Here is a 135,241-nt window from a genome sequence, read left to right as displayed (position 1 = left end):
TGGGATAATAATACAATCAAATGCATACTTTGGATCAAGATAACCAACTTTCAGCGCTCGTTTATAAAGGTCCATATCCATTGATATAATGAGACGCTTTCAAGGACTTATTTCTTCATTCAGCTTCATGAGTTGATCTATGGCAGTGACGATTGCATCAATTTCGGTTGGTGTAACGTTTATCATCGGTAGTATGTATGTGTTGTCTTTCTGTGGTTTTCGATTAGAACAACAGGCAGAGTTATATACAGACCTATCGCCTGTTGCACATCTGGGTCATCTATACTAGCGGGATATGAGCCATGCTATGTCTTTGCAGTTAGCTTTGGATCTTGGCTTTGGTTGACTATCATTTTTATCTTCATGCATGCATGCATGCATCTATTGATATATGAAGTTAAAATCGTAGTACTGTTAATATAGAATATGCCACATTAAAACACGGTGTTAAAAGTTCACACGTAATAAGAGGGGTCGGGACATTTCCTTTTGTCATAATAAAAACAAGTTAAAAAAGAAAGTCCCGCAGATTGATGTTTGGTGTCATCAGTGTGGATAGAAAAAAAAACATGTGGGCGGGGGGAATAATCCGCTTGCTTTATGTAGAAAATCGAAGTACTCGAGGTAAAAAAAGAGCGTAATTTTCTTTTCACAATTTTTATCCGATTTTAAAAGAAAACGTTTAAGTATATCACCGTAAAATCGGACCGAAACTGCCAGACCAAAGAGCCGCTCCACGCAAATAGTGTAAACAATATTTATACCAAGGTTTTGGACCCTCTAGAGGTCACAATTTTTACCGATTTGGACGAAACTTAAAACTATATATTTATATCCCAAACAGCTCGGTTCATGTCGATATTCGCGCTTATCGGACCGTAACTTCCTGGATTAAGGCCCCTGGTTGTACGAAAATTCCATCTCTAGCAAAATCTGGACATATCTTGCATACCAACCGCTTGTTTATATATACTTACATTGTAAGCTTATAGGTACAGTGCAGGTCAAATCTACTTTTCCTTGAATTCTACACCTGGCCCAGAGTTGGCAAATCATTCTCAGACTTAAGTTAATCAACTTTCATTCACTGTTTATGAGCAATATCTTTGATCCAAAAACACAAAACTTTGCACATAGATTCTTATTGTCGTATTTGATACATTAAAACAACAAAAGTTTATAAAGGGTTATATTTTAGTTAAAATAAGGCGAACAATTTGAGTAAATTCTTAACCTGATCCAAAAACACAAAACTTTGCACGTAATTTATTATTGATGTATTTGATACATTAAAACATTCTTAACGGGATGCAAAACCACAAAAATTTGCACATAGTTTGCTATTAATGTATTTGGTACATTAAAACAACAAAAGTTTTATAAAAAAAGGGCTATATTTTAGTTAAAATAAGACGAATAATTTTGAGTAAATTATGAACTCGGGGCCTGGTTCTAGAGTAAAGTAGTTCTGTTGCTGAGCAACCTCTGATTTACTGTGCAGCGGTAGGTGTTAATCATTAGCTTTATGCATAATACGATTTGATTTTTTTTTATTACATATTTGAGGATAACAGATGACTCTCAAAGTGATGCATCCAGCTCAAATAAAGTTACAAAGTATGTCGTGTACGAAAAGGAGCTCCTTGAACGTTTCTCAATCTGTCGCATTTGTTGTATACGTGGGGCATTTGCAAATGTATCAACATGAACTTGGACAATGAGCTCTGGAACAGTACTGTTTTTCTTGTGACAGTAATAGTAGTTTGTACAGTCAGTCAAAAGAAGGAACCATAGCAGATGGTAATATATCGCTATCTGCTGCCATCTTGTCTGCCACAAAAGTCCCTCCGTGTCCTTGATTTCTGGGGGACCAAATCTAAATAAAGGACACCTTCTTCATCAACCAGAACAGTACCTCCATATGGGAATATTTGGGAGGAACATCAAAAAGAAAATGTGGCAGCACTGGACAGCTATGTCATCTTGACAGGAAATTATCCGGCAAACTAAACCAATTAAAATGTGGCAGCACTGGACAATTATTCCATCTTGACAGGATATTATCTGGCAATCTAAACCTCATACAAAGCTGTCTGATATGGATGCATGGCTATAATTTAGAGTTCCGAGATGAAGTCATGTAACCACATGGAGTTTGAGGGCTTGAAGCGGTACATCACAACGGTAGAAGATGCCTAGCCAGGAATAACACTTTCATGAACAACAGATCGACACCTAGATATTTAGAAGTGGATGAATGGCTATATGTTAGATTCCGAGCTGAAGTCAAGTTACCACTTGAGGTGCATCAGTAAGGTAGAAGAAGCCAGACCAGGAATAACACCTTTATTAACAACAGATGGACATCTACAGATTCTGAAGTGGCCTATGCATGAAAAGACTGGCGTGAACCATTAAGTAAGACAGATATTTTTTATTCATTAAAAGCTGGTTAACATTTTTAGACATTGTTTCCATAAGTGGCATTAATCTTCAATGTTATTTATTATTTATTAACATTTTCAAATTACAACTGAAGTATGACATGAATGAAATTTCTTAAACTGTTAATTAGAAAGCAAGCTGCCTAACAAAAGAAATCTAGAAAATTATCTTGATTGTTGTTTTGTTACAGTGAGTGCTTTGTTTATAGTTAATTCATATCATTGCTTATATTATTTGTAATATTATGCTAAAAGTCGAGTTATCTCATTTGTTTGTTTGTTTGTTATATTATGTGTTGTATTTAAGGACTAGTCGACTTACTACCTTGTTTTTATATCACCAAAAATAAAACTATAAAAATGACATTTATAGGAAAATTTAGGCCTAAACAGTACATTTAGTAACCATTTTATGATTTAAATAATTTTATTAATTACAATGTTATGTTCATTTTACAACAAAAAGAACATTGTAAAAGTATTAATTATTAACCTAAAATGTAACATGTTAAACCTTCAATTACAACTATATTAGTTTTAAAAATGTGACATCGAGTAGGAGCACAGTTACCTCCCCTTTCCAAGATGGTAACAAAGATATGAATCTGGGCCCTGTTTCTCAAAACCTTAACTAAAGATAAAATCCAAATTGTAGTAGATACTCCAATTTTGATTGGCTAAGCACTAAAATCAATCTAATATTATCCAATCGAATTACTATAATCTGGATTTTATCTTAGTTAAAATTTCGTGAAACATGCACCTGAAAGATTAGTCAAGGGCCGAGATAAGACTTAATGGAGAATATACTGTGGTGTGAATCCTGAATTATTGTTGAATAAGTGGAGTTGTCACCCTTTACACATCTTGCTTATCCGATTGTCTGTAAAATGATATTTGAGAGATGTGTTATAATGTTATTTAAATTGAACTGTTTTCTGTACATGTTATGAACCATTATAGGTATATTTTAAATTTGTTAAATGTGATTTGGTTTTAGAAAATTTAGTTTAGTTATTTGATTGTAATGATCATTGGTGAAATCATCGCAAATTTTATTATCTGAAATATCACTCTAACCAGATAAATTGTCTTGAAATTACTCCTGTAGAAAAATATCCACGATTTCTAATGTCTTAGGTAAGGAACTCAATCAACAGAAATAATGCCATTTTAGCATTGAAAAGAAAGTGTGAAAATTAGCTATGGGACTTGAATATGGCATGAATTGAATAAAAAAAGTACATACACGATCTTTTGAATGCTTTCGGAGGAGGGGCAGTGCAATCGAGATTTGGCCAGTCTTTAACTTAAATCTTTTTAACTACAGAATTGACTTTGTAGTTTGACTTCTTGACATTAGAAAGGGCGAGAATTGGATCATGAAACAGTAAATAACAATTGCATATATTATTTTTTTTAAAGGGAATGGTGCCACCACTGAGATTTAATTAAACAATTGACTTGATTTGAAACCAGACTTTCCAGTTTGTTGTCCGGGTAGGGGGCCACAATGGCTTGGTGAGTATGGTGTCGGCTCATTAACCAAGAGGGGTTAGCCAAGATGACGCCAGAATTTATTAAACCATTTATTCCACACCATTCTAATATATTCTGAAGTTATTGTTAGCTGTATTAATGACAACGTGGCAGTAGATAATTCCGTTTGGATTAAGTAATGCACATGCACATGAGTTTTCCATTGAACATATAGGAAAAACGGACGCATTAGTCAAAACCATATACACCCGTAAACAGTAGAAGAGCTGCTGAATAGGCTAATCTAAAATTTAACACAAAAGGGTTTAATGATGGTAAACGTGGAATGATGTCATAACCATTGGTTTATGTAAAAACATGTTTTCACGTTAATAGGTTCATCGTGTATGTATACATCTGGAGCTCCCATGGAAGATCTACCTTAGCAGTTAAAAAAGCCATGTGTTCAATAAAATGTAATGGTGTTTAATGTCCTTCTGTTCTTCTTCACCAACTGGGATAATGAAGATGGGCAGAAGTCATGGAGAGTGCTTTAAGGGACATTTTGACCGGACAGCTGCGATTCCGCCCACTCGTCATCGAATTCCAAGCTAAAAGTCAGACTGTAATTAAAATTAACTTGAGCAACAAATTGTTTGTATTTCTTTAAATCCTTTAAAAGATTAATTTACTACGAATTCCGTTTGCGTTAGAAATCTGCAAAGACTTGACAATTTCCAGTGTTGAAGGGATCTACTAGATTTCAAGCGAGATGCATATTTGATGGGGAGAGGGATTATATAGGTTCTGTCTGTTTCCCAATCCTAAAATTAAATAAAATATTGTTTATATAAAAAAATAATACAAAATGCATATTTGATTCATGGTGAATCACCATGATTACAGCATCGACAGGAATTATATCTACAGAATCCCTGTGCTGGATTTATATGAAGAGAGGCCCCAGGCTATCCCACTTCTGAGCCCTGCCTCCCGTCCACTCCCAGCCTGCCCCATCCCCACCCCAGCCTCGTGACTGGAGGAAGATGAAATCGCGTTTTAAACCCAAGCCACAAGGGGGTGATGGGTGTTTAATAAGACTACGGTGTGTGTAAGAAAGCGTTATATGTGACAAAACAGTGTACACCTTGGCCGGAGGCCACTAGATCTGGGGCTGTTGTCTGCAGCTTGCCGTTCTTGAAATAATAGTTCAATAATTAATAGATAATGAAAAATGCATATATTGAAAAAAGGTCAGTCAAATTACATTCGTCTGAATTATGGCAAGTACCATTTCTACGATAATCAACAAAATCGCAATGATGCAATTTATAATTATATTATTAAATGGCGAGGTTGTTCTTATCTATTCAATGTCACCGCAATCCAGCTCTCTAGAGCGTTGATCATGGGCTTGGCATGTGAATACATCCCAATAATTTATATAACATTTGAAGCCCCAAAAAGATGTGCAATGGACAGATTTAGCTCTTGCCTAATGTATCTTTAATGTTAGCCAGCAATGTTGAAGCCATAGAGAAACTCACAATCGGCAGCAGTATATACGGCAAGAACTATTTTTTGCACTTTTAAATCCATTATGATATCGTGTAAAGACTGTAAAATCTTTGGCCCTTCCTTAATAGAAATCCATTTTATTATATACTAGGGTTCCACCAGAAAGTCGAACAGGAGATAAAGTAAAATGTCAGAAGTGAAAACATGGATCAATGGTGATAAACTGGTACCACATGGCAGCTAGTGGAACATGATAATATCGACATCAATTAGCCAAATAATCGATATATAGACATCCGTATCGTTCATTTCAACAGTAATTTGAACATGTCCAAATAAATCAACATTCACATGATTGGGGGGGGGGGCGAATAACTAGACTAGCGGTTTGGCGGTCCACTAAAGGGAAAGGCTCGGACTAAGCTTGCATCAGGACCCTGGCTGAAAATGTCGCTGAGGCCCTTGCATTAACAGTGAAAAGAGTGCATATGATATATTAATTCATTGTATAAAATATGGGGGCCTTGGGTTCACTAGTCCGGGTGTTTACTTCTCCCCCGCTATACAACATACTGTAAACATGGGTATCAAAAGAACCAGAAGCACCTACTGAAGGTTTTTCACTAAGTTTTGTCAAGGCCAAGAGATGAGTTGAACTACCACATTAACCCTAACCTGCGGACTTGCAGATGGATGGTTTTAATGTCCATAAAACATAATTTACAAAAGTTTAGCGGTGCGTGAAAATCAAAATTTTGCCGAGCGTGGCTTTTTCTGAGAAAAATATCGGAGTAAAGTCGACCAATAAGTGCAATTTTTTTTTACATTCGTATTTTAGTTTCATATTTTCCGCCAAGGAACAACGTCTAGTCGTTCGAATGGGACGAGAAAACCGTGGATCCCCATACAAATTGGCGTGCACGTAAAAGAACCCCTGGCAGTTGGAATTTGACGAGGAAACACAAAATGTCCTTTGCAGCACACTGTATGCCCCTCTTCAATGAGCAATTGTTCAAAAGAACAAGCATGCCAAAACAAGAAGATGAGTAGAGGTTCAAAAATTGGGTTTTAAAGGGCCAATCTCGAATATATTTTGGAGAATAAAACTGCTTGTGTTAAAAGCCCTTAAAATCCCCTAACTTAGGGCCGAGCAAATAATCCAATATACCGTATTGTACCGTGTCTGGATAAAAATAACGTGTATGTGAAATTTACCTTTCGTCATCAAGCACGGCACGTAAGTCATATACTGTATAGACCTCTAAAAGAACAATAGATTATCAGTTCACCCAACGAAAAAATTGACCCGAAATCTTAAAAGGGTTACGTGTCCGGGTAAGCCGTTTTAACGTTCATGTCCAAACGACTCAGTATTTAGAGCTGAAATTTTGAGACAAGGTAAATGCATTATTCCTCTATATTTTGGCGCTTAAATTTCATATGTGCACAGAGTTTTATTTCGGGATGGTCACTTTAATCATAAATTGTTTACGTCAGCCTATTGTTTAAATCTCGGTAAAGGTAACGAGCATTACAATTGAATTGATCTTCGTAAAACGATTAATATTTCTAGATTTTTCAGTTTTTGTGAAACAGGGTCATGTCTATTACCCATTGCTATGGTAACGTAACCTTATTGATTATTTTTCTAACGGGCAAGGTTCCAAAGTGAGTTCGAGGTAAGCGCCAAACCAGAGCTTTTTTTCGCCAGGAACCCAGCCTGGGGTTATCAACCCTGCGTAAATACATCATACATTCTCGGACTTCAATCGGAAATCATTCATTGACCAAGCGCTTAGTATTGTACTACAATTTTAACCCTCAGCCAATGAAATGGCTGCATCCTCAAAATATTTTAGTTTAGGTTTTCATGAATTAGACTTCTTGCATTGCTCGTTGCCATTACCCGATACTGATTCCCAGTTCAATAATGATTTGAGTGATACCCTGTTGAAACGTTTGTATTATGGCTGGTATGATTGAGATCAATATGTTTACACACAAAGCATGCGACAATATAGATATATTAAGAACATCCAGACGGTTGTATTGATAAACTATTACTGGTTAATTTTTCAATAATTAAATCTAGATAGACTACGTGTTGTTTTCTATAATAAACACGAGAGTGGCACGTGGTAGAGATATCTGTTTGGCATGTCCATGGCGGCTCAGTGGATATGAAACTGGCTCATCAACATAGGTCCTGGTTTCGACCCTGGTGTTGGTCGAGAAATATCCTCACGATTTTTCATCCTGCTTTCCCCTTGGCAGTGGTGCATGACTAAGGGACTGTTAAAGAAAAGGGCGTCTAGTCGTTCGGATGAGACAAGAAACCACCTGTGTACTAGTTGGCGTGCACGTAAAAGAAAACTTGACAGTAGGCGGAGGTGCTGCTTTCCGGGCAAAATTCCCTTATAGTATAGCACACTGCATGGTGTATATTTGTCTTCTATGTGCGTGTTGGTGCAAAAACAAAGACGATGAAACCCATTTTATTTCATGCATTCTTTCCTAATACTGCTTCTTTAAGATTTCAGATAACGTATGATTCATATTTCGAGCCGCCATTTTAACAGGAAATGTTCAGATTAAAGTGTGATTAATATAAAGTTTGATATAGATGCGACATATTATATTAAGATGGAAGAGAAATTAACAAGTTTATCAGTCAAATACGTCGGTAGACTTCCCTGGAGACTTAAATTGGCACACCCCCTTTACGTTTCTGAGTCGAAAATTGTATCGATAGTTGGCGGGAATGGCACATAGGATAAAACGTATACACAAACAATAGCGTAGCCAGGAATTTTGTGAAGTGGGGAGGGGGTACGTTGGGCGGTTCACTATAACCGTGATTATGATAGCATAAGACCACAGCGGAGTGGAAGAATGATGACAAATTGAATTGCTTGAAAATATTTCAGATAGCGAAGCATAATACATATATGTAATTATACTGAGCTTTTTATTTTTGGGCATGGACACCACCCCATCCCACTTTGCTACGCCACTGTACAAAAGATAAAGTTCCGACATTAAAAATACAATAAGACCAGGTTAAAAAAAAAGTTCGGGGAGCTTGAAAATGAAATTTATCTTAAATGAAAACGTGATATTAAATGCAAATAAAATAAAAGTGAACGATTCCTCATGTTGAAAAACGGGCCAAAGACACAAACATAATTTAAAGGGACAATAACACTCTTGCTTGCTTGACAGCTCCAGAAAATAAAAAATAGCCTTATTCTAAGTACTAGATGTGATAGTGTCCTACCTGTTGTGTAAATTATCCATTAAATCCTATTTTACTTGTCCAGAGGGTTCAAGTTTCATTTGAAAAGGTTTACGTTAGACGTTTCAAACCATTATGTTGAATTTTTCAAAATTTTTAAATTAGGTGTGTTAAGATAAAATTTGTATCATCAATTAATTGAAATATTATAAAATAGTACAATTTGTTGACCAGAATAAAGATTGGGACATATTATTCAGTTACAACAAGAGTTGTATTGAGTCTTTAATGAAATTATTGGGAATTTTGTATTTTTATGAGAAAATCTAGAAAACAAGCTATTTTAATTTCAGGTTTATTCATAATTTGCAAAGATAGAAATGTATTTTAGGGCTTAGTATCGTTTTTATTTTGAATTATATATTCGATAGCAACATAATTAGAGTGTTATAAAAGTTTCTTCCCGGTAATGTGTACGGTCCACAATAAAAGATGTTAGAACAATAATCTTTAGTTGGGTATAGTTATCACTGAGAAGCGTCGTGTGGAGAATTTATCAACTACTGGCGAGCCGCGGTGATTCAGTGAGTAAGACACTGTTCTGTCCTGGTGTTGGCCGAGGGTGGGGGGGGGCTGACAAGGACAGCTGTTTTATCGTTCGAATGGTTTGAAAAACCAAGGTCACGTGTTCACATCGGCGTGGACGTAAAAGAACCCTTAATAGTTAGAATTCGATATAGAGCGTAGCGCCACTGTTAGGGCAAAATTGACCTTATAGCGTGCTGCATCGCGTATGCCCATCTTCATTAGCCCATTTGGGGCAGAAAATTAGGGCGGTAAACCCCATTTCATTTCATTTCTTTAACTGGGTTCATCGGGATTTTCCGATGTTATTTCCTCTTGTCAGTGGTGTAGGACGGAGGGCCTGACGAAGATAGCTGACTAGTCGTTCAGATAGGACGGAAAACCGAGGTAACGTGTATTCATTGTCGTGCACGTGAAATATCGCTTGGCAGTTGGAATTCGATATAAGAGTGGGCCAGAGTGCCGCTGTCCGGGCAAAATTTCCCTCATAGCACACTGTATGGCGTATGCCCGTCTTCATTAGTCCAGTCGGAGCAAAACAGTAGGAGGTTAAACCCCATTTCATTTCATTTTTATTTCTTTATCTGAGTAGTATGTAATTATCACGAAGACATGTCGTATTTTGAATTTATCAACCACTGACCGGAACATATATATTGTATAGTCATTAATCCAACATGGGGGACAGACCGTGAGATACCCAACTTACAGAATCAACACTCTCATTTATTTAACGTACTGTATCAAGTTAGTGTGTGAAGTGGTCCAGGGGTCACAGAAAGTGCAAATAGTTGCGTCGACATGATTCGAAACGTGACATCTACAACTACGGTTTTACCTGCACTGTCTTTGTTGAAACGGCGATATCGAGGCTATGACGCCATTCTTTATAATCTTTTGTGAAGTTTATCAAAATGGTATCATTATTAACCATACCTTGAAATTTCCTCACTGGCCAATTCTAACATAAGGTGCATGGTTTAACGTCTGATTTCTGGCAGAATATATCAGTTGCTAGAAGAAACAAAGAAAAGGACGAGGAACTTATATACAGTGGGCAATCGTTCGGCAGGCATAACAGGGATAAGTTTGTGTTGGTGATATTACTTCAGTCCATTCGTCCTTCTTTGACATCTGTACAAATACGAATGGAGCTATACTCCGGTCATTTTGAAACTTATATACGATTGTTTTGTTTTTTTTCATTGACTATGTTTTCAATGCTAGTTAGGAGAATTGTGTCGCCCGACAGCGGCATTTCCGCCTACTTTTCGTCGAATGTCAAGATTTCTTTTAAGTGCGCTCCGATTTGTAGACGGGTGATCGTCGTTTTTTCGTCCCATCTGTACCACTAGGCAACCCACCTTTTACGTGCATGCAATGGTATACACGGGATCTCGGTTTTTCGCCCCATCGTGTACACATTGGCATGCACGTAAAAGTTCCCTTAGCAGTTGGAATTCGATATAAGAGTACACTGTAGTGCCGCTGTCCGGGCAAAATGTCCCTCATAGCACACTGTATAGCGTATGCCCGTCATCATTAGCCCAGTCGGAGCAGAACAGTAAGACGTTAAACCCCATTTTATTTTATTTTCGCCCCACCTATCCACCGACAAGAGGAAATCCCCGAGGAACTTTCTCGGCCAACACTGATTAGTGAGCCAACGTCTGATTTGTAAAGCCTAGTTTACACGGCCTGATAATTGGTGGACATGATTCAACATACCTTTGACAAAAAATGTTTCAAGATTTTTCTGCCGGCACGAGCTCACTGGGATATTTTTGTTTTCTGTGATAAGAGATGGTTTTTGATCTCTGCGGAAGTAATCTTGGATAATGCTCGCGGTTTCCTTATTGGCCCAAAATGCGTGTCCTTGAAAGGCCGTTGTTATCCCCAGTGAATGCATGTCTGATTAATGATTTATATAACATTTGGAGCGAAACAATCCCAAAACAATATAGTCTCGATTGTCAAGTATCATTGCTACGATAATAGACAAAGTCTTGATTATCCATTTTTAGAGTGTTCTAATCCAGTAAATGTCATGACCATCCAATGTTCTAGAGAGTTAATTATGAGCTTGTCATGTGAATATATATTATTAATTAGCAATTTTTATTCACATATATATATTATTAATTAGCAATTTTTATTCACATGACAAGCTCGTGTGAAGCAATGACAAAACTGTAATAGACAAAGTAAGCTCGTTACGTTTCTTGTTACGAGACTATTAATATTATAATATAATTAAACTGTGATTGTTGACAATAAAATGGTTTCGACCAGCTTAACGGCTAACACACGCCATGTTCTCAACATCACAGGGTCTCGTTACCTTTTCTTATGCAAATGATTGAAACTGCAGTCCACGACACAGAAATGAAATGAAATACTCTTATATCGAATTCCAACTGTCTAGGGATCTTTTACGTGCACGCCAATGTGTACACGGGACCTCTTTTTTTCGTACATCCGAACGACTATATAGCTGCCCTTATTAGACCCTCCGTCCTGCGCCACTGATAAAGGGAAACCACGCCAGAAAATCACGATGAACTCTCTCGGTCAACACTGGGATCGAACCCGCGAGCTCCAGGCCAGCGAGCCAGCGTCTTACTCGCTTAGCCACTGTGGCTTACCCACGACTCAGTAATGACATGAAAAGAGACGAGGCTGAGTTTAACGTTCAACTTTGCAGAAACAACTGGGATAATCCAGACAGACATACGCCATTTATCAAGGGCTCTGTAACTGCTCCCAACGACTAGACGTATGTCCTGCACCACTTACAAGAGGACAATCTCGAACAAGATCGACATCCTGGTTAGCGAGCCAGCACCATGCTCACCGAATCACTGTTGCTCCGATCCGATCATTGTCCCCTAAGCGATTTCGTCCTAGATCAAAACAAACTATTAAGCAGAAAGTTGTGTTGTTAATAATTGTTGTTGTCGATTTTGGCTTTTAAGCTATGGTTCAGTGGGTGGGGCGCTGGCTCGCTAATTGTCGATGGAAAGATGCTATCTTGGGTATCGCCCCTCTCCCCCCACTAAGAACGGTACTTACTGATCATATCGATTATCGATTATCGATCAGTATTATAGATTATTTCTTTTCCTCGTGCTCGGTATAATAAATTACAAATCAATAAAATCCTTACAAGTTCAGGCGCCATTGTTGATGTTTCTGTTTTCATGAAAAACTGGGGATGATAAAACCGCGATATAAAGTGGACGATTCTTTTATGAAATGGGGTTTAACGGCCCACTGTTCTGCCCCGACTGGGCTAATAACGACGGGCATAAGCCACACAGTGTGCTATGAGGGAAACTGTGCCCGGAAAGTGGCATTAAGAGGTACTCTTATTTCGAATTTCAACTGTCAAATGTTCTTTTACGTGTACACCATTGTGTACACGGGACCTCAGGTTTTCGTCCCACCCGAACGACTATTCGTTGTCCCTTCATTTTGTTTAAAGGAAAAAAAGACACCCCCCCCCCCCCATGAACCCATCCCACCAACACCGCCACCCCAATCTACCATGCAAAAATATACTTGACGTTACATCTTAGTTCTTGAGCATACGTGACTGAAAACACGACTACGAAACCTGTATTTTCATCTCGTGTCAAACAGAGAAAGAGAAATGACGTTTAACGTCCACTTGATACAAACTATGCCATTTCAAGACTAGCGTATTGTACAATTTTATATCAATAATTCGCTTGCGTGTATGGGTCCTTAACAGTAGGAGGAAACCGGTAAATGGGGAATGGGGTCCACTCAACAAAAACTAGGTTATTTCTGGACTAGCGCTTTAGCCGCTGTGGGAATGCAGAGGACGGGCGACTCGGACAGTTGATTCATTGACAGATAGTGTCAGGGCTGTACACCCATACAATCTACACGTAACCTGCACCCACAGTTTTTCCGGCGTGGTTTCCCCTTGTCAGTGATGCACGACGGAGGGCCTGGCAAGGACAGCTGTCTAGTCGTTCGGATGGGACGACAAACCGAGGTCCCGTGTACACATTGGCGTACACGTAAAATTGCTTCAGAGCACACTATATGGCATATGCCCTAAGTGAGCAAGACGCTGGCTCGCTAGACTGGGGGGTCGCGGGTTCGCTCACGGTGTTGACCGAGAAAGTTTCATCGGGAATTTCCGGCGTGGTTTCCCATTGTCATTGGTGCAGAACGGATGGTCTGACAAGGACAGCTGTCTAGTCATTCGGATGAGACGATCGAAAAACCGAGGTCTCGTGTATACATTGGCGTTCACGTAAAAGATCCCTTGACAGTTGGGATTCGATATAAGAGTAGGTCATAGTGCCGCTGCTCGGGCAAAATTTATCCCCATTGCACACTGTATGGCGTATGCCCGTCTTCATTATCCCAGTGTAGGAGCAGAACATTAGGACGTTAAACCCCATATTATTTCATTTCATTTCCCTTCATCAATAGCCCGGATAGAGCAGAAAAGTAGGACGTTAAACCTCAGTTAATTTCTTAACGCTTACAAAAACAAAACACACGAAATATAACACACACATACACAATCTTGGTCGTATGGTCCCACCCCTTTATATAAACCACGCCCACTAAATCTAAACACCGATCTCGCATTACAAAACTGTAGGCTATAGGTGTGGTCTATCTATCGTCCAATATCGCTACTTATACCACTACAAGTTGTCATAATCAAATTTACTTGTCTACTTCCAGACACTGATTCCAGTTTTCATACTCGCTATACTCTGTGTGAATTGATTGAAAGGCTTTATTTATTGGCTTGTCTTAAACATGACGGTGATAAGACCTAGTGCCTAGTCTACTAACTACATCAAGTCACGATTACTCCAGACGATTTACAATACAACTTACTACGAATCGTTTTCAAACTTAGATTGTAACATAATTTCTACAGCGGAACATCATCTTTTCATGGCTAATTTATCAATTATATTCGCCATGAAGTTCGTTTTGCTTTTCATTTTTATTTTTATGGAAATTGTAAATTCCGAGAGGAGACACGTACTCAGAAAAACCAAATATGGTAAAGTACGAGGAGAGATAGAAACTTTATCGAATGGAAAACGTATTGACAGATTTTTGGGAATTCCCTATGCTAAGCCACCAGTCGGTGAACTCCGGTTTGAGGTAAGTATTCACAAAATCTCTTTGTTATTATTATCTATACTTTTATTAACAGAGACAGTTTTAATTATCAATATTATTCATAAAAAAACCAAGCGATTTCAATCTTTGCGTTGAGTAAAAACATACAATATTATTTACATATAATTGAATGTTACAAACTTTCACATTTCGCATATAAAACGTTTGAATACTCTGATTCTCAAATTAGCAATTATTTTATTGTTATTTATAAAAGATAAATATGAACTCCCAGTCTTTGTTTGAAGTTAAAACATACCTATACTATATTATAGTCATACAGTACTATAGTGTGATATGCTGATTATAACCAACCTTCGCATTTCTCAAATACAATGTTTGAAAACTCTAAATCCTAAATTAGCAATATTGTTATACATTTATAAATAATAACAACCACATCCAGTCTTTGTATGGAGTTTAACATATTATATTATGGTCATCTACATATTGAAACTTCCACATGTCTCAAATACAACGTTTGAAAACTCTAAATCCTAAATTCGCAACATTGTTATACATTTATAAAAGAAACAACCACATCCAGTCTTTGTATGGAGTTTAACATATTATATAATGGTCATCTACATACTGAAACTTACAAACGTTCTCATGTCTCAAATACAACGTTTGAAAACTCGGATTCTTAAATTAGCTGGCGACCAAAATAACATTTATTTACAGTAAGTGACGTTATAAATAATGGGCATTGCTCGAGAATAGTGTTTCAACTATTAAAATTAAATATGCATATTCAATATTAAATATGCATATTCAATATTAAATATGCATGTTCAATATTAAATATGCATATTCAATAATTAGTATGATAAAAGACTGACAACAAATTGTTGTGACATGTATAGTCTTACTGTCATTTTAATCTTTCTAGACGCTGCATTTACAATCTTTAAGACATAAAAAACTTATCTGATTGTCATTTGAAGGACTTTGAATCCATTTCAAACAGTAATATTGTGGAAGTTTCATTCCTGAAAAGGAGAATCAGTCCAAAACTGGCTCAATTCCATTCAGTATTTAAAAACATATGTGGAATTGAAAATTTGTCAACATTCGGCGTCCACGTGCGCTGCACACGATGTTTTGGATTTTGCCAAATCCATCTAGCACCACCTTTAATTTCCACTGTCATTGTTTTTAATGGGTCTCTTTTCTAAATTGCATATTAGATAATGAAATTGAGTACAATTAAGCGTAGATTTAGCGGTAAAAAAGTGATATTCTCCGCAAAATGCAGATGGCTATCACTAGTTGTTCCTATTGAATAACTAATTCAGGTAACAATAGTTGAAAAGTCTTCCCTAATCAATAATTGAAAATATTTTATTTAAGTTTCCAATTAAATTGTTTAATACAATCATAAATGAATAGCCTATTCCGAACCTATTTTTTCCCCCAATCATTAAATGAACATTTTATTCTAGCCTATAGCGATATGTTTTATTCCAAGCAAAAATAGTTTTGACTGAATTTTTTTTATCAGTCAATAAATAAATAGTTTAATCAAATCGTTAACCGAGATATTTTTATTTTCTAATTATTAAATGGATATATTTTATTCCAATCAGTCGGAACAGAACAGTTGGGCGTTAAACCCTATTTCATTTCATTTCATTTATTCCAAATCAATAAATGATAGTATAATCCAATCAATAATTGAATAATTTTATCTAGTCAATTTATTCCAATCAGTCTGAGCAGAACAGTTGGGCGTTAAAGCCTATTTCATTTCATTTCATTTATTCCAAATCAATAATTGAATAGTTTAATCCAATCAATATATGAATAATTTTATATAGTCAATGATTGACTAGTTTTATCTAGTCAATGATTGAATAGTTTTATCCAGTCAATGATTAAATAGTTAAAATTCAATCAATGATTGAATAGTTTTATCCAGTCGATGATTAAATAGTTAAAATTCAATCAATGATTGAATAGTTTTATCCAGTCAATGATTGAATAGTTAAAATTCAATCATTAACTGAATAGTTTAACCCAATCAATAACTGAATAGTTTAATCCGATCTATAGTTGCTTAGTTTTATCTAATAATTGAATCGTTTAACCCAATCAATACTTGAATAGTTTTATCCAGTCACTGATTAAATAGTTTTATCCAGTCAATGATGGAATAGTTTAATCCAATCATTAACTGAATAGTTTAACCCAATCAATTATGGAATAGTTTAATCCAATCAATAATTGAATAGTTTTACCCAATCAATAATTGAATAGTTTAACCCAATCAATTATGGAATAGTTTAATCCAATCAATAATTGGATAGTTTTACCCAATCAATAATTGAATAGTTTAACCAAATCAATAATTGAATAGTTTAATCCAATGGCCTTCGATATTACCCTAGGTAACAACGGACGTAAAGCCGCACTCGACGACGACGATAATTTGAGGTCTTCGCCAGCTTGTTAAAAAAAAAAACCCAATTTGACTTGACAGTTAAAATTGACATGTTCAAATAATTACGTTATTTTCGAATAAGAATAAGTCTTTTTTTTAAAAAAAAAAAAAAAGAATTCTTGCGCCGGTCCCTAGTTGGTCCCTAGATCACGACTCTTTAAAAGAAAAATCCCAGATTTTTAGTAACTAGGTGGGTCAGAGGATATTTATGAAATTATTAAAATAGTAATTACATTTATTTTTTTTGGTGATAGAGATGTCGCTCTTTAAATGGCTATTACATTTACCAATAGAGAGAGCTTTTTTAATTTAAGTCAAGAATTTGAAACATTTTAAAGGGCAACAAGCCAGATGGTCAATACAAAATTTAAAAAAAAAGTATTATATTTACACCCCCCCCCCCACCATTCGCTGTGGATACGATCTCGTGATATGTGTCATAGGTTTATGTATAGTTGTCTCTATTCGGTGTATACTGTCTGTTCTACATCGAAATGAAAGGGGGTTAAGCGTGCACCAACCGTGTTAATGAAGACAAACATGCGAGCCATCGCGTTTGCTATTGCGTGGGTGGGGGGGGGGCGCAGTGGCGTTTAGCGTGCACCAGCCGGGTTAATGAAGATGGGCATACGCCATGCAGTGTGCTATGGGATTGGGGGAATGTTGACAGGACAGTGGCGTTTTCGTCTTCTCTTCCGTCAAATTTCATCTACCAAGGGTTCTATCACATGCACGCCAACATGCGCGCGGGGCCTCGTTTATTTTTGTCGTACCATGCACCCTTCCAACACAATTAACAAGGGGAACCGACGCCGAAAATACTGTTTCGATAATAAAATATTGCTAGCAATGTCAGCCTTTCAAATACACGCGAGGTAACATCAACAGTTTATTTTCACATCTTGTTTAGGTGTGATGTGAAACAGACACCTTACATGTCAGTCAAATAAAACAAATAAACATTATATTTAACACCGCCATGACATCTTCATTCAATTAACCACAGATTACAAACCCGTTTTCTTCTACAGTTTGAACATTTAAGCTATATCATCAGATTTATATGCAGAAGTCTCTGTGCGCCATTTGCAAGTTAAGGAAATTCAAGCTTTGCACGACTTAATCAAATGAAATGAAATTGGGTTTAACGTCCTGCTTTTGTGTTCATATCGGGCTAATGAATACGGACAGTGTGCTATGAAGGAAGCCACAGCTGCTCAAGAGACTTCAAATTCGATGTATTTGTTGCTTTTTGTTGTTGTTTTAAAATGATTGGAAGAATCCACGGGAAATAATTAGGCATGTCAGCTTTATGTGCGGATGGTCATTTCTTAGGTAATAAGCCCACAGAACGGCGGACTAACCACAGCGCATGCGTTCGTCATCATAGCGACAAATATGTGAGCACTGATTTGTTTTCAAATCTAAACATACCCCCATTACGAATACAGTGGTCACTTAAGCCAATCGTGTGAGTTTTGCTGAACTCATTCACTTGCCAAACTTGATGATGGCATTACTTTATCATTTTATTTACTGTCGTTTTATTTGAATGTGAAAACTTATACAGTATCAAATCTTAATATGTCGGCATTACGAATAAAGCCAACACTTACAGATAGGCGTATAGCTATAGGTACGAAACTTAGGGTTTCTGATTTTAATGATTGTAGGCTTCTGATCACTATCAGTCTATGATTTTGTATTTCTAGACCACCAGAAATATAATACATTTAATTCAAAATATATTTCAGCGTGAACTAAATGACCTAACTAATCTCAAGCGAGCATATCTTAAAGGTATACATCAAAAGCAATTTAGTTTTGTTCCTTACTGCTTAATTAATGAGGGGGTTTGGATGGCCGAATGGTTAGCATGCGCGCGCTGTATCATAAGGTCTGTCATTGAGTTAACTGGCGTGGTTTCGAGTCCCCGGTTGTACGTGGCAAGGAGTAGGGTCGCCTGTCCAACCTCGTGGGTTTTCTCCAGGTCCTCCGGTTTCCTCCCACTGCTAAAGACCCCTACGCGCAAGCGAATTATTGAAATAAAATTAAACCATATGTTAGTCCCGAAATGACTTAGTTGGTGTCGAGTGGACGCTAAACCCCATCTCTCTCTCTCTCTCTCTCTCTCTTAAATAATGAAGGCCTAAATGAGTCTTAAAAGTGTACATCAAAAGCAATTTAGTTTTGTTACTTACTACTTAAAGAAAGAATGCCTAAATGAGTCATGAAAGTAAATGCAGGAGGACCGCACTACACGCAAAGCAAAACCGACAAGACAAACCTTTGGACAAGACAAACCACATAGACATTGCAAGAAACAAACAACAAACATCAAATCAAGTGAATTTATTCGGGGGTCACTGCGCTGTACTGTCCCTGTAACGATAAAGACTTTACTCAAAATAAAAATAAAATATGTAATGAAATGAAATGAAATGGGGTTTAACGTCCTACTGTTCTGCTCCGAACTGGACTAATGAAGACGGGCATACGCCATACAGTGTGCTATGAGGGAAATTTTGCCCGGACAGCGGCAGTATGGCCTACTCTTATATCGAATTCCAACTGCCAAGGGATCTTTTACGTGCATTCTAATGTATATACGGGACCTCGATTTTTCGTCCAATCCGAACGACTTGACAGCTTTCCTTGTCAGGCCCTCCGTCCTGCATCACTGGCAAGAGAAACCACAATAAAATATGATTGACAATAAAGACATAACAGAAATAATGCCACCGATCTTGTTAATGGTCGTTAGCTTTTAGTCAGTTTAATTAAAAGAAATAACGAGTGAATAAGCAAAATCTAATACCATCTTGTTAAAACATCACTTCGGCCATTTTCCATTTTGAGAAGTCATTAATTTAGCTATTGTTATTAGATAATCAGTATAAAACATATTGAGAAATAGGCAAGATTTAATATCATTTTGCAAAATCAATACGTCGATTACATGTCATTTATGTCATTTGTATTTTAAATGGTCACATCTGTGGGTTAATTAAAGAAATTTGGATCAGGTTAAAGTCTGAAATTGTATGTGAGATCAGGTCATCGGAAAAGCATCAATTACTAATGTTGAAATTTACCTGTTGCAGGTAATATTGACATTCGGATTCGTGTTATACTTATGGAAAGGATATGTTGACATAATTACTTGCATTATTTAAACAAAATTATGAACCTTTTCCGGTGACCTTTAAACCTGAAGATCACGGTGTTTAATTTGTTTTATCAGAGCACACCGCCATACGAATAAAAATGAAAATTAATTAATGGGGTTTTATGTATACCGTTCTGCTCCGACTTGGCTCATAAAGACGGACATACGCCATATAGTGTGCTATGAGGAAAATTTGTCCGGACAGCGGCACTATGGCACTATGGCCTACTCTTATATCGAATTCCAACTGCCAGTGTGTACACAGGACACTGTTATTCGTTCCACACTTTGTCTCTTACCAGGGCCTCTGTATTAAAAGACAAAAGAGAAATGAAATGGGGGTTTAATGCCCCACTGTTCTGCTCAGAACAGGACTAATGAAAACGGCATACAGTGTGCTATGATGGAAATTTTGCCCGGACAACGGCACTACTGCCTACTCTTACATCGAATTCCAACTGTCGTGGGAAATTTAAGTGCACGCCAATGTGTACACGGGACCTCGGTTTTTCGTTCCATCCGAACGACTAGGCCCTCCGTCCTGCATCATTGACAAGGAAGAACCACGCCGGGAAATCTGGATGAACTTTCCCGGCCAATGCAGGGACCGAACACCCGAGGCTGCGAGCCAGCGTCTTACCCGCTTAGCCACCATGACCGCCAGAGAAAAGAGAACTAAAACAGACAATATAATATTATACTGTTATTGATATGATAATGTACCAGAAGTAATGATTCTCGTTGAAGATCAATTTCATGTCGATCGGTAAATAACGATGTAACGGGATATATCACCTATGGACTTTGTGGTAAAACATGGATTGCCAGCAACCACGTTACTTGTCTTAAAGATACATTATGGGAGATTCGATAACGAGTTGGCAGTTCTCACTATAATAGTTAAAAACTAGATAACGTAAAGGCAATTTGCTAAAAATTTCATTCAAATTGATCCACTATGAACCGAAAACTAAGCGAATGAAATTTCTGCTTAGCCTCGGTCATCATTGCTAAAGTCAGTACGATAAACAGCATAGTCTCGATTATCTATTTAATCGTTTAATCGAGAAGGAAAGTTATGCAGTAAATCGGTTCACAATGCTATCTAGAGTTGATTATGGTCTGGATAAGTTAATTAATGTCTAATTAATAATTTAGATAACATTTCAGGCCTAAAGAAAGACAGATTTAACTCATGCATAATGTATGTTTAACCGTTCTAGATAGAAATGAAATGGGGGTTAACGCCCTACTTTTTGGCTCCTCCATTTTAGCTTAAATCAAAATATGGCTGAACTGTTCTGATCTATTTAATATTGGAGAAATCCGATGCCACTGAGAGTTGATTATGGTCTGGATAAGTTAATTAATGTCTAATTAATAATTTAGATAACATTTCAGGCCTAAAGAAAAACAGATTTAACTCGTGCATAATGTATGTTTAACCGTTCTAGACAGAAATGAAATGGGGGTTAACGCCCTACTTTTTGGCAACGACTGGGCTAATGAAGAAGACCATCTAGAAACAGAAGGGATAATCTTTAAACTGTATTTAATTTAATCTAAAGCTATTTATTTTAAGATATCACAGCTGCCCCCTACCCTCGTCATGCCAACGTACGCCAGATGTGTTTACCCTTTGATTTAAATACAAAAGTTCAACAAGAGATTTGTAATGTTTCATTAATTGCGTTTTGACATTAGCGATAACCAGAGATCTCAAAGGGTTCGAATTTTAACTTTCGTACATCTCGAACTATCAAGACAAAAACCCGCTACATACTTTTCGTTAAAAAATACATTATGTAAGATTATTTAGATAATGAGCTGACCATTATTGCTATAATAGCTCAAAAATAGATAATGTAAAATGAAAATATCGAAAATTTCATTCAAATTACTTCATTCTGAGCCAGGTTATCAGTGTTTAAAAGTGTGCATAGTGGTAACCAGGGCACTGATATATTCGAGACTTAGCCTCGCTTTCCCATTTTTAATTTAAATTTTCAAATGGTGAACCGTTTTAATCTAGTTAAAATCTCGAGTATCCGATTCCATCGAGAGTTGACTATGATCTTGTTTTGTTACTAAATGTCTAATTAATAGTTTATATAACATTTCAAGCCTAAAGAAAGACCTGCAATAGGCAGATTTAGCTCTTGCATAATGTATAATTAAATTTAAAACCAATGGTGGAATTTGAATTCCTTGCCTGACTACACTATTATGAAAATTGAATTCCTAAATGGAATATCAGTTCATAAACGGTTCAATTCCGTTCGGTATTTAAAAAGGTACGATGATTATCGCAACATTCGTTATTTCCAGCAGACGCTATAAAAAAGCCAGCGCTACATATTGTAGTTGAATTAAATCGTGTGATCAGCCTCTTTTAAATCCGACTGATTCCAAGCTACGAGATTATATTACACAGATATTTGGGTTTTGTTTTGTTTTCCTTTTGAAATGTTATAATTAATTTTAGTACCCGTCTTCATTAGCCCAGTCGAAGCAGAACAGTAGGACGTAAAACCCCATTTCATTTCAATTTTAGTGTGGATTAAGACGTTAAAAAATTAGATATTGTCTGGAAAATGCAAATCGCGATCAGTGGCTTTAAGTGCCAAACATTATATATATATTTATATATATTTCGAGCCTCGAATTCCTTTTATATCGTATTTTCATGTAGCTGCCTCATCTGGGGACCACGTGTCTTAGTATATTCAGATGGTGAAAATACATTTGTTCATTGAGTCAACGGTGAGTTAAAAATTGGACCCAGAATCCTGCATATTTTGGTGAAGCTCTGAAATGAAGAAATAAACGTTACAACAAAGGCGGATATATTTTACACTCGTCAGTATATAAACAGCTTGATACAGAGGTTTGTTGGCCCAGGGCCCACTCCTTAATTGTACACCCCCCCCCCCCCCCAAGACTCAAGTATAGGGCCCAGGGCCAACTCCTTGATTGTATCCCCCACCCTCCCAAAAATTAAAGTATAGGGCCTAGTATTCCGAAAAATGCGAAAGGAAAACATTTTAAATATATGTAAAAATAGATTAAATAAACTTTTTATTCAAAGTAAGTACTGCAGCTGGGACAACAAGTTTTTGTTTTCACTCATTAATTGAATGCCCTTGAAATGTATGCCTCCTTTGCCCCACGCCCTTGCACACCCCTGAGTGGACCGGTATCGCTTTTATTTATTAAAGATATATTATGTAAGATTTAGATAAAGAGCTAGCCATTCTTGCTATAATAGTTCGAAAATAGATAATGTAAAATGAATAATTTGAAAATTCCATTCAAATTACTCTATTGCGAGCGAAGATATTAGCCTTTGAAGGTTTGACAAGACGTGTGCAATAATTTCAACCACCGTACTGGTTGTTCTAAGCTAAGCCTCGCTCCTCCATTTTAGCTTAAATCAAAATATGGCTGAACTGTTCTAATCTATTTAATATTAGAGAAATCCGATGCCACTGAGAGTTGATTATGGCCTGGATAAATTAATTAATGTCTAAATTAATAATTTAGAAAACATTTCAGGCCTAAAGAAAGACCTGCAATAGGAAGATTGAGCTCTTGCATAATGTATGTTTAAGGTTAAAATGTCCAATTCGGTTGTTATTTATTAATTCGGTTGCATTTTGATCAAAGTTTTAAACTACGACATAAGAAGTAAACGCTGACTACGACATAGTATAATATAATACATTGAAGTAAACGCTGACTACGGCATAATACACTATAATATATTGAAGGAAACGCTGACTACGGCATAGTATATAATATATTGAAGTAAACGCTGACTACGACATCGTATACTATAATATATTAAAGTAAACGATGACTACGATGTCTTCAGTAGGTAAAACTATGGCATTGTGTATAATATATCGCGAAGTAAACGCTGACTACGATATAGTATATAATATGTCGAAGTAAACGCTAACTACGACATAATATATAATATATTGAAGTACATGCTGACTACGACATACAATATAATAAATTGAAGTAAACGCTGACTACGATGTTTTTAGAAGGTAGAACTATGACATGGCATCAAATTAACACATTACATTCGACATTATTTATTAGTTGTTATATCCATATATGGAAGTAAACGGTGAATATTATCTCCCTAAAGGTATAATATATATGATATGATCACAAACAAAATGCGCTGCCCTGGTCACATTCATCATTACAAAGTAACACATTACTCGTTATTATATCCACAATCGACTGACATATTCAAATATGCAAGCAAAAGCCGAAAATGACTAGTCCAAAATATCTTAAGTATGTTCTTGCACAAAATGCGCTGCTCTGGTTAAATTCAACACAACCAAGAAACACACAATCTGCTATTTCGGTAATTGTTATATCCAAAATCTATTTCTAAATCCAGGCATAAAAGTAAACAGTGCATATGGAAAGTTCAAAAGGTATAATATCTCTGATTTGATCATAAACAAAATGCGCTGCCTTGGTCGCATTCAACACCACCAAGTAACACACAGTCTGTTGTTTCGGTAATTTTTATATCCAAAATGGAATTGTATATATCCAATATAAACGTAAAGAGTGAATATGGATAGTCCAAAAGGTATAACACTGATTTGATCGTAAACAAAATGCGCTGCCTTGGTCGCATTCAACAACACTTTATTAACAACACACAATCCGTTTATTCCCGATCTGTGGTTATAATATATCCATGTAAGGAAGTAAGAGTTGGCTATGAGTGCTTGTGTAGAAGATATAACTAGAGTATTAAACCTAGTATTAACACCCACCTCCTACACGATGACACCCACGCCTTCCATCTCTTCCTCTCCTGTATCATACACGTCCATATATAGACATAATAAACCCCCATTGTTTTCTAATATATTGGATCAAGAATAGAAATGAAATGAAATGGGATTTAACGTCCGATTGTTGGGATCAGACTGTGCTAATGAAGACCGACATACGCCATGCAGTGTGCTGTGAGAGAAATTTTGCTATGACAGCGGCGCTACAGCCTATACGCTTATTTCGAATTCCAACTATTAAGAGTTCTTTTACGTGCACGCCAGATCAAGAATAGAACATAAACAAATTTCATGTGCCATAATAACACGACATTCATTAAAATATAAATGTTATAATTTAATTTTCATAACGTTTATTATATGATAAAATCACCGATGCTTCTCTAACTGGGGGTTGAATAGTCGAGCGGCCGAACGCATGCGCTTTAGACCTAAATGTCCATCATTGAGTCAGATGGCAAGGTTTCGTACCAAAAGCATGTACATGATAAGGAGTTCGAACGCCTGTCCAGTCTCCAACCTTGTGGGGTTTTGTGGGGGTTGGATGGCTGAATGGTTAGCGCATGCACGCTGTATCAGGAGGTCTGTCATTGAGTCATCTGACGTGGTTTCGATTCCCCGGGTATACGTGACAAGGAGTAGGGTCGCCTGTCCAACCTCATGGGTTTTCTCCGATTTCCTCCCACTGCGCAAGCTAATTATTGAAATAAAATTGAACCATATGTTAGTCCCAAAATGACCTAGTTTGTGTCGAGTGGATGTTAAACCCCATCTCTCTCTCTCTCTCTCTCTCTCTCTCTCTCTCTCTTATGGGTTTTCCCCGGGGCTTCACCACCACTCACTGTTAAAGACACCCACTACGCGCAAGCGTGATATTTATTAATGAAATAAAATTGTGCACATAAAAATTATGTCAATCCAGAAATTACGTACTTTGATGCGAAAAAGACTATATTGAAAAATCAAATAAAAACAAACTTTAATTTAATACCAGAGGTTATACCAAATCAAATCGATTCCATCAGGAATAAATTCGGATGCTAAAGAAAAGACCGAAGTTAAAGTTATAGAATCCCTTGCCAACCACAACATTGTGTATGTTGGATCTCTAATACAAATATCTGTCAACTCCACTCAGTATGTGATGAATTTAAAACTGTCAGCATTCGACATCCACTGAAAACGATCTAAACTAGAAATTGTCAAAACAAGCCAGTGCCACCTACAATCTTGATGAATATCTTTGATGGGTCACTTTTTAATACCACTGTTTTCTTAATTAAAGGGGATCACAGTGGCTAAGTGGGTAAGACGCTGACTAGCTAGCCTGGAGGCCGGGTGTTCGATCCCTGCATTGGCCGAGAAAGTTCATCCAGATTTTCTGGCGTGGTTCCCCCTTGTCAGTGATGCAGGACGGAGGTCCTGACAAGGGCAGCTATCTAGTCATTCGGATGAGACGAAAAACCGAGGTCCCGTGTGCACATTGGCGTGCACGTAAAAGATCCCTTGATAGTTGGAATTTGATATAAGAGTAGGCCGTAGTGCCGCTGTCCGGGCAAAATTTCCATCATAGCACACTGTATGGCGTATGCCCGTCTTCATTAGCCCAGTTCGGAGCAAAACAGTAGGACGTTAAACCCCATTTCATTTCATTTCATTTCTTAATTAAATATTAAATAATCAGTCTTGGTACATTTTAATTAGCGTGGATTAAGCCGCGAAAATTTAAATTTAAATATTTCCGAAAAATACAAAGGACATTCAGCGGATTTTGGAATGGGGGGGGGGGGGGGGTACTGAATGTTTAGCGGATGCACGCTGTATCATAAGGGTTTGCGGTTAGGTTAGGTTTCCGTCTGCATTTCGTGGTTAGGTTAGCTGGTTGTCTATATTTCGTTGTTAGATTCGACTCGCGGTTATAATAGGTTAGCTTTCCGTCTGCAGTATTTCTTTGTTACTCGCCGTTGACTCGCGGTTGAGTAAGCTTGCTGCCTATGTTTCGTTAGTAGATTCTACTAGCGGTTAAGTTAGCTGTCCGTCTGTATTTCGTTGTTAGATTCGTCTCGCGATTAGCTTAGCCACACGTCTGTATTTCGTTGTTAGATCGGACTCGCGGTTAAGTTAGCTACATGTCTGTATTTCGTTGTTAGATCGGACTCGTGGTTAAGTTAGCTACATGTCTGTATTTCGTTGTTAGATCGGACTCGCTGTTCGGTTAGCTGACCGTCTGTATTTAATGCCACGCGTATGAACTATCCAATTATATCAACATCTTTTAGATGTCTGCCATAAATGTTAAATGTAAACGAATGTTTGTCTGTTCTTATGTCTGTTGTTCAATCAAACTTATGTTATTTTTTCATTTCATTAATACGAATGTGAACGACAAACGGCTAATGAACGGCCTCATTATTTAAATTGGCGACCATATTTGCTCATTAACCTAGTAATATGGCATTCTGGAGACAGCCGCAGGATATTCTGTATACTAAAGACCCAATATACAAGAAATGAAATGTAATGGGGTCTAACGTCCTACTTTTCTGCGGGGACTGGGATAAGGAAGACATGCATAAGCCATTCAGTGTGTTTGGGAGTGTTATTTTGCCCGGACAGCGGCGCTACGGCATATTCTTATTTCAAATTCCAACTGTCAATGATATTTTTAACGTGCACGCACGCCAATGCGTACCTCGGTTTTCTGTCAAATTCGAACGACTGGACTGGAGAGATAATGCATTTTAAATGGCCATAACTTAAGTTAAAATTGGTCGATAAAAATAATTATTGAAGCAATAGAGTTTTTAGTAAGATTATTTTTTTTATTTTGCATGAACCTCTGTATTGAAGTCGGGAAATCAAACGGGGTTTAACGTCCTTACAGAGTTGTGATAAGGACAGAATGTCACAGTACTAATTCATCATTGAACTAGGGTTAGGATTAGGTTTAGTGAATCAAAATAAATAATTAAAGTCAAAAATGATTACTTTTTTGACATTTTGCCCATGACATTACATCGCCGTGACATTTTCCCCTATAACACTAGTTCCCTGTGACATATTGTCCTGTGAAATTAGTTCTCCGATTCCTCCATATTTCCCTGTACACTGTGAAAATTATTACCGGTATGTAATTTTACCCTTTTTTAACCGGCAGAAATATTGCCATCGTAATAACTGTATTTTAACATTGCATGTTATTTCACAGTCTGAAATGTAACTTTACCTCTAGTTATTATACATCCAAGGTAAAATTACGTATCTGTAAATGGAATACATGTAAAATTACCATGATGTTAATTTACATAAATTGTTACAATAACATTTTAAATAAATCCATGTTGTGTCTTTTAAGAGAGTTTATGTATTAATACTTCATAACTATTATAGAATTACATATTATGTAATTTTCCACGGTAAAATTACTTAAAGGAATGTGTTTGTCCCTGCTTGGCTAATTAGTCCTAGGTTCGATCCTGGCGAACGCAGAAAGTTTTGCGGACCTTTCAGTCGAGCATGTGAAACAACATTCGATAATGTAAAGAAATTAAATAAAATGGAGTTTAATGTTCTACTGTTTTGCTCCTTACAATTGAAAGAGCAGGTGGCATGACATAGTCCAAGCAAAATGTCCCACACAACCCAATGTATGGCACATGCCTGTCTTTATTAGCCAGTTCGGTGCATTCAGATTTTGAATAGTTTATTTCTCTAAAATGGATCGACTAAACCGACTGACAGAACACTAAATATTTGATATGTGGTCAAAGGGGGAATAAACGATGTGACAACTATTTGACAGTAAATTTACAATTGTCTGTAAAAATAATATTTCAAATGGCATTTCTGTTAATATACAGCTCACATAATGTAAACCGACACATGATTGTATTACTACATTCATTTTGATGTAATCTTAGATAAGCCCTGTATTCATATGTACTTACATCGTTTTAAATTTAAGTTAATAAACCATGTGATATTACAAATCGGACACTGTATTTTTACTATACTTATAACTGTAAATATACATGTAATTTTGACAGTGTAGTTTGAAATATTGTATCTTGAAACATAGTTTTTGTCGAAACAAAGATATGTATTTGTTTCTAGGCCATTACCACCAGGACGAAAACTTTTACATTTCATAATGTGTGCACGGTAAACACTCACTAAATACAAAGATCATTACCTATTGTTGCTCGCGAAGCTGTTTCGTTTTGTTTTAAAAGCGAATTAGTCCTAATTAGTATAAACCCACTGACTTCGTTGAATGCCTTTTTTTATTTATACAATGTTTGTGTTACCTAGGTGACACGCGCACACAGCGATACAAATGTTAGTTTTTATGATTGTAGATTTGTAGCAATTAACAAATAAATCGTCTTAATTAACTGACAACAATTTTTGGTTTTAAAGATACTGTCTGTATAAAATTAATTCACAACATATTTGAAAGTCGGTGATTGCGATTGTGCATTTTTGGACAATATCTAATTTTCCAGGCTTGATTCAGGCTAAAATGTACTCAAATTTATTATATTACAAACTTTGTGATTTGCTGAAATATTTGGACGAATTCTATTTATACTAAACACAAACCCTCAAAACATTTTAAATGCAAGAAAACTACTCCAAGAATCTATTTCAAGAGAGAATCCATTTTACAGCGTGTATTAGTTGTTAGTCGCTGTCCATTTGCCATAAATATTGAAGCCTTGGTAAATTCTTGGATTATCCTCCGCCAACCCCTTTTTCCAGACACACATAATGAATGCACGATTAGATCTTTCAGTGATCAACACATGGGACGCGCCAGTTAGGGATACCCTTATATTTTTGTCAAATATGCCATACTTTTATTGGTAATAACTACCTTATAAATACTTTCGTGAACATGTATCTTGTTGAACATTTCATTTAGAAACCCAAACCAAAGAATCGACGATAGATCACCTGTCTTCCTTGTTATCTGAAAATTTCGTGTTTTAGTCGATTGATACATTTTGATGGATTAAGAGAATTCAATTCGGGACTACCGGAGCGAATATGTTTCAACTGTCGTGGTTGGTTGGGGTATTTGATTCTTCAGTCTGCGCATGCGTAATATACCGAAATCTCCATTTTCTCTGCATTGTCATTATCCTTGGGATTGCGAGAATTCCGGGACGTTCAATCAAAGATCCTGTTGTTAACAAACCATATATATATATATATATATATATATACATCCCTCCCCTCTTTGATTTGGGGGTGAGGGGGGCGGTGGCTAAGTGCATGGGTACGGTGCTGGCTCGCTAACCTGGAAGTTTCAGTGTTCGAACCTAGTATTGGCCGAGAATGTTTCTCTAGATTTCTCGTGTGGTTCCCCCTTGCCAGTGGTGCTAGTTAGAGGACCTGAATATGAGAAGCCGAACCTTTGAAAGATGGAGTTCGAAATAAAAGTATAGACTGCCGTCCTGGAAAACATTTCCCTCCCCCACGTTGCATATAAGTCTTTATTAACCCGGATGGAGCCGAACAGTAGGACGTTAACCGCCTTTGATGTGTACACACCATTGTATCAATTTAAATCAACATTGATGTTGTTATCTTACCGTGAAAAGATGGGCTTCTGACACAATCAAAATTTTAAAATTGGCACATGAATCGCATGCCAGAATGCTTTCGAGCGCCATTTTTAATGAAGCGACTCGATGAATGAGGCTAAACATATCCAGACGAGAATAACCAGACGCCAAAGACTGTCATTCAATTTGGACTCTTCGCGTATTTCGCCGAACATACAGAAATGATAAGTTTATATACATTCATTTTACATTATTATATGTACTAATTTGTGTCAATTTCTAGGTGCCAAAGGATAGAGATTTAGCTCCTTTAATCAAACGGGTTGTTAAATATTTACAGTGTTTTGTAAAGAAACATATAATAGACGTAAAATGTAAAATGGGGTCGAATATTATTTCTTGTAAAAACTACGTTTTTTGAATAACAATTTTATGAGTCTCATATTCTAACCATTTGCAATAATGAACAACATAAAATGAATTTTTGAACACGGAATACCTTTGCACATGTGTCGAATTAAACTGAAATGTATTGAAAATTACTTTTTTTTCAAGGAAAGAAAGATATATTGTTGTCTCTGTTATTTTTTTTAGAGTCTGATAACGGCTAAACTTGTGTTTGAAACAGAACTGTCGATATATAATTCGGCCATCTTTCTTCTCTCTGTATCGACAAGAAAAAGTTTTGTTTTTATGTTATAGGAAACCAAACATTTAACGACCTGATTTCCTGCCCAACGGACCTAGTCTCCTCCATGTGGCGGCTCTCCTACCCAATCCGGGTCTGATCTCCTCCCCTACCTGCATGATCTCCTGCCCGACCTCAACCCCAATCGGGTCTGGTCTCCTCCCCTACCTGCCCGATCCCCTCCCCTCCCCAACCGTCATAATCTCCTTCCAAACGGGCCCGATCCCCCCCCCCCATCCCTACTGACCTCCTCCTCAACCAACCTGATATCTCCAAACAGCCTGATCTCGTCCTCAACCTATCCAATCTCCTCCCAAAACGGCATGACCTCTTTCTCAACTGACCCGATCTCATCCCAAACCGACCCGATTTCTCCTGCTCAACCGACCCGATCTCATCCTCAACCGACAGATCTCATCCACGACAGAATTCAATTAAGAGTAGGCCATAGCGCCGCTTCCCGGTCAAAACAATACTCTGTTGATAAAACCCATTAATTCATACCGGAGGTACAAACGTTCGGTCGTAGGACTGTACATCCGCTTCAATCAAGGGTGATTTCGCAGACAATATGGTACAACCATATTGCTTTAGATTTTATAGAAATGAACTCACGGAGCAATGCTGTTGTTATGGCTGCCCTTGGCTCGGGGCACGTCTAAGTTGACAGTGTGATATATACATAGGCGTACGGGGAAATTTTTGACTGGAGGGGGTGGGGGGGGGGCGGTGGTGGTTGGTGCCCAAAAAATGTAGTTAGGTTCTTAGTATGTTACATAATGATAATAAATTCGCTGTTAAATTGGACACACTCAAGAACACAATATTTTTTTTATACAACTTTTACAAAGTTCAATTGTGTGCCCAAATTTTCCCAGCATTTGGTGCCCAAAATTGAAAGGGGGGGGGCGGGCGCCGCCCCCCAGCCCCCCCCCCCCCTCGTACGCCTATGGAAATATATACATTATATCCCGACACAACCTAATAGTGTTCCACCCTAAGACCCGCGGCAGGACGTATGAGTTCTAGAACCGGAAGTTCAGACATTGTAATATTTACAGAATATATCTAAATTACATACACGCTATATTGAACTTCGAATATGATGTTTATATTATTGACCGGTGGTGTAAAGTAGACGTAATGTATTTATGAATTAACAGAATACCGTCACACCAACAACGATGATTTGTCACGTTATAAATGAAATGAAATGGGGTTTAACGTCCTACTGTTTTGCTCCGAACTGGGCTAATGAAGACGGGCATACGCCATACAGTGTGCTATGAGGGAAATTTTGCCCGGACAGCGGCACTACGGCCTACTCTTATATCGAATTCCAACTGTCAAGGGATCTTTAACGTGCACGCCAATGTGTACACGGGACCTCGGTTTTTCGTCCCATCCGAACGACTAGACAGCTGTCCTTGTCAGCCCCTCCGTCCTGCATCACTGACAAGAGAGAACCACGCCGGAAAATCTGGATGAACTTTCTCGGCCAATGCAGGGATCGAACACCCGACCTCCAGGCTAGCGAGCCAGCGCCTTACCCACTTAGCCACCGTGATCCCCCTTGTCACGTTATAATAAAATGGACTTTAACGTCCTATATTTTCTGCACCAGTCGGACTAATGAAGACGAGCAGACGCCAGGTAGCTTACCGTGGAGAACCTTTGCCCGGGTAACGGCGTTTCCGCTAAATAATCATCGAATACAAACTGTCAAGGGATCTTTTATGTACATGCCAACGTGTTCACGTCCCATCAGAATGAATAGAGCCCCCATCCAGCACCCCTATCACTAGGAAACCAAACTGAAAATTCCCCAAAAAAGCCCGATGTCGACGTGGTTACCCCTTGTTAGTGGTGCTGGACGGGAGGCGGGGAGATGGGGGGGATGTTGCTGGGACGAAAAACCGAGGTCCCCTTGAAAGTTCTATTTCAATTGCTGTCGTACACTGTATGACGTATGTCCGTCTTGATTATCCCCGGGAGGGAGAGGGGGTGGCCGAATGGTTAGCGCGTGCGCGTTGTATCATATGGTCTTTTATTGAGTCAACTGGCGTAGTTTTGATTCCCCGATTGTACGTGACAAGGAATAGGGTCGCCTGTCCAACCTCGTGGGTTTCATTCGGGTCCTCCAGTTTCCTCCTACTATCGAGTGGACGTTTAACCCCATCTCTCTCTCTCTCTCTGTCTGTCTGTCTGTCTGTCTCTCTCTCTCTCTCTCTCTCTGTGTTAGAAGTAAAAGGTAGTATATACTAGTTTAAGGCCGTGGTTATTGTGTAACTTAATTAGCACACCTGCATATAGAAAACAACTTGATTGTACGAAAACGGTAGTATATTTTTTTTATTATACTATCAATGTAAACTTGGAATAGTCATCACTTAAGTAAACGTGTTTTAATAAACGTGCTTGTTGATCCCGTATGCTCCAACACTATATATTTAACCTGTATTCTTGCATCATTCTCAACTAACATAGCTTTAATAGTACATGCTAGTAACATTCTTATTTTGGAAGTCATCTAACACCCGCCCGTTCGGGCATCATGAATATCTTAGCATGGATAATTTCAGGAAATGTATTTTTGAAATCACCCATTTTGGTCATGATATAAATACTATACCTCCTGGCTATCCTCGAAATAGTTCACGAATCCGCCTTATGTCCCGTCATCTGACTTCTCGTATTTCCAGTCCTATTGAGGTCTCCAATTTCCAGTCTTATTGAAGTCTTTGGGTTTATTAATGTTTCCATCACCCTCCAGGTAACAAACATTTTTATACAAATCTCGGGTTTCAACAGACTGCAGATCTCATATATATTTTTTTTTCAAATAACACCAAATAAAACGAAAAGAAACTCGCAATTGTTTCTGGTCATGATTCTGCCCCTGGCACATATATAGCCGATATATGTGTCACAAATTGACCAAACTACGGGTTTTCTTTCCCATTTACCGAAACGAAAACAATGTTCATCAAGATCATGTGGATAGTACTGAAACAGGACAGCTTTATGTCATACAATGTTGAAAGGGGGACCTGATAACGTGGTGGGGAGAGAGAGAGAGAGAGAGAGAAATATGTGTTTAACGAACACGCGACACAAATTGGGTTATTTCGAGACTAACATATGGTTAAATTTTATTTCAATATCAGTGGGGGAAACCGGAGGACCCGGAGAAAACCCACGAGGTTGGACAGGCGACCCTACTCCTTGTCACGTACAGAGGGGGGTCGAAATCTGCATGATAACGGACAACTTATAGTTATTCAGATCTGACAAAAGAAAGAGGTCCTGTTTTGACCATTGCTAGATTTTTAAATATCCCTAACAGTAAAAACAGTTGTCCGCCTTTGGGATTGTCCATGCAAATAATAATAATTCCACCGTTAACCTCAAAGTTCGTTTAATAAAAGTTGATGAATTCATTGTCTACTATATTCATGTGAAGTTTGGTTTGAATCCATTGATGACTTTGGAGATAACGCCGCTGAAACCTCCGAGACATACCAAATTTCGGAGAGGTGCTATTTGGAAACAACGCGAAATTGATCCAAAAATATATCCCGAGCTGTTATCAAGCGCCACCGGGTAAACATTGTTGGCGGAATAGATTTGGCACTATCCAAGACAGGACGTTCCCACGAAAAATGAACTATTTGACTGCTGACCCCAGATAAGGTCGCATGCGGACAAAGTCATATTAACAAAAGTTGTAATATTAAGTGCATCATTGATGACACGCCCCCCCCCCCCTCCCCCAAAAAAAGAAATAAAAAAACCCATAAACAACATAGATACTAGGAATTCTACATACCAGCCAAGTTTGATTAAGATTGCATGAGCCGAGAACATCTGTGGACAAACAAACAAACAAACAAACACAATGACATTTCGACAATAATGGTAAACTTTCCACTACCGCCATTGAACCAATATTCGAACGTCGCCAGAGGTTCTTCGGGACTTCGGGAGCGGGTTCAGTAAAATGTGTATCATTTTATTAGCGGTCTAATCCCAGCTTCAGTTCGGAATCCCCACTGGTTGTTCAAGTCTAAATGTATCCTAATGAAAGCACGTTGACATTTTGTTTCTTACATGTATTGTATATAATACGAGGTTGAAATGTTGTTAGGAATAATTGGTATATGTTAAACATAGGTAGGTAGACGTTACACGTGTTGTGATCACCGCCAGGTAGAGTTTTACACGTGCTATCATGTGAAACAGCCACCATGTTGTACACGTACAGTTACACCCAGAACTAATCTAAACCTGTTACATCGTAAAGTTCAAGTTCAAAAATTGTCTAAAACCCGTTTTTCATGCACATATTTTCGCCGGTTACATGTAAACAATTACATTCGCATTAGATGGACCTTTTCGCCGGCGAAAACGCGTTCGAAACCGCTGCGAAAACGCGTACATGGAATTCTTAGATTAATTCTTAGTAATCTTCTTCTTGTTGTTCATGGGACGATGCTCTTTCCCCTCTCCCAAAGCTCCGCCTGCCGCCAATTCGAAGACGATCGACATGAAACTTGGCATGCTTGTTCTTTTGAGCACAATATTGCGCATCAATGTTGAACATGACATAACAATTCCCAGATAGCACCGATTTCGTCATCAGTCGGAGGTTCATACATTATGTGAACCGAATCTGAGTGTTTCCAAGGACGAAAAACCGAGGTCCTGTTGAGCCTTGTTTTATCGGTCTCTTAAATTGTGACACATGTAGTCTATTTTTATCGGTCTCTCAAATTACCACACAGTTCCCCCGAGAAAAAGTGTCGGATATATTCACCCCGTATCTGTATAAGGTAAGGACAACCAGAGCGGATACAGGAAAGACATGTACAGTGACTGATGAGTAATGGCGGCAGATGTATTTCCGATAGAACTCGGTTCATGGAGCCAACTGTAATCCCATCCATCAGTCCATGCCAACTAAATGTTACTTTCTCGAATCTAAAGGTCTTCAGGGCTTATTGTCTTGTTAACATTTAATCTAGACAAGACAAATATACATATACAAATAAAAAAATGTAAATAGATAATACAAATTAATATTGTCTTACATCGAAAGGGCGACCATTGCGTTATTAAAATCTCATTGCACGGGAATATCCTTAAGCATATGATTTGGGATGGCGCAACACCTATATTTCGAGCCAATATGTTGGAAAGATCAAAAGATTGATATAGAACAGGGTTTCACCCGTCCGTCCGTCCCGGCTTTGTTCTAGAGCCGTTCAAGTTTGTTTTATTTGTTACCATGATGGAAAGAAGAAAGGAAAGAAAAAAATGGGGTTTAACGTCCACTCGACACAAACTAGGTCATTTCGGGACTAACACATGGTTCAATTTTATTTCAATAATTCGCTTGCGCGTAGGTGTCTTCAGCAGTGGGGGAAACCGGAGGACCCGGAGAAAACCCACGAGGTTGGACAGGCGACCCTACTCCTTGTCACGTACAACCGGGGAATCGAAACCCCGCTAGTTGACTCATTGACAGACTGTATGACACAGCGCAGCACGCACGTGCTAACCATTCGGCCATCCAACCCCCCACCCCCATGACAAAGTTTATACTATATAAGTGTTGATGACGGAGTCTTGTCTTGTTTATTATTATTGTCTATGATGGAGCCGCTGTGGCTCATTAAGTAAGATGTTGGCTTGCAAGCCTGGGGTTCTCGGGTTCGCTTCCGGTGTTGGCTGAGAAAGTTCGTTACCTCTCGTCAGTGGCGCAGGACAGAGGGCATAACAAGGAACGCATTGGCGTACACGTAAAATAACCCTTGACATAATCCGAAATAAAAGTAGACGGGAGTGCCGTTGTCCTTTGTCCGGGCAAAATTTCCTTCGTAACACACTGTATGGCGTATACTCGTCTTCATAAGCCCAGTCTGGGACGTTAAACCCCATTTTTATTTCATTAAATCTAAAAGTCAGGATTGGGTGAATTTTTAAAGATGTCGTTGTAATTGAGTACTGGAATATTAGAATATAATAATAAATAGCAAAGGGGCGGAGACCATCAGAATTTCTATATTTTGAGTAGGGTGTGGGGAGTTGGCTGTTTGAGTGGGTTGACGCGTGCGTTTCAGATTATGATCTCTGCCATTGAGTCAAGTGGCGTGGTTGCCTATGAAAGAAAATGAAATAGGGTTTAATGAAAACTGCCATACGCCATACAGTGTGCTATTAGGGAAAATGTGCCCGTAGAGCGGCGCTACGGTCTACTCTTATTTCGAATTCCAACTGGGTTATTTTACATTCACACCAATGTGTGAGTATTGCGTCCCATCTGAACGACTAGACACTGTGCTTGCGGGGGTTCTCCGTTCGGCATCACCGACAAAGGGCAACCACGCCGAAAAATCGCGAGGAACTATCGCGACCAAAACCGGAATCAAATCTTAGATCTCGTGGTTAGAGAGCAAACGTCTTACTCACTGACCCAACGTGACTCCGTGTTGATGTCTATGTTTGATTTACACTAATTGAACCCTTATTACCATCAAATGTCAAAATACCAATCTATTGATGTGTAAATAATACTTGATCGATTTGATCGGTTTTATCAGTTCATTCGGTCATTGATTATAAATTAACATCGATTTAAAAAAAAATTAAAGACCACGTCTATAAGAAAAAAAATATCGTTAGAAATTTAAGAAAAAAGTTAAGACCATGTCTATAAGAAAAATATCACTAAAAATTAAAAAAATAAATGTAATTTTTATTGTCTTGTAAATTAGTTACAATATTACACGAAGGAAATCTGATATAAAGTTTGTAAACAACATTAGAAATCCTCAGTTAAATGTTTGGCCCATGATTAAAGATACCTTCGAAAGTACAAATTTGGTGATTTTATGATATATTTGGATAAAAACATATTTAAACTAATTTATCTATTAAAAGTTTGCTTCAAATCCCGCTCAAGGAATCACCCCCGAACCATGGCTTGACTGTCGCGGAAACTAGTCAAGCCTAGGGAGCATCCATTTTCAGCCTGTATTTGTATTTAATGGCTGCCCATTTACCATAAATATGTAAGTCTAAGTAAATTCTGGGATTAAATCCCCGCACTAATTTACCCCTTCAATTTTTAAATAAATCAATGGGATCCTGTCGGTTTTAAGAAATGTTATTGTCCATTTGATGTTTGCATCAACGGAGGCGCATTGTTAAAGTAGCTAAGTCTCTAACTCAATATCATCCAAAGTCTTACAAGTTGAAAACGCGAATTATTTTTCAATTCAAATCAACATTGATGTTGTGATCTTACCGGGAAAAGGTAGGCTTCTGATATCCAATATTTAAGACAAAATAAACATTTTACCATTGGTACACGAATCGTGTACCATAGCGCGTTTCAGCGTCATGTGTAACAAGTGTTCAGAAAGAACGAGGCTAGACATATTCCAATAACTCAAACGGTCACGCCATATCTTATCTGGAGAGCATGCCCAATAGAATGGAATAACCAGACGCTAGAAATTGCCATTCGATTGAGACTTAGGCCGTATTTCGCTGAACGTATATGATTTAAAATTAAGAGTCAAAACGGAAATAATTGAATGTAAATCAGTTTATATACAATCAGATTACATTATTATATGCGTTCCGACCCATTTGGGTCAATTTCCAGGTCCCAAATATTAGCGATTTAGCTCCTTTAGCAACCTTCACATAGTTAGCAAATTATATACATTGTAAATTTGTATTCATTTCATGCGACCCTTGATATAATTCGATGAAAAGTAGACTGAAACGCTGCTGTCCGGGCAAAATTTCCCCCTAGCGGACTAAATGGTGTATACTCGTCTTAAATAGCCCGGTTGGTGTAGAAAATGGGACATTTCATTTCCATTATGATGCTTTGACATTTTCCTCTTAACAGCAAAAACAAAACAAATTTGTTGCCATAATAAGGTTGGGCTTCAAGAATTTAGGTCATGTGTTTGTCAAGTCACTGGAACAAATTATAATTTCCATTCATGTCAATTTTAAATGAAGACAAGTTCACGTGAATGTCACTAAATCTTCAACTTTACTCGACGTTGCGACTCACTGAACCGTTCAAGTACCGACAACAGTTATTGAACTTAATCAAATCAATTATAGATTCTCTTCTCGTGGATTCTGCGGCCGCGGTGGTCGAGTGGTCAGAGCGCTGGACTCTCGGCTAGATGATCACTGGGTCTGATTTTAAGCCCTGTCCTCACTTGGCAGGGGTGGCGCATGTCGGACTGACATGGAATCTGTACATAGTCGGTCAGATGGGACTCAAAATCTGGGGCCTGTTTTACGAAATTTTAACTAAGATAAAATCCAAATTTTAGCAATTTGATTGGATAATATTGGATTGATTTTAGTGCTTAGCCAATCAAAATTGAAGTATCCACTAAAATTTAGATTTTATCTTTAGTTAAGACTTTGAGAAACATATCCCTGAACTCCATTCGAGTACACACTAACGTGCACGTAAAAAGAAACTCGACAGGTAATTTCGGGGCTAATATATGGTTTAATTTTATTTCAATAATTCGCTTGCGCGTAGGGGTCTTTCGCAGTGGGAGGAAACCGGAGGACCCGGAGAAAACCCACGAGGCTGGACAGGCGACCCTACTCCTTGTCACGTACAACCGGGGATTCGAAACCACGCCAGCTGACTCAATGACAGGCCGTATGACACAGCGCAGCGCGCACGTGCTAACCATTCGGCCACCCCCCCCCCCCCTCATGATGGAAAGAAATTGACAAAGTCTTGTCTTGTTTATTATTATTGTGCTAACCATTCGGTCATCCACCCCACCCCACCCACCCCTGAAATCGAAGAAGAGTTGGAAGAAATGCCACTGTCCGGGCAAAATATTCCTCTCTCGCAATATAAATACGTAACCATAATAATTACCATGCGTCCATGTTTATCTCTAAAGGACCGAAATATTATCCTGATGAGATATTCCATCTCATTCATGGATTTGGTAAAGATGCATAATGGTTGTTTGCATGATTCAGCATGAACAAATGAAATAAAATGGGGTTTAACGTCCTACTGTTCTGCTCCTATACTGGGCTAATGAAGACGGGAAAGCATGAACAAGGGTGGCGTTTTAATTTCGAGTGCTAACTATGAATCATACTAAATTTAGGCTGCCTGTCTACAGTCCGCATTATAGCAGACACTAAGCTAGTTGACCGACATTTTAAGTCCTAAATCGACGATTTTAGCTGAACACACTAAGTAAACTTCGATCGAGCATTTTGAGAAGTACATGGAATTGAATAGGGTTTTTTAGTATTTGTGTGTATGCCAGAAGTAAAATGGAGTCGAGCCGCATTACAAAACAATATACTAATTTTTGGATATGGCGGCCATTCAGGACAGAGATTTATTCGCGAAATATGAGTAGATGGATCTCTGTGAGCAGAATGACTGTTAAATGTGTTATTTCTGTTGAACATTGTCAATTGCGTTATATTATATTTTGTTTTAAAACATGGAACCAGGTAACCACAAAATAGCCTAATGTTATATAAAACATAAATAACATAGTAAGCGAATTATATATGTTGTACTTTTGTGAAATAAATAGGGGTTTATTGTCCTACTTTAGCTGGTCCATCCGGGGTAATGAAGGCGGATAAATGTGCCCGGAGGCGGGGCTACAACCTATACTTATATCGAATTCTATCATGTAAATGAGTACATGGAACCGTAGGGCTTTTACGCCATCCAAACGACTAGTTGCTTTTGTGTGCCAGGCCAAACTTTACTCGGCCGACATCAGGAGCTACCCCTGGACATCAACAGGTTAGCGAACCAGCGCTTTACTCCCTGATACACCACGACACCCTCTCCTGGATATTGAACCAGCGGCTTACTCACAGATACACCACGACCCCCTCTACTGGATATTGGGCCAACGCCTTACTCCCTGATACACCACGACTCCCTCTCATGGATATTGAACCAGCGCCTTACTCCCTGATGCACCACGACTCCCTCTTCCGGTTATTAAGTCAGCGTCTTACTAACAGATCCGTCGAGGCCCTCTCTCTAATGTAGTGAACCTGCGCCTTACTCCCTTCTACTTTTGTATTTTATCACGATACAATGCTGTTTTATAAAATCCCGTATCGTCTTGTTAGGTTTAACGTTAATTGTAACACGAGCAAGGTTTGTGTTATTTTTGATATATAATATAGACGAATAATGATCCCAGATCAAAGCTTCACACGGCCATAGAATAACAATTTATTATTTACTTATACCATCGCTACACTATCTTCAAAAGCTACCAGACCTCAAATCATGTAGCTTGTCTTAATCCGTACAAAAACAAATCCTTACAAAGGTTTCGTCTGTGCACGTGTTGTACACGTAATGATGTAGACTGTACATGCACGTGCAAATTAATAACAGATTTATCCGTTAACTGAAAAGTAAAGCTCATCAAAAGGTAAACAAGTTGGAAATATTTTTTTGATAAAAGTTTGGGTTTGTCGATAGCTAATTATTACAAGAATAATAGTAAGGAGTTTTCTTTATAAAGGTGGTCTATTCATTCTTGGTTTAAAATTTGTCATTGATATCGTAATAAGTTTAATATCGCGCTGACAACCACAAAGAAAATGAAATGAAATGGAGTTTAGCGTCCTATTTTTCTGTCCCAATTGGGCTAATGAAGACGGGCATACGCCATGCAATGTTCTATGAGGGCCTGCTCTTATTTCAGATTCCTAGTGACAATGTATTCACGTGACCTTGGTTTTTACGTCCCATCCGTTCTTGCACCACGGACAAGGGCGATGAACTTTCTGAGCCAACACCGGGAGCGAACCGGAGAACCCCTTGTCAGTGAGCCCCCGAGGCTCCCCAAAGAAAAATAAAAACCTCAACAAATAAATTAACGGCTTGGACCGTTTAACACCTCTTCAACAAATTACTTTTCATGTCTGTGGTTACGTATGTAAAATGCGGAGAATTAGTCACAGACGGCGGCGTTTACGCCTATTCTTCCTTGTGCGTAAAAGCATCTAGTCGCTTGGATGGGACGAAAACCCGAGGTCCCGGGTACATTGGAGTGCATGTCAAGGAACCCTTGACAATGGAATTCAATACAGTTCAGACAAAAATTCCCACATAGCATTGATGCAGCAGAAAAGTTGGACGTTAAATCCCATTTCATTTAACTGTACGCCTGTTTCTATCCGCCTATTATTAAACGTTGTGATTTGATGATATGTTTGGACTAAAAACATATTCAAACTAATTAATTTATTTATCAAAAATTTGCTTTAAATCGCTCACAAAATTTTGTATTCTCGAGGAGATACCTCAAGCTATAAATAAACTGTTGCTAGAAGCCATGGTTGTCACCTAACTTCATTGAGGGCGGGTCCATTTTGCAGAATGTATCTTCATTACTTACTGTCCATTTACCATACATCTGGAGGCCTAAATAAATTCTTATTTATTTTCTGTCAACTTCTTTTTCTGCCGTTTAACTACAGATTCTTTTGTACGTTGACACCCCTCATTGTTCCCAAAACCGCCTGATCATTTGATTAAGAAACCACAACCGCTCCCCTGATCAAGCTAGCACGCAATATGCTGGAAGATAATGATAACCTGACGTTTTTTGCCCAGTGCTTGCCCCATGGATGTTTTTTCAGGTAATCCAGTATTTTTCTGGTAAGATTCGGCGCCTATACTTTCCTTATATACTAAATTTGCCATACTTTTAATGGAAATAACCACCCGATAAATACTTTCGGGACAATGTATCTTCAAACGAAATAAGAAATGAATTGAAATGGGGTTTAGCGTCCTACTTTTCTGCACTGACTGGGCTAATGAACTGTGAGGAAAATTTTGCCTCGATAGGGGCGCTACCGCTCACTCTTATTTTGAATTCCAACTGTCAACGTCCACACGGACGGGGGCCTCTATGTTTCATCCCATACGAACGACTAAACACTGACAAGGGGAAACCACCCCGGAAAAACCCAAGGAACGTTCTGCAACACTGACAAGGAGAAACCATGCCTGAAAATCCCAAGGAACGTTTTCGACCAACACTGGTATAGCGATCTCCAGACTTTCTGTTTAGTGATCCAGCGTCTTACTCACTAAGCCACCACGACTCCGTAATAAATGAACTGATCAACATATACGGTAGCGTTATGTAAGTACCCGCGTATTTCCTTTCCGTGTGTTTAAAAATAGATAAAATAACTCACGATAATCTTTATAAACCCTTTATCTATCTAGATTACTCTTTTATCATTATTAATCACAGATGTACATCGCGTCTATATATATATTGGCCCAGTGAGTAAGACACTGGCTCGCTGGCCTGGGGGTCTTTGGTTCGCTCCCAATGTTGCCCGAGAAAGTTCCTCGGCATTGTTCGGCGCGGTTTCCTATCTTTCGGATTGGACAAAACACAGATGTCCTGTGTACACATCGGCGTGCACGTAAAAGAACCACGAAAGTTGAAATTCGATATAAGAGTAGGCCGTAGTGCTGTCAGGGCAAAATTTCAATCATAGCTCACTGATCCTGACTAAAAGTGTAGTAGTTTCCGGGTTCGATACCCGGTATGGCCCAATAATGTTTCTCGGGATTTTTTTCGGACAAGGAACACGTTTGGTGGGGCGGAAAACCGATATACCGACTACACGTTGGCGGGCACGTTAAAGAACTCTTGACAGTTGGAACCTGATGAAGAGTTGGCGGGTTGTTAAAATTTGACTTCTTATTTCTTCGGGAAAAGGACTAATTTAAGAACTCAAAGTACTTGGCTTCGCTGTCTAAACGCTTTTAGTTCCATATTTTTAAGTTTTGAAATTGTATACAAAGCATCTTTCACGTGATTTAAGTGGTGGCTATTTATTTATAAAGTCCCCGAAAAACGGGAAAATAAATAGGTGTGGCCTAAAGGTTTATAATCTGTATTAAAACTGACACTGATTAAGAAAATAAAAGAATAGAAAAAAAGACACTCCAGAGTAATTTTGTTTTTATTAAAATAACATTCTTCTTAAATTTGTATAAGAGTCACTTACAGTTTGTTTGACGTTCTGCATGTCTCACGCTAATAGTACGTCATAATAAATCACATGACGTATAAACAAATTGATGTCACTTCCGTTTTATTACCAACCTGGTTGCACGAGTTGTTTAGTCTCGATTAGTTTTACTATATTAAGTCTACAGTTCTTGATAAACATCGTCGGTTCGAAGAATTCCAATAAATAAGATTGTATAGCCGTGGTACTTGATGCCAAGATTTGATAGCTATATACAAATTATATTGTTATAATTGTGTGTGGGGGAGATTCTTAGGTGGAACTTCCTTCATATGGCTACCAGCTTGGTTCATTATTGATGTGTGTTTCTTTTCATTATGCTTTACTTCAGTGATAACTTTGATGCTAAAGAAATTTAAGTATTATTGAGTTAAGTATTTGCAATTTTGTATTCGATGAAGAGTATCAGTAAGCGAAAATAACACTGTCAGGGCAAACTTTCCCCAATAGAAAACTTTATTTAGTATGCTGGTATTCATACGGAGGGCCTGACAAGAACAGCTGTCTAGTCCTTCGGATGATGTGAAAAACCGAGGCCCCGTGTATACATTAGAATGCACGTAAAAGATCCCTTGGCAGTTGGAATTCGATATAAGAGTAGGCGATAGTGCCGCTGCCCGGGCAAAATTTCCCTCATAGCACACTGTATGGCGTATGCCCGTCTTCATTAGCCCAGTATAGGAGCAGAACAGTAGGACGTTAAACCCCATTTCATTTCATTTCATTTCATTTTCCTGGTAGGTGCAGAAAGGTAGGACGTTACAGCCCATCGATATCAGCCAAAGCAGTCTTGGTATACAATGTACATGGCATTGTTCTTCTTTGACAATATGCACATGGACAGATAGTAACGGTAGTATAAAAACAAACATAGCAAATCTTTAAAGATTGTCTGCGATATCACCTCGGTGGAAGCGGACGTAAAATACAACTAACTAACAACAACATCTTTAAAGTACCACAGACAAGAGTACAAATTGAAGAAAAACGATAAAAAAAATATTAAAAAAATACCCCAATAACAATAAAGTGCTATATTGGAATTACAAACCGGAAGTTAATTATCAGAAGATATGCACGTGTTTATGTTTCAGTAACACGTGTTTTTATACTATGTATATATGAGGGAAAGTTATATTAATGATACCTTTATGGTATTTCATCATATTTACATGCTTGGCAAGGACAGTGTCTAGTCATTCGGATAGGACGAAAAACAGATGTCCCGTCTACACATTGGTGTGCATGTGTCCGGGAAAAATTGTCCTCCAAAACAGGCTTAGAGCACACCCGTCTTCATTACCCCAGTAAGATGTTTAACCCCATTTCATATCATTTCATATCATATTTTCTTAATAAATTTACGAAAAGTAGTTCTGGTATGTTACCTTTAATTACAAGAGTATTTTATGGGACTTAGGGACAGTGGTGGTGATTGGAGGACCCGTCAAGAAATGAATGGGGTTAACGTCCTACTGTTCTCCGCCGACTAGGCTAATGAAGAACTAACTGGGCCTATATCAAGATTCATGGTTTAGTCATTCAAATGGTTGAACTCGTGCGCTTTAGATCATAAGGTTTGCCATTAAGTCATTTGGATGTGAAACCCAATTTCTATCACACACTCCTCATTATCCCGGTCGGTGCAGAAAAGTAGGACGCTAAGCCCCATTTCACATCCTTTCGATTATTGTAATTGTCATCGTTGTCCATAGTGTTAGCCGCAAAATCTTCACGGTTTCTAAAAATAATTCTTGGCGTATAGGCAGGCCACTTAATTGTATCTTTAGTCTTCCGTCGTCGTTTTTTTCCCCTACTCTAGAGATAGTAGGTTTTATCAATTTCTCACGCTGTTGTCCAGTGATTTATGAGAAAAACATTCCGAGAGAGAGAGAGAGCGAGAGAGAGGGGGGGGGGGGCTTAACGTCCACTCGAGACAAACTAGGTCATTTCGGTTCTTAAATATGGTTCATATTTATTTCAAATGTGATTTGTCAATTGTACTCGAATTATTATTTTAGTTATTTGAGTTTCAGTTTTTATATTTGGTTGAGTATTTTTAATTTTGTATTTTACTGAGTTTTTTTTGAGTTTTTGTATTTGACTGAGTTTTTTTCGTGTTTATATTTATATTTGACTAGGTATTTTAGGTTTTTATATTTGATTGGGTATTTTAGGTTTTTATAATATTTGATATCATATTTTGATTTTTATATAAGTTAACTGGTTATTTACAAATTTTGTATTTAACTGTGTATTTGTAGTTTTTATATTTGACTGAGTATTTTAAGTTTTTATAATTGACTTGTTTTCTTAGGTTTAATATAGTTTAACTGTCTATTTTCAGTGTTTATATTTGACTGAGTATTTTAGGTTTTGATAGTTGCCTTTTTTTTTCGTAGGCTTAATATAAGATAACTGTCTATTTTTATTTTTTATATTTGACTGAGTATTTTAGATGTTTAAGTTAATTGGGTATTTTTAGTTTTTATATTTAACTGGGTATATTTAGATTTTATATTTGTGTATATTTAGATTTTATATTTGACTGGGTATTTTTAGGTGTCATATTTGACTGGGTTTTGATAATGTTTATAATGTTTAGGTTTTATTTTTGGCTGGGTATTTTAAGGTTTTATATTTGACTCGGTATATTTTGGATTATATTTTTATGTATTATGACCAATTACTGGATGACTTTAGTTTTTATATTTGACGGTGTATATTTAGGTTTTATTTTTGACTGGTAATTTTTGAATTTCGATTTGAATTTATGTATTTTTTTCAACATGCTTGTAGTTTGGACTGGACTAGCTTCTCACCTGTGGATGTTATTCATTGCTATTTTTTGTCTTTCTTAATCGTGGTATTTGTCTTTTTTTCATAGCATAGCAAGGTTTATGTGATAAATTATAGCCGAATGAAAATAAAACGAAATACTAATATAATATACATTAGGACTGTCTGTTGCACTTAGTATATACTAAAATTTCGTGTTGGCTTGTGTCGAGTTCACAACTTCATTGAGATGATAGACGATACGTTAGTTGTGGGCTGATACCTAGTTGTAGGTAGTATCAATGAAATACTAGAAAGTTTATCATCTTAATCTACACCACATGTTTTAGTTATAATATAGTCAACATGTAGACGATAGACTTAAACAAAGTCGCATGGTTGTTGACTGTTTTACCGCAAAATAACTCGGAGTCGGGGGAAACCCCGCTGACAATTCCGGTGAAATGATATGAAATGGGGGTTTAACATCCTTCTGTTCTGCTCCGATTGGGCTAATGAAGACTGGCATACGCCATACTTTGACCAGACAGCCCTACTACGGTCTACTCTTATATCTAATTCAACTGCCAAGGATTCTTTTACGTGCACACCCCGAACGACTAGACACTGTCCTTGTCTGACCCTCTGTTCTACACCACTGACAAAGGGGAATCACGATAGACTTTCTCGGCCAACCTGGGGATCGAACACGGGACCGTTTGAATAGTTAGCCAGCTCCTTACTCATTGCGCCTCTGGACCCCCCGGTTACCCCCGATATTGACGTGATGTCGGTAATTCGGGTGTAATACAGGCTCAATAAGGCGGTACATGTAGCTTGTACATCTCTCCGGGGTCCACGAAGCCCGTCGGGTTCCATAAATATCAATTAATTGTTTTTTCCGTTGACATGGTCAGTATTTCTGCCACAGAGCCCCCCTCCCCCATCTCTGATGCTCTAATCTGGTCGGGATTGGGCAAAATTTGTCTTGCTCCGGCACATAGAAATTCCTTGGTGTAATATATATCAGATTGTTTGTAGATTAAGATACGTCTGACGTATGTATCATTACCTATCTAACACGCGGTTAACTTTCCTAGATTAGTGTCATATGATCTGGTACTAGATACCTGCTACTGGACTTGGTGGAGATCCCATTGTCTATATTCTCACCCGCCTTAAGTCTCCCAGGTATCGTGTTCCGCATATAAAGATATATCACTTCTCGTGTTCCCTTTAAGAAATGTATGGGTCTGCTCTCATGTGTAAATCTAGTACACCCTGTCTTTGTGTGTCTTGTCATTGATACATCTTGGTTTTATAAAGCGCATGAATGAAATGATGTACTCTATCTCGTCACAATTTGGACATTAATGTCTTTATGTACCATAAAAAAAAGCCGTGTCATTTTCCCATGTTTGGCTCAGTGAGCATAACAAATGAAATGAAATGAGATGGGGTTTAAAGTGCCACTGTTTTCTTCACAATGGGCGAATGGAAACGGGCATACCCCATACAGTGTGCTATGAGGGATAATTTTCCCGCTGTACTCTTATAATGAATTTCCATCCCCAGGGGTTCTTTTGCGTGCACGCCAATATATACACGGGAGCTCAATTTTCCTCCTATCCGAACGACTATACACTGTCCCTTATCAGGCCCTCTGTCCTACACCACTGACAACGGAGAACCACGCCGGATAATCCCGATGAACTTTCTCGGCTACCGGGATCGAACTCGGGACCTCCAGGTTAGAGAGCTAGGTCCTTACTCTCTGAGCTACCACGGCTCCCCAGTGAGTATAAAACTGGCTCATTAACTAGGAGGTCTAGGGTTCGATTCCAGATTTTAGCCAAGACAGGTCTTCTGGTTCCCGTGTATACCAGTCAGTGGCAGCACGTTAAAGATCCCCGGTCAGTTGGAAATATTCTTCTTCTTCATGTCACGGTTTGAACACACGTTTACCAAGCGACATTTTAAATATTTCAAATAGATGTTTATATATGTATTCGAATTTCTGTACAGCTGTATCTAAGGAACCTGGGTGACTGATTGGTCATAATATCATTTCGACCCAAGCTTGTACGTGATATGAAGCAGACTCGCCTGTCGAACATCGTGAGTTTTCTCCGGATTCGACAAAATGCTAAACACTCCCTATTCATTAGCAAGTTATTGAAATAATGATGCACCGAAACAATCTAGTTTGTTAAACACACACACTCGTCCTTTCTGTGTTGAGTGGACGTTAAACCGTAAACCCCCTCTCTCTCTCTCTCTCTCGCTCTCCCTCCCTCTCTCTCTCTCTCTCTGTCTCCCCCCCCTCTCTCTCTCTCTCTCAGCACCTGCCTACGGTGTACCAATATGTTATAATAAATAGTAAACGATTTGTATATAGCGATAACTATTTGATAACAGATATACATAGGAAGTATTTTTTATATTTTTTGTAATTTATAGTTATGCACTTAACGTAATGGTTCAAATAACCAACTTGAAATGGTAGGTCAACAGGTTAAGATAGAGAGATGATTAACGCCCACTGGGTAATTTCGGAACTAACGTGGTACAATTTTAAAACACTCTAACGTCCACTCGACACAAACTACGTCATTTCGGGACTAACACATGGTTCAATTTTATTTCAATAATTCGCTTGCGCGTAGGGGTACTTAGCAGTGGAAGGAAACTGGAGGACCCGGAGTAAACCCACGAGGTTGGACAGACGACCCTACTCCTTGTCACGTACAACCGGGGAATCGAAACCCCGCCAGTTGACTCAATGACAGACTGTGTGATACAGCGTGCACGTACTAAATATTCCGCCCCCCCCCCCCCAAAGCAATAAGTCTTATAGAGATATAAAAAATGAAATGGGATTACGGTTCTGCTCGGACTGGGCTAATAAAAACGGGCATACGCCATGCAGTGTGCTATGGTGGAAATTTGTGCCCGGACAGCGGCACTACGGCCTACTCTTATACAGAATTCCAACTGCCAAGGGGTATTTTACGTGCACGGCAATGTGTACCCGGGATCTATGTTTTTCGCCCCATCCGAACGACTAGACAGCTGCCCTTGCCAGGCCTCCCGTCCTGCACCACTTACAAGAGGAAACCACGCTGGAAAATCCCGATGAACTTTCTCGGCCAACACCGGAATCGAACCCGCGATTTCCAAGCTAGCGAGCCAGCATCTTACTCACTTAAGTACCGGCGCTTGAAATAGCAACAAATTATTGTGGCTTACCTATGATTACCGCTTTTAAAAAAAACGATAACAAACTAGCATTGAATTAGTGTCGTCTAATCTTAAAAAAGAAAAATATTTTTTTTCCTCTGCTCAAATAATAGTTTTACAAAAACAACCTTGGGTGCAATAACTGTCTGAACTTTGGATTCAATTTTAATAAGAAAAAAAAAACAATATCTATATAATTATCCTATTTTAAACATTCACAATAACAAGGAGGCAGGTAGAAATTTTTTAATTAAAAATTGATATAAATATGTACGTTAACAATCTCCAAATAGCCCAGAAAAGCCTAAACAAATTCCTGGTTTTCGTCGAGTTTCACCCATCCAACGGAAGTATTGAATTGTTGCGTATAAGAGATATGTATGGTCCATCATACACAAATAGTTAAAGGGGCGAATTCAGAGAGAGAGAGAGAGAGAGAGAGTGAGCTTATGATCTAAAGGCCAACCCATCCCCTATAGATAGAGTTTACATACTATATACAGAGAGAGGGAGAGAGGGAGAGAGAGAGAGAGACTTATGATCTAAAGGCCACCCAATCCCCTATAGATAGAGTTTACATACTATATACAGAGAGAGAGAGGGGGAGAGAGAGAGAGAGAGAGAGAGAGAGTTAGCTTATGATCTAAAGGCCAACCCATCCCCTATAGATAGAGTTTACATACTATATACAGAGAGAGGGAGAGAGGGAGAGAGAGAGAGAGAGACTTATGATCTAAAGGCCACCCAATCCCCTATAGATAGAGTTTACATACTATATACAGAGAGAGAGAGGGGGGAGAGAGAGAGAGAGAGAGAGACTTATGATCTAAAGGCCACCCAATCCCCTATAGATAGAGTTTACATACTATATACAGAGAGAGAGAGAGAGAGAGAGAGAGAGAGAGAGACTTATGATCTAAAGGCCACCCAATCCCCTATAGATAGAGTTTACATACTATATACAGAGAGAGAGAGGGGAGAGAGAGAGAGAGAGAGACTTATGATCTAAAGGCCACCCAATCCCCTATAGATAGAGTTTACATACTATATACAGAGAGAGAGAGAGCAACCTACTCCACTATATGTGTATATATATATATATATATATATATATATATATATATATATATATATATATGGTGTACATACTATATACACATGTATACATAGAGTACATGCATGTAGGTGTTGATACAAGGATACATTTGTCACCCGTCAATCACACCTGGTGATGAAATGATTGACGGCTGACTGACTTACAGGTGATATAACAAATTCTCGCATTATTTCGTTTCGTTTCGTTTGGTTTCGATCTCATTTCCTACACTTTTAAGGGTTCCTATCCCAAGGTGAATTATAGAAATTCCCACCCCCTCCACCTCACCTTTCACAATGAAAACCAGCAATTCAAAGAAATCTTTTCATTGTTACCCATTGTTAAATGACATGGAATGGGGTTTTAAAGTCCTATTCTTCTGCACAGACAGGGCCAGTGAAGAAGGACAGCAGCGTTTCCGCATACTCTTCAACGAATTCCATGCGTCTTTTATGTACACGGCAAGATGTACACGGGACCTCGGTTTATCGTACCAACCAAACGACAAGACATTGTTTCTGGTCAGGTCTTCAATCCTGCAATAGTCACAATGGGAAACCAAGCTTAAAAATATCGAGAAACTTTCTCGGCAAATCCCGGGAGTGAATCAGGGGTGTCCTGGAAAGTGAGATAACACCCTTCCTTATTGAGGCACCGTGGCCCACGAGGGTGGGGGTGGTGGGAACTGTTCAAAAGTATTAATGCGTTAGATCATAAGGTCTGCCGTTGTGTCAATTGACGTGGTTTTGATTTCCCACTTGTACATGACAAGGAGAAGGGTAGTCTGTCTAATCTAGTGACATAATCCCACTGCTGAAGACCCCTACGCTATAAAATTGAACCATATTATTATGTTAGTTCCGAAATTACATGTATCTAGTTCCTGGGTTTTCTTCGGGTCCTACGGTTTCCAGCCATTGCTACAGGGTAAGCGTTAAACACACATCATTCCCCCGGCCCCCCCTCTCTCTCTCTCTCTCTGTCTCACCCCGCCCTCTCTCTCTCTCTCTATCTCTAAGTGGCACTCGGGGTAAACTATTAGAATGAAATTGTACTTGTCTTAAGTACAATCGTCCCTAGGTAGAATACTATTTAAAACGTGTATTATATTTTATTTCTCTGTCACCATTTGCGTTTTTCTCATTTATTTTAATTGCTTTCAAGTAACCATTAATCCTATTACTGTAAAACGAGGCGTCTCTCTCTCTCTCTCTCTCTGTCTGGCTCTGGCTCTCGGTGTAAACTATTAGAATGAAACTGTACTTGTCTTAAGTACAAATGTCCCTAGGTAGGATACTATTTAAAACGTGTATTACATTTCATTTTTCTGTCACCATTTGCGTTTTTCTAATTTATTTTAATTGCTTTCAAATAACCATTAATCCTATTATTGTAAAACGAAAGTAGAATAATTACGATTAAAAAATATTAATATAACCCGTCAGACGATTATGGTAGAGTGAGGTCGTAATGATAGACCGAAAAACAAAAATGAATTTCGTAAGATTTAGAAATATAACTGTCCAATCGTGCTTAGAATAGTTTAAAAAATAGATAGTATAAAACTAATTATATTGTTATTACAGTGGACTCTGTCACATCCGATCTCTGATCACTTCCGATTGCTGTGACATCCGGTATGATTTTCATGTCCCGATTTATTGCCTTATTACTTCAGCCAAAAACTCGCTGGTAAATCCGAATTCTGTATGTTCCGGATTCCGAAATCAATCAGCCGTCCCGTCACATAATTTCCATTGAATCGACACCGTATAATCCGTACTTCAACCGGTGGGTGTGAAGCATCCAATTATCGGTGAGATTAAAACTCAATGGGTGTGAAGCCAGAAAAGATTAACAAGTAATCACCAATCAATTATCGGTGAGATTAAAACTGTGTTGATTACGTTGATCGGTAAAGCAGATGATGATGAGTTGTTTTAAGGGAGTGGACAAGATCTACCTGCCAGTCGGCCAATCGCAAAGCTTGGATGACAGGTGCCGTTTACTTTGATTGGCTTGAAAAACTGGACATAGAACGACAGATTATAAATGACAATTGACTGAAGACGGGGACGATGAAGAATATACATTAACGACAGACTTGACCTATTCAAAATTCCTACGCATGCTCAACGACATTAAACACTTCGCACAGATTAAGGACGAAAAGATGATCGCAACAATTCATTTGTTAGAAGATGTTGCCCAGGACTCCGCCTTACGATATGCTTCCGGTAATCTTAACTAAGCAAACTACTTTAAACGATTACATGCATTGATATTTATAAATATATTGTACGCATGCATTAATATTACATGTAAACGATTTTATGAATATATTGTACGCATGCATTGTTATTGTTAATTATTTAATATAATAAAATTTTGAAAGTACAGAAAAGTTTATCATTTATAAAGGGAATAGCATTCTGGTGATTCGAAGCTACAATATAAAAATACTTCCGGTTTTCGAAGTTACAGTATTTCCGGTTTTGGAGAAAACTCGGTATTCCGAAACGCTGTGTGATCCGAATTATTGTAACGATCCCGCACGATGTCGGATGTGACAGAGTCCACTGTATATCGAAACAACCACTAGCAACCTTAATAGCGAGACGCTTCAACACAAGATAAGCAATAATAATATTGTTCTTTACCTTGGTGCTTGGGAGAGAGAGAGAGAGAGAGGAGAGAGAGAGAGAGAGGGGGAGAGGGAGAGAGAAAGAGAGAGTTTAACGTCCATTCGACACAAACCAGGTCATTTCGAGACTAACATACGGTTCAATCTTATATCAACAAGGGGTCTTTAGCAGTGGGAGGAAACCGATGTACCCGGAGACAACCCACGAGGTTAGACAGGCGACCTTACTCCTTGTCACGTACAACCGGGGAATCGAAACCAAGTCAATTGACTCAATGACAAACCTTATGATACAGCGTAATCCCCCCACCCGCTTGGTGCTTGATAAAGACAAGACAATACTTGTTATAAAGTATCGCAGTTAAAGTTGCTAGAAATTGTGTTTGTGTTATTTCAATCAAATTACTTTATTCTAAGCGAAGTTATGAATGTTAAAGTTTTGGCAAGATGTAGCCTAATAATAGACTCGGTTGACAAGTACAATTTGAACAATAGTAAACAAAAGTCTCGATTGTCCAGTTTAACTTCAAATTATTAAATGGCGTGGAATTTCTAATCCATTTGTAAAAGTTGCTTTTAAAATAACAATTTGTACAATATTAAACAAAAGTCTCGATTACCCAGTTTAACTACAAATTATTAAATGGGGTGGAATTTCTGATCCATTTGTAAAAGTTTCTTTTAAAATAACAATATTGTCACTATGGCATTCAGCACTAATTAGGTGGCGCTGGCTTGTTTATATTTTCTCTAGAGGATGTCGAATGTTGTGAATATCTGTGTGAACAGTGAATGGAATAGAACTATTTGTAGAATGGTGTTTATTTTAGAGATTCAACTTTCACAATGTGAGCCGCGGTAGTCAGGCGTTGTCTCGCTAACCTGGAGGCCCTGTGTACGTGAAAGAACCCATGATAGTTGGAATTCGAAATAAGAGTAGGTCGTAGTGCCGCAGTCCGGGCTAAATTTCTCTCATAGCACTAAAACAGGTATGGTTTAAATGTAGACTTTAAATCTTGAAAATCATCCTCAGTAAAACACTGTGATTGAAATTATAACGTCCTAGTTAGTGGGCCAGCGCCATTATAATTATGCTACACCTGAATAGACCGTTCAGACACTTATATTTAACTTGTTTAAACATACCGTTTTTTTAAAATAGGTTAGAGCCTTTTCTTTTTGTGTTGGTAAAAACAATCGGATCTTTTCTGGATGATATAATTCTATTCCTTGACCTTTAAATGGTATGGTTTAGAAACTTAGATATTTGTAGTAGTGGGTTTTTATATGGCGGAAATGTTGAAGATTCAAGATGGTCGCTATAATGTTTCGACAAGTAGTGGCGCCTTTTCTACATGATATAACTGTATTCTTTGATCCTGCAAGTGTGGGTGTAGACACCAAAATTGCGATCCTAGGTGCTAAATACAAGTTTTTACATGGCGGAAACCTTGATGATCCAAGATGGCCGCCATAAATATCTTTGGAGGACTTCGTGCCTATCGAAAATGGAAAGCTATTGTAGTAGGCTAAGTAGCGTATGTGGAAAATTTGGCGCTTTGTACGGAACGTTCGCATCAACTTCCTGTGTTACCTAATTATTACTACACGCCTTTGCGTCCAGGAAGAGTTTATTTTAAGAGATATATTTATGGTAAATAATTGCGGTTCTGGGGGATCGTCTAAAATAAAGCAATAAGTAAATCTAGAGCAAAACAGGAAATTGAAGAATTATTATTTTAATAAGATTATCTAAAAATATAAAAATAATAGGATGTTCTAAATACAGAAGGGTTGAAATGAAATAAGGCATGAGAAAAATATCATAATTTTATTTACTATTTACCGTTTAGGAAGTTTTATAACATGATTCTCCCAAAATAATCATTTTAGTTTCTTTTGTCCAAAACCAAAACCATTATTACATCATTTCTGCAATCTTTTTGTTCTATCCGAACGAATTATATTTTCGCCTTTGAAGACAAAATGAGTAAATTCATCAGTAGATTTCGTGCTTAAACTCATTTAGTTGAATCAGATATTCCTGTAATTAGACGATTTTAAGGATTCTTCCCTACCCAGAGGCGACACGAGGAAGTCGGTTGTTTTGAAATGTATAAGTTTTGTTTACGGTAATTTATTTTTAAAGTGGTACTAACCTATGAAATTTGTCTCACGAACATCCATGGGGTTTCTCTAACAGTCATCCGTTTGGTTTGTCTCACAAACATCCATGTTTTTTTTTTCTCGCGGACATCCGTAGGGTTTGTCTCACGGACATGAAATGAAATGAAATGGGGTTTAACATCCTACTGTTCTGCTCCTATACTGGGCTAATGAAGACGGACATACGCCATACAGTGTGCTATGAGGGAAATTTTGCCCGAGCAGCGGCACTACGGCCTACTTTTACATCGAATTACAACTGCCAAGGGATCTTTTAGGTGCACGCCAATGTGTACACGGGACCTCGGTTTTTTCGTCCCATCCGAACGACTAGACAGCTGTCCTTGTCAGGCCCTACGCCTCACGGATAGATCTAAACTGATGGCAGCTACTATCACAGAAAGGGATGATATCGGACCGGGTGAGTTAATTAGCTCTCAGTGTTAACATTTTTTTTCTTCTACAAATTAAATTCTAAATCAAAATTTGAAATTATTAAGAAAAAAAAATGTTTTAGAAGCATGTTTAGTTTAAAAAAAACAACAACCAATATTCCCTATTTAGTGTAAATGGGTACATAAATTGCGCGAAAGCGTAAAATGAGTAAAAGGCACCAGTTTTTGTCCGAACCAATTTTTGCTAGTACGCCCGATGTAAACGGCGCACGTGACCTTAAAGGTAGTAGTCATCTTGTACAGAGTTAAAAAGGCTTTCGCATTACCGTTGTGAAACAGATTGGGACATATCTAGTGCCACTTTAAGCTAGACGCCAATTTCGAGGTAAATTAGTCCATCTTTCATAAGTCTATCGTTATTATCCCGGTTGTCGCAGAAAAGTAGGACGTTAATCCCCCCATTTCATGTCATTATGTGTATTGTTGCTTTGATGTAAAGATTGAAACGTGTGATATGAAAATATGGCAAACGCCCCGAAACCATTCTCGTATACTATCATCGACGAGACATGGCAAGCATTTTAGGATCAAATTGTTATTTAGTGCGGATCTGACGGAAGTTATGATACAGTAGGGAAGAGGATAATTAATTCTAATGACTGGCAGTACAGACGGGTTGTCATCGAGTGTTTAAATCTATCTCGACGATAATTACCAGGGTCGTTCTTCGATTGTCTTAAACTATGAATAAATGGTTCTATAAATCACGCAAACGTTGATTTAGATCGGGATGAAATTGAAGTCTGCTAGTACATTGTTTAAACTGATAAACGACAAGTAAGATTAATAGCCAATTGTTATGGAAGCCAATTGCGGCCATTTCATAATCTCAACGTCTGTCTCACCGTGTTCACATACTACCAACAGCAGAATTTGCCGCAATAGGTTTCCATACATTTATAACTGCAACATTGTGTATATATATACAACAATAATATTAGCTTTGCGGGAGGAGTGTTGCCTTGGTAAGTATGGTACTGACTCACTAATCATGCGCCCCCCCCCCCCCCCGGGTTCGATTCCGATATTTTGAATAAAATTGCGTTTTGCGTTAGGCCAAAGAAGTGCACAGGAACTACGGTTGGTCCGGTAGTATGCTACTGGCTCAGTAAGCAATGAAGTTGCGTTTTGGTAAATGAATTGAAATGAAATGAGGGTTAAAGTCCTACTGATCTGCTCCGACTGGGCTAATGAAGACAAATATACGCAATATGAGGGAAAATTTGTCCGGCCGACTCTTACATCGAATTACAACCCCCAGAGGATCTTTCACGGGCACGCCAGTGTACACGGGACCTCTCTTTATCGTGCCATCTGAACGACTCATGTGAACGCCTATACAGTTTGCCTTGCCAGGACCCGTATCCTGCACCACTGACGGTGGGGGGGGGGAAGGTACGATTGAAAATCCCGATAAACTTTCTCGACCAACGCTATGATCGAACATGGGACCTCCATGTTAGCGAGCCAACGTCTACTCACCGAGTCATCGTAAGTCCACGTATTGGTTAATAAAGTAGGTCTGCTCTTATGACGTGTCTCCGGTCAAGGTGTATAATATTCATCTAAGTCCGGGTTTTTTTTAAATCCTGGTTTCGTCTTGTCAGTGGTGCAGGATGATTGATAGGTCTGGTGGGGAAAGACGTCTAGTCGTTTGGATTGGACGAACAGTGGTATAATTTTCGATGAGTGCACGTAAAAGAAAGCTTTACAGTTGGAATGCGATGAGGAGTAGGCGTACACGCCGTTGCCCAGGCAAAGTTTCAGTCATAGCCCACTGTATAGAGTATAGCACACTGTATAGCACACCGTATATCGTATAGCACACTGTCTAGCACACTGCATAGCGTATAGCACACTGTATAGCACACTCCGTCATCATTATCCAAGTCGGAGCAGAACAGAAGGACGTTAAACCCTATTTCATTTCATTGTATAGCGTATAGCACACTGCAGAACAGAAGGACGTTAAACCCCATTTTATTTCATTATATAGCACACTGTATAGCGTAGAGCACACTGTATAGCGTCTGACCATCTTCATTAACCGGGTTGGTGCAGAAAAGTAAACCTCCATTTCAATTGGTCATTAGGGACCTTTCGCATCCGTACGAACACGAAAACAAAAACGTCATCGATTCGTGTGTACTTGTGACGTAAATCCGTAATGAGTGTTTAGGCAAGTGAAAAACGTTACGCGTATGGAGCTGGATTTAAGTAGGTTTGGGAACGAATATGTTTCTTGTCTCATATATTTAATTTTCCACCATTTATCGCGGCTTTGTGTATATTGTTGATTGTGTAGAGTTCGTAGAATGTGCTCAAAAGCAATATTCTGCTTGATTTGTTGTACATCTGCCAAAAAATCGATTGAAAAATTTGCCTTGACCGAGAAGTTCATGGAGCGGCAATTAACGCCATCTAGCTATTATCGTACGACGGATTGCGAAACCGCGTGTTAGAGGATACGAAAACGAAAACGAACATAACGTACGTTTTCGTACCGATGCGAAAGGTCCTTATTGCCCTGAGGTCAACTATTACACAGACCAGGTAATTCTCCAATTGTAGCAATTATGTTATTTAACTGAAATGACGACCTAGATCGTTCGACGCGGCATGTAGATATAGCGTGGAACTGACCAAAAGGAAAATATATTATAATAATAGTTATCAGACCAAAATGACGCATCGGAAATTTAACGTAATTAAAGTCATTAGACCAAAATAAATTGGCTTATATAACGACTTTACATAAATTCGAGGGAAAGTATCGGCACAATCAGCTATATGTTTCCTCATCTGTTTATCCCGCCTCCACCTTATTTTTACTAAGTGGTGCTAGGGTCTAATTATCGCTTCTTCCGTTGTCTTCGTCTTGTCACCGGAACCATGGCCGCAGCTTGGCGAAGCTGGCTGGAAACCGACGGTGTTGTTCTAGACGTAGTCGAACTTGTGATCTGAATGTATCATATTGAATATGAAATCTTAAATCAAACAATTACAGAGCGTCAACTAACATCGATATTTTAGCAAGTGAATTAATCGCACTGTGTACACGGGCCTCGGTTTTCCGTCCCACCCGAACGACTTAACAATATTCTTTGACAGTGCATCCCCGTACATCTGCCCTGCCACACCGACAAGGGGAAACCACGCACGCTCAAATCCGATTAACTATTATTGTCATTACACTGATACCAATCTAGTATAATACGTAATGGCGACTACATTAAAATCTTATCGATTATTAAATAATGCATTATGTAAGTCTTAGACAAAAATGATGGCCGTTCAAAAAAAAAAAAATAAATAAATAAATAAAAAAAATAAATAATGAGAAAGGAATATATTGACAAGTTCAGTCAAATTATGAGTTATGAGTATTGAGGTTTTGACAAGATATTCTCGATTGTCAATTACCATTGTTACGACAATAAACAAAGTCTCGATTATCCATTTTATCGTTATATTATTAAATGTTAACCCATTCACTATCATGGCCATCTGATGGTCTAGAGAGTTAAAATATGGGCTTGGTGTGTGAATAAATGTCGAATTAGATAAAACTTTTGAAGCTAAAAAAATTAAAGACCTGCAATAGACAGAATTAGCTATCTTACATATTACACCTTTAAGGGTTTCACTTGAAGTATCTGGAAAGATAATAATGGTTTGGGTAACAATATATATCATCCATATGGGCTTGGTGTGTGAATAAATGTCGAATTAAATAAAACTTTTGAAGCTAAAAAAATTAAAGACCTGCAATAGACAGAATTAGCTATCTTACATATTACACCTTTAAGGTTTCCATGAAGTATCTGGAAAGATAATAATGGTTTGGGTAACAATATATATCATCCAGGTAGTTGGGATGGTGATGTATTTACGGCGAAATGTAGCTTTAATTATATATTTGTAACATCATTGTTAAAGATTGATGATTCTGTCTCGATGACCCAGAATAAAGGTTGAGAGGGTTTGTCTCGATGACCCAGTCGTAGTAAAGATTATATTACCGGTTGCCATGTCAAGATATATGAGGTCTGGAACGCTAGCCTGGTATTTAGTACTTGGAATTGATTTAAATTTACGTCATCTGTTCCAATGACCTGCTGACATCATTAAACGGAAGCATCTACAAGTCCCAGTAGACCAATACAATGTTTACATTTGGCTTTCCTTCCTTGGGAACGGGATTGAATAATGTATGGCGATATTGCTCAGGTGGTAGAGCGATGATTCACAATAGTGCGTCAGGAGATGGGTTCGAATTCACCGGAGCGCTAACTCGAAACAAGATTAATATTATGTACATTTATATAGCACCTTTACTTCTCACACCGAGGCATGCCCACGGCGCATACATTCCCAACATAATCATATTCCCAATTAATGTCAAAGTTTAAATGCAGTGAATTGATTCAGAGATTGCCGAGAAAAATGCGTTTGATACAAAGATGTCGATGGGGAAATCTTTGGTGATCTGTCGCCATTTGCTTGAAATTTTGTATTTAATGATACTATATTAATCACAAATAAATATCGATCCAATTAAATTATTTGTATTTACAGTTCCTTGTGCGAAGTCGTTCTAGTCAGATCTCGACTTTCTGAGGAATTTGTTATCCACCGTAAACTACAATACCGAGAAAGCCTTGTATCTAAAAGGACTATCAGTCTAAAAATGGTTCAATTCCGTTCAGTAGTTACAAAGATATGAATCGGTATGCACTAAAGAAAGGCCAGCGCCGCCAATAATTTTGGCTAAAACCTTGTGATGGGTATCTTTTTAATCCGATGGAATTTAAGCCAATATATTTTCTACCATTTATTTTGTTTTTTTAATTAAATTTTAAAGGAGCTAAGTCTCTAACTCATTATTTTCCATAATATTTGAAATTAAAAACACGAATTAGAATTCAATATTGGTCCAATTTAATCAGTATTGATGTTGTTATCTTGTCGTGAAACTATAGGATCATAATATCCAATATTTAAGACACAGTTAACATTTTATAATCAGTACACGAGTCGTGTACCCTATGGTTTCGAGTGCCATTTTGTAATGAACAAATAAAAAACATCCGACAACACAACTGGAAGTAATTAGTAAAGGTTGAGTCAAAAACGACAAAATAAGAATTTAAATAACGTGTAAACTACTACCATTCTGTTTGAACTGTTCGCGTATTACACCTAGCATAATTGATTATGATTAGAAATTACAATACATTTTTCAAAAATTGAATATAAATCTCTTTACATACATTCATATTACATTAAACTGTTTAAGGGCCATTTTGCCTATTTCAAGGTTCCGAAGCCATACACCCTTTAAATAATCATTCGAATACATTTGGACATGGGTTAAGCCGCGAAGAGGTAGATGTTATTCTAAAAGTGCAAATGATAATCATCGACTTCCCTTTTTCTGTTTCTTTTTCTGACGAAGGGCCTGACAAGGACAGCTGTCTAGTCATTCGGGTGATACGAAAAACCAACGTCCCTTGGCAGTTGGAATTCGATATAAGAGTAGGCTTTAGTGCCGCTGTCGGGCAAATTTTCCCTCATAGCACACTGTATGGCGTATGCCCGTCTTCATTAGCCCAGTTCGGAGTCAAGCAGTAGGACCCCATTTCATTTCATTTCATTTGTTTCTTTTTCTACGATGAAAATGCATTTACTCGAAATTTTGTAATTCAGTGTATTGAATAATTTATACACTTCCATATTAGAATCTGTGTGTAACCTCATTTATATTATTGTATATTATATTATTGTAAATGGAATGCCCCTCGAACGATTTCGCGCATACCGGAAGTTTAACCCATTGACTCGAGTAAATAAAAGACCATTTTGTTAAAAGCAATTTATATTTTTGTTTTTAAAATTAAAATAAATCGTCTACGTATTCGCCACTAGGTTTAAACATTTTTAGGATATTTTCCCGGGAATTGTGTCAAACACAACCTAATTGGAGACCTGCTCCTTTTGTTGCGACGTTTTGGATAATAAACTTCTGATAAACAGATATTCGACTCATCATATCAGTTTCTAAGAGCTTCAGTCTAGGATATTTAAGCTTGTTTTTCCCATCTGAACTATTAGTCAGTGTAAATATCTTTAGTTGTAACCTACAGACAGCTTTATTTAAAGATGCATTATGTAAAATCTAAATCTGCATATTGTAGGTCTTTTTATTAGCTTCAAATGTTATATCACTTTTCATTTAGAAATTTAATCACATGACAAACCCATAATCAACTATCTAGGCCATCGGATGGCGTATATTAAATGGATTGGAACACATTCGCCATGTAATAATTTAACGATAAAATGAAAAATCGAAGCAAAGGTACTTGGCAATGGAGACTATCTAGTAAAGTAAATTGACTGCAATTTTCAATATATTCAATTTTTATTATCTATTTTTGAATTATTATAGCAAAAGCATCCAGCTCTTTATCTATATCTTACATAATGCAGCTTTAAATGTTAATCGATTCATGACAAATGGAACGTGTATCACGACGAATTCGACATATATGCAAACCTTGGGCTATTGCTTTAGCGTCGACATGAGGAAATAATATCGGGTTATAACCCGGTCTTGAAAAAAAAAAGACATTCATGTCTAAGAATGCGGGGCTTTAAAAAAAAAGAAGGCGTTATCGTGATATTTGGAATGGTGATCAAAACAAATCGAGGATTTCAACACGAAGTGTGGTGATTTTTATCTGTAGTCGTGACCAAACAGTAATCGATTTACACTTATTTTCTATGTAATCGGATTTAATCTACAATCAATTATTTTTTCTAGTTACAATTAATTGTAATCTGATAAATTGAAAATTGTGGACGTAATCACTAAAATCTCTTTCGACCGTCCATCCTGTATCAATGGCGTGCACGTAAAGGATCCTTTGACGGTTGGAATTCGATGAAGAGCAAGTGGAAACGCCGGTATCCGTGCCCCCCCCCCCCCCACACACACACACGCACGAATTTGCCTCGTAATCTATCTTGGCTGTTTCTGTTGTATATGATATTATTTAATTAGCAAATGTTTACCGAGGGAATTATTTTATTCAGTGCTGGTGTTCAATCAAGGTCGTCGTGGGTGAAAAACCGAGGTCCCGTCTACAAGTTGGCGTGCACATAAAAGAACCCTTGACAGTTGGAATTTAATTACCGTCCGGGCAAATTCTTCCCAATAGCACACTGTATAGCGTATGTCCGTTTTCGTTTTCCTGGTAGGTGCAGAAAAGTAGTAAGTTAAACCCCATTGCATTCATTTATGCAGAAATCTTTTCAAACAAAATAAAGAGGTCTATTCATTTTAAAGTATATATTTTAGTTTTAGATTTACAAGTTCATAGTGTTGTTTTTTATAGGACGCCCGATACCACTTCGTGTGGCATCCATTTGAGAAGCCCACATAGCTATAATGACATTTTAGTGTAAGGGCCCCGCTGTCCCAATGGCTTACTAACCAGCAATTCGATGATGAATAGACGGAAACTTCGCTGTCCGGACAAAATATTCCCTCATAGCAATCTGTATTGCGTATGACTGTCTTCAATATCCCAGTCCGTGCAGAAAAGTAGTAAGTTAAACCCCATTTCATTTCAGGTTATCCCCCTTGTAAGTAGTGCAGGACAGAGTCGTTCGAATGGGACAAAAAAAAACAAGATCTCGTGTACACATTGGAGTGCACATAACAAATCCCTTGGCAGTTGGAATTCGGTTTAAGAGTAGGCCGTAGTTCCGCTGTCCGGACAAAATTTCCCTCATACCACACTGTATTGCATAATATGCCCTTCTTCATTAGCCCAGTCGGAGCAGAACAGTAGGACGTTAAACCCCATTTCATTTTATTTCATTTTAGTTCTGTTCATTTTAAAATATATATATTTTAGTTTTTGATTTACAGCAGAACAGTAGGCCGTTAAACCCCATTTATTTCATTTCTTTTTAATGTAGTTTTGTAGCTTTTTGTGATGTGACTAGTTGATAGACGTTTAACCATTCAAATCGAATCAAAGAACCTATCCGTATTCTGTTTGAGTACTGTAGAACATTGATAAAGTAGAGTAGAGAAATGAACGGGCTGACATCAGACTAGAGGCCCCGTCAATCAACTTTAGAAATCCTATCAAATAATCGCCTTTAACCAATGTATTCATTAAGTTCTACTTGAGATTCTACACATCCCAGATGATAAACAGAATTGGGTTACTAAGTTATAAAATGTTGGAAATTCTTGATCTAAGACCCAGTTTTATTAGCAATTCCAGTAGAAGTGTGTTTACATCGTTCTTTGATTGCGAAGTAATGATATTTCAAATGTCGGGTTTGAAGCGTGGAAGAGCAAAGACAAGCACTCCTTTGCCTCATCTTCTTTCTCGCGTCACAGTCTCCAGATCCTCAGATAAACGTTGATTAAAAATGGGTTATGTTTTAAGTGTGTTAAACAATACGATAATCGATGGCCCATATAGTCGAGACAGACAGTTCTAGTAATAGTAGTCTCTTTGATTCAAACGCACAAATATAACGTGATTGTAAAAATTGGCGGGGAATGACACGATATACATTGGCGCGCTGATATAATGTTAATTGAGGTGTAGTCGCTATCATTCAGACAAAATTAATATTCTACGTTGAAGACTAGGAAGTTTTAGGTGACCGAGACTATTTATGGTACTGATTCTGTCGCGGGTTCTGTTTCAGTCTATTAAAAATTTGACCAATCTGTATTTTGCAGAAGAAAAGGTATTTTCGGATAATTATTTAACCACAACATAATTTGTCGCTTAAATTCGGAAGTTTAAATTATATCGTTTCTGATTCCGATTATAGTCTTAAATTAACAGACTAGTTCAAACAGTTTGAAAATTAAAGTAACGAAGGGTCATTTGCATTTTTCGCTAAAATATAAAATTTTTCCCACGGCTTAATCCACACTAATAGGTTATTTTGTTAACGTGTAATTAAGAAAACAAAATCAAAATACCAACGATAGACGATCGGCCGGCATGGATTCAATCGGAATTAAATTAAGCCATCAATAATTATTCGCGGACAATAAAATGGGACAGTTTATCCGTTAGATATCTGAGATATTCGCATGTATGTCTTATTATCCAATAGAGAGAGAGAGACACACACACACACACACACACACACAGATATGGGGTTTAACGTCCACTCGACACGAACTAGGTCATTTCGGGACTAACACTTGGTTCAATTTTATTTCAATACTTCGCTTCCGCGTAGGGGTCTTAAGCAGTGGGAGGAAACCGGAGGACCCGGAGAAAACCCACGAGGTTGGACAGGCGACCCTACTCCTTGTCACGTACAACCTGAGAATCGAAACCCCGCCAGTTGACTCAATGACAGACCGTATGATATAGCGCGCGCGTGCTAACCATTCGGCCATCAAACCCAGCTATTATCCAATAGAATGGTGGGAATTGGTATACGGAGCTCAAACACAACTAGAACAATAAATATTAGTTTTATTGAGATACTCGTTTGTGTTCTGATCACTTGCACTTATTGCCCAATCAACTGGTCGGTATGAGATGTTTGCATGGATTACTTATTATCCAGTGGTCGATATTGGTATACGGGCTCGGAAATTAAGTCGAAAAGACGGGCCAGGGTCAGTTTTTTTTAAAAACTATACTACGGTGACATATTCGCTTGGATGACGATGTTCTGATCACGTGAACTTATACTCCAATTAAATGGTCAGAATTGATATACGAGGCTCCAATCAGCCAGTACAATAGATCTAATAGACGACTTACTACAGTTAGAACAATAATAAAACAATTTGTCCCTTTTTTTATGCTGCGCTACTTTGACATCGAATATATTTGATTGGATGACGTTGTTCAAATCACGTGGCCTTATGCTCCAATCAAACGGTCGCTATTGATATACGGGCCTCCAATCAGTCAGTGCAATAAGTCTAATAGACTGATTGGCACATTTAGAACAATAATAAAGCAATTTTTCCTTTTTTAATGAGGTACTACTTTGACATCTTGGATATGCTCGTTGATGATGGTATTCAAATCACGTGACCTTATGCTCCAATTAAGTTATCGGAATTGGTATACACGGGTTAGTCAGTTAAACTAATTAGAAAACAAATTTAAACTTTTTTTTTATGTTATACTACTTTGACAACTAGATATGCTCTTTGATGATGGTATTCAAATCACGTGACCTTATGCTCCAATTAAGTTATCGGAATTGGTATACACGGGTTAGTCAGTTAAACTAATTAGAAAACAAATTTAAACTTTTTTTTATGTTATACTACTTTGACAACTGGCATATTCGCTTGGATTATATATTCAAATCACTTAAACGTTTTCTGGTAAAATGTTGTGAATTTTAAAATCAAGGCGTATAAGAGTGGATCTGATGTCTCTCTCTGGTATGAACGTCCCATTTATCTGCGTTATTGTGTGGCCGGTTTATGTGCATAGAGATATCTCGGAAAGAACACGTTTCCGTTAGAGATTATGAGAAATTACAAGGTGGTGTAAAAATCAGGACAAAATAAACGACACGGAACGAATTTTGTCCAAATTATTACATTATCATGTGATCTCATATGATTTCTATGGTAACCGTGTTCTGTCCGCGCCGGCGGCAGTTTTAATTATATCAACTGGTCATAAAATAACCCAATGATTAAATTGTTTTTGTTTTTGTTTTCGTTGTGGTTGACTAGAATCGGGTTAATCATGTTGGTAATAATCTGTTTTATATCAACCTATTCCTGAACATCACGTCACAAGCAGTCATTATCTCTTATAACGCCCGGCTAATATACCATACTTAATACTCATCATACGAGAGGTCAACTTCCGCCAAAACACTGGATCAATGTTAATTGTTTTACGGCAGTTGATTGGAGAAAATCATTTTATCGAAAAATCATCAAAAAGCTGGCCTGTTTTTGTAATGACAACGTGAAATTATCCCTCGTATCGTTAAAGTAGGACAGTTTATTCCTTATATGTTACCGGTATCTATTGACATCCAGTCGGAAATTAAATCATATACCGGATGTCTAGAGTCTTGTCGATAGAGACTAATTGGTGATCAGACGTCTCATCATTTAAATAAAGTGTTGTTTTTTTTCCTGATCAACAGAAAGTCCCCTTGCGCTCAAGCGAATTATTGAAATAAAACCCATAGTCATATGTTAGTCCCAAAATGACCTGATTAGTGTTGAGTTGACGTTTAATCCCAAATGTTTATAATCAAATAGTCGAGAATTTACCGGAATTATTGAGGAATGCCAAATGTAAAACATACAAGATACGAGACACCTAAGATTGGGTAACCTGTTTTAAATGATGCCGTCCTCGGACATTTTCAGTACATAGTGCACGGTACCGTGTACATGTTGCTAACGTACGTATTACGTGGCACGTGGTGCGCAGTGTCTTATACCCTCCGTACCGCCCCTTCCTGAACGCCAAAGAGTGAAACATCTCGAGCGTCACCATCCAACTTCAAAAAGTTCTGCGTAGTTGCTTATATGTTTTGTTGCTAAGAGAATTTCAATTTGGATCGATTATTGACAAAAACACAATAATCCCGGCTCCTACAATCACACCAGCTACTTATTTCCTAACCCACGGCACTTGACGGAATTAACCTTAATTTGCTACACTGTAAAATACCAAAGAAGGTCAGTGAGCCACGATCGCTCTTTGAACCACGGGCGCTTGTTGAGTATGGGACTGACCGACTAACCAGGAAGTCCTAGTTTCGATCCGGTATTTGACGGCAGGGTCTGCGTCTTACGGCCACCTTCACATTTCGTCAAGGTCTTCGCAAGGATTTTAATAAGGTAACGACACGTGATTGGTGATGAGATTGTGAGTAAGAGTTAGCGCTAGCCCTGTTTACATCTCGTGACCTTTGACCAAATCTAGAGGTGGCCTTAAGAAATGGATTTAACAGTATTTGACTGAGAAACTTACTTGGGATTTTCTAGTTTAGTTTCGCCCTTGGCATTGGTACAAGACAATGTCTCCCCGTGTACACCATATGCAGCACGTTAACGATCTCCCGGCTGGTGAAAATCGAAATAAGAGAATGCTGTATTGCCGCTTTCCAGGCCAAATTTCTCTATTACACACTACGTGTTTTCATTAGCCATGTTGGTGATGAAAAACATGGCGATACACATGATTTCATTTCAAAGAATGTCAGTATGATTAAATGCTATCTAAATGTAGATGGGCTGTGGGCTGTAGGCCGAGTGACATAACGTGACGTATGTCATCAATGCAAGTGTCCAAGGTTCCATCCCAAAGTACCGTGAAACGAAGAGCATTGGGGCTTACCTAACACCCCCACCCCTTTGTTAAAGATCCCTACGCAAAGTATCGATACTTGCTATTTAGGTGGCGAGGGAGTGCCTTGAGTGATATAACGCGATGTGTGTCGTCAATGCAAATTTCCGGAATTCCATGCCAGGGTACTTACCCAACATCATGGGTTACTCCCCCTGTCAAAGATCCCTACGCGAAGAATCAAAACTATAATAAATTGTGGCTGTTGAATTTGATAGTTTTTCTATTTTACGGTGTATGTATGTATATTAGGATAAGATTATTGTTTCTACTTGTTTTAACTGCGTGTTTTATATTAACCAACATGTCTTCTACCTCCAGGCCCTACTGTTACCACAAGTTGACAGAGTGCGTTTATAGTAGGCAGGGGTTGCTAGCTTTATAGTAGTGTCGTCCTCAGTATAACCCGGTCGGTGCAGAACAATTAGACATCACACTCCATTTCATTTCATTTTATACTAGTGTATCAAGTGCCGGATTTGTGACAAATGAGGCCCTGTGCTAGTTAAGTTATGAGGCCTCTGACGTGGGCTCTGAAGGAGGCAGGGTCGGCATGTTTACACAGGCAGTCCGGCATACATGCATAGAAAATTTAGGAGTAATCAAGATATTTGTTAATACCAGATCAATCATTATTTTCAACAAGTTTCAGGCAAATTTTTGAATTATCTGGACGGAAGACCTCACCACACCCCCACGACACTGAGTGTATCCCGTGCGTTCGTTCGTCCGATAGTGGGAGAAAACATGGTCACCGCATCGCCATTTTGACTAGTCCCTACAAACTGCGTGTTCGCCCACACACCGCCGTCATTTGCCTAAGAATTACTTGTTGCTTCAAAAAATCGCGACTTAAAAACTTGGGTCTGTTGGGGTTTTTTTGGTGTTTTTTGTGTGTGTTTTTTATTTTTATTATTATTTTCTTTAATTGTAATTGCAGTATTATTTGATTTTATCCTGTATTATTACAAATTGAGTGTACGCCTACACACATCGCCGCCATCTGCCTAAGAATTACTTGTTGCTTCAAAACATCGCATGTGGGATGTGAGTGCTATCTTCTAGCTCTGGGTTATTATCCTGTATTAAATTACAACTCTTTTGGGGGTTTTCTACACTTCTTAATTATCACACAACGGGCAAGTGAGTTGTGAAAATGGAACGTACCATAGGCTAGCCCCGAATAACCTGGTTAGAGTTAAGTGGACATTTCCCCCGCACTCTCTCTCTCTCCCTCTCTCTTCATTCTCTCTGACCGTGTATTTACTTGTGATCGGTGGATTTGTATTATTTATAATATGATTTAATTATGAGTAATCTAACCGCTATCTTTATTTACCCTTGCTCAACTATAAAAAATAAAAAAAAGTGGTAAGACGGCGAATCAGCAGTCAACGCATGACCGCCATTTTGATTAGTCACGTGATAGCAGTGGCGCTATCTGAACCGTCACATGCAAAGTGTTTCGGTTCATTCCGACACCATCTTCATTTAAAAAACGCGCTCGTATGAGCTTGGCCTAGAATTTATTTTTGACTTTAATTAGAGTCTGTTGTTTTTTCTATCTCAGGATTTTACTATTTTCTTTGATTGTAACTGAGGTATTATTTAATTCTATCTTCTAAATTATAGCTCTGTTGGAGAGAATTTATGTCACTTAATTTCTATTTTTCCAAATGCCAAAACATTTATATCTCGATAAAAATAATCTCTTAACATGTAGCCTATGTTTATCTTCAAATAACAAAAGTTCATATGACTGGTATTTTTGCGTTTAAATAGGGAATGAAATTTCAGATATGGTATTACCCGTCTGCATTAACATTTCTTTTATTAATTTCATTATATATCATACTGGGCAGTGGTTATTATAGAGAATAGTGTCATTTCTTTTAATTTTGTCTTTATCACCTCGACGATCATATAAGAAGTTAATATGTTAAACCACGCGATCATCTGTATGTGTAACTGTACTTTTGTCTGGGGTTTGTGGTTACACTAGGGCGGCCCTGAGGCTGGAATTTGAAGTATGGGCAACTGGAGCCTGTTGTGGAGTGACGCTACTTCCGGCTTTAGGAAAATCCCTTTAACGACAGTTAAACAGCTAGTTCCACATATAAGAGCGATTGTAGCTAATTTCTAAAATTTATAAAATAATAATAATGGAGCCTGTTGTGGGGTGACGCTACTTCCGGTTTTATGAAATTCCCTGTAACGGCAGGTAAACAGCTAGTTCCATATATATGAGCGATTGTAGCCAATTTCTAAAATTGATAAAATAATAATAAAAATAGTGTGGCTGTCTTTGCGTGGGTGCATTATGTCGAAATCTTCCCTTTTAAAACTTGACTGTGCTTGTTATCGATTCCTTGGGAGTTGGAATTTTTAAAACTAGTATGTTGAAACATCTCTGTCGGGGTAATATTGCTCAATATTATTGCTCTTCCATTGCACACGAAACCACAGTATTGTTGAATCTCTAAAAGGAACATTAGTCCAAAAATAGTTCAGTTTCCGTTCAATATTTGCAAAGATATGAATAATCGAAAATTTGTCTAAATTCGGCATCATCTGAGACGATATAAACGGGTTATGATCAAAACAAGCCAGTGCCACCAATAAAACATTTTGATGGACCTCTTGTTAAACCGATTTATTATCCGGGAGATTACCTAAAGTTGATATTTTGATTTTCGTTTCTTAATTAAACGTTAAATACTCCATATAAACGTGCATTATGCAAGAGCTAAATCTGCCTATTGTAGGTCTTTCTTTAGGCAATAAATGTTATCTAAATAATTGATTAGACATTAATTAAGTTATCAAGACCATAATCAACTCTCGATGTCATCGTTAGCCTGGGATATTTAGTGGATTTGAATACATTTTGTGGTGGATGATTTAACGTAAAAATGGATAATCGAGACTTTGTTTATTATCATACCAACGTTAGTAATGACGATGGAGGCTAAACCAAAATTGAATTCCTAATATCTCGGTTCAGAATGAAGCAATTTTACCGAAATTTTCAGCATATTCTGTTTTCATTTTCTATTTATTTTTATTAACTATTATATCAAGAACAGTCAGCTCTTTATCTAATCTTACCTAATGCCCCTTTAAGTACATTTGAACGTTAATTATTCTGTGAAAAATTACATATTGTCTCAAAAATGCGGGTTTAAGCATTTTGCAAAATTATTTCTAAGCGCATGAAGTTTATTATCGTCATATTTTTGTTATAATGTTTGGGTGGTTTTTTTTTGTTATTTTTTAAATATTGTGTAGGCCCACCCTACCCCATGAATATTTTATGTTTCAGAGGCGGTCATTTTGAATGGCAGCCCAAAATTGGGTTAGATATTTGAGTGCCAACAGCGTTTAACTATCAAAATTATTTCTAATCGTATCAAGTGTATAAGCGTCATATTTTTTTTTCTAGAATATTTTTATATATATTTTTTTATTATTATTATTTTGTAGCCCCCGGAGCCACCTGAAGCGTGGGAGGATGAAGTGTTAAATGCCTATGATCTGCCCCCGGCCTGTGCCCAACCCGAGATGGGCGTGAATTATATTGGTTATTATGTACCGGGTTTTAATACAACCAGCGAGGACTGTTTATATCTTAATATATATACACCCAAGGTAAGTAACATTATATACTCAATAACGTATTATACGTACATTAAATGGAGACATGTTTGATCCCTGTGTTGACCGAGAAAGTTCATCGGGATATTCCGTCGTGGTTCCCACTTTGTCTGTCGTGCAGGATGGAGGGCATGGCAAGGAACAACATATAGTCGTTCAGATGGGACGAAAATCCGAGGTCCCTTGTACGCATTGGCGTGCGCGTAAAAGAACCCCTTACAGTTGTAATTCGAAAATTAGAGTAGTCCATAGCGCCGCTGTCCTGGAAAAAAGTTCCCCCACAGCACACGTGCCCCTATTCTTCAACGAATTTTAACTCTCAGGGGTTTTACGCCCCACCCGGATGTCTAGACGCGGCCATATTGTCCGTCCTACACTATTAACAACGAGAAACCACTCTGGAAAATCCTGACGAACCTTCTCGACCAACCAGGCCAATCCTGTTGAGATTTGCGCACAGGTATTGTGAAAGGGAAAGGGATAGACCGTGAGAACTAGAAAATAAGAAAATGTCCAACCAGAGATATAAATATAGTGATATGGCTAGACTGTCCTTAAATAGATGTAAATTTTTTCTCAATAATAAGAAAATCTCGCCCCTAGCAGCTTAACCCTTTGCCGCCTGTGGGTCTAATTTAACATGGAATTTTTTATGAAAGATATTGTTGGAATTATTCAAGCATGTGATTATTAATACTACAAGAGTATAGTCAGAACTAATGAGATATCCACCATCTTTTGTGAAAATTCCCCCTATCCTTTCATCAGGTATGTATACAAAGGTGGTATGCGTTACTTCAGTAAACACGCGAGTCTAATTCCATTTAACATGTTTCCATAGAATACATTGCTACACCGCGGGAGTTATTCCCCCCTGCGGATACTGGGGTCAGCATAGGTCGCCCCCTGTATAAACTAAAAATAACAAAATTCTAATAGATATCAGATTCAGTGTGTAACCTATTCCATTCATTAGTATTAAAAAAAATAAACGCGACCTTATTTCATCTCTGTGTCAAAAATATACCCCTTTCACATACAACAGTATCACGCATGACGAGAAGTTCTAACCTAGAGGTAGCGCTGCGCTCCCGATGTTGGCCGGGAAAGTTCCACGAGATTTCCCGGCGTGGAATCCTCTTGTCACTGGTGCTGGACGGAGGACCAGACATTGACAGTTTATAGTCGTTCGGATGGGACGAAAACCCGAGGTCTCGTGTAGAAATTGACGTGCACGTAAAAGAACCCTTGGCAGTTGGAATTCGATATAAGAATAGTCCATAGCGCCGCTGTCCTGGCAACAATTTCTATCACAGCACACTGTATGGCATTGTGACAAAATTGTGGCCAATTCAATTGGCATGACTGTTCATCGTAATCAACGAAATGAAATGAAATGGAGTTTAACGTCCTATTTTTCGTACAAACTGTGTTACGCAATGTCCTGAATGAAGGGAATTTTGCCTGGACAGCGGCAGGTTTGCCCACTCTTCGTTGAGGTCCAATTGTAAAGCGTTTTTTTAATCCAAGGAATTAATGGCGGTCTGGTTGGATGGCCTAGACTGTCGCCTTTCGAACTCTAGCTGGCCGGTCACGTTTGCGTTGTTTCAATACCTGATGTGAGCGTATACGACTTAAAGATACGGGCTCTTTCTCAACCCCGTGAGTCTACTCCGGGTAATCCGGTTTCCTCGAACAGAAAAGACCCCTGAATATACTACAAATACCTTGTCTGCGGTATCAGCCCCGGACGTTAAATGCTATGAACAACAACGGAAGTCTGGTGCCAAACGCAACAGTGTTGTATCGGATAGTAGTAAACTTAGAAAACTGATAGACCGACCTTAACCTAATATTTCGAAACAAAAATTTAATCATCAATATCGTGCCCCCCCCCCCCAAAAAAAGAGAAAAAAACCCATCAAAACAACAACAATTAAAACGACATAACTTAAAGAACCAGACTATCTGTTGAACAGTTACCAAGCAGTGTGTGTGTGTGGGGGGGGGGGCACCTTACATGTCACCCAGCGCAATAATAAAATAAATAGGTTTACAGGATTTTGTTCAAGACAAGATTAATCTTAGTCATTTGAGGTTTACAGGATTTTGTTCAAGACAAGATTAATCTTAGTCATTTGAGTCATTTTGAATTGCTTGTAAACTGCAATATTGTAAAAGGAATATCAGTTAACCAAATCATTCCGTTCCGTTCAGTATTCACAGAGATATTGGATTGGAGAGTTGCTAGCAAGCCAATGCTGTAAAACACACCGTTTGTAAGTTTTAAAATTTGTTTGGAGCGTAAACGGCACGACGATGGACAGCTGACGGAGTTGTGAATATATGATGAATAATCAATGAACAGTTGTAACGGATCGCTTGTCAGATCTTGTTTATATTTTGAAATGAAGTTAAGAGTAGTTAATTAAGATGTCATAAACGATACCCATTGCACGTCAATCATTGACGTCATAAACGGTAGCCATTACACGTCAATCATTGATGAGTAGATGTGCATCAATATATGATCGACAAAATCAAATGAAATCTTTAACGTCCTGAAATGAAATGAAATGAAATGAAATGGGATTCAACGTCCTACAAGCTTACAGTCTGCTATGTTGAAAATTTTGCCTGGACAGCGGCACTAATTCCATTTGCCAATGATTCTTTTACGTGCACGCCAATGTGTACGCGGGACCCTGGTATTTCGTCCAATCCGAACGACTAGACACTGTCCTTCCAGCCTAATATCCTACTTTTCTGCACCAACCGGTATAATTATTATAAAACGGACCTGGTGTTTTAAGGAAAATTTTCCGCCTACCCTTCATAGAATTCCAACTTTCAAGGGTTCTTTTACGTGCACGCAAACATGAACACTTGACCTCGGTTTTCGTCTCATCCTAGACGCTCATTCTTGTCAGGCCCTTCGTTCTGCACCACTGATAAGTGGAAAACCACGTCGGAAAATCACGATAATATAATCCAAGACCTTCCGTTTTGTAATCCAGCGCCGAACTTCTGTGCACATATCGGCGTGCTCGTAAAAGAGTCCTTGGCAATTGGAATTCGAAGAAGAGTAGGTGGAAATGCTGCTGTTCACGCAAAATGTCCCTCAATGCACATACAATGCGTATATCCGTCTTCATTAGCCCAGTGGGAGCCGCAACGGAGGACGTTAAACCCCATTTCAATTTGAAAGGTTTAAATAGCTAAAATTGTAATGTTGTGGAAATGGGTCACATAAACGGGTCATTTTTTTCGCTATCGTATACAAAAAAAATAGACTCGGTTGACAAGTTAATCCATGGTTTAATCATTTCTCTTGTTGTCTTGATCAATGAGTATTAAATCACCCGATTTAACCTAAAAGAAATCAAGTCTTATTTTTGCTCTATGTCTGCTGGTTTTGAGGATTAAAATGTAATTGATCAATGGCCGCGATAAATGAAAAACGGGGCGTGTTTTATCTTAAATCTTGATGAAGCAGAATTTGATCATCTCTTATTTCTCTCTAGAAATTTAATCAAGGGGTCACTAACCCATCTTTTTGTACGTAGTACAGATCGGTATGGCCGATATTTTACAGGCATCCGCATTCGGCATTTTGCTATACATTCGGCGTATAAGGGTTATCCGACAAAGAAGGGGTTATTTCCTTTAAGTGTTAGGTAGTGTTGGGTACGGAATATAGAGCAGGGACAATAGAGGGCCTTGCACAAACCCCTGTGGTATCCCAAAATCAATAGACGTTTCTTCAGATGTTTAACAGTTTTGTCAGTTGAGGTCCAAAGGTCTAGTAATATTACATGGACGCCTATCAAGAGTTATTCACATAACGTGACCTTTTTCCTAATTTTCATAGCAATATTTGGGAATAATGTCGTCGAAGATTCAGATTAACAAATTCTTGATAACGACGTTTGTTTGCTGGTGTGCCTTTTGTCGCGTTGTATTTAAATATAGTCGCACAGTCAGTTGTCGATTGAAAACTGGCCAAGTTGATGTATTAAAGACGGGGAGGAGGGGTAGCCGATCTAGAATCGTTTTCCCATAGCCCCCAAACTCCTTCCAGGGATTCGCCCACGAGAATTCACCATATAGATTGGAAGTGAATCAAATACCATACCCGGATTTTATTAACGCTATAGTAACATGAAGGAAATACCAAGAAAAATATTCACAACAAAAACGCCATAAGTATGATAAAACATACACAACACGGAAACAAAAGGCCAAACAAGATGGCCGACAGACCGCGTACATGATGTATTGTTTATATTTTTATAACAATATGGAGACCATCTGTTCCGATCTCAAGTTTTGTTCCAGAATCTAGCCATAAACACGTGTCTAAATATATTGGGAATGTAACCCGTTTCTTATAACGCGACGGGAATGTGGATAAACTCTCAGAATTAGAGCAAAGAATTGACAGACGACAAAAAAATTCCAACCAGCACGATTGCTATAGAGTACCAGCTCGCGCCAATAATACCATGTAATCTTATATACAGCAAGAAATACCTTAATTAAGAAATACATATAAACTTATATTTTGCCGGTGCCACTGCGAAATTTTTCAAGAAGAAACACCCTTTATAATATAATAATTAACAATATTTGAACATTTAGTTTTCTTGTTTTGCAAATTTAGAGCTATATGATAATATTTACATTAATATTAGATAATAAAGTTATTAAAAAAAAGGTTATCAAATAATCATGTTATTAGATAATAAAGTTATTGAATAATAACGTTATCAAATAATCATGTCGTTAAATAATAACGTTATCAAATAATCATGCCATTAAATAATCATGCCATTAAATAATAATGTTATTAAATAATAATGTTATTAAATAAAAGTGTTATAAAATAAAAGTGTTATTAAATAATTATTTTATTAGATAATATTGTTATTGAATAACGTTATTGAATAATAATGTTATTGAATAATAATGTTATTCAATAAAAATATTATTCAATATTAAAATACAGATGTGACGTCACCCTTTGATGTTGGCGTACCATTATTTCAAATAATCGTACGGGCAACTTGCCAATAGTACTTTATTCAAACCAGTGAGATATTGGACTAATGTGACGTAAAAGCTCGTGCTGAGTGTCAGTATTTTAAGATGTTTAATGGTCTCGAGCTTACGACATTGCGTAATATATTGTAAAAACATTCGGGCCTACGGCCCTCATGTTGTTACAATATATTACTTAATGTCTCGCTCTCGACCATTAAACAATACATAATGCTATTTAATAATGTTATTCAATTATTATGGTGTTAAATAATAATTTTATTAATTGATGATAATTTTATTAAATGACAATAATGTTATTAAATGACTTAAATGACAATAATGTTATTAAATGACAATAATGTTATTAAATGACAATAATGTTATTAAATAATAATGTTATTAAATAATAATGTTATTAAATAATAATGTTATTAATAATACCTGTTATTAAATAATACCTATTATTAAATAATAACTATTATTAAATAATAACTATTATTAAATAATAACTATTATTAAATAATAACTATTATTAAATAATAACTATTATCAAATAATAACTTATTAAATAATGACTGTTATTAAATAATGACTGTTATTAAATAATGACTGTTATTAAATAATAACTAATATTAAATAGTGTGATTAAATAATAATCTTATTCAACAACAATGTTAATAAATAATGATGTTATTAAATGATAATGTTATTATATAATAATTGTTATTATATAATAATGCTGCTATAGATAATAAAGGTATTAAATAATAATGTTATTAAATGATAATGGTATTAAATAATAATGGTGCTAAATAATAATGAGATTAAATTATAATGTTGGTAAATAATAACTGTTGTTAAATAAAACAATGTTAAGGGACGAAAACCCGAGATCCTCCCGGGCACACATTGATGTTCGCGTAAAAGTACTCTTGGTAGTTGTTATTCGATGAGGAATATGTCTAGCATTGATCATCTGGCCATAGACTTTTTTGTGCCCTGTGTTAGTCTCAAAATAACCGAAGTGTTACGTTGACGTTACCTTAAACCCTCACTTTCCACATACTGGCGTATTAACAACATGTTCTTATCCACCCCAATTAAAGCAACATCAAAATAACAATCATGGCGAGAAAAACAGCAAATCTACGACGGAATTTAAAAAAAGTAAATAGAGAAATATTTGTATAAATTAATGACGAGGAACAGCTAATGATGTATATAAATCCACACTGTTAAAATACGTGTTCAATATTACAACACTATTCTTGAAATCCTTATACGGCATTTAGTAATTGAACATGTAATATAAAAACACAAATTTATATGGAAAACAACCATTGAGTTTATTTCACACTACTTTCAACAAATTTATACGGAAAACAATCACTGAGTTTTATTTCACAATACGTTTCAGCAAGTTCCTCTTGAAACTTGAAAATTACTTGAGAACGACAAGAGGAACTTATTTACTTGAGAACGACAAGGGGAACTTGTTGAAACGGAGTGGGAAATAAAATAAACTAAGTGATTGTTTTCCATATAAATTTGTGTTTTAATATAACACTATTCTTATAATGCGAGTGTATACACTTAAATATGCATTATGTAAGACAAGGGCTAAATCTGCCTATTGCAGGTCTTTCTTTTGACCTTTTATATGTTATATAAATTATGAATTAGACATTTATTCACATGACAAACCCATAATCAACCCTCTAGTTCAACGGATGGATGCAAATTTCAGTGGATTAAAATACAATCGCCATTTAATAATTTAATATTAAAATGGATAATCGAGACTTTGTTTATTATAGTAACGACGGTACTGACAATCGAGGCTGTATTGTGAACATGTATTTCAAAGACTGATAACATTGCTCAGAAACGTGTAATTTGACTGAAATTTTCAATATATTCATTTTTCATTATCCTTTTTTTGAAATATTATATCGTGCACGGGATCAGCTCTTTATCTAAATCTCACATAATGCATCTTTAACCAAGCGTTTAGAAATGTATTCTTTGTTTACTCTGTTAAGTCTAGCCATTATTGACTTTATTCTGTTGTTCTTTACTGAAAGACTGTTCTAACGAGACGTTAAAACAGACTCCTTTTCCAAAATATATCAAGGACGATGTACCAAATACCGTGTGTGACGTCTTCAGCCATCTTGGAATTACGTCATATCAAATATTGTAGTTCGTCAATCGATGCGCAATTGCCCAGGTTCCCAAGAAAAAAGCATGTCAAGTTTCCTGTCGATCGTACTTGAATTGGCGGGACCTTGAAATTTTTTCAAAGAGCGTCGTCCCCAAGAATAAGAAGAAGAGCAACAACAACACTACTAGTAGAACTTGATGAACAGTTCCTGCCCCTCCCCCCCCCCCCCGAAAAAAAAAACAATCTTGGCTTGGCCGATAGAATATAATTTCGACTCTGGTAATCGAAGACTGGATCACGTGATATAAATCCTTATATCATTCCCATTATATAAATATATTAAATATGTCATTATGATGACGAACATCCTCATGAAGTGGAGGTCATCAAAGTAGATATTTTGAAGGGCTTTCTACCCTACTACGACAGTCTGCATCCTTAGAAAAAAAACTGAACTACTTCTGTCTTCTTTGAAGTAAGTTCAGGCGAGGTCTGTTATACTTCGTCATATACAAGAGTATGACGTCTTTGGTGTCTTCGAGGAATCCAGGAAGTAAAGCACCGGTTTCCAGCCTAATTTACGCATGACAGCGGTGCCTGGGTGTCAGGCAAGGAAAATGTATATATCGGGCGTTAAAAACCGGAATTCAGCTCCTGTGTGTGCATTGACGTGCACGTAACTCGATAGTCCAAATTCGATGAAGACTAAACGGAAACACCACAGACCGAGCAAAATATTCTTAATAGCACACTACATGACATGAGTCTGTCTACATTAGCCAGGTTGGCGCAAAAACAAAGGGCGTTAACCCCTATTTCATTGATTTGAGCGAGTGGCGTTTAGCGCATTAAGTATTGTTTAATGTTCGAGAGCGAGACATTCAGTAATTTGTAACAACAAGAGGGTCGTAGTCCTGAATGATTTTACAATATATTATGCAATGTCTTTAGCTCGAGACCATTAAACGACTTGCAATACAGACACTCCGCACGTGCTTTTACAGTGAAATATGTCACGCGAGTCCAATATTTCACTAGTATAAATAATGTACGATTATTGCGTGCAATAATGGTACGCAAACATCAAAGGGTGACGTTACATCTGTATTTTAAGACCATTTATATCGAATACAGGCGCTGGTTTATTATACATACAGCCCACCATCCCGAACCACTAACAAGGGGAAAGCAGTTTGGAATATCCCAACGAACTAACACCGTAACCAAACACTGGTAATTGAGCAAGTCCTATACTCGATGATCCGTCGTGGCTCTCAGCTGCCAGTCAATGATTATTATTTATTGTATAAATTCTGTTTTAACGACTCTAATACCGCTTAATTTAAACATTTTATATATAAACATGCATTATGCAAAAGCTAGATCTGCCTATTTCAGGTCTTTCTTTAGGCCTAAAATGTTATATAAATTATTAATTAGACATTAATTAACTTAGAAGACTATAAACTACTCTCGGTGCCTTTGGATGGCTATGTTATAAGTGGATTTAAATAGGTTTCGTGGCCGATGCGGTTACCGTGAAAATTGATAATCGAAACTTATCGAGGCTAGACTATTATTGTATCGTCGATATCTAGGCTTAGAATGAAGTAATTTGACTGAAATTTTCAGCATATTCTCCTTTTATTATCTATTTTTTAACTACGATAATTTTCATCCCTTTATCCAATCTTATTTAATTCCGCTTTAACATATATGTGCATTGTGTGCATTACCCCTGAAAAACTTTGAATGCTTTTTCTTTTTCCTTTTTTTAGATAATGGCTACTCGACGAAAACTAGGTCATTTTCGGACTAACATACGATTCAATTTTATAAATCGCTTGGACGTAGGAGTTTTAATTATCTATAGGAGGAAACCGGGTGATCACAAGTTGTTGGACAGGCGATCCTACTCATTGTAAACCACGCCACTTGACTCAATTTATGGAAGATCTTATAATACAAAACGCATACGTTAAACCATTCTGGCAACCAAATTTCAATGCCTAAAAAATACAATTGGTAATTTTTAGCGTCTGCTAAATGCACATTGCGTGTTTTTAGCGTGTACTAAATGAATATCGCTTATTTTTTCGTGTACTAAATGAACATGGCGTGTTTTTAGCGTGTATCAAATTGTAATTTATGGGAAATCTATCAAGTTTAAGGAGAGGCTTCTAACTACTTGAAACAGGGGTTACAGGGGTGTGATCAAATATCGAGATTTCACTGTAGCGAAACGAGCTTTGGATACTAGAAGTTCTAATTATGGCGGGGAAACGATCGTGCACCTGTTGAAGAGATTAACATATGAATGTGATAGCCTCCAAGTAAGACGTGAAAATTGACATAACTTCGATCGACCTATTTTGATTTATATTCCCGTGTTATCAAACTGTTAAAGCTATTAACAATAGAAATGGCGTGACCACCGGTATCCCAAGACACTAACATCTCAAGTGCTTCAAGTCAATTGGAGAATTCCAAAGCCTTCTTGAGAAAAGGGTAACTCTAGATAAGTTTAATTGAAAAGTTTATCAAATTCTGTTCGCTATCTAAATGAGTTTCGCTCCGATGCCACCGAACTCTCAAAGAAAAAAAAATAATCTTGGAATCCGTTTTGTTTCTGTAGTTGTAAAGTTTTGTTTTCTATGCCCTAAGATAAGATTATCTAACACTGAACTGGAGATATTTCACCTAGACTTTAATTGCATCTAACAGAGGATAAAATAGATTTAGCAATCATCTCAAAGCCAAGAATTCTGGTTACTTACATTCCAACCCTATTCATAGTTCCTAACCCAATTTGAATCCCATTTTGTGCCTCATTTGGGGAGCCCCGGTGGCTCAGTGAGTAAGACTTTGGCTCGCTAACTTGGAGATCCGGTGTTTGATCACTGCGTTGGCCAAGGAAAATTATCGGGATTTTCTTTGCCAGTGATGTAGCACGGAGAGTCTGGCAAGGGACAACGTACAGATAGATGTTCGTAGGTCCGCGTGCACATTGTCGTGCACGTAAAAGAACCCTTGCCCATTGGAATTCGATATAAGAGTAGGTCATAGCGCCGCTATCCGGGCAAAATAGACAACATAGCACACTGCATGGAGTATGCCTGTCTCCATTATCCCAGTCGGTACAGAAAAGTAGGACGTTGAATCTCATTTCATTTCATTTGCGTTTGTCGGATAATATCAAATCTACCACAACTCAATCCACGCTAACGTGTACCCAAATTGATTACTTAATCAAGAAAACCAAAAACCATCAACATATTATAGCGGTGGCGATACATGCTTTAACCATGCTATGTTTATCTGCAGTGACTGTTGAATATAGACATATTTTCAGTTCAACATTACTTTGTAAATACGGAACGGAATTAAGCCAATTTTGCATTGGGATTCCTTTTCAAAATTAAAGTTTCACAATTAATTTACAAGGGATTAAAATTCACTCAAATGGCAAGCAGAAACTTTAATATGTTTTTGTATATTTTGTATATATTTTGATTTTGGTACGAATATTCTAAGCCTGCACGAATGACAATCAGAAACTTTATGCGTTTTTGTAAACGTTAATGTGTTTTTGTAAACTTTAATGTTTTTTTGTATTTATTTTGGAATGGATAATTTAATTCTGCTTAAAAGACAACCAGACACTTTATTGCGTATTTGTATCTATTTTTAAAAGAATAATTTAATTCGGCTCAAATGACCATCGGAAACTTTTTTGTATCCATTTTGATCTAAACAATTGTATTTCTTTTTACAGCACAACCATTTTAAAGGATCCTACCCAGTGTTGGTGTTTGTACATGGTGGATCATATCATAATGGAATGGGCGCCATGTTGGAAGGGGGTTACCTGGCTTCTTATGATGTCATAGTCATCACCTTTAACTACAGACTAGGTCCTTTAGGTAATACAAACGTTTTTTTTGTTAAAGTAGCTAAGTCTCTAACTCAATATCATCCAAAGTCTTCGACATTGAAAACACGAATTATTTGTCAATTTAAATCAACATTGATGTTGTTATCGTATCTTGAAAAGATGGGCTTCTGATATCAAATATTTAAGACAAAAAAACATTTTACCATTGGTACACGAATCGTGTATCATAATACGTTTTAGCGCCATTTGTAACAAAGGACTCGAAGAACGAGGCTAGACATATTCCACAAGTTATGTCAAACGGTGACATACGCAATAAATACTATCGGTGTCGACTGAAATAACCAGACGCTAGAGATTGTCATTCGATTGAGACTTCTGACGTATTTCGCCGAACATAACTAATTTGAAATTAGCGTAAAAGCGGAAACGTTGCATGTAAATCAGTTTATATACATTCATACCATTTGTATCAATTTCTAGGTCCCAAATATTAGTGATTTAGCTCCTTTCCGGCGTGGTTCCCCCTTGTCAGTGATGCAGGACGGAGGGCCTGACAGGGACAGCTGTCTAGTCGTTCGGATGAGATGAAAAACCGAGGTCCCGTGTACATATTGGCGTGCACGCAAAAAGATCCCTTGGCAGTTGGAATTCGATATAAGAGTAAGCCGTAGCGCCGCTGCCCGGGCAAATTTCCCTCATAGCACACTGTATGGCGTATGCCCGTCTTCATTAGCCCAGTTTAGGAGCAGACGTTAAACCCCATTTCATTTCATTTCATTTCTATTTAGCTCCTTTAAATAATGTGTTATTTTGTCCTGGGTCCCCATTTTTGTTTTGCTGCGTTGTAGATTTGCTACGGTATTCCAGTCTCTCGAGTATAATTCCCCGGGTTCATTATGCATCGTTCAATGGACTGTTATATTGCAACGTACACTTTGGCGTGACCGACGTATTATGTTGCACCAACTGGAATAGTGAAGTCTACTATAAGGGAAATGTTGCCATGGCAGCGTCAGGGGCTCTTAATCGTTTTGCCAATTGTATACATGGGGCCGTCCGTCCTTCACCCCTGTGTGCCCACTAAGGACCCTCCGTCCTTCACCACTGTGTGCCCACTAAGGACCCTCCGTCGTCCTACACTACTTTGGGCCCAATCCTGCACCACTCTGGGCCAACCACGGACCCTCCGTCCTGCACCACTGTGGGCCACCTACGGACCCGCTGTCCTGCACCATTGTACATCCACTATGGACGCTCCATCCTGCAACACTATGGACCCACTGTAGGCACTCCATCCTGCACCACTATGGACCCACTATAGACCATCAACCCTGCATCACTGACAAAGGATATTCAAAGCTGGAAAATCCCGAGGACCTTACTCCTCGGGGTGGAACCAGGGACCCCTTGCTTTCTGGGTGGTGATCGATCTGCACCGTACTCACAGTATAGATCAAATCAGAAGAGTTCATTTGAAAGTGAGGCCTTATTAAACATGCATTATGTATGAGCTGAATCTGCCTATTACAGGTTTTTATTTCTGCTTCAAATGTTATATAAATTATTATTAAGACATTTATTCACACGACAAGGCTGTAATCACTCTCTAGACCATCGGATGGTGCAGATGAAAACGGGTTGAAACACGATTGACATTTAATGATCTAATTTAAAAATGGAGAAGCGAGGCTGAGTCTGAATTAACAAGTAACGTTGCTACGATAAAAACACAATCTATGTCGTCAAAACTTCAAACGGGGATAACGTCGCTCAGAATAAACTAATTTGGTTGAAATTTTCAATATATTAATTTTTCATTATTCATTTTTGAATTATTATAGAATAAAACTAGTGGTTGTGTCGCATAAAAACTGTGTTCTATTAATATCTTTCTCGATGGCTAAATGCCACTCAAAGATTATATTATAGAAGGAACGGACAACTCTTTATCTAAATCTTATATAGTCCACCTTCAACTCTAGTCGGGGGGTTTGGATGGCCGAATGGTTAGAACGTGCTCGCTGTATCATAAGGCCTGTCATTGAGTCAACTGGCGTGATTTTGAATCCCCGGTTGTACGTGACAAGGATTATGGCCGCCTATCCAACTTCGTGGGTTTTCTCCGGGTCCTCCGGTTTCCTCCCACTGCTAAAGACCCCTACGCGCAAGCGATTATTGAAATAAAATTAAACCATATGTTAGTCCCGAAATGACCTAGTTTGTGTCGAGTGGACGTTAAACCCCATTTCTCTCTCTCTCTTTTCAACTCTAGTCACACATTAATCCAACCCGTGACCTTGATAGACGTCACGAAATGATGACTGGTCAGAACAGTTAACAAATTCTCTATTTTCTTATTTTGTTTTGTTAAAATGTAAAACCAGAAGAGTTGAGTCGAATGTGTGTCCATAGTAACCTTAGACTTAACATGCATCCAACTCGTGGTCATAACAGAACCCACGAACTGATGACTGGGCAAACATGATGATATCCGATTCAATCGGCACCCACGGTTATTTCATGGTTGTCTGTTATCCGATACTTGTTGATTAGAAACGTGTTTTATACAAAAACACATCTACAAGTTACCTAACAATAATTATAATGTATTGGTTTTAAAATCAACACTCTCCAAAACACGAATTAACGGCCTACTTAGAACAAACGCACCAAAATTAATTGAACGGTTCCATTTTCAAACAGAATCACGTGCAAGTTATCTGGCCTCGATTATAGTGACTTTGTTGTAAGATAACTGCTGACTCTGCGCAAACTCCTCCACATTATCACTATTGTCTACGTAACTTTTAAGCTTGTCCCACATAAAAATTTGATCTTCTCTTGATGAGAAATCTTGAATTTAGACTGGTTTCAAAATGAAATATGAGATTAAAGTTCTATTGTTCTACACATTTGTATTTATTGCATATTTAAACGTATTAAATTATTAATTAACTAAGCATTCTAATTGAATAATTTACTTTACTTATATCCATTTTATTGTACATACGTTTACATTATAACTATCAATGATCAATGTAAAAATAGAATTATATTTATTAAATTATTTGCATACTGTGATAAGTGCTCATCTCGACATATTTATATTAAATAACTAATTATCTACAACTTATATTTACTACTAAGTTCAGACTCGGAATATTATGTCTATCTACCAACTAGTTTATATCAAATCGTTGTTTTGTATATTAAAATCATAATTTATATTCCTTCCAACAGTCAATTTTTTAAAAATGTTTTGGTAATTATTAGTAATTTCTTACTATAATTTGAATTTATCTTGTTTATTCTCAAATTTGTGGTGACAAATTGTACTTTAATATAGCACCCCAGCCATTATCGTGGGCCACAGTGGCTCAGTGAGTAAGGCGCTGGTTCATTAGCCATGAGGTTCAGATGTCGCCTTGTCAGTGGTTAAGGACGGGGGCCTGGCAAGGCCAGTGAGTAGTCGTTCGGATGGGACGAAAAACCGAGGTCCCATGTACACGTTGCGTGCACGTATAGAAAACTTTGACAGTTGTAACTACTATCCGGGCAAACACCCCTCATTGCAGATTGTGTGCCCGATTTCTTAAGCCCGATCAGTGTAATAATAATAATATATCAAACTAAAACTAAAATATGTAAAGAATACGGCCATTCCATTGGTGAAGAGATAACATTTGTACTTTGAACAATCATTTAAAATTTTCTGACTAAGGCCCCTGGGCCATTTTATTGCTGAATCTCTAAGTCAATGAAGGCGAGTAGACTAAAACTAATATACCCCTATGTTATATTTTAGGATTTCTGACGTCATATGACAAAGAATTGCCTGGGAATTATGGTATGCTGGACCAGATCCAAGCCTTGAAGTGGGTCCAGGAAAATATCCACAATTTTGGCGGTGATCCAAACCGGGTTACAATCGATGGTCACAGTGCTGGAGGGTGCAGTGTGGGATTGTTGATGCTTTCACCCATGGCTAAAGGTAAAATATTGACAAAGAATATATATAACTGAGTTTGAAATTCCACTGCAGGTTTTTTTAATACGACGAATGAGTGTGTAGGGTTACAGCTAGGTTTCGAGGTGATTGGGGTTAGGTGTAGAGGATATTGGGGCTGTGGGTATATTACTTTGAATATCTGAATAATACGTAAATTGGAACGGGAGTATGTTCAATTATTTTTATTGATTAAAGTTTTTTTTGAATGCCCAATAGATGTCGAGCTTGGCTCAATCAGTGAGGTGCATAGCTCAATGAACATTTCAAAACCCAATTAAGTCATTAGAACAGTTATTGCCCCCTTGCCCCCCCCCCCCCGCACACACACACCCCATCCTTTCGGTCAGGCGCGGTCTTCTTCGAAATCTAACGTATTTTTTCGAACAAATGCGGTTTAGCGGTTTATCTTTATCTTTATATTGCATTCACGTTTTTGTATTTTTCATGCAATGTTAAAGGGCCCCAAAACCTGAAATGCGCCCCCACACAATTTCACCAAGGTCTAAATCCGGCCCAATTTGTCATTTTCATTTTTATTTTTGTAGGACTCTTCCAGAATGTTATACAGCAAAGAGGATTCCCCTTTGCACACTGGGCCGTACACCACAGACACAAAGGTCTAAATCAGGCCCAATTGGCTCGGTCATGTGTACATGATATTGGCTTCCAAAATCAAATCCAGTTCAATTTGATTGTTAACTATAATCTTTGTCTTTGTCATTTTCATTTTTGTTTTTATAGGACTGTTCCAGAATGTTATACAGCAAAGTGGATCCCCCTTTGCACACTGGGCCGTACACCACAGACACAAAAGTCTCGGATTCTACACTAAGATGTTTATGGCGTCAGTCGGCTGTCTCATGAACTCATCTAAAGAAATTAAAGAATGTATGAAAACCGTTTCTAAAGAAAAAATGGAAAAAGTTATAAGAGACAACGAGGTGAGTTGTCGAGATATTTGAATACATTTGATAGTTGGCTAAGTGAATTGTGGCCGAATCAATAACGAGGAGGTCCCGGGTTCAAACTCGCTGTTGGCCGTGCAGGACAGAGGGTAAGCTACTATTGGCCGTGCAGGACAGAGGGCAAGAAACATTGTCTAGTCATTCGTATGGGAATGACAAACCGGGGTCTCGTGTACACTTTGACGAGCACGTAAATGATTTTCACGAAGATTAGGCAGAATCGCCACTCTCCGGACAAAATGTCCTTCATAGCATACTGTATGGCGTATACCCGTCTTCATTAGCCCAGTTGGAGCATAGACAAATTCATTTGCTTGTAATTTGATAGTTCCCCTAGACTCGAACAGTAAAATGCACGGTGCTAATGTTTATGTTTTAAATATATTTGTAGATGCCGGTGCCATTAGATCCAGTATTTCGACCAGTTGTTGATGGTTTGTTCCTACCTGATGTCCCAGAAAAACTCGTGAAAACAGGAAAAATCAACGGGAAGAATTTTTTAACGGGAGCGACAAGAGATGAAGGTCTTACAGCTGGTAAGCGTTGTTGATACAGAGCAACTCATGCTCATCAAAACCATTGCCAATTTTCGGAAATGGCCTCTTACTCAGTTAATAGTCAATTGCAAGAAGCCGTGAAACAGCCCTAGACGTATGGAATTGTCGGGAGCGTTAGCATAGACCTACTGAACTATCTGAAACCATACCCTAGACCTATGCAACTATTTAAAACTCTCTCCTGGCCCTATGGAACAGTGTGGAGCTTTAATCTAGTTCTATTTTGTTTGAAGCTGTATCCCCATGGGCGTGGTTTCAGGTTTATATCCACATGATGGTGAGCTTGTTTCTACGTATCTGGAACTGAATCGGGACTTGGAACAAGAATTGCCATTCTTCAAGCGTCAGTTTTCGGCCAAATATATTTCACTTGTGCACGAAGCGTTCCTCATTATGTCACCTGAAGTGAGGCAGATGTTCCCTTCTGTCGAAGCTCTTCTCATCTCACACCTGCTAGTTCCTGCTCAGCCTAACGATCCGTCAGCACTCTGCGCCGCATCAAAACATGACGCAAAACCGACTGAACCACTTGATGGCGTGTGCAGTGCATAATGACCCCCTTCATGTCGCCAAGATATTCAAAGAGAGCAATCCTAATCGTAGAACGGACGTCTTTGGACGATTCACTTAACTTTATGAATAATTAATATTTATGCAGCTTTGATGTAGATAGTCAATTTTTCCATATTGTCATCATATTACCCCTAGTGTCTTACAGCCTTCATCGAAATAACACCGGTACAGTAAACTGTTCGTAATTATTTATTTCGTTTGGTAATGAAATGTTCCAGGTTCCAGGGTTCGTCCGTCCCCCACCCCCAAAAGTTATGACAAATCCACGCCCTTGTGTATCCCAGTATTATGATGGAACTATCTGAGGCTTTATCCAAGTACTGAAGCTTTTCCCTAGTCCTGGGCATCTGAAGTTTTATCCTGGTCACATGCAACTATCTTAAACTTTATGTATATATTGTATCTACATTTAATATGCAAGAGTAGAAATGAGTACGAATATCTTATCAGGCGCACTATGTCCACCATTGACATTACTATTCATTAAGAATAGGGAACCATGGTGGTTCAGTAAGTAAGACGCTGACTTGCCAATCAGAAGGTCTCGAGTTCGCTCCAGGTGTTGGCCGATAAAGTTCAATATTTATTAACATTTTTGTTTGCAGCAAGTTCCCGTGTGAAGATGTTTGCTGTTGGTCAACAACAATTGATAGGTCTTGTCAACTGCTTCAGTGGTGATTTACCCAAGATAGAAGGCATAATGGGTAAGGAGATTTCCCTGTAGAATTCATGAAACTGTTACACATAGAAAAATCCCTGAGGCATCTGTTTGAAATCGCATGACATACGAATGGTTGGCATCATAGTGAACACTGTAGCTCTTATTAGTTGACATCTGCTCATGACCAAACTTTCATAATAGGCGCACGTTTCCCAAATATTCTTACGGCAGGGTATATTTAGTGAAATGTAAGATCTTGCTGCATGCTTTATTGACCTGTCAAGTCTGTGCAGGGCCATCAGGGCCATAACTGTAAAATTGACGGACAATAAATATCTATTGTTTTTATGGTCGACAATTTTTTCACAGGTGTTTGGGGGGGGGGGGGCTAGTCAAGCGATAGGGCACAGCTGTCCTCCTGATTAGAATATATCGGGTTCGAATCCCGACGTACGCCCCGGAGCATTGCCTATGGGCCTGACACGACATGTATGCCTAGTCTTTTCCAAGTGAAACTCTCCCTGTTGACGATATGTTAAACACAGATGGAACCATTACGATTTTATCTAATATCCAGTGCGAAAAATAAATGGCGAATACAATGCGTATTTTTTAAAACATAAACATCTATTTTTCAGAAACGGTAATGGAGCAGTACTCACAGTGGCCGATAGAAGTCACAGAAGAACAGCTCATGTTTCGCTTTTCAGAGGTAATGAACTATTTCAGGGAGTTTATTACTAGTTAGGCGGTGGTAATTATCTATTGAAAAGGTTCTTCTTTTCAGTGGTTCATGGTCGATAACCTGCCAAAGGGCAGCGTCTAGTCGTTCAGATGGTACAAAAAAACGTGAATACGTTTAAGAAACCTTGGCAGTTGGAATTCGAAATAAATTTCCCTCATAGCACACTGATAATATGTTTCTGTATTTCAGATAGTCGGAGATTATTTTATTGTAGCCCCGACCTATAAAGCGGCCAGTATTTTATCTAAATCTAATGTAACAGTCTATGTTTATAATTATGAATATAAATCTATCTGGGGTCAGTGGAAAGGTAAGTACCCTTCATAATTGGTTATATTCATCGCTGTTTATATGTTTCACATACATACATGGTTATATGATATAGAGATAGACATTGAACTAGGCCTCGCTTTCCGTGCGCCTGGTTACGGTAGTCTCTAATATCCAGGTCGTTAGGAGCATATATTGTGATGTACATTATTATAATAGGGGACCAGTTATTAATTATATAATTGCTATGTGATATGGACACTACTATTGATATTTGACGTAATCTGATATTTAAATATCTCGGGTTATTATCAGGATATATTCGTCTTCTGTCTGTCGAATCACGCTAGGTCAGTAGTCAGTGGTAACCACGACTTCAATCATCAAAACGGTGATCTCATAGCACATTGGATAAAGTCACAATGTCATATGATCTGCAAGAACTGGAAGATTACGGATGGTGTATTAATTAATACGCCAGAGTAGTGTATCCTGTAGTGAACGTATGTTGTGAAATGGCGGAACTAACATATTTCAATAATTCGCTTGTGCTTAGCAGGATACCCGGCTTCGCTCGGGGGTCATAACTCCGAAACCGGAAGTAGTAGACTAACGCCACCTGGCCTATGTAACTCCCCGGTCCGAGATACCCCTATACCCCAAATTTCAGACTCGGGGTAGACCTAGTGTACCTGCCAACCCCGAACAGACCGGCTTCGCTCGGAGGTCATAACTCCGAAACCGGAAGTGGTAGACTAACGCCACCTGGCCTATGTTACTCATCGGTCCGAGCTACCCCTATACCCCAAATTTCAGACTCGGGGCAGACCTAGTGTAGCCGCCAACCCCGAACAGACAGACAGACAGACAGACAAACGACAGTCACAAATATTAGTATAGATAGATAACGATATATTGAAGTTCGCAGTATTCAGCATCCACCGCAGGCGAAAAAAACAAAGACAAGCCCGTGCAACGTCATGGGAGGAGGTGCTCGATCCTGATTACGGCCGGAAAAGTTCTTCGGGATTTTCAGTGTGGTTCCCCTTGTCAGTGGTACACGACGGAAGGCCTGGCAATGGAACGGCGTCTAGTCTTTCGGATGGGGCGAAAAAAAAGAGGTTCCATGTTCATGTTGGCGGACATGTAAAAGAACTCTTGACAGTTGAAGTTAGATGAGTAGTCGAAAACCCCAATGGCCGTGCCAACTGTCACTCATTTCAGGGAGAGAACGTTATGCGGGGGGGGGGGGTATTTAAATTTACATAATGTCACGGGGGTTGGGTAGTTAGGTGGTTGAGTGCTCTAACGCCTGCGCTTTAGATAATATGGTTTATCGTTGAGTCAAGTGTCATGGGGTTTCTCCGGGTCCCCCCACTTCTAAAGAACCCTACGCGCAAGCAAATTTTGGAAATAAGTAATTGAACCATATGTTAGTTCAAAAGGACCAAGAACCCTACGAGCAGGCGAATATATTGAACTAAGAAATTAAGTCATATGAGTTCCGAAATGACCTAGGATTTATCAAGTGGACGTCTCTCCATATGCTAGCCAAAATAAGTAGGGGATATTCAGAAACAATACAAAAATGCGGAAATGCACTGCTGTTTTTATTAGAGGAAACCAGTGTGTGTTAATAACAGGCCAATTGCCTACACATGAACATAAACAGTTCATATCGGCGGCTTATCTGACGAACCCATTGTTCTCTTAATAATGAGTAATTGCTCCACCAATCTTCAGATATTCAGGAATTCGCCGTGGCATGCTCCCAATCAACCGTCCAATCATGATTTTGGGCAATCTGACCCACTCCTCTTGCTGTGCCACGACCAATTCTCGCAGTGTTGTCGACGAACACTTCTCCCGATCATGTCCTGGACATGCTCTATAGGGGAAAGTTCAGTACTCATGGCTGGCCAAGGCATATGGACAATATGGTGACGCTGGAGGTAGTCATTCACGACACGAGCGCGGTGGGCCCGGGCATTATCGTCTTGAAAGATGAAACATCGACCTGCACGTTGACCAAAGGGCAGAACTATCGGTGCCAGGATGTGGTCACGGTAGTACACACCAGTGACCCTTCCTAGAACAATATGCAAGTCCGTTCTGCCAGTCATGGTGATTCCTCCCCACACCATAACAGACCCACGCCCGAATCTGTCATGCTGTCCGACATTAAAGATAGCATGACGCTCATTTACACGCCTTCAAACGCGAGCACGCCTATTGGTGAAATCCAAAGTAAATCTGGACTCATCTGAGATCACCAGAATTTCTACGCTGCCTACACCATTAGCGCATGTTTGTCAGGCGGTCGTCGCGCATGCAAATGGACTGCATGTAGACGATTTCTAATCGTTTGGGCTGTAATGTATCGATCCTGGGCTTGTGTAGTGGCTCTAGGACGACCTGAACGAGGAGAATCATCAACATTGAGTGTTTGTTGGTACCGGTACCACAGTCTGCTGATCACAGACTGTGACACATTAAGCATGTTGGCTGCTGCTCGTTGTGTAGAACCCATTTGAATCGTGCCAATTAGCACGTAGACGTTCATCATGTTGAAGACGTCTCATTGCAAAGTAAACGTAACACACTAAAGCAAAGATACGCTAAACAGTAAATCTTATGCAAGAACCGATAGGAAAGCAAACATGGATAGGATAAACCAGCAGGCGGCAGTTTTCATCAACGCTTCCTTGAAGTGTCAAATTTTACAGTGAACCCCTCCCACGTGTGTTGCGCTATTGCGTGTCGCATGTGCAGCTCAGTGGTTCTGTTGGGGCGATAAGTTCTTTATCTGTGAACATACTATCAAAGCATGTCAAGTGTCCATGACTATTTATCATATCCCAACCTGCATAGGTATTTGCATTTCAATATCCCCTACTTTTTTTGAAGAGTATATATGACCTGTGTAGCGTAGTATGAAAATCTGACAATATTGCAGGTGTCGTACACGGGGCAGAAATGTTTTACCTGTCCGGTTATCCCATCAGGAGTCACCAGAATTTTCGATATGACGGAATGGATAAAGAAATGTCGAGACAACTCATGAAGATCTGGGCTAATTTCGTCAAGAGTGGGTAAGTAGATTGGGTTTCATTGAATTGTGGCCGTTGGTGTGTGTGTGGGGGGGGGGAGTTTTAATGGTTTAACGCGTGCGCGTTAGATGATAAGGTCTTCCATTGAGTCAGGTGGTTGCGATTTCCCGCGTGTACGTGATAAGGAGTAGGGTCGCTTGTCCAACCTCGTGGGTTTTCTCCCGAAATGAATATACCGGTGTTGGTCGAGAAAGTTTCTCGGGAGTCTTCGACTTGCTTTCCTCTTTCTAGTTATGCCGGACAGGCGGCCTTACGAAACAGTATCTAGTCGATCGGATGAGGCGAAAAACCGAGGTCCCAGGTATACGTTGGCATGCACGTAAAATAACCATTGACAGTTGGAATTCGAAATAAGAGTAGGCCGTAGTGCCGCTGTCCGGGCAAAATTTCATTGTGGAAGGGCCTAGTAAGAAAAATGGGTTAGGACTTGGTTATATCATTGGCAACATGTTAATGATATCCTGACGGCGCAGAATAGTGTGTACAACATCCTTTCCTGTTTTACGTTACCCATACCACAAGTATTGCTTGCGGTTCAATTAATATCGATGATAATAGATAATACCACCCCCCCCCCCCCCGCTAATAATAAGGTCGGTTGGGGTGCATCAGCATTGATAGCAGATTTAAATACATATTCACAGAGAGAACACAAATATTGGAACGGAAAATATCCTATATATTAATATTTGTCCCGGTGGCAACCACGGTGAGTTTCATCCAGAAACAGCCTCTTAGTACTGTTCTGTGAGATGGGGTCTAGTTAGAACAGTGTCCTACACAAGAATATGTAGGAATGTGCTCATCGATGGAATTATGGAAAACAGATAGGTGCATAATTTCAACTGTTTGTTTAAACTGCTTTTTTTGGTTGTACACCTGGGATTAAAGGCTACCACCTTCGTGTCATTGCGCTTTGTGTTATTGCATATTCATCCTTTGAAAAAAAACCATACTCATCATATTTTTTGTCGACAAATAGAATATTTATTATTTCTATTTCAGAACTCCATCGTTACTTCCGGAGAGTGATTTTCATATGGCTCGATATACTGACCAATATCCTCTGTATACACGGTTCTATTCGGCAGAGGACGGTCCTTACATCTCCACTGAAACTAATTTCAAAACAGCAAAACTTTCTTTTTGGAACGAAAAAGTTCCTCAGTTATATAAGGCACAATATGAACACATGTTTAACATATCTGTGGATACGCGGTGCACTCGATCCGGACGTTACGTCACATATCACAATTCAAATAGTTGGATCTTGATTGCGGTGTGCATTGGTTTGTCTGTGATAACAGTCCTTTTGTCCGTTTGTTATTGTCAGATGCGCAGACAAGTGAGTGTATTAATACGCCAGAGTAGTGTATCCAGTGGTGAACGTATGTTGTGAAATGGCGGGAAATTGAGACGTGATAAACCGGATGTGATTTGAGAAGCTGTGATGTGAATAGTTTAAAATTTTATTCCAATCCGTAACCAAAACAAACAAATCTTAAATATATAGGGTTTATACTTTTCTACCAGATTCATTTTTTAATTTTGTATCAACTGTTGATTTGTACATAAGTAATAACAACAAGCACAATATACTATATTTGGTTATGAGGACAAATGACGTCATTATTAATGCTTTCCTGAGGGGAGATAATCGGGTTGATAGCGTATAATGGGCCTAGAACTGCAGCGCGCATATTTTATCATAATGTCTATGTGGACAAATTGACGTCATGATTAGTGCCTACCTCAGGGTAGATAATCGGATTGATAGCGTATCTATCATAGCCTAGAGGCAATCTCCCAAGCAGAGTTAAATTACCTCGCAGTTCACACTAACTGGATAGCGAGACTTGTGTTGGGAATGCCTAGAAGTACAACACAAACATTTTACCATGTGAACAAAGTGACTGATGATTAGTGCTTGCCTCATGGGAGATAATCAGATTGATGGCGTATATCATGGGCCTAGAAGTACAACATAAACATTAATTTTACCAGATGATGTGTCTACGTTGACAAAGTGACGTCATGGTTAGTATTTAGCCCAATCGAGATCAGCCTAAATGAGCAGAAGTTTAAAACAAACAAATTTTACCATATTTGTCTGTGTGAACGTCATAATTAGTGCTTACCAAGTACCCCAAGGGAGATAATCCGAATGATTGTGTATATCGTGGGCCTACATCCCAAGAACGTTGAGTATACCATCCCTGTTATGGATGTGGTTATTGAGCGTGTTTGACACTGAAGGAACCTTATCAGAAAGAATTTCTATTCCAGATCAGATAAAGAACCAATAAGGGGGTGCAAGCGTAATGATTCTTTTTCCTTCTTTTGATTTAACAAAATGCCAAGGACTGAAGTGTTCTTAGTTTAGACGAGTAAAGTAATATGAAAATTAGAATTGATCGATTTTAATCATTTTTGGACCAATTTTATTGTAGTATTGTTTAATTAAAAGTCTGCGTTCTTTTGCCGTTTATTCTTAAATACGGGATCTTTAAAATCTCGAGGGGTCTTTTGGGGAATTGTTAACTCTTTGTAAACTACAGTATTGTGAAAGTTGAAAAAATATAATTCACCTTCTCATTTCCGTTCTATATTTACAAAGATATGATAAATTAAATTTATCAACATTCGGCATCCTCTGCAGCAATCTGTTTTACAGAGAATTACGAGTCCTCTAATATCTCTATAAAAGATGACTGCCTTTAACACGTGCCGTCACAGCATGCGGCGTCAATCATTGGCTGAATGGCGCGTGCATTGTTTACATAAGACATTACTGCTTCGGACAGAATGCTGTCTTTTAGTCATATTAATACCCATTTACACTAAATATGAAATAATTTTTACCTACAAATACGTCAAACGTCTTTATTTATTTTTATAATACATCAAAAAAATGTTTTAGAATTTAATTTGTCGGTGGAAAAAAGTTAATATTTGAGACTCATTAAGTCGCATTGGTGTCATTCTTATCAGTGATTGTAGCGGCCTAGCGAATATTCACTGCTGATCAGTGTGTCTCTACAGACGATATAAACAGGAAATGATCAAAGCAAGCCAGCGCCACCTACAATCTTCGCGAAAATCTTTCATGAACGTGCCTTTAATCGGACTGGTGGCTTTAATCCGACTGATGGCTTTAATCCGATTGAATCAAGCCGAGGGATTATCTACCATTGATATTTTGTTGTTTGGAAAGAAACGCGTCTATACTTCCGGTAAATTGACTAGTCAACTGGTATATGTACCGTAAATATCACATGATTCAAAAACATGAAAAACAGGCCGAAGATGAGGTTGTTTTTTTACAATCTATATATAGATCGCCTCACAGCTACCGACTCCAAAATACAAGTTAAGATTCCGCTAAATGGACCAGTAAAATATATATCTCATGCACAATTGTATATAATAACTACAATAACAGTGTCAGCCCCTCAAGGGTTAGACGAACGCAGAGAAAGGGTTTTAATCTGATTTTATATAAGTAGGCCTACTTAATATAAACCCCAGCCCCCCGGCGCAGTTTGTATCATTGTGAGGAAATATGAAAGGTCAGATGGCGAAATATCTCCAGTAAGTGAAATGTACTTAATGTAGCCGATTTCACAAGGAGATCTGATACCAGTGATGTCGCTGGAATTAAGAAGAAAACATTAAATGTTTCTTTTTGCGTTTTACTTTTCTGCATCGGCCGAGATAATGAAAACGGGCATGCTGTGGGGATGAAGGGGGCGGATGTGCGTTATTTTCCCCCGGAGAGCCTCATTTTAGCCAAGTATTCGTCGAATTCCAACTATTTTTGTTCCCATCCGAAAGACTAGACACACCACTGACAAGGGGATTGAACCCGTGAGCTCATGGCTGGCGAGCCACAATGATAGTAGTCAATGAACCACCGTGACTCCCTGCTTTTAACGAACGTTAGTCGAAGCTAATTTCTTAAACAAACAGACGGGCATACGCTATGGTAATTGAAAGATTTAAGGCCACTGGTCGTTATTTGCATTTTCCGGACGATATCGAATGTTTCAAGGCTTAATCCACGCAGAGTGAAACAATTTAACTAAAACTTTCAGCATATTCTGTTTTCATTATCTATTTTATTATACCGAGAACTGTCAGCTCTTTATCTAATCATACCTAATTCCCCTTTAAGAAGATTAAATCAAAATATCAACGGTAGATAATCTCTAGTTTTCGATTCATTTGAATTAAAAAGAGGCCCATCCAAAGATATTACGTCACATTTATAGGTGGCGCTGACTTGTTTATATTGTTTGCAGACGAAGTCAAATTTCTAATCCATAATAGCTTTGAACAAAATTTAACCATTTTTGAACTTTTAAGTGATCAAACTTTCACAATCCCTCAAATGATGGTCATAAATTCGACACCTGGCGAGTAATAATGACATTATTTTCAGATCAAATGTTTCAAAATACCTTCTATTTGTCGCGACACTATAAAACCATGCGTTCTTTTGTGTTTACTATGGTAGGCTATGGTACACTTTTGTACATAAGTCCCTTTGATAGCAGATTTCATAAACTTCGTATGATGTTGTCCGAGAAAAATGCATTGGCAATTTTTTAAAATACTAAATTTAACAGTGAACTTATTTTGGGGTGTATTTGATCTTTACATGTATTATTAAAAATAAATGTTTATTGTATATACATGTATTATAACAAACGTGTAAATATTTTTTGTTTGTATATATAATTGTGTTAAACTGGATAACTTGATCTAATACGCCAGACTCGCTCCCACGACACATCTTTCTGATCTGCTACATATTGAAGTCAGAGTAGCGTCGTGACGCAGAAACAAGTCTGACGTCATTTAGAGCAGGTTATCCAGTCTAGAAATTGTGTATGATTAGTTAATAACAGGTCATTAGGGTTATCTGCCGCAAGATTAGTCTATCATCTCACACCATGTAATCTTTCCATGATTGTTATTTTGATTTTATGCGCACAAATATGGTGTACGTTGTCATCCTCCCTGTCTGTCTGTCTGTCGTCCGTTTTCCGTGTGTATGGGATTAATGTGTATTGGTTTTAAATCTGGTGTGGACGACTTTGCCGTTGGTGGGCGTTTATCTGGGGTTCAGGAGAGTGGGCTTTGGTCTACATCCCACTGTTCTGCTGCGGCTGGCCTAGTGAAGACGGGCATACGTCATACAGTGTGCTATGAGTTCCAGCTACCAAGGCTTCTTTTACGTGCACGCCAATGTGTACGACTATACGTTGTACCTTGCCAAGTCCTCTGTCCTACACCACAGACAAAGGGGAACCACGCCGGAAAAACCGATGAACTTTCTCATCCAACACCGGGAGTGAACACAGGACCTCCTCTGGGTTAGCGCGCCAACGGCCTACTCACTGAGCTACCGCGACTCCCACTCTTTGGTTAACAGATTGAGGCATCGTATATCTCGAATTGCCTGTACGATGTATGATTCAGCTTGGTAATAGTACGACCTTCAACTGCACTTTGAAAACAGATCTCAGTGCTGAATGGTCGCCATATTACAAAATCAGTATATTTTGTTACGCGGTTCTAATTCATTATATATCTTTCATACACACAAAGACAACACAAACGTTTTCAATTTTATTAAATTGTAGCCGAAAACAAATACTTCTCAAAATTCTCAAAGTATAAATCGTCGGTAAATTATTTCCGTGTCTGCTATTCAATGGAGATAATTGTAGACAGCGTAACTGTCGAATGCGACTTGCCAGGGCATGTAAAGACTGTTTAGATTGTTGAGCTGTGTTTTGTTAATAAGATAATAGTAGTGTATATATAGTTATTGTTATTTATAGTATTGATGTCAAGGACGTAGGTCTATACTAGCGTAAACATACGTCTTTGGAAGACCGAAAACTTCTGCCATACTGAACGACAAGGGCAAACTGACGATAAGGGCCCCGTAGTCTGTAAATTAAAACTTCTGTCAGATTACCCATGGGCTTCCGGTCTCTGAATGAAAACTTCGGTCATATACTGGTCGACAAGAGCACTGCGTTAAATTTTAGCGCCTCGCTTCACTGGGCAATATATTCCATTATCAGTCATAACCCAGTTTCTTCTTCAAATAACCCTATACAGTTAACCGGTTCTCATGCTAAACGAAGCGAAAACATGATGCGGACTGTGGACCGGGCGCCGATTATGACGTCATAGCCGCCATCTGGGAAATGTGAAGTTATATCAAAAATGGAAGTCGTCCATCGATGCACCATTGCCAGATTTTTGAAGAGCGTCGCCCCCATGAACAAGACGAACAAAAACAAGATAAGAACTGACTTCGTCTTAATAGAGGTGAACAAACGTCGGCATAGTAACACTGATTGAAATACATAGAGGATATTTGTCGTTTTAGAGTGAATAACATATTTTATTTCATCGAGAAGCAAGAAAACTTATATTTTCACGAATGCGTAGCATGAGTGAAAATATAAACGTTTTCTTGCTTAGAGATGAAATAAAATATGTTATTCACGACAAAACGACAAATGTTCTATTTATTTTATGATTTTACAATCATTTTAGGTAAAAACAACATGGAATACTTTGTCCGCTTCTAGCCAGTGGAATAACACTTTTATTTCACTGATAAAACGCGGTATTCCACTACTGATCATAAAATAAAGATCCTTATTTCGTTTAGTTTTTTGTACTTTCGATGGCCTCCAGTGCAGAACGAAATTTTGATCTGTAAATAACGAAACGAAATAGGATCATTGATTTAATCAGAATTGCATTATAAGAAATTTCGGTCTTCTCTTTTTTAGATGTAATAAATTATATATTCAATATTAATTATTATTATAATATTTCTGCTGTCTATCCACCATTTTGTATAATTTGTATACATTTGTATTTTTATAATCACTGTTATTACTTGTTGAATTTTGTTAAACTATATTCACGTGACGTGTCGTTGAGTGATATTTTTGTGTATTTTTTCACCATATATAAAATCATATTGTAAACGTAAATAAAAATATGTCATAAAACTTCGGGAAATGATCTGCTTATCTTATTGAGTGTGTGCCAGCCTCTACTTGTTCAAGGACCCTTGGCATTTGGAATTCGAAGAAATGCAACCGTTCGAGACAAATTGCCTTCATAGCACACAGCATGGCGTGTGTTCAACTTCATTTCGCATCGAGTGGAAGTTGGCTGTTGGGTATAGAACTGGGCGGCTGGTCCCACATGGCGAGTAGCCATTGTCGAACAGTGATCCATTTCACTATACTTTTCAGCGACAGCCCATAAATGGTAGGGAATGACGATATTTGTTCACCCCTTCAAAACGGCTGCATATTGAGGACAGTAAGTTACTGATTATGAAAAAATGGTTTAACTTTTGACTAGAAACGTAGAATAACGCGGATCAATCGGGTATGGGATGCACACTTCTGTCCACGATTTTCGTAATATAATTCGAGACACCCCTACGCATGATACATTAAAATTTGACTGTATTTGTTGAAGTGAACAGGGTTCTAATCGGGAAGAATTTCTCAAGCGCGATTCACACTGGTTGGGGCTAACTTGGAAAGTGTGCCTAATCGTTCGGACTAAGACAAACCGAGGACCACCCGTGTGCCCGTAACAGGGTCATCGAAAGATAGAATTGGAAGAAGAAAGGTGGGGAGGCCAAAGTCCGGAGAACGTTACTGGCTACTGCACACGTTACCATAGTAAATAACCATAATTGTGTTAGTCGCCAATTACGAAAGTATTGAGTGGATGGGAAGTAAAAACTCCATGCTCTTCACAAAGAAATAATGTAATTAATTTTGAACATTCTTAAAATAAAAAAAGTTGTCGAACTTTTTGAAATTGAAGCACTGCCAGTATGTACGACTAGAGAGTCTATATCTCGGCGATAAATTGGCCGATGTTTCTCTAATAACGCATAGCCTAAAATCGAACTTGCAACATTGGCAAATCACGGGAAATTGAAAATATTGTTCTTCTTACCGGTCATTTCTAAAGTCGCGTGGATGTCACGAGGTTTAACATCTGTGGGAATAGAAAATGTGGACGCATCTACAGGCCAAGTGTGTGTGTTTGGTTGGTTGTATGGGCAAAAGATTACTCGGTATTACAGCGTTATAAAACAGGGGAATGAGGAGGGGTCTCACTGCTCCGATAAAATTATATCTCTTCGCACGGAAAATGGTGCCAATGGATCATTAATATAATAGTTTCATAATGATCTCAAAACTCGTATACAAATCTATGTGCTTTGGACCCCTGTTAACATTTTGGAGCCTTGACTGTGTTGAAGAAAAGGGGAGATTACGATTATTGTGTTTTAACCCTATCTAAATAGCTTCGTTTTCTCCAACCCACAATCTGTCAGGTATGTCTGTCGTGTACTATATTAGATGAAAATTCCTTTTTGACGCATGTGGCTCATGATCAAGGCGCTTGTTCATTACTAAGAGACTAGATCAGGGGTTCTAGTCCATCGTATACCCGTCACATTTGACCAGTCAGTGCCGAAAAGTAAGATGCTAAACCACATTTCATTTCATTTTTTTTTTTTTTTTTTTTTTTTTTGACGCGTATAATTACAACAACACACGTTTGATCTTTATACAACGAGTTAAAATATAAAGTTTCCAATTCGTAGCAATGGCGAACATGACCATCAACTACGTAAGTGGACTTGGATATGACAATACAAGGGAGGGTACTCTTATTTCGTGCAATGGAGAAAAACCCAACATGTATATAAATGTTACAGGTAGGTATGCCTCTCTTACTAACTAGGACACTCGGAACTCAACACATTTTAAAGGTGTATTATATCAAGTCTGATTTGGTCATATTTGACCCACGTAGGTGTCATGGAGGTTTAAAAATCTACTTTTCTGCATCAATTGGGCCAATGAAGACGACAATAACCGGGGTACGGGGTTTGATCACGGTGTTGGACAATAGCGGCGGACGAAGGGCCAAGCAATGAATGGACAGTGTAGTAAAGTGCATAGGAGTTTGGAGGAGCGGGGGGGGGGGGGGGTAAGGCTATTTGCCCGAAAATTTTCTTTCTCACCCGAATTTTCAGAATGAATCAATCGTTACCTAAAACGTATTTTCCACAAAGCTGCGATGGTCGGTTATTTTTAATTAATTACACAAGTACATAACAATGTAAATTTACAATATGTTAAGCAAAAGGCAACTTAATGTTCCCCATTGGCTACTGTTTGTTGCCCAAAAACGGAAATACGTTGCCTGAAAAATGGACGGTTCACCGAATCGCGGGGGGGGGGGCTGCAGTTGACGAGGGTCCCATCTACTCATTGAATGTCGATCCTTGCCAGTGCCTAACTGCCGTGTGTGGGAACACTTTGGGTTTGTACTTAAAACCAAAATATTATGTGGTGTCAAACCTGTTTTCCTTTCAGGTAATTTCGAGTTATCGTTCCTGTTGAATGATAAAGCCTCTACACTAAAATTTTTATTTTATAATTCTAATATTTTTGGCCTCAACAACTTTACAGCATTTAACAGTTCTAGGGAATTTGTTTTATTTTGAAACATATTTCTAAATAATTAAACGCTATGACCGAATAGTCCGTAGTTTATATCAAACAAGAACAACACATTGTGCTTCGGAGATTATTTTTATTCCAAGATGGTGGCCTTCAGTCGTAAAAATTTCAAGTTTTGTTGAAATTTTCTATTTTTATACAAATTTCAAAAGCAACCTGTTCATTTTGTGACTTTAATCTTTACAAATGTTAAGACATTATATCTCCCTCTATTTCCCCAAATTTTTCACACATTGAATTATATTTAGTTGCTTTCTCGCCACAGGACAGAATAAGAAAAATCGACATTCATTCAAATTATTTCATAATTTCATTCAAATAAAAATCCCATTGGCATTAGGCCTGCTGAGATTAGCAAGATAATTAATGGCGTCAACAACTAACCCACCTACTTGTGTCGACGAAAAAAGGTAACATAAAGCCTGCAACTCTGTACTGACAATTAGGAACGATCTCTGATGACACTGTCCGATCAGAGACTGTTCCTAAGACTGACGATAAATGAATCTCAATAAGTTGACAGTAACCCAAAGCAGTTGAAATGATGACTGAAATTACCTAATCCAAAGCAGTTGAAATGATGACTTAAATTTTTTTGACTAAATACCTATCTAAGTGGTTATTTATTTTAAAGTAACAATGCATCATTTGCATTTTTCTTTAAAATATGAAATTTATTACATCTTACCCAAGCTAATATGTACTCTGATTGATTATTTCATTAAGACAGCAAAATTAAAAAACCAACGCTAGGTAACAATCCATCTTCAATTCAATTGGTTTTAGAACAGGCCTATCAATAAATTTTTCAGAAAACAAAATTGCATAGTGAGCAACATGGATCGAAGTAATTTCTTTGTAAATACTCAATGGAATTGAACCATTTTTGGACTGATATTCATAGAGACTCATCTTTTGAAATGCTGCAAAAGATTCCTATACATGTACAGTAGCACTAAAATGACACATCAAGACTTTAAGACATGTATTCAACACCTTCTATTTGCAACACAATCTGAGTAAATGTAATAAATATTTATTTATTTATTTATTTATTTATTTCAGTAAACTAGTAGATACAGAGAGAAATATCAGAAACAGAATTGCTCTAGAAAAACAGGCCTTTCATATTGTTGAGAATTTGATAGAAACGGGTGTAAAAGAGGAATATCTGCTAGAAATTGTAAGTCTAGATATGAATATCACCTGGAAATTGTAAACTTAGAAATACATGTCACCATCCCTGGAAAGTTGAGAAATACGTACATGTCACCGAGTCTGGATAATGTAAGCCTAGAAATACAAATGAAATGAAATGAAATGGGGTTTAATATCCTACTGTTCTGGTCCGACTAGGCTAATGAAGAAATTTTTCCCGGATAGGTGTCCTACTCTTATATCGAATTCCAACTGCCCAGGGATCTTTTACGTGCATGCCAATGTGTACACAGGACCTCGGTTTTCCATCCCATCCGAATGACTAGACAGCTCTCCTTGTCAGGCCCTCCTACCTGCACCACTGACAATGGGAAACCACGCCGAAAAATCATGGTGAACTTTTCCAGCCAACACCAGGAGTGAACCTGCGACCTCCTGGCTAACCAACCAGTGTCTTACTCCTAGAAATGCATGTCACCAAACCTGGAAATAATGATTTTACATTGTATCCAACAAAATGTCAGGCACTAGTAGACCTGACTTTTTGCTGACATGTTAAAATTCGCTGACATGATAGAGAGGGCAGGTCATTTTCTCCTTTTGTCATAAAACAAGAGGTCCAGCTGATTGATATTATGAAATATATTTATAGATGTCTATTATATGTACAGGGTAATCTGATAGGACTGGGTCATTACCATGATGTTATTGAAGAAAGAACAATTGTTGAACTATGTGGTTATCCCCTCTGTGATAATCAACTTAAGATGGTATGTATTCCATGTATTTAAATCTTCATTTGTATTATTGAACAATAACTAATTTTTCATGGTTTCCCTAATCCATTTAATTAAGATAAAAAAAATTTCAAATAGATACACATGTAATCTCCCAGCCTGGATTCAATCAAATCAGGGTAAAAAGTGATCGATGGCTTGTTTAGGATGCCATTTTTGGTCAAATAAATCACTGATTATATTTTTAAAAAAATTAATTTCAGATACCAAAGCAGAAATATCACATTTCATCCAAGTCAAATAAAGTTTACGACATTACAGAGAGGAAGGTGAGAAAAAAAACTAATTTAAATGTGAACTGACAGTCTTTTCTTTTCATATTGCCTGACATATGAATTGAACTGAATATAAAATTATAACCTATTTCCCTCATCGAGTCATATCCCACTGCATTGTGTATGTCCGTCTTCATTAGCCATCTTGGCCCAGAAAAGTAGGACGTTTTATTTCATTTCTCTATATTGTGTAAGTAATTTAAATCATCATTCAACTTTATCAATGAAAACATTTTCTAAATAATCTGTACTGTAGTGAAAGGGGTCAATCCAAACTAGACGATTATAAAGGTGCACATTTTTAATGCTACATGTGCATACAGTCTTGTATACTATTCTATTTGAAGAAAGGTAGGTTGAAATGCCATTGCCTGGGCAAAATTTCCCTTATGGCACACAGTATGGAGTAGGCCTATGTCCATCTTCATTAACCCAGTCAGAGCAGAACAGTAGGACATTAAACCCCATTTCATTTAATTTAAATTTTGATGATCTACTTTCATTTTCATAGAAATTTTGCAGTAACCAGTGTTTTAAGGCATCAACATTTTATGAAAACCAGATCTCAACGTCACCAATCTGGGCGAGAGAAAGTGAACGAAAAGTTGAATTTAAACTTTTACAGCCTGGAAGGTATGTGCAAAGAAATGGCGTTTTGTAATGATAGTTTCGATTGTCAAGTACCATTGCTATGTTAGTAAACAAAGTCTTGATTATCCATTTTAACTTGAAATTATAAAATGGCACAGATGTACTAATTCATTCAATATCACGGCCATCTAGAGAGTTGATTATGAGCTTGTCACATGAATAATAAACAAAGTCTCTATTATTCATTTTAGTGTTAAATTGTAAAATGGCACAGATGTTCTAATCCAGTTAATAATCAATATGACGGCCATCCAATGGTCTAGAGAGTTATTGTGGCATTGGCATGTTTATGTTGTGTGCAGACAATGTCAAATTTTCCATAATTTGTCGCTTGTCTGGCGAACCGACGAATCTGAAATATTTAAAGTATTGAGAATTATGCGTTTGAAATTTGCGTTCTGTTGTTATCTCTAGCCATCAAATATTAACATTTATTTATGATTTAATATTTCATACATATACATCAGGACACGGAACATCATTTACATAAACGTTATTATTTGATGGACATAGAGATAACAACAGAGCGCAAATTTCAAACGCATAATTCTCAATACTTAAATATTTCAGATTCACCGGTTCGCCAGAAAAGCGACGAATTTTGTAAATACTGAACAGAATTGAACCATTTTTGGACTGATTCTCCTTTTAGAGATTTAACTTAACAATATTGTAGTTTGTAAAGAGTGGTCTGGTTTAAGTGGCATGATTAAGAGCTGTTTGTATGTGACAAGGAGTAGGGTCATCTGGCCAACCTGGTGTGTTTTCTGCGGGTTCTCTGGTTTTCTCTCACTGCTAAAGACCTCTACGTGCAAGGAAATGATTGAAATAAAATTGAACCATATGTTAGTCCCGAAATGACCTAGTTTGTGTTGAGTAGACATTAAATGCCATTACTCTCTCACTCTCCATCTGATGAAATTTTTGTTTCTTCTCTTATTTTCAGGGGTTTCCTAGGTGTAGATGTTATTGGGTCTCCTGATCCTAATTTAACACTGAAAGCACAGGTTGAGGAGTTACTGAAATTAGATTCTGTTGGGTCGAGAGACAAATCCACTGAAAAATCTAACAAAAATATCGAAGATGTAACTGAAAGTTTAGAAAAGGTTGATTTAAATCTTAACAATGGAAATTTATCTGATGCAATCATTGATACCAATTCTAAACAAACAGAATTTTCGGAATCTACTAGCAAGAAATATGGAAATTCTTCCTCTATTTTTAAGGAAAGTGAATCTCCTGAAATTAGGGAAAGTGAATCTCCTGAAATTAAGGAAGATCAGTTGTGTAAAATAAACGAAACGAAAACTAGTGGATTCTCCCAGAAACCAACAGAATCAAAGAGTGATTATATGATTAGATTACTGGATAAACGAAAGAAATTGTTGGCTAAAATGGCCGACGACAAACCACTCCAGGTCACATCCAATGACAAAATTCCCTCAGTTTTGTCTGAAAGTTTAGACTTAACTCCTAGAAATACTTCTGGAGATATTTCTAGTGTCAAAACATCTGATAAAGGCAAAAAAGAGCAAAAAGATAAAATTTTGGAACATGATTTAAGAGGGACAACTCTAAAAGAATCAGAGTTATCTCCCTTGTCTTTTATCTGTACGGTCATTAAACAGTGGATTACTGTAAAAACAAAAGATTTCTTGATGCGAAGGGGAGAAAACTCTGATCAGAGAGATGAAGACTTCAACTACAAGTATGCTGTGTTGTGCCAGAGTCTCGAGAGAAAGGAGCAAGAACGTGAAAAGCTTGAGGAAGGTTTGATGGAAGAATTAGATGAGTCAGAAACTAGACCTAAAAAGACGACAAAGCCTCTACCCGATTACAAGAAGATCGAGAAAGAAACAAAAGAATTTGAAATTAAAGTCAAAGAATTTTACAGTGGAAATTTCTATACTGATAAAGAGTTGAAGGAATCGGAGAAGGTAATGTTTATATATTAGCTAGGTGGGGAGCCTGGATGTCTCATGTTCGATCCTGGTGTTGGGCAAGAAATTTCATTATGATCTTCTGGCGTGGTTCCTCCTTGTCAGTGGTGTAGGACAACGGGCCTGTCAAAGGACAATATACATGTATAGCCTTTCGGATGGGACAAAAAATACCCCTGAAATCCTGTGTATACATCGGCATGCACATAAAAGAACCCTTGACAGTTGGAATTTGAATTAAGAGTAGGCTGTAGCGACGCTGTCCGGGCAAAATTTCCCTCATAGCACACTGCATGGCGATGCTCCTTTTCATTAGCCTAGTCGGTGCAGAAAAGTAGGACGTTAGGAGGCTCCTAACCAAGTTCCTTAGGATTTTTCAGTGTAGGCGGGGGGATGGATGTCCGAATGGTTAGCGTGCGCGCGCTGTATCATAAAGTCTGTCATTGAGTCGACTGGCGTGGTTTCGAATCCCCGGTTGTACGGGACAAGGAGTAGGGTCGCCTGTCCAACCTCGTGGGTTTACTCTGGGTGGACGTTAAACCCCATTTCTCTCTCTCTCTCTTTTTTCAGTGTAGTTTCCAGGGTCTGGCAAGGAAACGGCTAGGAATGAAAAACCAAGTGCATGTGAAGAACCCTTGGCAGATGGAAACACCAAAGTCTAGGCAAAATTTCCCTCATAGCACACTGCAAGGATAGGATGTTAAATCTCATTTCATCTTTTCATTTTAAACTTGTACTGGACATTTTGAACTTTGTGCTGGACATGTACTGTAATATAACTGACATTATATACAAATCTGTCCCAGATAAAATGACAAATCTGTCCCAGACAAAATGACAGACACCATAGTGATTGTGCTTGACGATGTCTATGACAGGTACATGTATATATATTTGACAGGGAGAGGGGTCTTGTATAGTCTGCTGCTCCCTAATCCCTATTCATATACAAATCTGAATACAATACTCAAGGCTAAAATGTACTCAGATTGATTATTTAACATCTTTTTAATCCGATTTAATAGAAGCTAGTTGATAATCTACATTTGATATTTCGCTTTTGTTTTGTTAATTAAATGTTAAATAATCAGTATGTGTACATTTTATCATGGATTAAGCCATGGTTAATTTGACATTTTATCGTAGATTAAGCCATGGTCAATTTGACATTTTATCGTAGATTAAGGCATGGTCAATTTGAAATTTTTGCGTGGATTAAGCCATGGTCAATTTGAAATTTTAGTGTGGATTAAGCCATGGTCAATTTGAAATTTTTGCGAAAAATGACAGATATTTTAAGATTTTGGGTATGTTGCAGCGAGAGGATGATGAAGAAGAGAGTAATGTACCTGTTATCATGCCCAGTGTTGATTCACACGATCAGATGTTAATTAGACGTAGAATCGTACTCGAACGTCTGAATAAAGTGTAAGTAGAATTTTATAACGAATGTTTGAATATGAAACAATGTCAAATTCGGTGGATTGTTCCTTGGGTAAAAATCTCAACAATATTACAAAGGCGAAAAGATAATGGGTGTGGATATAAAGATTTTTGTTGTAATGTCAGGCACCATCATGCACATATCATCTTGACGCTTCAAAAATTACATCCATTCCACTCCATTAAACCCCTGTTCCATGCCATTAAACTCATTCCAATCCCCTCCATTAATCCCCTTTCCAACCCCCTCCATTAAGCCTGTTCCCATCCCTCCATTTAACCCCATCCAAATGCCCTCCATTAAGCCCCATTCCCATCCTCTCCATTAAACCTATTTTCACTCCCCTCCATTAAACCCCTGTTCCTCTCCATTAAACCCCATTCCAATCCGCTCCATTAAACTTCTGTTCCACTCCCCTCCATTAAACCCCTGTTCCACTCCATTAAACCCCATTCCAGTCCCCTTCATTAAGCCTCATTCCAATCCCCTCCATTAAACTCCATTCAAATCCCCTCCATTAAACCCCATTCAAATCCCCTCCATTAAACCCCATTCCATTCCCCCCCCCCATTAAGCTCCATTCCCATCTCTCCATTTAACCCCATTCCATTTCCCTCCATTAAGTCTCATTCCCATCCCCCCATTTAACCCCATTCAAATCCCCTCCATTAAACCCCATTCCATTCCCCTCGGTCATCATTACTAAAGTCAGTACGATAAGCAGCATAGTCTCGATTATCCATTTAATCGTTTAATCGAGAAGGAAAGTTATGCAGTAAATCAGCTCACAATCCACTTAAGATCGCAGGCTAGCGATGCCATCGAGAGTTGATTATGGTCTGGATAAGTTATTTAATGTCTAATTAATAATTTAGATAACATTTCAAGCCTAAATAAAGACCTGCAATAGACAGATTTAGCTTTTGCATAATGTATGTTTAAGCCCCATTCCAATCCCTCCATTAAACTCCATTCTAGTTGCCTCCATTAAGTCCCATTCCCATCCCTCCATTTAACCCCATTTCAATCCCTCCATTTAACCCCATTCCCATCCCTCCATTTAACCCCATTCCCATCCCTCCATTAAACTCCATTCCATTTCATTAAATTGCATCCTCTCCTTCAAACCGTATTCCATTCCCCTCCATTTCATCCCATAATTATATCTTGATGTAATTTAATATTGTAATATTTCCGTTTACCAGAGTTGTTGGCACCATTAAAACTGCCTTTACAAGACCCATCCCATCCTATCCCACTCCATTATATCTTGATGTAATTCAATATTATAATATTTCAGTTTACCAGAGTTGTTGGTACCATTAAAACTGCCTTTACAAGACCCATCCCATCCTATCTCACTCCATTATATCTTGATGTAATTCAATATTATAATATTTCAGTTTACCGGAGCTGTTGGTACCATTAAAACTTTCCTTACAAGATACAACAGGTCAAATACGACAACTTGTTAATACTTTCAGGTACAATTTTAAACATCTTATTTGATACCAGTTTCAGACATTTATCATAAGTTTTCAAATAAGAAAAATATTGCTATTTCTTTTAATTTATTTTGTCATTTGGGGGTGTTTGGGATGTTTAACACATGTGCTTTAAATCTGTCATTGAGTCAAGTGTCATGGTTTCAATCCCAAGCTTGTGGGTGACAACCAACCTCTCTCTCTCTCTGTCAACGCAGAAAATTGACAAATTTGACATACTGACAGTCACAATGCCTTAATTTGTGCCTGACATTGTCTGTGACAGATACCGTCTTTCCCGACTTGGACGTCTCAGTCCTTCATGTTTATAAAATTGAGCGGGAGCCATAAAAAGCTCCTGATACCTTGAATATATGCAGTTTAAACGTAAACAAAAACTGAAAGTAGTTTATTAATCTCAATATTTAGGAGAGCGATTTAGCTAATTTGCAGGAGTCTTTAACGACTCCGTCGAAGGAAAGCCGACGTGCGTCGAGAGGAGCAGGAGCGAACGCTCCCCTTAAACGTGAAGGACTGACGTCTGTGTAATTAATTGTACACCCACATGATTTGTTTTTTCAGCTTGACCAGTTCTAATATTCTATTTAAACCTGTACAATGGACTCTAGTCTGCTTGATTATCATTAAAATGTAAGTTATTTCTATAATAGTATTAAATCTCTCATTTTCTGACATATTTTCTGGTAGGTCGGTTGTTGTTGTTAGTAGGGTTTACCTTCCGCTTCCAATGAAGAAGATATTGCAGGTTCTTTCCTGTGGAATGAAACCGGACGTACCCGGAGTAAATTCATGAGGTTGTGACTAAACCCTATCTCCAAGATTTGCAGTGAATATCCATTTCTGCAACAGCTTAACTGGCATCTACCTGTTTTCGTTAACCCAGTCGGTACAGAAATTTCCTCCAAGTGCTAAAGGCCCCTAAGCGCAAGCGAATTATTGAAATAAAATTTAGAGAGGACGTTAAACCCATCTCGCACCCTCTCTCTCTCTCTCTCTCTATCTCTCTCTGTTTAACTAGTTTATCAGTATATAGCAACTAGAGAGTGGTGAATATTTGAAATTTCAAAACTCAAAAAGTTAAACTTTGTTAAAGGAATTCCTGAACGGCAAAAATCGAAATTGGTTTAACCTTACTGGGGCATTCATGTTTAGTTAAATCAGATCATTCCTACTGTAAATAAATGAAATAACAGTCTCAGTGAGTAATTGTTATAATGGCATTTAGTAATTCAACTGGAAATTGTGTAATTACAAACAATAATATTTTCAATGATTGATATTTTTTTTTTATGTTTATTTTGTAGATTAGCTGTAAAGGTACCAATAATAGCGAAGTCGTTCAACCAACCAACCACTCGGCACTTCCTGGAGGTCATATTAAATGGTTTAGGTCACCAATTACAGGATTTAGACAGTTTAGTAGGAAATCTGTTGACATGAAATATAAATATTAAATATAAAAATTACAAATGTTTTCTTTCTTAATTTAATTGTCAATAAAAAATCAAGTATAGATCCTAGACATATGACGGTCGTCTAGACGGGGCCCTTGATAGGAAAAAAATGTGCTGGGGTGAAACCTTTTTTGCGCCCCCCCCTTCCTCTTCTTTCTAGCACTAGTCATATCTAGATGATTCACTAGCAGATTGCGATAAAGCGAAAACCATTGTACATAATCATATAAGATTCAAAGGAACAATAAAAAAAAATCATGCATAATTGCCCATTTCAATTTTGAACTTTGACATTCATCGGCCCCATAGACTCTTATGGGCCCTGGGGCAGCGCAACGGCTGCACCTGTACTGGAAGGTCGCGCCAGGGGTCATACGAACAGCTTTTGAACCTATGACGTCAGACATTGATTAATCAATCATGGTTGATGTTTCTAGTGGTTTACCAACAGTTCGAAACATCGCACGCCAAGAACTCGCCGTAACAGACCGTTTCATTGGTTAATCCCTCACTTCAATCAGGACAACTCTTCCAGATCCTAGTGTAGTAAAGACAGGTAACACGAAATTTTGAACTACAAAAACGAAACGAAATAGGATCTGTGTTTTAATAAGATTGCAATTTGAATGGATCTTGTTCTTATACTCGATACTGAAGAGAATATGAACTCCTGTTTGTGCAAAAATTAAAGATTATAGCTAAAAGATTTGAATCGATTCTAATATTAAATAGACTCACTTGCTCAATATTTGCACTCCTAGAGAAAAATAACGAATGGGAATAGAGTGATGGTAGTTTTTTTATGTTTGATTTGTGAAATTTCATTCTGCTTGTCGGAATAAACGAGCCCAAGACACCTGTGGGAATCCCATGTTGTTTCCCTGAGGGACAAGTGTGATGTCATAAGCCCGTGAAGTCATGGTCTCCATGAAATAATGATGATCGAATTAATACAAAGAAGACAGAAATAAATGTTTATTCTTTTTACAATTAAAAATTGTTATGGTACAGTTTGTAGCATCCAGGACCGAAATAGACGGCGTACTTATCGGCATATTTAAATCGATTATCGATACTCCATACCTAAGATATCTTTCAGAATTTTCTTTCCGTCCACATTTCGATTATTTCTCCACACTCCAAGACTTGCAAGTATTTATCGCCCAAGAGTTCCTTTGTAAAGTATTTTTGGGTACAGTCCACTTAAAACAGTCGGTCAAATCCTTCTTTGAACATACCGAAAACCTTCAATCACGGTTCACTGTCAGAATTATCGGAAAAGATTGCCTTTTGATCCAAATTTTCTTCAGGCTTTGGATAGATCCTCGTCGATATTTGCATTCACATCTATTCCATCGTCAATATGTTGGCTAAAAAGGATTGATTATTCGTCTGACTTCGTATTACTATCCATTTTGTTTTTGCTTTCAATTCAATTAATCCAAAATGGCGACGTATAAACAAAAACATACACGTACATTCACGTGATTACTTCGGTAATTTTCGCTATTTGGCGGAATCTATCGAGCAATTATCCAATCATTGATGCCTTTTAATAGAAGAGCCCATTAAATTTAAGGGTGAAATGGCGTTGTATATGTCGGATATAAACCTACTCTCCCTCGGATTGATATGATAGAGATCATATCAACCTCGGGTAGTTTAATATCCTTTATATATCCTTGCCGGAGATATTAGGTGTTTTCACCTATCCCTGAGAAATCATGGGATCGAGACCATTTTGCGCAAACATATGAAACGGAACTAAGACTGTCACAAAATAGCATGTAACATTTGAATAAATAAACAAGTGCTTTTTTATTATCCTTGCATGACATTTAGAAGTGGTTTCCGTTTCAAAATCCGTGACAAAACTAACTTGATTCACCTTTTTCACATCCAACTCATAATATATTATTTTTCTCGTATAATTTAGGTCAATATATTTTTCAGTGGAGTAGAATTTTATTTATTTGAGTCCTCGGACAACGTTCGACGATCTGAGGCCTAGCCCGCCCTTTGCGCACAGAAAATCTATCCAGCCTCAGGATTAAGATTGGGTAACAAAATGTCGACCATCTTAGCAGTTGGCCAGACCCTCTATATTATATGGTTTTGAGTTAAACGTTTAGAAATTCCAGATCGACTTAATCGAACCTAAGAGACTGTTTCTATTCTTATCCCAGGTCAACTAAAACGTGTAGATCGTGTAAAATTCTTAGGTGTATAAAATTGCTGTTTGTTTACCGACCACTTACCCAGCGGGCACGCAACGTTGTTACAACATTGTGACAACGTCAATATTGGTCGTGACGTTGTACAACGTGTTTTCGACCAATATTCGACGTTGTATTTACGTCATATACAGGTTGTTGACACAACGTTGTCACAACGTCATCAAAACGTTATCAAAACGTCATATACAGGTTGTTGTCACAACGTTGTCACAACATTGTCACAACGTCATCAAGACGTTATTCTAACGTCATATACAGGTTGTTGTCACAACGTTGTCACAACGTTATCAAAACGTCATATACAGGTTGTCGTCACGGCGTTGTTACAACGTTGTTACAACGTTGTCACAACGTTGTAACAACGTCTTCAAAACGTTATCAAAACGTCATATACAGGTTGTTGTCACAACGTTGTCACAACGTCATCAAAACGTTATTCAAACGTCATATACAGGTTGTTGTCACAACGTTATCAAAACGTCATATACAGGTTGTTGTCACGGCTTTGTTACAACGTGGTCACAACGTTGTCACAACGTCTTCAAAACGTTATCAAAACGTCATATACAGGTTGTTGTCACAACGTTGCCACAACGTTATCAAAACGTCATATACAGGTTGTTGTCACGGCGTTGTTACAACGTGGTCACAACGTTGTCACAACGTCTTTAAAACGTTATCAAAACGTCATATACAGGTTGTTGTCACAACGTTGTCACAACGTTATCAAAACGTCATATACAGGTTGTTGTCACGGCGTTGTTACAACGTGGTCACAACGTTGTCACAACGTCTTCAAAACGTTATCAAAACGTCATATACAGGTTGTTGTCACAACGTTGTCACAACATTGTCACAACGTTATCAAAACTTCATATACAGGTTGTTGTCACAACGTTGTTAAAACGTTGTCACAACATTGTCATAACGTTATCGAAACGTCATATATAGCAGTTCGAACCTTGACCTCTGATTGTCAAACCAAGGTCACCACGAGACTCCCAGGGGTCAATTTAGTTTAAATAGCCACGACCTCAAGGTCGTCGGATCCGATTTGGGATGGGCGAGTTATCTGCCCTTAGACCACACCGCTGTAATGCTCGGCTATTTCACTTTCTAGGTAATTTTCTCCAAAAATGTCATCCGATCGCCCCGGGGTTTGGTGACCCGATAGACTGACCCAACATTTGTTCTTCATTTTTTAAAATCGCCAACCAAAAGTCGTGACCTTGACCCGCTAGGGGCCCCGGAAGTATTTTGGTTTTTGAACCCTAGGGGCCCATCTAATAAAGTCAGGACCACTGGACCTTGACCTTCCAAAATGTCATCTTGGTCCACATGACCCCGGTAGGTCAAGGTCATCAGAAAGGGTCAAGGTCACCAAAATATCTACTGAGTTCGATGCTCCCGGGCACATGGTGGGGCCCCTGGTCTGCGCGGCAAATCAAAGGTCATGACCATGGATAGGCAACTCATTGACCTTTCGAATGGGGCCTTGACCTTTGACCTGACCCTTGACCTTGGGATCGAAAAAGTCCCAAAACTTCATGAACAACCCAGATATCACGAATAAATCTCAAGGTCAAAGTCGTGACCCGCACCCGCAAGGTCAATTTTGGGGTTGTAACCTGAGTCAAGGTCATGACATTGCCTGACATTCCCTGTTCCCGGCAGCCATTTAGGTAAAAAGTCACATTCAAAATCCCGAGAGAATGTGAAAGCGGAACTTTCAGAATGTTATTTGGAAGAAAATATTTTGCTTTCTTGTCAGTCAAATAAAGATCCCCAAATTCGATGATTTTTAAGTATAATAAAACATTTTCACTTTCTTGTCATTGAACACGGCGAATTTGTACTGCATTGATCGCGGATTGAAACATTTCGTCGGGTCCCACTCGGCGGTGTGCGACATCGGTCAGTTATTTGTTTTATAATTTTTCGGAAATCATAATTTCCTTTAATGCATTAAAGTTATTGGTGTACTAAATAGGCAATACTGGCTTGCTTTCATGTTGCTGAGCACACGGGTTGGGAAAGCAAGAAAAGGCGTTTGCGTCCGTCAAGTATTATAAAAATGTATTATGAACTTTAAACGAGATGCCTCTCCCGCACCTAAATGTCGCTGTTTTTACATCCGGTGTTTTTCAATTGAAATAATAACACAAAACACAGAAAATGGTGATTAATGCATATTGTGTAGTGTGCAGCGTTTGCTACACAAATTCAGTGCATAAAACAGGAATTGCAATGCGCTTATCTATAGAAATTGACGTATGATCTTGGGTACAGTTGTATTGGTTAACGACGTAGATCGAGATTTAATAACACAATACAAACTATAATACATTTTATTTAAGGCTTATTGTAAAACAACTAGAAGCTGACAAATATTCCGGTTAATTCTTCAGTAAATTATCTGGTAACACTAGCGGTTTTTTTTTCCCGCGGAAACTGATAACGTGACTCTAAATGTTGCCGCGAAAGATGCTTCTGGGACGCCATATTGGTTTTTTGGTTCGTGCCGAAGGTAAGTTCTATTATTTTAACTCTCAACCGGGTATGTGGAAGGGATATAAAAATCGTCAATTGCTTCTTCTAAGGCTAATATAAGATCAGATAAAATTATATTGTATCTTAACACCCCATTAGGCTATTAGAGACAGCATACAAATACAAACAAAACATTAGGCTACCTACGCAACAGCATTATCAATGGCTATAAAACAACAAAAACACCAACTATATTTACATGTATGTAAAACACGCGCACCTATACATACATCATGTAGTAACAGAGACTATTATTATTAAGTTGAATATGAAAGCCCCTCGAATCTGATTACCGGCAATGTAGGTTTGGACTTTGTTGACTACCGCGATGTAAGTGGCGACGTTCATTTCAAAACACACTCAGACTGCAGCTGTGCCGAGTGAATTTCATATTTTTAAGTTATATTTTTAAAATGTATTAAAGTAAAGCTTTAAAATAGATGGTATCTATAAACAGTCCTACCTTGTTACAGAATAATCCTATTATTCCTATAATTCACTATTGCCAGTTGAGAAATTGGCCAAAATATCATTTTCAACTTCTAATTCAAATGTTTGCAGATAGTTTTTCCATGGGGGGGGGGGGGGTAGAACAACAAAGGTGGTAATTGTGTTATTATTTCCGGTGTGAATGATTTTATAAGTGCCATAATGATACCTATGATCCTATAATATTGAGTTGACAGCCTATTGAGCAAAAGATATAGAAATAATTATGTTTTGACTTTCTTAAAAAATATGAAATTCTTGCTTTAACTTTTAAAACTAGCTGGACCAGCTGCATGATTGTGTCAGTCCGCTCAGAATACACGAGTCTAGGCCAAGCGACGTAGAATTTAGAACCGACGTGATCTGCACTTGTCTAGGCTAGACATTTGCGTTGATGTGTTGCGCAAGTAGATCTAACTAAATGAAATCTCTCATCATTAGTTTTTTCATATTACTCATATACATTGCCGTTAAACGAATAATTTGCGACACATAGCAAGCCATTTGATCTATTCTACACGTCACTGGGCTATTTGATTTGACGGAGTTTTGTTACCCACGGCAAAATCTCGATCGACGTAGACTTAACGCAATTTTTATCATTCGGCTTCACTAAACAAATTATTAATAAAAACAGCCGTAAATCGACATCTAATAGTGCTAATGTAAATTTAATAATACTATTCCGGTATAAAAAAAAGAAATAATAATAAAAGAATAATGAAATCAATTCAATCTCTTTTAAGTATTCAAATGATCATTTTAAGTAGATACCGTTATATTACTGAGCGCCATGGAAAACGCATCACTTTTTTTCCCAAATATTTTATTACTAGTTGGTTTTGTATGTATAATATTATGCAATACTATGAACTATTGTTTCACACAATGCTCCCAAACGCAAAAAAATTCGGCCCGTGTGCACAAAAAAAAATTGCATGAGATGCACATGAAAAACCCAATATTCACCTGCAGCATTGTGTGTGAGCCCTTTAAAAGCATGTTTTCAACTTAATGTGCTGTACATGAACTGTGAAACGTGAATTTGTCGTAATTTGTTGTTGGACGTGTGAAGGAATCGAGCTAGAGATGCCGAGACTTACTGAAAATCAACGGAATGAAGCCAAGGGAATGTCCAGGGCTGGCATGTCTACGCGTGCTATTATTGCCAGACACCTCAATTGTCATCAGTCCACTACTGTAAGGTTGGTGGAACGTATTCGAGTTACTGGATCAACGCGTGACCGTCAACGTCCTGGTCCACAACGCGTTACAACCCAGGCTCAAGACCGCTACATCCGGGTCACTCATCTGCGTGACAGATTCTGCCCAGCGACTCAAGCATGTGCGGCAGTCGTCGAAAGAAAAGGACCAGTAAGTGCCAACACCGTAAGACGTCGTCTAAGAGAAGTAGGACTCGACGACGACCTTATGTTGGAGCTATCCTTAGGGATCATCACCGTCAGCGGCGTTTGATATGGGCTCAAGGACACACCAGGCATGGAGAAGAGTAGACTGGCAAAGTGTGCTCTTCAGTGATGGGAGTCGCTTTCATCTTTATCACGCTGATGGCCGTCAACGTGTGTGGAGACGTCTTGAGGAACGTCTTGCAGACTGCTGCGTCTTCGAAACGAATCGATGGGGTGGGGGAAGTGTAATGATGTGGGGAGGCTTCACATTTCATCACCGGACCGCCCTACACATTTGCAGGGGTCGCGTTAATGCTGTAGCCTACCGTGATGATGTCTTGCAACCAATTGTTGTTCCGATGTTTCGAGCGCACCCACAACTTCAGCACTTCCAACAGGATAATGCACGTTCGCATACCGCCCGTTTTAGTATGGACTTCCTGGCTGCTAACAACATCAATGTCTTGAACTGGCCAGCCATGTCTCCGGACATGGCACCAATAGAACATGTCTGGGATGAGATTGGACGCCGTCTGTATCGGAGACCACAGATGCACACCATTGCTGCTTTAGAAGCTGCTCTTGTCCAAGAATGGAACAATTTGCCCCAGGCCTTCTTTCAAACATTGGTTAATTCCATGCGACGTCGCTGCACAGCGTGCGTAAAAGCCCGTGGAGGACACACGCGCTACTGACATCTGTGTCGTACTTTTGGTTTTGACCCCTCTGACTTTGTACCGTTGATTACAGATTAAACATCCATAAGTGTACAAATGTGTTGTTATTGATGTGTTCCCATTTGAATATTGTTCACAATAAGAAGCAAAATAAATAAGATATGTTTACAGGATCATTTTGTTATACGAAAAACTAAGTGATGCGTTTTCCATGGCGCTCATTATATATAAGTGTGAAACCTGGCCATTATTTAATTAATTACAGTTCTAAGTGAATCCCAGCAAGCACAAAATATTTCAAAAACGTTTTTTGTTTTTGTTTTTGTTATTTTTCTTGTTTCTAAAAGGTTATGTAAAAAAAAAAAATATTTATTAAACGTTTTTTAAATGTTTTAAGTGTAAGTTTTTCAGAAGTTTTCGATAAATATTGATAAAAATGTTTAATATAATATGTTTAGATAACGTTCATAATTGATGTTTTCTTACAAAATTTTCCATTAAAACGTAGTACCGTAAATATGATTTTTTTAAACGTTTATGAACCGTTTATAAAGAACCCGCAATGAATAGGTAACAATTACCTATACACGCCATTTGAAAAAATTTTTTTTTTAAAAAACATTTATTAAACGTTTATTACACCTTTAAAACTTAATTACGTTCTTAACTTAATTGCAAAATATCTATATTTAATGTACCGGTATATAAAAAAACCCCAATAAAGGTCAAGATTAATTATCTTATACATATTTTATTTTAAAACACACCCAAGGTTGACAGTTGGCCCAATCAAATTTAAACATCTTTCCGCCAAAAAGGAATCCCAGCCAAACCTGCATGGCTGCTTTTATAGAGCTGTGATAAACTGTCGAGTTTTATAAGTTGCTAGAAGGCGTAACAGTTGAGAATTAGGTATGTTACGATTAATTAATATTTTGTGTCCATTTAGAAATAATTATGATATAAAAGAATTAATTGTTTCGGTAATTGTAGATTATTTTCTACTGGTGCCATTTCCACGTAGTCGAACTTCTATTGTCATTTCATTATTGAACCCTCCTTGCAAAGTAAATTGAGTATTTTAAATATGTTTTATTATCTCTTAAATGATTTATTTTAGTTCTGAAACTTTAGTGTTTTTATTTTATAATTGTATTGCATTTTAATCATTTAGTTTTTGGTCATTTGCTATGTCTGGATTTGGAAAGAGCTATTTCAATCTATGTCTGGAATTGGAAGGGGCCATTTCAATATTTATAGTATTGTATAATGGACTTTCCCATTATCTATTATCTTTAAATTTATAGGGTTACCAATTTCATGAATTGTTTAGATAAGTTGATACTACCCCAAGCTTTGCAGGGAGTGTTAATAATAATGTAACGTGTACAAAACTTCGAGCGGAAATTAATAAGACATTAATTTCCCGTGATATATTACAAATGACAAATGCTATATGAACTTTGTGCTGTATGAACTATTTATATAGTCTTTAGTGAATGAAAACATTTTGGCTACCATTCCTGGTTTTGAATGTCAAATATGATATGAAAACGAATATCGGTTTGTAATTTTTTTAACCGTTTCACCAGTAGTAACCGATGAACGGTTAACCAAGTCGCTGTATACATCTTAATTATTAGGCAACCAAGTCTACGATCTTAATTAAAAAGATAGGTTGACACGCAACAAAACATATATGCTCTGAAAATTAAATCTTGTACTTTGTCGATCTACGGACAGGTGGATATAATGCCGGGCTAGTGCGACTGTTAACACCACAGCTCTTTAATTACATGCTTGTGGGTTTTAGATTTCATTCAAGTGAAGGGTAATTTTATTATTAAATGTACAACATCAATATCCATGAGCATACACCTGCATAATTGAACTGACATTGATTGTAAATATTACAGTGATTGAAATATAATAATATACTAGATGTGTTTCATTTATTTCATGTTATAGCTATAGGTAACCCATCTGATGAGCATTGGTGGTTACCAGTTTAAAGTCGTATTCTTTCTTTTGAAAACAAATTGATAAAATAATCGTACATTCGTTTTCCAATCGTCTTCGTCTTAAAGGAGTCAAGTCTCTAACTCAATATCATCCACAGTCTTCGACATTGCAACCATGGGACTCATTGTTTAATTAAACCCAACATCAATGTTGTAACCGTGAAAAGATGGGCTTCTAATGTCCAATATTTAACACAAAGTTAAAGTTTTGAAATTGCCACACGAATCGCGCGCAAGAATGCTTTCAAATTTCATTTGTAATAGAGAGACTCGAAGAATGAAGTTAAATATACCCAAGAGAATACTATATGCGGGTGTAAACTTGAATAACCAGACGCCAAAGACTGGCATTCAATTTGGACTCTTCGCGTATGGGGGGTTGGATGGCCGAATGGTTAGCACGCGCACGCTGTATCATACGGTCTGTCATTGAGTCAACTGGCGGGGTTTCGATTCCCCGGTTGTACGTGACCAGGTAGTTTGGTCGCCTGTCTAACCTGGTGGGTTTTCTCCGGGTCCTCCGGTTTCCTCCCACTGCTAAAAAGACCCCTACGCGCTAGCGAATTATTGAAATAAAATTGAACCATGTGTTAGTCCCGAAATGACCAAGTTTGTGTCAAGTGGACGTTAAACCCCATTTCTCTCTCTCTCTTCGCGTATTTCGCCGAACATAACTGATTAGACATTACAGTAAAAACAGAAACGATTAAATGTAAATCAGTTAATATACAAACATATTACATTATTATATGCGTTGCAACCCATTTATGTCCATATCTAGGTGTCAAGGAATGGAAAGTCAAAATTCGTGGTATTGTCAAACGCATAAACAGTATGTCTTTTTATTTTAACAGGTTGATGTCTAATTCCCTAATGGCCCAATTTAATTTAAAGGGAAATAAAGGGAGGCGGTCCATAATGGACTTAGAAATTTACAAAGTTGTCCGAGGTTTGTTTTTATCATACTCAATTTACGAACATATCCTTAAATATCTGATAATCAAACATGGTATGGGCATACACGAGTTTTTATTACTTCATCGATGAGTGTTGATCTTTTTATACGCCGACATTGAAATGTGGTCGTATATTGTCCTCGCCCCCGTCCGTTCGTCCGTCGGTCCGGCGTCCACAATTGCTTGATCACTTCAAAAAATCTTGGGGACGCTCTAGAGGCCAAAGTTAATATCCGATTGACTTTAAATTTATACACGGTGTTTAAGGTCATGAGACGAAGAAGCCTATTGATTTTCAGCGATTTCCGATAATTACTGCCAGAGTTATGGTCCTTGATCACTTCAAAAAATCTTGTGGACGCTCTAGAGGCCAAACTTAATATCCGATTGACTTTAAATTTATACACAGTGTTTAAGGTCATGAGACGAAGAAGCCTATTGATTTTCAGCGATTTCCGATAATTACTGCCAGAGTTATGGCCCTTGATCACTTCAAAAAATCTTGTGGACGCTCTAGAGGCCAAACTTAATATCCGATTGACTTTAAATTTTATACACAGTGTTTAAGGTCATGAGACGAAGAAGCCTATTGATTTTCAGCGATTTCCGATAATTACTGCCAGAGTTATTGCCCTTGATCACTTCAAAAAATCTTGTGGACGCTCTAGAGGCCAAAGTTAATATTCGATTGACTTTAAATTTATACACAGTGTTTAAGGTCATGAGACGAAGAAGCCTATTGATTTTCAGCGATTTCTGATTATTACTGCCAGAGTTATGGCTTTTGATCACTTCAAAAAAATCTTGTGGACTCTCTAGAGGCCAAAGTTATTATATCCTATTGACTTTAAATTTATACACAGTGCTTAAGGTCATGAGACGAAGAATCCTATTGATTTCCAGCAATTTACGATAATTACTGCCAGAGTTATGGCCCTTTATCATTTTGAAAAATCTTGTGGACGCTCTAGAGGCCAAAGCTAATAACCGATCGACTTTAAATTTACACATAGTGTTTAAGGTCATGAGACGAAGAAGCCTATTGATTTTCAGCGATATCCGATAATTACTGCCAGAGTTCTGGCCCCTGATCACTTCAAAAAATCTTGTGGACGCTCTAGAGGCCAAAATTAATATCCGATCGATTTTAAATTTATACACAGTGTTTAAGGTCATGAGACGAAGAAGCCTATTGATTTTCAGTGATTTCCGATAATTACTGCCAGAGTTATGGCTCTTGATCACTTCAAAAAATCTTGTGGACGCTCTAGAGGCCAAAGTTAATATCCGATTGACTTTAAATTTATACACAATGTTTAAGGTCATGAGACGAAGAAGCCTATTCATTTTCAGCAATTTCCGATAATTACTGCCAGAGTTATGGCCCTTGATCACTTCAAAAAATCTTGTGGACGCTCTAGAGGCCAAAGTTAATATCCGATTGACTTTAAATTTATACGCAGTGTTTAAGGTCATGAGACGAAAAAGCCTATTGATTTTCAGCAATTTACGATAATTACTGCCAGAGTTATGGCCCTTGATCACTTTGAAAAATCTTGTGGACGCTCTAGAGTCTAAAGTTAATATCCGATTGACTTTAAATTTATACACAGTGTTTAAGGTCATGAGACGAAGAAGTCTATTCATTTTCAGTGATAATTAATTCCAGAGTTATGGCCCTTGATCACTTCAAAAAACCTTGTGGATGCTCTAAAGGCTAAAGTTAATCTCATTGACTTTAAATTTATACACAGTGTTTGAGGTCACGAGGCGAAGAATCCTATTGATTTTCAAAGATTTCTGATAATTACTGCCAAAGTTATGGCCCTTGATCACTTTGAAAAATCTTGGGGACGCTCTAGAGGCCAAAGTTACTATCTGATTGACTCCAGATTGATACACAGAGTTTAAGATCTTGAGGCGAACAAGTATATTGATTTTCAATGAATTTTTATGACTTGAAACAGCTAAATCCATGATACAGTAGTGAAAGTTTTGTATACAAAACGTTAGCATGGGGCAGAACTTTATAAAAACCTAACAAATTCTAATGGTTTTCTGAGTTGTTGCTCTTAATCAGATTTTAGTGTATTATAAATGTTTCATTACCGAAAAAAGTAAAAATATGTGACAACTGTTGTTGACTGCCTGGACGATTTAGCTACTGTGGGCGTATGTTTCGTTGCCTGGCAACCTATCTTTATGACTTGGACAGCTAAATCCATGATACAGTATTAAAAGTTTTGTATACAAAACGTTAGCATGGGGCAGAACTTTATAAAAACCAAACAAATTCTAATGGTTTTCTGAGTTGTTGCTCTTAATCAGATTTTAGTGTATTATAAATGTTTCATTACCGAAAAAAGTAAAAATATGCGACAACTCTTGTTGACCGCCCGGACGATTTAGCTGCTGTGGGCGTATGTTTCGTTGCCTGGCAACCTATCTTTTTTGTAATTTAACACCCATGCCTTTCTTACACGTACAAATTTATGGAGAATATGAAAGTAATAACACAAGCGATGTCTCATATAGAATGTGTTATTGGGTCATATATAATATAATTCATATGGGGTTTAACGTCCTACTGTTCTGCTCAGACTAGGCTAATGAAGATGGGCATGCGCTATACCGCGTGCAATGAAGGAAAAATTTGCCCGGGCAGCGGCACTATGGCCTACTCTTATATCGAATTCCAACTGCCAAGAGATCTTTTACTTGCACGTCAATGTGTACACGAGGCCTCGGTTTTTCATACCATCCAAACGACTAACAGTTGTCCTTGTCAGGCCTACTGAACTTTCTCGGCAAATGTAGGGATCGAAAATGCGACCTTCAGACAAGCGAGCCAGCGTTTTACCCAATAAGCGACCTTTGGTCCATAATTCATGGGATGCAGAATTATCTGTTACAGCTTCAGGACCACCTTTTTGATCGGACTGAATTATATAATTTACAAAATTTGACAGAGTAAATATACAGTTTTTTGTATTCTTCAGATAGTGTAATGATCAGTCAGCCGAGCTGCAATGAAGCCGAGATAATAACAGCAGTTTCGGCTCATCTAAAATATGAGCCGGACAGAAGAGGGACCAATTAAGTACATGTACAGTTTAAATTTGTTTATTACATGTCATATTTTATTATAATCTTTATAAGCCATTTTAAGTTCTTTTATCATCCATTTAATTTTATTTTATTTTCTATGTGTGATGTCCACAAAATGTTAACTGCGCCATTGAGCATTGAGTGTTTTATATTGGTAATATGCGCATTATAAATAATAAATTATTATTATTATTACAGTACCAATTGCATTAAAATTACTTTCTCATTTTTAGCAATATCATTCATTACCCATTACATTGAAAGTAAATAATTACATTTTATTACTATTTAAAGATTAGTGCTAATTTAGCATTTAATCAATCAGATTTAAAGACATGCATACCATTGGATAGTTCGCACTGATGTTTATATATATATATTCATATCTTTCTCATTTTATTTATTTGTGTATATATGCTTGAAAACGACTTGTGAAATCTTGTTGAAACGTTGCAGTGAAATAAACCATAGTAATTGTTATTCCATAAAAGTGCGTTATTTGATTATGTTCTAATTACTAAATGCCATTCAAAGAATGCGCCATTAAATGTAATTGAAATGTAATTGACCATTACATGATTTTCGGAATGTAATTAATTACATTTCCATTACTCATTACTTTTGAAATCTTCCATTACTCATTACATGACCATTACTTAAAATTTAATGATCAGATTCTATTACCTTTACCCATTACTGCAAAGTTATATGACTCTAGCATTAATATTGTCTGTAATATAATCGTTTGAATTGAATTTTTTGAAACTACGTACTGTCCTATTAATTGATACTGATTTTATTCAGAAAGAAGCAATTAGATTGGTTGTGATGGGACACAATAACTTTGATTCTAATTGAGTGAGAGTGTTGAAACTTCGCGTATCGTTTCACTATGTCAAAACCGTGGCCCAAATCTGTCGGGCATTTAAGCCCCCCCCCCCTTCCCCGCACACACACCTAATTTAACTTCCATTCTGCCCGGCCGCCTATTCCCGTCTTCGTTAGTCCAGTAGGGGCAGAACTGTAGGGAGTTCGGATGGGGCTTATACTGGGTTTTATACAACCTCAAAACAACAAATTCTGACGTTGTGACAACTTTTCGCCAACCACCACACAACGTTGCAAAACAACAAATTCTGACGTCGTGACAACTTTTCGTCAACCACCACACAATGTTGTGACAATGCTGCTTGAACGTCCGTACAACGTTGTCACAACTTTTCGTCAACCACCACACAACGTTGTGACAATGTTGCTTTGACGTCCGTACAACGTTGTCACAACTTTTCGTCAACCACCACACAACGTTGTGACAATGTTGCTTTGACGTCCGTACAACGTTGTCACAACTTTTCGTCAACCACCACACAACTTTTCGTCAACCACCACACAACGTTGTGACAATGTTGCTTTGACGTCCGTACAACGTTGTCACAACGTAAGAGTTTGTTGCAAAACAACCTACAGCTGACTTATTTCAGACGTTGTGATACAACCTCTGAAAAACGTTGTCACAACGTTCTGTGCCCGCTGGGTAAAGTTCATTGTTAGTAAAACTCACCTCAGAATATAGCCATTTAATCATATGGCGTACGAAAGTAAAATAATTAATTCCTTAAAGCGACAATAATTGTATTTTTAACGTCATATGTTTAAAATATATTAAAAGAAAGCCTTAAAATACATGGCATCTATACACAGTCCTATCTTTTTAACCTAAACCTATTGGCAAATATATCAATCTCATTGAAAGATTGAAAACTCATTTTCTAATATACCGGAGCAACTTTCCACTTTTCCTAGTTCTCGCCCGCGATTTCACTACTGTGGAAGCAGCCATTAAACATCAACCAGGGGTTTAACGTCTTTCTTTGTCTGCACAAACTGGACCCAGACAACACATCATATTTGGCCCAGACACGGCCCATATCTGGCAACATCTGGCAAAATGATTGGGCCGGATATGGCATGCCTGAGCTGGGCCACGTCTAGCATATCTGGGCCGGACGTGGCCCAGTCAGAGCCAGATCTGGCCCACATTCGCTAATGCACACGCCCGCCTTGTATGGGCCAGATCTGGCTAAAAGCTGGCAAAGATATGGCCTGCCACATGTGGGCCAGAGATGGCACAACTGGCCCATACCTGGCCCAAATATGTCCCACACGTGAAAATCATGCCATGCCAGATGTGGGCCAAGGATGGCAACCTGAAAACATACGGTTAATCCCTGTCCTATCCGTTCTTAAAGTCAGAGGTTGGATAGTCTAGTAGTTTATCGCGCCGCGCTTGAAATTATAAGGTCTGTCATTGAGTCAAGTGGCGTGGTTTCGAATGCTCGCTTGTACGTGACAAGGAGTAGGGTCACCTGTCCAACCTCGTCGGTTTTCTCCGGGTCCTTTCCTCCCACTGCTAAATAACCCTACACACAAGCAAATTATTGAAATAAGGTTGAACCATATGTTAGTCCCCAAATGACCTAGTTTGTGTCAAATGGACGTTACAACCCATTTTTCTCTTTATCGCCCCTTCTTAAAGTCTCTCCAGCCAAGACTTTCTTCCCAATTCCATTCCGTACTCCAGATAGTAGAAATTAAGGATATCTTGCATGCAGCACAAACAACATACATTTACAACAAAAGCAAAATCTTCAATTATAAAATTTATTCCTCCATATAACACAACACAGTTCTATGGATAACAATCACTATATTATATACACACGACGTTTTAACAAGAATTCACTGGTCGTTATAAGGCATACAAATTATCCATGTCAATATCATTCTCCCCTTGTTCCTGCAGCTGTCTTCTCCTCCTCTTCCCCTTGTTTATGTTCTTCCCCCATTCAACCAGTTTTTTTACAACATTTTTGAAATTATTTTCCATTGCATCCTTTTGGTGAAGTTTGATCACACCTGCAATAAATGCAAAAAAAATGTACTTAAAAAAACATGTTTTCCTTCTTTATATCAAGCATGGCCTACGGGTCTGTCAATGCAAGTACCAAAGTATTAAGTCAAATAATTCTTATTTGCCAAGGCAAAAGAATAGTTAAATGAAGTTATTTAAATAATGAAATCACATAAATCTTATCTAATTTAATATTATTGTAGAGAAAGTAATAAAATGTACTTATCTTTTTTATCTTTTAACTAAGTTCTGTGAAAATAATGCACAGTTGTGTACCATGGGCACTGCAATGTCTTCAGTTTCTTGTTAGTACTAAATTCTATTAAGTTGTTTTACTGCACTGAATTTTACAATTTTAAATTCAGCCAATGACCAAACAGATTTCAAGATAGTAAATGGGCTGTTAATTATGCTTTGTTGAAAGATTTACATGGTTGACCTGCTAGCTTCAACAAATTGTATAATCTGAGTACAGAATCTGCTATAGTAATTAAAATCTAACTACTTTGTAGCATGATACCCAACACTCAGGCTGTGTTCAAATAAACTTTGTCTTTATTTCATTGACTTCTTTCAAGAATAATTTATTATTTTTGCTTTAAAGATTTACATTTACTGGCTTTTTGGGGAGGGTGGGTTGAGAGGATTCCATTTATATTATATACAGTACATTCAAAAAATATTATTTTAAGACTGTAATAAAACTAATATAGAACACAGGAAAATTCTACTTGAAACTAGATGTCATATTCTGAGCCGAAATTTATTGTATTGATATTTTGAGGCATTTGGCCAGTTGGATGTGGGCCATCTCTGGCCCTAGATATGGCAAACTTCTCGCATAATATTATTTTTTCATATGTTTTGAATATAAAACAAAAAATTTAAAACTTTTAAACAAACTGACAAGATATTCTTAGATACCAGTTACAAAAATAAGTTTAATTCATCAGTAGTGAGCCAATAGTTGCCAAGTGTTACCCAGACTGTGGCCCACATGTGGCAACATCTGGCTGGATATGGGCCACATCTAGCCAGATGCTGCCAGATGTGGACCATAGTAGGCTCAAAGCTGAGTGGCTGTCTGGGGACTAATGACACGAAAATCCAATGTAGGGTGGCTATGGCGAAATTCTGCCCGGACAGCGGCACAACGCCAACGGTCTAACCTTAGATCGATTTCCGGCTTTCATGGGATCTTTAACGTGTTGCTACTGGTACACATTCATAAATGCGCCCTTGCGTGGACATAAGAGGTCCCATATGTCAAAAGGAAATGGGGTTTAACGTCCTACTTTTCTGAACCAACCTGGATAATGAGGAAAATTTTGCCTTGACGACGGCGTTTCAACCTACTTTTCAGCGATTTTTTCACTGTCAAGGATTCGTTACGAAATATAACAAGACCCTGGATAGTGCCGGATTAAGTTAGCATATATAGGCCCCTGGGTGAAAATGTCACTGGATCCCTTGCATATTCTGGTCATTGTCCATCGCACTCACGCAAATGGTCGATATATAGATTTATTTGGCACAAACACATACAAAATTTATTTATGGTATCAAATTTTGTAACCCCTTTAATATTGGGGACCCCTGGCCTGTAGCCCTGTAATCCCGTCCCGACCTCCCGATTACCACTTTAAGACTGCACTGATATGTGATAATTCGAGGAAAAGTGATATGTTGTGTCTCAATAGGGGGTAAAAAGGTTTACGTTATTTGATATGTACAGGTAAATATAACGCACAATACAACATCGTTGATAGTCAGTTGATATTCAACATCGTCGTTAATCAGTAACTATACTACATTATAAATAGAGTCAAGCATCGGGAATCAGTACATATACCATAGTATAAATGTGAAAATGAAATGAAATGAAATGAAACGGGGTTTAACGTCCTACGACTGGGCTTATGAAGACGAAAGTATAAATGTACAAACTTCCCAGATACAACAGTTTACGATAAGAATTTAAATTCCTCATGAAAAATGTATGCCATTCATAATTATAATTATGGAGAAAGTCCGGATGGTGTAGAAATCCATGTTGTTCTTAATACACATCTAACTATACTTACTTTTTCATTGACACCAGATATCACCTTATTGGACATAATTAATGTTAATGCCACACCTATTCTAAAGTAGGGGGGTTGGATGGCCGAATGGTTAGCACGTGCGCACTGTATCATAAGGTCTGTCATTGAGTCAAATGGCGTGGTTTCGATTCCCCGGATGTACGTGACAAGGAGTAGGGTCGCCTGTCCAATCTCGTGGATTTTCTCTGGGTCCTCCGATTTCCTCCCACTGCCAAAGACCCCTACGCGCAAGCGAATTATTGAAATAAAATTAAACCATATGTAAGTCTCGAAATGACCTAGTTTGTGTCGAGGGGACGCTAAACCTCTCTCTCTCTCTCTCTCTCTCTCTCTCTCGCTGGTCTGTGACGATGATCTAAGTTTATCCAAGTATATTTGTTGAAAGTAAAATTAAGTAAATGAGACCAATTTATATCCTGTTCATATTACAATATTATACAGTATTCAGTTTACTGCGTAACCCCGAGTGATTAGAAGGTCAACGCAACTAGGGTTCGGCTCTGATGATTTGATTCGATTCTCGTGAATATTCCGAGGTGTTGGATACTAAGATTCGATTCTCGTGAATATTCTAACGTTCTTGATACTAGGATTCTCTTTTGGCGAGGCTCGTGTTATTAGGATTCGATTCGGGTTAATATTCTAAAGTTTGTGATACTAGGATTCGATTCGGGTGAATATTCTAAAGTTTGGGATACTAGGGTTCGATTCAGGTGAATATTCTAAAGTTTGTGATACTAGGATTCGATTCTCGCCAATATTCTAACGTTCGTGATACTAGGATTCGATTCGGGTGAAAATTCTAAAGTTTGTGATACTAGGATTCGATTCTCACCAATATTCTAACGTTCGTGATACTAGGATTCGATTCTCGTGAATATTCTAACGTTCGTGATACTAGGATTCTATTCGGGCGAATATTCTAAAGTTCGTGATACTAGGATTCGATTCTCGCGAATATTCTAACGTTCATGATATTAGGATTCAATTCTCGTGAATATTTTAAATTTCGTGATACTAAGATATTCGATTCTCTCGAATATTCTAATGTTCGTGATACTAGGATTCGATTCTCGCAAATATTCTAACGTTCGTGATACTAGGATTCGATTCTCGTGAATATTCTAAAGTTTGTGATACTAGGGTTCGATTCTCGCGAATATTCTAACGTTCGTGATACAGGGATTCGATTCAGGTGAATATTCTAACGTCCGTGATACTAGGATTCGATTCACGTGAATATTCGAACGTTCTTGATACTAGGAGTCGATTCGGCTGAATATTCTAACGTTCGTGATACTAAGATTCGATTCTCACCAATACTCTAAGATTCTTGTGACAGGATACGATTCTGATGTAGGATAAAACTTAAGTGCACCATGTAAGTAAGATATTAACATTACGAATTACGAAACTGTAATAAGTACAGTATAATGGAATGAAATTTAATTTTCTTGTCTGTACCAACCAGGCTAATGAAGATGGACATAGGGCATGAGGGAATATTTTGCCAGGACAGCGGCACTCTTATTTCAATTGTTCAACTGTCAGGGGATCTTTAGCATGCTGCCAGTGGTATACACGGTACCTCGATCTTCCGTCCCATCTAGACGATTATACCATATGCTTTATCTTGCCCTGCTGAAAAAGGGAAAGGGTGAAGAATTCCTTGGAATGTTCTCAGTCAACTGTCCAACCCGAGACCACCCCAATTCATTTAATCTAAGATCTTCATCTAGAAATACTCTAGTTCTCTATATTGTTTTTAACATGAAGTGAATGACCTGCACAATAAACCATTTTTGTACCCTTCTTCTGAGTAAATATCTGTTACTATCAAACAGATAGTATCTAGTGTCTTGTATCTTGATTCCGTTATAATTCATTTCAATGGTAAATTTAATATGTACTTATACATTACTTAATATTTCATGCAAATTTGCTGTTAGACCAAAAATAATTTTTTAAAATAAGGAATGTATTATTTAAATATGGCTTGGGTGCATGTGGAGATTCTACATTATATACATGTACCAAATCTGTTTTCAGTTACATATAAAATCCTTTCTAAATATTCCTTAACTAGATTCGCAAGTTCTGGACCAGAAATTGAACCCATAGCTACCCCCCCCCCCACACACACACACCTTGCATATAGGCGCATTGATATATATTACTGTTTAGAGACCATAAATCATAAACAAAGAAGAAGAGATAAAAACACAAAGAAACCAGAGGGTCTGGCGCAAGAAAGTTCCCTTGTCAGTGGGTGCAGGACGGGGGGCCTGGCAAGGATAGTGGCTTGGATGCGAAAGAAACACTGGGGTACCGTGTACACGTTGGTGTGCCCGTTAAAGAACCCTTACCCGTTGGAATTCGAAATACGAAATTCCTCTATAGCTCACTGTCTGCATTAGCCTAGCCGGTGCAGTAAAAAGGAGCGTTAAAGGACAATATTGGTGTCGGTCATTATTACATATGTGATAGAACTGGTTAAATACATTCCAAATATAATTTTAACACAGAGATCATTGCTACGGGAGACGTGTAACAAGCACGTGAAGAAACGGGAAGTGACGCCAAAACATGACAAACACGAGTTGTCCTTCTATATAACAGACTGAAGTAACGAGCGGTAACAGACAAACGAACGAATTTCATTTCACTGATAATTCCGTTGAAGTTGAAAAGTTATTATATGGGACGGTGAGAGGGTATCTCACAATTCAAAAATAGAATTGGCTGTCACTTGATAAGGGACACGAGAAAAAGTAGAAAAATCCCGTGCATTCCCCCGTTTTTATTCATTCTGTTCTTAATAAAAACATGGTAATGCACGGACTTTTTCTAATTTGTTCGTTATCTTTTATCTACTGACAGCCAATTCTTTTTTTGAATTGTCAGATATCCTCCCATCGTCAGATATACCAACTTTTCATCCTCAACGGAATTATAAGTGAAATGAAATTCGATCGTTTGTCTGTTACCGCTCGTTACTTCAGTCAGTTATATAGAAGGACAACTCATGTTTGTCATGTTTGACGTCACTTCCCGTTTCTTCATGTGCTTGTTAGACATCTCCCGTAGCAATGATCTCTGTGTTAAAATTATATTTGGGATGTATTTAACGAGCTCTATCACATATTTTATATTGACTGACACCAATATCCTCCCATCGTCAGATATAATAACTTTTCATCCTCAACGGAATTATAAGTGAAATGAAATTCGATCGTTTGTCTGTTAGCGCT

At 37.9% G+C, this 135,241-nt stretch overlaps 2 protein-coding genes and 1 long non-coding RNA gene across 4 annotated transcripts; all 3 read left to right on the top strand.

Moving 5' to 3' along the window:
• The first annotated feature begins 14,271 nt into the window (after positions 1–14,271).
• Positions 14,272–96,100, top strand: LOC126817827 (acetylcholinesterase). Its single transcript, XM_050544989.2, has 12 exons — positions 14,272–14,427; positions 72,536–72,700; positions 72,778–72,780; positions 83,689–83,836; positions 87,617–87,802; positions 88,562–88,761; positions 89,177–89,321; positions 90,521–90,619; positions 91,215–91,288; positions 91,511–91,631; positions 94,548–94,683; positions 95,707–96,100. The coding sequence occupies exons 1-12, from the start codon at positions 14,272–14,274 to the stop codon at positions 96,098–96,100; spliced, it is 1,827 nt and encodes a 608-aa protein (XP_050400946.1).
• Positions 96,101–104,379: 8,279 nt separating this feature from the next.
• LOC126818599 (putative RNA polymerase II subunit B1 CTD phosphatase RPAP2) lies at positions 104,380–113,543 on the top strand. Of its 2 annotated transcripts, XM_050546085.1 has the most exons (10): positions 104,380–104,713; positions 105,369–105,486; positions 106,133–106,231; positions 106,462–106,527; positions 107,045–107,166; positions 108,131–109,121; positions 110,443–110,552; positions 111,972–112,052; positions 112,635–112,703; positions 113,378–113,543. In XM_050546085.1, the coding sequence occupies exons 1-10, from the start codon at positions 104,670–104,672 to the stop codon at positions 113,511–113,513; spliced, it is 1,836 nt and encodes a 611-aa protein (XP_050402042.1). In that variant the 5' UTR covers positions 104,380–104,669; the 3' UTR covers positions 113,514–113,543. The 2 variants fall into 2 exon arrangements, with proteins under 2 accessions (XP_050402042.1, XP_050402043.1); XM_050546086.2 differs by lacking the exons at positions 110,443–110,552; positions 111,972–112,052; positions 112,635–112,703; positions 113,378–113,543 and adding an exon at positions 109,695–110,156.
• Positions 113,544–118,202: 4,659 nt separating this feature from the next.
• On the top strand, positions 118,203–127,123 carry LOC126818697 (uncharacterized). Its single transcript, XR_007679317.2, has 3 exons — positions 118,203–118,291; positions 123,765–123,859; positions 126,866–127,123. It is a non-coding gene; the product is annotated as an uncharacterized LOC126818697 (long non-coding RNA).
• Positions 127,124–135,241: the final 8,118 nt, after the last annotated feature.

The sequence above is a fragment of the Patella vulgata genome, chromosome 4 (genome assembly GCF_932274485.2).
Source record: "Patella vulgata chromosome 4, xgPatVulg1.2, whole genome shotgun sequence".
NCBI lineage: Eukaryota > Metazoa > Mollusca > Gastropoda > Patellidae > Patella > Patella vulgata.
Note: the sequence above shows the minus strand (reverse complement) of the source record. Positions and strands in the feature narration are given on the sequence as shown.

Excerpts from the sequence above, each read along its gene's own strand:
- LOC126817827 (XM_050544989.2), top strand. The coding sequence starts at position 14,272 with ATGGAAATTGTAAATTCCGAGAGGAGACACGTACTCAGAAAAACCAAA. Across the intron at positions 89,322-90,520 it reads AGATGAAGGTCTTACAGCTG|CAAGTTCCCGTGTGAAGATG; the intron begins GTAAGCGTTGTT and ends TTTTGTTTGCAG. Across the intron at positions 90,620-91,214 it reads CAAGATAGAAGGCATAATGG|AAACGGTAATGGAGCAGTAC; the intron begins GTAAGGAGATTT and ends TCTATTTTTCAG.
- LOC126818599 (XM_050546085.1), top strand. The coding sequence starts at position 104,670 with ATGGCGTCAACAACTAACCCACCTACTTGTGTCGACGAAAAAAG. Across the intron at positions 107,167-108,130 it reads AAACTTTTACAGCCTGGAAG|GGGTTTCCTAGGTGTAGATG; the intron begins GTATGTGCAAAG and ends TCTTATTTTCAG. Across the intron at positions 112,704-113,377 it reads TGCTTGATTATCATTAAAAT|ATTAGCTGTAAAGGTACCAA; the intron begins GTAAGTTATTTC and ends TTTATTTTGTAG.